This window comes from Ixodes scapularis, unplaced genomic scaffold (assembly GCF_016920785.2).
Source record: "Ixodes scapularis isolate PalLabHiFi unplaced genomic scaffold, ASM1692078v2 PGA_scaffold4__175_contigs__length_147842914, whole genome shotgun sequence".
Classification (NCBI taxonomy): Eukaryota; Metazoa; Arthropoda; class Arachnida; order Ixodida; family Ixodidae; genus Ixodes; species Ixodes scapularis.
Window position 1 is genome coordinate 29473954 of NW_024609879.1, and position 126817 is coordinate 29600770.

General features: G+C 44.7%; 1 protein-coding gene and 1 pseudogene across 1 annotated transcript; both read left to right on the forward strand.

The window, feature by feature from the left end:
• The first annotated feature begins 1359 nt into the window (after positions 1-1359).
• LOC115331067 lies at positions 1360-91260 on the forward strand (annotated as a pseudogene).
• A 5916-nt stretch (positions 91261-97176) lies between these two features.
• LOC115311148 (piggyBac transposable element-derived protein 2-like) lies at positions 97177-98266 on the forward strand. The gene has a single exon (XM_040211234.3). The coding sequence runs from the start codon at positions 97177-97179 to the stop codon at positions 98155-98157; it is 981 nt and encodes a 326-aa protein (XP_040067168.1). The 3' UTR covers positions 98158-98266.
• The last annotated feature ends 28551 nt before the right edge of the window (positions 98267-126817 follow it).

Sequence of the window (126817 nt, forward strand, 5' to 3'; positions counted from 1 at the left end):
GAGCAAAAATCCTCGCCCAAGTTAAGTTTCCAAGCATGATATGCTCTGGTAGGTCAAGGAACCAAATCTCGGCGGAGGTCTAAACACGACTGCACGGAGATTCTTGTGAGCTTATAACAAAAAATCAAACAGTCAAAGGTGAAAAGATAATAAGACAAGCTAGAAATTGAATTCAGTTGAAACATTTTTGAAGATTAGTCACTGCCAATTAGTCAAAACCAAATAGCTTAGACTTCCCAGCTTATATTTCCTGCTTCGCGTGTTCTGAATTATGACACAGTGTACGTCAAAATTTTGCCAAGTCTCTCCTCAGACGGAAGAGGTGCCAGCTTCAGATGTTTACGTCTGTCAGCTTAGAGCAATTCCCGATTAATCCACAAATAATAATTGTACTTGCTGGGAAAATAGACAGAAGTGCGTACCCACTTTGGTGTGAAAAATGTGTTTCATTTTAAGAGCACTGCGATGGTCAGCCTCAGGATTATGAACTTAGCCACCGAGAGCTGTGCAAGGGTAATCCTGATTGCTTTATTTGAGATAAAATGGGCTGATAGTATAGCTACATTAACTTTAGCCGAACAAAATTTAAAAATATATAGCTAATATTTCCTGAAGTAAATTAATCTAAATTGACAACAGCCGATTATAGGCATACAGGGATATAATATTTATTAAGCAAAATTTACAATGAATCTGAAGATTCAAGGCTCCAGATTTGGCACCAAATGGTCAAAGATGCGATGTTTTTTTTTATTGTTTTCTTTTTTATTTCTGGAATGAAATATGTTCAAGCGGTTGTTTTCGACCGAAAAAAAAATTCTATGCGACTTGCAATGACAAGATTAATTACTGTGAGTGATTCCCTTTTACCCTCTTATAAGAGCCGCCAGAACTGAGTAAAAAAGACAGCCTAAACGTAGCGTTTTAACTAGCTCCAGTCAAAATTTCTTTGTGGAGAAATTAAAAAACAAACAAAAAAAACGGAGTGGTTTTGTTAATTAGCGAGATTGGGGCTAAGTATATATTTTTCAGATAATGAAAATATCCACCTCGACACGGATGCTTGATTTCAATTGAAACCACACTACAAAAACAAATATCCTAAAGCACATATTTCATAGTGCGTCTACTAAATCCAATTCTATTGTAAAAAAAAAAACTTTCAAGAACGCCAGAATTGTCCGTTGACCATTAAATAACACTCTATGTGCTCTTTTAGCATTTTCAATTAATTTTGTGGTGCCCTTTAGCACCAGAAAGTAAAAATCTCAATACTGGAGATTAATCCATTGAACTACCAGGATGTTCATGTTCTATAAACGCTCATCGTAAAACAGCTAACACCTTGTACAGAAGAAAATGATGCGGTATATGTTTCTATGCGCTTTGTCGGCTTTAATTCAAAATGGCACTGCGAGAGGTACGTATCTTTTTGAGTACAACTCATTGGTTTCTTTCTGACAAACCACTTAATTTGGAACTGTTGTAGGTTTGGTTATTTTATATACTTGTGCATATACACGCTTCTGTATTTGTCACGGTAATGCCACAGAACCACTATTAAGCTTTGGGCCCCAAATATGTTTTTGGAACTGACTACGAAATATTATACGCTATGACAGCATGTTCTAAAATTTTTATTCTGACAGCTTTTGGAGTATTTTTAGATCTTTTATGACACTTTCAGTAATCTGAGTTTTGAGATCGTAATAAGGCGGATACTTACATAAAGACAGGAATGTTTTTTCATCGAGACAATCATGATTTCTATGAGGAGTTCCAACCTATCCAAGGTGTAACTTGTCGCACAGCATCCCGTATGGAAATCTTATATCTGGGCCATATCTGGCCATATCAAACATTATATGACTATATACGGCCTATATACAGCATTATCTGGCGTATATACAGACTTACCTGGCGTATATACAGCCTGATATGGCGTATATACAGACTTATCTGGCGTATATACAGACTTATCTGGCATATATACAGCCTGATATAGCTTATATACAGGCTTATCTGGCGTATATACAGTCTTATCTGGCGGCCGGTTTTCAGTATACTAAGAAGTTAAAAAAGTTTAAAAAAAAATCTTTATTATCAGACTCTAAATGACTCACTGTTCGCGAGCTAAATATCATCACAAATAATCCCAAACTTGAGCTTTGACAAGTTTGAGATTATTTGTGCTAGTTTTCACGAGGATTTCAATGTAGCTTAATTATTTCAAAGTGTTAACATTACGCCCGAATAGACAATTTGCTAAATCGCCCAAGCGCCTCGGGCCGTACTCTAGGGATCATGGGGATGGTTTTTCTTCAGCTACCTAGTGATCGAAAATTTTGAGCAATTCTATGGTTACAGATTTGAGTATAATTCGGAGTCACCCTGAACATGTACCGTACAGAACCCAAATACCTACCATACCACTTTAAAAATGTCCCGCCAATGTCAGTACTGTGCATTCCGGCCAACCTTCAACCTGGATGAGCGGAAGACATATCTTTTACATTATTATCATTCTCGTACAGCTTCCAAAACGCTGATATTAAGTTAGAAACGCTAAACATGTCATAAACAGCTCCGCTGAATTCGAGCTAAATCCCTGTTTTGGTTGTTGTGATTTCTCGACAAGTAATTCCTGCTAAAACAACAATCACGAGAATTATAATATGGTAAGAGATTTCGGCTGCTCAGCGTGGTTGAAGGTTGGACAAAATGCACATTATCATAAACGCTGCCATTGACGAGAAAATTTAAAAGTGATATGACAGGTACTTGAGCCCTATGGGACGCTTGTTCAGGCTGACTACGAATTACACTCCAAACTGTGTAACCATGGGATTGGTCAAAACTAGCTATCACTAAAGGAGCTGAAGGATCACCGTTTCCATAACTCCTCGAGTGCAAGTCGGGCAGTTGGGAGAATGTAGACAATAAAAAGATATAAAGTGCTGATTTCAGGCTTGTGCATTTTTTAAATGCCTGGCCAGATCTGGAATTTCCTTACTTAGCCAGATCCGGGATTTCCATACATCAGGCTATATCTGGCATTATGAGGCTATATCTGGCAGATATACCATATCAGGTTATATGTGGCCAGTTTTTGATATGGCCATATCTGTAATCTTCACATCTGGCCAGATATAAATTTTTTGTAGGGGATACCACCCGCGAATATTCGTCAACGGATAGCTTTAGCTATGCGTTGGCATAACTTAGTGAAACATAGTCACAGGATGCTTTGTGAACAGACCATTACGTACTATCTAGCATGTTGGACTATAATGAAAAATGAGGGCATAAAATTAAAACCTGAGCTGTTTAGTATCTGTTTCAAGACGAAAGTACCATTTTTATAGTATTGACACACCCGAAAAAGCAACTTTCGACAGTTGAATTAATGAAGTCGAGCAGTGAATATGGGATGACGTCAACACCTCCATATAACAAGGTTGTCGTACTGATTTTTCCTCATCACTTACTCTGGGCGGGCGCAAAACGGGTTGGGTAGAACGGTTGCGTCGGCGTTCAGCTGGTACACGTGTTCCATTATCGGTTTCATCTGTGCTCCACGACGGCTTTTGGTGGATGGCGTAGACAATTCAAATCTACGGTTTCGCTATCCAAGAGCTGTTAACGATGTTTAATAATGTTAAGTGAGCTCGGTTTTTAATAACCGCAAAATTAAACGCCATTGGTCATTACCGTAATTAGAACGCCAATAATAATCTATATTGAGGCACTCTGAACTTCGTGTTTTCCAAAAGTGTATGTTTGTATTTCATTTATAGAAGTACACTAACACTTTGTTAGCCTTCAGCAATTTTCAAATAATATAGAGTTTTTTTTACATTGTTTGCCGCGTATAGATATCACAAAATAAGTGTTATTTATTACATGCTAATCCTTTTTGTGATATTACGGATATTACCTAGACTTATAAGAGTCAACAGGCTTAACTTTAATACCAACATCATAAATTGCAAATATAGTTGAACTAAGTAAAGCTACCGTGAACATTTTCTTTCCCTAGAAACTAGTACTGGGTTCGCGCTGGAATGTTCCGTTGCTCAGCATACGGCAAGATTATGAAATGGCTGGCTAATTGTGTACTTTACAAATATCTTGATGACATGTTGTTCACTAAAGGTGTCATGATTAAACCAGCTGGAATTTGAATCTGGGAGTTCTTAATTTTATTCATATTATGACACTATACTTATCTAAACATAGTCCCCTCTGTGTCTTTTGAAGCCCTAACCCAAGTGTGGGGGAATACTGTAGTCAATATTTTAGTTTCTCATTGATTCCTGGTCCTCTCGTTAATAATTTTTGAGATGTTCGTTTTCATGTGCATATCGTTCGTGAAAAACAAAATTCAGTTTACTCAATCTTTTTAATCGATTCGGCTACTAAAATGAAGAAGCAATATACGAAAATTGTTATAAATGTGATGCTATTTTATGTTAGCTAGATAAAGACGCCTGCCCGTTCTTTCTGTAGTGTAAGAGGTGAGGCTTAACTAACACATAATTATGTTTGTCTAGAAGAAAAGCCTTATCCCTGTCACGAGCTGCGTTCTTGCCTACTAGTAGCGCAATCTGCACGCTTTGACTGATTAGAATATTTCACGCCTGATATACAGGGTGTTTTGTTTTAACTAGAGCATATTTATTTATAAGGAGCTGTAGTATGAGGCGAAGATGGGCGAGCCGGTGTATGATGGAAGAAATAAAAACCGAGCAAAAATGAACACAAGAACGAGAAGAAAAAAAGCATTTATAGCACTGACTAACCACAGAGTCGTTTTCTTTTAGAGCAAAATAGATTGACACAAAAAAGAAAGAAAAGTTTTTTTTTTAACTGTACAGGGACTTTTTTCATCACAGTCACAGTCACGGACACATAAATGCGTCAGTCCGATTAATAAGATATAATGCAACACCAGAAGGGTTAATTGATTGAACGCCTACACAAACCTCACGTCTAGAATTCTACACGAAACACAAAAGACAGGTTCAACAAGCAACCTAAATTACTCTAGCCGTATTTCTGTGGTGTTTAGACAGTAATTGAATATAACTGCGGGGTAGAGCCCTATTCATAAGAATGTTACCCGAGATGTCCCGATGCAGCGCTCCGTAACGAAAGAGAGTGCTCATGAGCCTGAGCGTTTACACGTCTGCCCGTTTGGCGCTTTACACATCCGTTTACACATCCGCCATGTGTGACCTTCTCTTGTCTTACCGAGATGCCTAGCCATTGACGCGGGCGTTGAAAGGCCTCCACAAAGGCCAATGCTAGGGAGACGAACAAAGGAGAAACGAACATGGCAAAAATCTTTCCTGCTGTGGTCAATCGATGAATTATTCCTGGAAGAAGTGAAGTAAACGCAAAAAAGTAAAAGCAAACGCGGAAGGCCGGTTATGGCGGCGCATTGCATAGCTGCTGGAAAGCGTCGATATAAATATTTCCACAGGATATTTAAACTGTGTAAACCACACCGACTGCACATACGACATATATGGAACGGTATTCTATTTCGCATAAAAAACGTTTTTTGTCGTCCTTTTTTTAAACTGCGGAGTATATACAAAGTGTCCCCAATAAATGGGACCAAAATTTGCCAGAAGGAAAACGAAACCATAGCGCTTAGCGAGAATGAAATCAACTGAATAGGTTGTTGGATGACTTCTTGGGAAAGTGCACCATTTTTAAGTGCGCCTTGTGTTTTACTTCATTAGGAATATTTAGCTAGTTTATATTTGCTCATTTAAGAGCCAAGGTGCGAATTGCTGCCGCATCTTGGAAAGGGCAGAAAGTGAGTGTGCCCGAGCTCTCCCCGTGATCACGTGTTCGCTGGAGAAAACGGAAGAGAATGGTGATTTTATTTGCTCATAAAAAGATAAAGTAGTAAACAAAAACAAAAAAAGTGCGTCTGAAACAAAAACGCATAAGAGGTGCAACGTGTCTTACCGAAAAAAGTCACAGGGACTCTTACGTTATTGCTAAGACGACTCGAAGGCGAAAACCCAAGCGCCGATGTAAATGTGATAGCGAACCTCCAAAGACAGCCCGCTGTTTGATGACATACTTTTGATGTAGTTTTGGCGAGTTTTCGTCGTTTTCGTGTCGTCCATGTGTTTTCGCTCAAAGGCTTTGAAGGTCGACTGAAGGATGAGGCAATAGGGATTTCGCCTTCATAAAAAAGACAAAAAAGCAGCGCCGTCCTTGATGTTGACATCCTTCTCACGGGGAGATTTAGTCAAAATAATGGCATCAAGACGGCGTCATGAAGGAATTTCCAGCTTTAACGTTAAACTGACACTGGTTCAATGCAGCTTTTTTCAAAACAGTGTTCGCTGCCTACAGAATGTGCCCAAATGGGTCCCCACCTGAAGCGGTGGAGAACTCATCTTTTTGAACACGTCCGCTCTTGCACTCCGTGCACGAGGGAATATTGCGGCATATTTGCGTAATGTTTACCTTGAATGCGCTTGGCGTTGTGGGTTCGGTGCTGTAGACCCAGGGTCTTTCACGTACCCCACTAGAATACATCAAGGGGGGTCATCTCCGGAGACCTAGCAGGCGATGGCACGGTACCGTACTGACCGACACACTGTTCTTGCTTGGCACCGCTGAGCCAGGCTCGAGGCTGGCTACAGCTGTGAGCGGGGGCACCGTCATGCTGAAACAGCATGTGTAGGAGGCGTGCCGATGGCAGACTACAGCGAAAATTATCTGCTGCACCTGCAACGATCTCGTTCACATAGCGTTTTGCAGTTAGCGTCAGGTAAAAAAAGACGGGACAAGCGATGCTGTTCTGAAAGATCCCGCACCGGACATTAAGACACCACTGGTACTGATGTCGGGACTACGCCAACCAGTGGGATTTTCTCGCTCCAGTAATGGGCGTTCTGAAGGTTCACTTAGTTGTTTCGTTAAAAGTCTCCATCATCTGTTCACAGCACGTCGTTGAAAAGGTCTTGTTCTTTTTAATATTGAATTGGAATCCTGTTCGCGAAGTTAACTCTGCCCTGGGAGTTAACTTCGCGAACCTAGCCTGCGACTTTTGATGTAGCTGAATGTGGTAAAGGTGAAGCTTAGATTCGTTCAAAATTCTCCAGACGGACGAGCGAGATAAGTTCTTTATTATGGAGATCTTAGTACCGCTACATCAGCACTCACATCACGTACGACATAGTGCACATCATTAAACGAATTTCAAATAAATTTGGAGGCGCCACCTCCGAAATCGCGCGCACCGTCGTGTACGCAGTCCTTGTGTCTCGGGCCACGTACGGGGCTGTGTGCTTCTAGCTGACAAAGACCCAAGTCGAAAAACTAGAGACCCTCTACCGAGCCGCCCTTCGGGTGATCACCGGCCTGCTTCGCCACACCCGAGTGGAAGAACTATATCGCTACGGAAGACTTCCACCCCTACGGTGCATTATAGAAGATTGCCGCGAGGGAACCCAGGACCGCCGTCTCCTCATTCTTCAGGGTCAGCGCCTCCTTCTCTCAGACGACCCCGCCATGGCTGCCATTTTAGACGAGGTTCCACCGCACGTGCCGCCGTGGATGGACTTCCCCCGTCACGGACGGCACACCACTCAGCTTGAAGACCAACGCCCAGCGCTATAGGCCGCAGCGTGCCACTATCGCCCGCGCAATCAACGAGCCCTCAACAGACCCCACGGAGATGCGGCTTTTTACGGACGCATTCTGGAATCCGAACACTCAGATCGCTTCCGTTGTGGCGAGAACCGAAGACGGCTATCTTCGCCTACAAAATTACCTCCTAAACGAGACACCCTCCACCACCAAAGTGGAGCTCCGGGCGCTTCAAGTCGGTGTAAATTGGATTCGCACAGACCACCGAATTGTGAACGAGCAAACCAAGGTGGTCACGATCTGCACTGACAGTTCCACAGCTATCCACGCCTTAATCGGTCCTCCCAGAGTCGGAACCACGGAGTACGCCATAAAAAGTGGCTGCAACATAATAAAAGCGCAAAAATACGTCGCAGTAAAAATCCAGTGGGTGCCTGGGCACTCCGGTCAAGCGGACAACGAGGCCGCGCACAACCTGGCGAGCGAGGCTTGCACTTCTCGCCGCTCGCAGGGAGTGCCGATCTACCGTCCATCGCTTGACCACAGCCCGGACGAAGAGCGATGACGACGGAAGCAAATTCAGAAAAACCGGCTGAAAGATCAAGTACCACCCCTCGAGAACCCATTGCCTAAAGGTCTACCTCGGGGGGCCCAAGTGCTTGTTGTTAAAGCGCGAACGGGCTTCGCTTTCACAGAAGACATGGTGGCAAGGTGGCGGTACAACCAACTGTGCAATCAAGAAGGCGATCCCCCACCACCTCCAATCACACGTTGCAGCAGCTGCTCCGCAGATCAAGCACCGACGATCAGACATCTCATCTGGGAGTGTGACGAACTAAAAGACGTCAGAGAGAAGCACCGACCACCAGGTGTGACCTCCTACGAAGGGTGGGTTACTCTGGTACAGGACCAAAAAACGACCTCGCTCGCACTGTGGAACTTCGCTTTTGAAGCCTCCATATTGCGCCGCATCTAACTCGTAACACCCCTTTAGCCCCTTATCAAACAGGCCAAGTGCGACCCTTTTTCGGAATGGATTTGTTACTGCTACTAGCGTAAGGATGAGCTGCCATGGAAGCCAAAATGTCTGTGCGGAGGACTTTGCTTAAAGCACGAGGTCTCTTCCGCTTCTCCGTGAAGCTTTCTGTCTGATTCTACGTCCCGTATTTTCTGATTATTGGGGATGGGATTGATCGAAGTCTACTGTGCCATGTTGGATATACCCTGGCAGCCTTTCTCTTAAAGTCCCAATCCGCTCCCAAAACAAGGACCATACTCGCCTCTTCCTCATTCGAAAAAGGTATCATTGGCGTCTTGGAGAACTAATGGGCGCCTTGGCACAAGTTGATTGCAACACGACATAAATCAAATAAAGCGCTCGCACGGAGACATACGCTTACCCGCGACGTGGAAGACGGAAATTGAACCGCGACATGCAAGGCCCAGAAACTAAGCTAGACCTCCCCTCGGTATGAGCAGGCCTGAAAACTAAAACAATTATACGATACTAGGACTGTGCAATAATCTTGGACCCTGCCCATTACAATGAATTATTAACGAGCAGCGAAGAACAACGTTGGCTTTCGTGCGCCAGTTGTCGTGGGTAGAACTATCGCGCGCTCTTTTTGCGCAATCAATGCACCTATCTCGGGGCCTACGCTAACACGAGGCCCCGTCTCGGACGGCGCAGCAGTGATAAGCTGGTCTTCGTTCCTTCGGAGCACGTCTGAAAGCGCTGCAATCACGACGCCCGTGCGCGTTGCGATTGCAGCAATTGCAGCTGAGGAAAACCTTGACTGAATATTTCTCTGTGCGCTCTACGACTTTCAAATTCAAACATTGGCCTTTAATGAAATATTGAAAAATATTTACTGAGTCTTAACTAATGAAAACACTAGGCACACTAAGAAAAGTTGCACATACCCAAACGTATTCAAACAACATTCAGTTGGTTTCACTCGCGCAAACTCTGTTTGTTTTCGTTTTTTTCTTTTTTTAAGTTTGGAGCAAGTTATATGGGACACCCTGTATATACCTACCATTTCTGATAGGATTAATACGTGTGTGGATAAGTTTGATGTAGCGGTTGTCTTCTCCGCAGCGTAAAAACAACCAGGACACGTAGCCAAAGTGTGTAAGACAAAGGTCGTGCACAAGGTTCAGGAGACAGTGAAAGAGAAAGACTTGCTTGCGAATTGTAAAGCGAACAGTGCTAGAAGTCCGCCTCCCATCGTTGTTAGGCTGAGGTTGAACGGTGAAAAAATTCCAATGGAATTAGATACCGGGGCTGCTGTGACTATAATGTCAGAAAAAGACTTTGCCGAGCATTTCCCAAATACAGCATGCCGGAACGAAGATGTCAATCTCGGAGTGTACAATGGTACTTCCATTGGCGTAAAGGGAGTTGCGCAGGTAGAAGTTAGCTATGGAAATCAAACCTATCACTTGCCACTTGTCGTTGCGAGACAGGAAAACGGTGCTACTATGCCGGCTCTTCTGGGTCGTGACTGGCTCGCGAAAATTAAGATAGACCTGCATGACGCCGTGCAGAATCTGCGCGAAGTTGTGCTTAACGTACAAGCGGTAAGAAACACGGAAAAAGAGGAGGCAGAAAAATGCCTAAAAGAGCAGTATGCTGACATGTTTGAGCCCGGGTATGAAGCTATCAAGGGTTTCAAAAGTAGCCTTAGGTTAAAAGCCGACGCAAATCCCGTTTTTTGTAAGGCGAGACCTGTCCCATATGCTTTGCGCGAGCAGGTGGAAAAAGAATTGGTAGACTTAGAAAAAGCTGGTGTCATTTACCGGGTCAGGCACAGTACGTGGGCCCCGCCTCTAGTGATCGTGCCGAAGAGTGGTGGCAAAGAAATAAGGATATGTGGTGAGTACAAAGTAACGGTGAACCAGGCCATTGAAGTGGGCCACTATCCTTTACCACTTTCTGAGGACATCTTTACGACCTTGGCTGTTGGAACCGTGTTTACAGTTTTAGACCTCTCTAGGGTCTACCTACAGCTCGAGTTGGACGAGCGAGCGCAAGAGCTGCTCATGGTAAACACGCATATGAGCCTTTTTAGGTTCCAGCGGTTACCATATGGCGTAGCAAGTGCACCCGCCATGTTCCAGGCCGTGATGGACCAGGTTTTGCAAGGCATTCCTGGTGCTGCCTGTTACTTGGATGACGTGCTGATTGTTGGCGTAGACCAAGCAAAGTGCTACAGTCGCACAGAGCAAGTGTAAAATGCACTGAGTAAACACGGCATCAGGGTGAACGCAACGAAATGCTAATTTTCTCAAGAACGAGTTCAGTACCTGGGACACGAGCTAGATAACCAGTGTCTGCATCCCACAGCAGACAAGGTGAAGGCCATTCGAGATGCGCTAAAACCCAGTAATGTGACACAGCTGAAAGCCTTTTTAAGCCTCGTAAACTTCTACGCAAAATTTTTGCCAAATCTTGCAAATTTGCTAGAGTTTCTCCACCAGCTACTACGCAAGGGCAACGTATGGAACTGGTCGAGCCAGTGTCACGAGTGTTTTATACGTCTTAAAGAGCTGCTCAGCCGTGACATGGTTCTAGAGCTGTATGCTGTGAAAAAAGAAATACAGCTGACGTGTGACGCCTCGGAGTATGGTTTAGGTGCGGTTTTGTCGCACGTGGTCCATGGCGTAGAAAAACCGATAGCGTTTGCGTCACGATCTATGACTCCAGCAGAGCGTAACTATGCGCACATTGAAAAGGAAGCGCTGGCCATCGTCTTTGGAATAAAAAAATTCCATAAGTATCTGTATGGACGCACCTTTACCGTAGTAACAGATCATCAGCCACTTGCGGTGATCTTCGGTGCAAAACACAATACCAGTGCAGTAGCGGCTGCTAGAGTGCACCGTTGGGTCATATTCCTGTCAAACTATCAGTTCCTCATTCGGCACAAAGCTGGAAAAAAAATTACCGACGCCGATGGCTTGTCCCGCCTTCCGTTGTCTGAAACCACCAATGACAACGAAGAATTTTTTTTACTTTTCAACTGTTAGGGAACTGCCGATAACCGCTGAAGTTATTGAACGAGAAACCTCGAAAGACGCGATCTTGAGTGCTGTGCGCGAAATGACGTGGCACGGTTGGCCGCGATCTGTTAACGAACTGCTGCAGCCTTTCTTTGTTCGGCGCTTTGAACTTTCTGTGGATGACGGGTGCTTAGTTTAGGCCAACAGAGTGGTGGTACCACAGACTTTGCAAAAGAAAGTTGTGTCTTTGCTGCACGAACAGCAAATTGGTATTACCAAAATGAAGGCACTAGCAAGGTCCATGGTCTGGTGGCCAGGGATTGACAGCTGTCTTGAACAGATTCTGAGACAGTGTGACATCTGTAAAAGTGTTAGATCAGTGGGGCAGCCAGCACCCTTGACCCCTTGGAGGTGGTGCACGAACAGTTGGGAGAGAGTACATCTCGACTTTGCTCAAAAAGAGCACAACATGTTTCTTGTGGCTGTAGACTCCTACTCGAAATGGGTAGAGGTAAAGATCATGAGCTCTACAACGGCTGAAAAGACGGTGGAAACAGTGCAGTCATTGTTTGCAAGTCATGGGTTACCATGTGAGGTAGTAACAGATAATGGGCCGCAATTCCGAGCAAAGGAATTCGACGATTTTTTGTCAGCTAATGGTGTTAAGCATACCTTCACGCCGCCGTATCATCCGCAATCTAATGATTCAGCAGAACGCGCGGTACAAACTGTAAAGCAATCGCTGCTGAAGCAGTTGTTAGAAGATAAAGGAAACAAAACTTCTAGGAGTCTTTAACACAAAGTTCATAACTTTCTTTTTGAGTACCGAACGACTCCACATAACTTTACTGGGAAAACAGCAGCAGGATTATTTTTGAAGCGCAAGTTGCGCACAAGGTTATCCATCTTGAAACAGAGTCTTGAGGCCAAAGTTATGGCCGAATCGGAGAGGGAGGTGTGTCGAGCAAATAAGCGTCGTGATCTTCCACGTGTGTTTTGCGCTGGTGATTCTGTGCTTGTACGTACTGTCCGTGGTGAGATTGTGAAGTGGCGCCCAGGAAAAATTGTTAAAGTCCGCAATGACGTACTTGGTAATGGTTGACAAACAAAAGTGTTTTGTACACGCGGATCACCTGCGGCGTTCCTCACTAAAGCCTGAGCATGATAATGAAGCGCGTAGTGACACTAAGATGCCACATGCCAGTGATATGTGCGAGACTGAACGTCATGTTGCATTTCCTGAAAGAGCTCCATCGCCAGGACTATGGGATGATGTGCCGGTGCCTAGGCGAAGCACGCGTGTAACCCGGAAGCCGGAACGGTTGATGTACAATAAACTGTAGAACTGTGTGGGGGGAGGAAGTGTTGTATCAGCGATTTTGTATTCTACGCTGGCCTTCTTATGTATCAGCAGTGCGGAGCGCACGTTATCGCCTACCGTGATAAGCAGCGCCGCCGGGTTCGTTTTATTTGTTTTTATTCGTTAACGTTATTCGTTTTTACTTATATAAGAGATACGCGAACTGTATGCACAGCAGATGCTGTCTGGCATTAAACGTGTTGAAACAGATTGCGTTGGCCTACGTAACACCTATGGCAGTATAACATACCTGTACAGACCACATTCTTCTACTCCGCATGGCTCTTTCCTAATGAATACTTTCACGTTAAAATCACACAACTTGTATATTGATGTAATGTTGCGGGTTTTATTTGCACCCGCGTCGGCACATTTCTTGAATGCGCGAAGTTATAAAATTCCCACATCAAATCTTGATGTCAGAAATATACACATCTGTTTAAACCAGTGTTTATGGTTGTTGTATATCAGGAGAAAAAAAATCATATACAGTACTTGTTTGCTTAATATTCCGCATTTTGTGAGCTCTCAAGTTTTTTAGTGAGTGCGGATTTCACATGAGCTACCAGAATAATAACTTTAATGCTTCAAATAATATTTTGTCAAGACTTGGGACTATTTCCGTGGTTTTTTTATGTAGTTTGTTCAAAAATATTACGTAAACCATCTGTTCAAAGGCGCAAATATACCCGAAAATTAACGTTAAACGTTAGCAAATGATGCTGCCTCTGATATACAAAACAATAATTAAAACTATCATTCTAGTTAATAAATATTTTATGCAGTACCATTTTGGTCTGTATCACGGAAGTCTGGATTCAAGCTAAAATATAAAGTTATATTATTCGACGTCCGAATGTCCGAAAGTGTCGCATATAAATTATTATTTCAATAAATATTTACTTGAATAAAAACTCTACTGTAATTCGTTCCATCAAGTTCCCTCGCTGTCCAGAGGACTCGGATGTGTGCTTTTCTGGTTTTAAAATTAAGCGATGATGCGTAGTATAATACTGAGCCTGAAATCGTGGCGCGCGTTAGAGACCGTTTTCGGTCGACGGCCACGGCATCTTTTATTTCGTGGAGATCTTCCACAGTAAAATTGTCCAGCCAATTGCGAAGCATAACAGTACTTCAAGAAGCCAGTGGACGCGCAAAGTATAGCAAAAAAAAACGGTTTAATTATGGAAGACACTAGCGGTGATGTTTCCCTGTAAAAACATGCAAACAACATCCGAACCGGAAGTGTTCCCTGCAACATATCATGGCGGCACGAAGTGACCCCAATGCCATGTATAAAACAGATTGGAGCGAATATTGCTGTCACAATTCCTGTAGGACGGTAAAGAGGTTTTGTATTTGACTATTAAGTTCAGCTTTATTGATGTTTTTACAGGTGAATCCCGAAACTTCGAAGTTGCTTATCCAAAGCTTCTTGAAAGCAGAGGCCTTTCGAGTGAAAAAGTGATCCACATTAAAGAAGGCTTAACACTTCACTTGGAAAAAAGTTCAGTACTCTCAGAAAACTTGGTTCTAACAGACCTCAGTGGCAAGGAGCCAGTTGTAACTCCGGTAAGCATTACATTTGTAACATGCCTTACAATTGAAATAGAGCCGTGAATCTTACCTGCATGGTTTAAAAAAAAAAAGTGGAAGCCGCTTACAACTCCCTGTAACGCCGAATTAGAGCGCAGCTCTTGAGGAGGAGGAGGGAAGGGCACTGGGGGGGGGGGGTTAAACTAACCAGGGGGGGTCACGTGACCTTGGGGGTCGCGTGACCCCCAATGCCGAAGATGTCATCACTGACATCACTGATGACGTCATCAGTGACGATGACGATGCGGGTACCGATGACGTCATTAGTGACGTCACTGATGACTTCACCAGTTATGATGACGATGACGATGCGAATGTCGGTGACGTCATCAGTGACGTCGCTGATGACGTCATCAGTGATGATGACGATGCGGTGTCGGTAACGCCATCAGTGATGATGACGATGACGATGCGGATGCCGGTGACGTCATCAGTGATGATGACGATGACGATGTGGATGTCGGTAACGTCATTAGTGATGATGACGATGACGATGCGGATGCCGGTGACGACATCAGTGACGTCACTGATGACGTCATCAGTGATGATGGCGATGACGATGCGGATGTCGGTAACGTCATCAGTGATGATGACGATGACGATGTGGATGCCGGTGACGTCATCAGTGATGATGACGATGACGATGTGGATGCCGGTGACGTCATCATTGATGATGACGTCATCAGTGATGATGACGATACCGATGTGGATGCCGGTGACGTCATCAGTGACGATGACGTAATTGGGGGTCACGTGACATCGGCGGGGGTCACGTGGCCTCGGGGGGTCACATGACCTCGAGGAGGGGGTCACGTGACCTCGAGGAGGGGTCACGTGACCTCAGGGGAGTCACGTGACATCGGGGGGTCAGGTGCCCCCCACGAGGTCACGTGACCCCGGTGGGGGGCTCGCGCGGTGCATTATGGGACATTTCCCATGATGCACCGGGGTCACGTGACCTCGGGGGGTCACGTGCCCCCCACGAGGTCACGTGACCCCGGTGGGGGGCTCGCGCGGTGCATTATGGGACATTTCCCATGATGCACCGCGCGGTTACGCCGACGGCGACGGCGACGCCGACGGCGACGGCGACAGCGACGGCGACGGCGACGGCGACGCCGCTCAAGCCGGAAACGGGCCCCTAAGAGCTGCGCTCTAAAAAAAAAAAAAATAAACATTATCGCATTTTAGAGAAGATACACTCCGCCTGGAGCGCTTAAGTAACGCACTGCACTTAAGAAGGCGCATGCTTAATTGTATGCTTCGTCTTTAAAAGATAAGCAAAGATATATAAAAAAAAATTACACAGCCTAGATAGGGAAAAGAGATAATAAATTAATTTACAACGAAGAAACAAAATGTTTAGAGCTATATTGAAGGAGCGAATAGAATTTGTAGTTGGCGCGCGCGGAAGCCGCCACTAGTCACGTTGTAGACCTGTGCGCCGCCGCGCTGCGCCACCGCCGCCACAAGTTCAGCATGAAACAGACGAGCTGTGAAACTGGGCGCAGGGCACCACTCGCCGGTCGCCGCACGCGCAGCTTTGTCTGTATCGACCAGATCCGAGGGCCGCAGCGCCGCGCGGAAGCGACGTAGAGACGCCATCACCGGTGGCTATGTTGCTATGATACTGCGGCGCGGCGCCCGTTTTCGTCGCTAATGTGTCCCCTGTCTTAAGCATGGAACACATGAGCGGCGAAACTGGACGCAGCGCGGCGCTACGCACGGCTCACTACCAGGTGATACACGGCGATATCTGTGTATCCAAGACGCATGCACGCAAAAGCCCGTCGCGAGATCGGCACACAGTTGCTGGTCCAGCATTGGCACCGATCGTAGAGCGACTGCCAGTACCTCGCTTTAAGACGCAATATTTATACCCAAAACGTAAATTAATGTATTCCGACTAAAAACAAAACAAATAAAACCGGAACAAGCGGCCTTCTGCTAGCATTATATCACTATTAGAGCAATAAGGTAGAAGAAAGCATTACCGCAAAACCTGTGTTCACACCACTACGAACGCCGTGTTTGCTTTTCTTTTCTACCCGTTGAACTTGACATAAAAATTAAAAATAAAAATCGCTCCAATGAATAATTGTGTCGACTGTAGAAGCATTCATTTTAACATTGATATTCAACGTGTCCAACATCGCTGAGGCAACTGGAGGCGCACAGCGTGTCAGTCCTCAAGGAAGCATACCGCAGAACGTATAGAAACCCCAGAACGCCGCTACGAAGGCATTCAGAGGTCCAAAGAGGCCCAGATTGAACACGAAAGGCTGGCGCAAATCGCGTGTATGAGACGCGACCAGTTTTCATGAGAGTCTTGGCGCTTTCGTTCGAAAGTACATGGTGAAGCTTCACTGACTTTATGCGAAGGAAGTCACACCGAATGCAATAATTATTAGGTGTTGTGACCGTGCCATTGAAATGAGCACTTACAAAGCGTTACCCCCGAGCGTCATATAAACCTTATGCATGAGAGCAAATACCTACCAACGCACTTCAAAGTAATAACCCAGCAGAGATATTCCGAAACTCACAACACGTTTCTTCGTCTCCCGGCGGCATCCAATGTCTGGCTCGACAAACCTGACGACGTCAAAGGTCTTTCCTGTACAAAGTGCACCGTCTCGCCATCCTTTCTACAGCCCTCGTGTTAACTCCTTCATCGGCTGTGGCAGTAACATTCCGGCAAACAGATTCCCCACCTTGAACTCAAACCACCAACACCAAACCAATCTCGCTCGGAGTCAAACCGCCTCTTCTCGGCACTGTCGTTGTTGTTCGTGGAGACCCGCCTGTTGCTAGTTCAGATGGTGATTTCACAACACCTTCCGTGCCACTCCTGGGAGTTCAAATAACTTCGCAGACGATCTCACGAGAACGTTTGGGACGCACACAGCTCAAAATCCCAGCCGAACCGATAAAAAAAACGGTCGGCATATTTGCTTCTCCGCTGCTCGCCGCTAGGCACACCGCGCGCAAACATCTGGCCGACCAGATTGGAGCGGCACCGCGCCGCAAAGTGCGCACGTCACAGAGACGTAGTGACGGCGGCACCGGCTGCCATAGATGCTGCGGCTTACTGCCGCGCGGCGCCCTTCGGATATGGAGCGCAGGCTGACCGCGTTTGTCCATGCCGTCGCCGGAAGGGAACACTGCGGCGCGCCGCCACCGTTAATTTCTGACCTGCGCACAGGTCTATCACGTGGTGCTTGCGCTCTTCCGGTAGCTTCGTATGTGTGCACTAAAAAGTTGTTTTGATCAATCTTCGTTCTTTTGTTGCACTTCAAACAAAGAGTATTAATTCAGAGCCTATACGAAGCTTTCGAAAGAACACAAGCACCACGTGACTAAAGTGTCCAGTTACATGACAGTAGTCGCCACTTTTCCGCGGGCTCCCGCTGGCGCCAACTACATATTCGTTTCGAGTAGTAAATATAGCTCTAAAAAAATCTGTTGGGAATTTCCTCATGAATTTGTTTTAGGACATCCTTTTTCCATTCCGATCTGCTTTCCCAAACAATGTGAAAGAAAAAGCTAGCTTGACTCAAGTTTGACATATCAAAGAGCCTAACTTGGGCCGAATAGTGTTTTGCTCCAAGAGGCGAGACAGAGCTAAGGTATTTTGCATGGGGCCTCACTTGCCGGCGGAAAGCCAAAAATTGATTTTTCACTGCTTTACCTTAGGACCGATAATGTAGCATGCAAAGAGCCAAATCAGCCAGATGAAAACAAAACCGCGAGCAGTAAGCTTAAATGTGGTCTCTGTTCGGTGATTGAGGTTGGAAGATGCAAGTGAACAACTGAATTAACCAGGCAGTAAGGTCCGATTCGGGCACTCTACGCGGCTTGGCACCTTCTTTCTTCTTTCAAACGTCTTTATTTACAGACCAAATGAATGAGTGCCCATGCGCTCTGCTCTATGGTCTTTTATCTCGTCGTCTTATGTGTCCCTGGTGTTACCAGGGGCAGAGAGACGTCGGGCGGCGGCGATGATTGGCTCGCATTGCTTGAGCAGCCTGGAGCCTTATGGGGGCCCCTGCGGGTCCTCTAAATATCGGAGGATCGCCTGGAATGCCGCCAGGACACGACCAGGATCAGGAGCGGATGGGGGGTTGAGCCACTCAGTAAGAGTGGAGAGGGGAAGTGAGAGGGTTGAGAGCGCGCGAACGCGGGCTGTTGAGTGGAGCGGGCAGTCCCACAAAAAATGGGGGAGACTAGCAGGAATGTGGCAGTGGGTACCCTGAGGGTTGATGTCTGGGGATACATCTTTGCCAGCAGGGAGGGAGCGAGGAGCGCTCCTGACCTGGCTTGCTGTAGAAGGGAGGTCTCGTTGCGAGTGGGAGGAAGGTGGGAAAGGGAGGGGAAGTCAAGGGGGTTAGCCTGAGTAGTCAGGTAATGACGCCATTGGCTGGCGTGCTCCTGCCGGGCTTCGTGTGAATCGTGAAAGGAGCCAGGTGTGAGCTCCGGTGGCGTAGGAAAAGTAGGGGCCCCGGCTCGCGCGGAGAGAAGTTTAGCGCCCGCAAGTCGGTGAGCCCTTTCATTGCCGGGTATGCCGCTGTGGGCGGGCACCCAGTCGATGAGGGGATGGTGGCCGGCTGTCCGGATAGAAATGGCCGCCCGATGAATCTGACTAGCGATGGCAGATGATGGAGATGAGTGGCGGAGAGCACGGATGGCTTCCTGAGAATCTGTATACATTACGATTCTGGAGGAGGGTACCAGGGTCTAAGTTAACGGCACCGGAATGCTCAGAATCAGGAAATAATTGTCAGGTTTAGTACCACTTCAACTTTGACATCTCTTGGCTGTAGAGCCCTAATTGATCATAAAAATTAAAAGTTTGAAACAGGACTGCGCTACCAGGGTTAAATATTTCATTAGCAATTATAACCGTGTCCACATTCTTTCCATGAACCGTAGTTCGGAAAGCAACATTGAATGCATGCCATAAAACATATATATCTGACTGTAATGTTCGTCTACATCAGCTCTAAGAGATGAGAAAAATGCTTGACGAACGTAAGTTTGTGCTGTGTAGCATACAGTGAACGATTCAGAATCAGGGTTATCTTCGACAAGACACCCGTAATCTTCATCAATGCATCGTTTGTCTAACTAGAAGGGACACGTGTCACTAGATTTATTTAGATACCAAGAAAACAGTTAATTAAAAAATACGTACAGAAGTCTTCTTCGATACCCGAGTACACAAGTACTTCCCGTAGATTTTTTTTAGATATTTTGTCATTAAGCAGTAACACATTTTGTCTTTAAGTGTTCAGTTTCAAGCTGTTTTCTCATAGACGTTTGGCACTCGTCGCAAAATTCAAAGTTTAAAGGTATACAGACTTGAATTGGGGTACGCGAACGTAGTTTCGCAAGAAGTGTTATGTGTATATTTTTAGAGCTCAAGTCGGATGTGCTAAAACATTAAACAAATAGCAGAAACGGCGGTTGTGCATTTACTCTGCCCTATACCAGATTTTCGTCTTCTGTACAGTGGTTTGTGAGCATGATCCCAGGTGCTCATTGTTCATATAGTTTGTTAAAGGTATCGATTGCTCCGATCACATTGCTCATTGCCAACCTCTGCTCTTGGTTTTTGGTGTTTTCGCGCTCAGTAAGCCATTCGCGTGCGAGCTCATAAACCAGTGTGCAGAAGACAAAGAGGCTGGAATGGGACATTCAAAATGCATGGGTGCCCAATTTCGGTATGTAAGTTTGGAATTCAAATTTCGCAAGGTCAGTCAAATGTGTTAGTCCTCACGGCCGCACCCTGTAGACCACAAAAAAGAGCTGATTGCTGTAAATAATCGGTAGTGTCAGTTATTTTTGTACTGTAGAATTTTATTTTCCTACTAACTGCCATAAACGTTCGAATAGCGTTCTAAATCGACGCAATATGCACAAAATACTTAGCTAAAATAATGCTTACTTATTTCAAATATACAAGCACATCGCAGCCACGTTTATTACGTATAGAAAATAAGCTGAAACTAAACAGAGGCGTCGTATGCAACTGAATTCCTAGAGTTACTTACAAATCAAAAACGTACTGAGGAAAGAAAAGCCGGTTTTCGCAATGCAAACGAAAAACCATTTTTTTTTCGCTAAAAAAATATACTCCGCATTTATGAACGCCCGGTCTTCGTCCAAATGCAGCGCCAGATTTTGAGTCCAGATGCAAAAGTTTTAGGGCTTATAGTCATTTGATGCTGCAGTTCGAAGCGAATTTTGGAACTTTGCAATAAAACAACAGCGACCAAAGGAGCCCGGCCAATACATAGGAACAAAAGGCAGAGAGAACAAACTTTATTTAATCAGTTTTCTGAAAGGGGGGAGGGCCCTTAGTCCAGGGCTCCTGTGGCCTTCGCCGCCGAGTGGGCCCAGTCCACCAGCTGAGGCTGGTCATTCACGCTGGAGCTAAGCAGGACGGCCTCCCATTGGGTAGGGTGTGGGATAGGGGGGATCGCGGGGTTTCGATGCATTTCCATACAGTGTGGGAAAGGTTGGGGTACGTGCCCCAGAATGGCATTCTTCGTTGTATTGTTCGGGGTACCAGCGGTGAAGTAGACTTAGGTGTCGATATGTGTTGGTTTGTAGTTGCCGCCAGACAACAGCCTTCTCTCTTGTGAGCTCCTTGTGCGGCGGGGGGAGCTTTTGGCCTTCTAGGCGATAGTACTCTGTGATTTCCGCGTACTGCGTCAGTGGGTGTCTGTTTGTCCGCAGTCCGGTGCTCGGAAGGTATTTGCTCGAGCGACAGCGTGGGCGTGCTGGTTGCCGGGTACAGACTCGTGTCAGGGTCCAGACCAATTTGACCGGGGGAGCTTATCTTGGTGCTTCGTGAGTAGGACGTGCGCCGATTTGGATACATAGCCCGTCCGGTAGGCTCGGCATGCTGTTTGGGAGTCCGTTATAATTGTAGTGTATGGGTCGCTGTTGATGATGGCTAGTGCGATGGCTGCCTCTTCGGCCTATGTTGGTCGGTTCGTTTTGATTGTCGCAGTGGCGACGGTTTCGAGGTCTTGTTTGATCACGCTGATAGCCGCTGCTTGTCTCTGGGAGTAGTCTGCGGCGTCTGTATATCAAACCGCTGGGTGGTCTGCGTAGATTCTGGCGTGTGCACTTGCCCTTGTCAGGGTGCATGTTCTTCGGTATCCGTGTGGCTTCTATGAGGTCGCAGAACGTTGCCGGTAGGAGCAGTGTGGGGTCACCGTGAGTGTGGCCTAGGTATCCGAGTTTTCACAGCAGGTGACTGCCGGTAACGGATCCCCGAAGTCGATACTGTTGTACCGTCAGGTGGAGCTCGATGAGTTCATGTGTCGTATTGGTAACTGCTGTGGCGTGTAGCCTCTCGGTAACTGTTGTCGGTGGGAGACCCAGTGCCACTTTGTAGGCTCGTCTGAGTAGTATGTCAATCTCCTCTATCTCCGACGGTTTCAGGGGTAGGTATGGGATGGAGTACGTGACCCGGCTCACAATCAGTGCGCGGACCAGTCGGAGCGTGTCCTCGTCTTTGAGGCCTCGATGGGGGTTGGTGATTCTGCACAACGTCCTGATCACTTGACCTGTGGATCTCGTGAGGCGGTCGATGGCTTTTGTGGCACTGCCATCCTTCTGCATGTGCAGCCCCAGAATGCGCATATGCGCATTCTGGGGCTGCACATGCAGAAGGATATTACAGAAGAAAACACCCGGGTGCAGCAAACCCAGCACTCATATAAAACTATCGCTCGACGAACACAAGATACCAACAGTGGATAGCATATGCTATCCACTGTGGGTATCTTGTGTTCGTCGAGCGATAGTTCCATATGAGTGCTGGGTTTTCTGCACCCGGGTGTTTTCTTCTGTAATATCATGAGTTCGGATTTGGTCGGTGAGATTGTCAGGTTGCCGAGCCGTGCGTGTCACTGTACAGCTTCCAGAGCGCTTTGGAGTGCCTCCTGCTTTTCTCCTTCCGAGCCCCTGGTTGTCCAAATAGTAAGATCGTCTGCGTATATGGCGTGGCGTATTGCATTGAGCCTCTCTGGGAGCTTGTTCATGGCCAAATTGAATAGGGTCGGTGACAGGACGGACCCTTGGGGTGTTCCTTGGTTCGGGGTGTCGAAGGTGTCGGTCCGCAGTGAACCAATACCGATTGTGGCGGTGCGATGGCTGAGGTAGCTTCTAACATAGTTGTATGTCCGTTTGCCGCAGTTCGTGTGGGCGAGGTTTTCTAGGATCAGTTTGTGGCCGACGTTATCAAAAGGCCTCTTGAGATCGAGTGCTAAGATGGCTTGCAGTGTGTGTGCAGATAATGTGTCTAACAGCTCCTCCCTCAGTTGGAGTACGACGTCTTGTGTTGAAAGGTGTGCTCTAAATCCAACCATTGTGTGAGGACAAGCCCTGTGCTCTCGAGGTGCGGCTGCAGACGATTGAGCACGATGTGTTCATCTCCTGCAAGAAATGAGCCCCACTTTCATACTGAAAATCGAAACACTTGCCTTATATATTTAGTCAGTCAGCAATAAATTCGGAAATTTGACATCTAATCTCATATGTTAATGCTATATTTAATCAGCGCGTTGGTGAAGTTAAATATAATTAAAAAAATAAACATACGAACAAACAGAACAGCACGCACATCTTTCAAATTTTAATACAAAAATCTATTATTGTTGAAGTCGCAAAGAAGTGATGTTCTGTCCGTCCGTAAGTTTATTGTTTCCGTTTTATTTAAATTCTCGGGGTACTTGTCGAAATTCCTTTCACATAGATTACAGTTGCCAGCCGATTTCCGGAAGAGGCATTCTTTTAGAAAATAAAGCATTTTTATCATGACGTCCGGCATAAATCATTATCAAAAATGACAGATTGCTACATGCATGAACTAAATAATCTATAATTCGGGTGCATCCCCCCATACCACAAAAAAAAAAAAAAACGTTCACACATTTTAGGTCAATTATGCCCTGCTGTGCATATCAGAAGGAACTTTGCAGGCGCTAAAACATTTGTCGAAAAGCATTTTTTTCAACATTAACCATGCAATCGTAATTTATGAGTACATTGGGCTGAACTATGAGGACCAACAGCGCTCTGTGGGTTTCTTTGTACATGTTGTGCAACTTGAGAATGCTTAAGTTCTTTGCTGGTCCGCAGGAATGTGCAACCATATACATAGAGAAAATTGTTTTCTTGGTTTCGAAATATTATTTTGCTTAGATTTTGCACCATACATTTCATTTTATAACCTCGAATGCGTTTCTTGTAGGAAGGTGTTAGCGCAGTAAGGAAATTTATGTTCGCATAGAGAGCCCATTTTGATCATTGTATAAATGGAATGTCATTTTCCTAAAAAAACGTTGCATGCTCCAGTTTAGTATAAGATGTAAACGCTAAAAAACAATACATAACATTACATCGGGTATGAACATACGACTGTTTAAAAAATGTTCCGCTCATACGGGAAAACACATAATCAAGATATGCCCCGTTCTTCAGCTTCCATATTGCCATTCACGATCCGTGGCTCGTGCTGATAAACTTTAGGGAAGGCACGCTTCACATACTTAACAATAGATTGGTGTTTCTTATTTGACATAATGTTATTACAACGATAAAAAAACTTTCGCGCTTGTTGAAATAAAAATTTGTACTTTGCGGTGACAACTCTGATTTAAAAAAAAAATCACGAGAAGTAATGCGTAATTTACTTGTATCTAACAAACTATTGCGACATTTGTTTCTTCAAAATTGAGAGTTACAAAATTTAGTTGATTAAATATTTTGCTTTGCACTATATTACTTTATCCGTTCTGACATAAATCATGCTTTCTTTAAACCACATTTCATCTAACAGTTCAATATTTTATCACAATACTTGGCGCCACCAAAAACGGTTGGGTGTTCTACAATATTAGACTCGTATGCCAGTGGGACATCTTTGCCGTCGACTTGGTTGTTTGATAGTCAGCGAAGTGAGTGATGAAACGATGTCCTTTTCATTTTTCTGCACGCGAAACACATTACAGTGTTTGCGCTCGGGCGTGGAGTTTGTAAGTGCGTGAGAGCGACACGATGAAAGAACAAAAATAATTACTAAAACCGATGTTTTTTTTTTTCTTCTCGCCAGATCGACTCCGGCAATTGGACGAAGAGAGATTTATGGTTTATTTTTGGAGTCTTAAACTTGGCGAGGTGGATGATACTGAAAGTTCCCAGGCCTCTTCGAAGAGTGACAAGCTACCGTAAATAAAACTAATTATCGTTCTGGAGAAGATTGTCAAAGTGCGGAGAAGGATTTGCATTGGCGATGTCCGATGTGCTTCGAACGTTGTCCTCAGTTTCGCGTTTGAAGACAATGAATGACCTCAATAAGCTGTTGAAGTGGAGTAGCCACGTTCAAATGATTTTTAGACTACTTGAGACTGCCGTCTGAAGCCCATACCCCATTTCCCCTCGCCGTTTAAGAAAAAAAAAGTTATGAAGTTTTATATTAATGTTCCTTTCAAAATAAAGGATCGGGGCGTTGCTGCTGGTCGCGATCAGGTCGCCGTTCCCGAGTTGTACAAAGTCAGCAAGATTACAAGTGTGCAGAAACAACCTTTCGCGTTAGCAAAGGAATGCGTGATTGTGGCCGACATACAGAGAATTCCCAAGAGAAGGCGAAATACAAACATACTTACACTTCATCAATGAATGTCGGTGACGGCGTGGGATAGAATTGTTTAGGGAGGCATGCGTTTCGATTTATAGCTTATTATGCTTTTAATATAAGTATTAGCCGTAGAGGAACTACACGAAATTCTAAGAAATATGTGTGCGTGTTTGTGTTCATTTAAATTGATGCTGAATTATGCAGCAATATTTTTTTCGCAATATTGACCTTTGCGCAGAATGTTAGCACGAGCAAATTGTTTCGAGAGGAAGGTGGTTCGCGAAACTTATATCTTCGTGTAAATAAGTATCTGGCGGAAGGGGGAATAGCGTTATGCGCCCATCAAGAACGCCATCGTAATTCAATTTCGTGTCCTTTGTTGCGACATTCGAATTGGCTGATATTTTAGAAGTATAGGGTTCTGAAATTGTTTTAATATAACGAAATTTTTGAGACAGCCAGTTTTGAAACATTCATTTATATTATTTTTCTGGGCTTAGTTTTGCAACAATCTTTAAGTTATAAACAGTTCACTTTGTGGTTCTCAATGCAAGTTTAGTTAGAGAACACCTCTTGCGTGGTCGAGTTGTTTTTGACCTCGCGGATGAGGATATTTACACCCCACTATAATGTCTTTACGTCCTTCTTCATCCATTAGTTTATTGCGGCCCGATGATGCGCAAATATTTTATTTATTTTAATAAGCAAGCGCGTAATGCTAAGCTTGTGTCAAGTCATCAGCGAAAGCAGACAGCAGATAAAAAAGAACCTTCTGTCGGAGCTGCTCGGCATTACTGCTACGTGGCGTAGATTTCTCTGAAGTCTCCAATAAATGATAACCAAAAGATTGGAGATCAAAAATTATCATGAACAGTGACAACTAAACGTTTAGCGTACACCGTCACACTGTATTTCAATAAAGAAATGTGCACCTTTTGTCGCCAATTTGATATTGTTCAGGGTAGGAGGAATGACATGACATATTAAAAAAAATGTCTATCATGAATTTTTGGAAAAAAAACATTGTCATGGGCATATGAGACGTTAAATATACGTTGCTATTTTATTTTTGTGCGTTTCGGAAATTCACTGGTTGCGCGGGGGGCAGCGGGGCGGGTGCGGGGACCTAAGATAAAAATTCATGTCTTGATCGAAAGCTATATTTTGTGCATCGATTTTAGCTGAGGAATGAAGGATGATTTAGGGTCACCGAAACATATATACTTTAACACAGAATACGCCAAATTGTATTAATTTAAGCCGTGGACCGCATAGAAGGCGGTCTAATTCCCAGATGAAATATGCACCTGAACAGTTTCAGATCGTTCATGACGGATATGTGTTACCTACCTCAAATGAATAAGTATGTGTGATATTTTGTTTATTTGACTGTGTCGTGAGGGCTTTGCCCGGCATACGCACTGAGCCCTGCATATCCGCGGATCACTCGCAGATATCCGCGGATATCCGCAGTAAACGAGCGGATGCGGATAAACATTAGACACATTTTGGCGGGTTGCGGATCGGATGCGAATGTCAAGTGCTGCAGATGTGGATATCCGCGGATGCGGATTTAAATATTTGCCCGGTGGCATTCAGTTCGTCGACTGACGTTTCATCTACAGATCGTTTTGTCGACATGGGACGATTGATCGAAAGGCTTCTCGTCTTCGTTTCATTGGAAAACCTCAGACGTTTCGTCGCACACAACCCAGCTATTTTTGTATCAAACATTTCACGTGCCGCCTGGATTACAGGGGGGAGGGAGGTATGGTTTCGTTAAGCTCGCCTTAGGGAATCGCGAGCTAGCTTTTAGCGGCTTAGTAAAGAAACGCGTTGTCAACAGAACGACGCAGGGGCATGTGCCCACAAAGCGTACAGCCTCGACGAACCGTGTGTCCATGAAATGTATGTCCATGAAAAGTTATCAACGAAACGTATTTCCACAAAACGCGTTTCGAAGAAACAATAGGGATCCTAAAAAAGATCTGATTCTCACTGGAGATCGCTTCAGTTAGAGGGTTGTCTCTCGTCAAAAATGCGATCTATAGAAAAAGTAAAGATTGCAGGGCATCAATCGTCCAGAGGAAGATAGTACATTGACAGGGAAAGAGCGGAAACTTTCCCCAGGCAATGAAAACCGTAAATATACAAGTCACAAGAAAGTAGAAGAAACGTCCCCCTCTCGGCAAAGAGTGATGTGGTCATGATTCCAAAACCGAAAGAAGTGCCTCGACATCCTTTTTGTGCACTTTTTCTGGGCAGAGTGTCGCGGACTCCTAGAACGATCGCATAACTGAGATAACCTTTCCTTCTACGCTCAGTGCCTGGGGAAGGCTGGCCGCTTTTAATAAAAATACGATGAAACTCATATTGATAAAATGACATCCCCTTTGAATGGTGACCCGGAGATTTTTTTTACAAAGATAAACAAACAACTTAAAAAGTGCCATTTGTGTTTTGTTTTTTGTTTTTTCATTTTCACTCTATGTTATGATATACAATGAATGCCTGGATTGCGAGGTTTATGTGGTCCCACATTTTGCGGTTGCCGTTCGGATAAAGATACAAAATATGCGGATGCGAATCGAATGCGGAGAATCAAACTGTTATCCGCGTGGGGCTCTACGATGATACGCCATGGCTCTGTCCGGCATTCTTAGCACGCTGTTCCCAGCATTGGCTTGCAGGCCTTCAAATTCAATCTCGCTACAGACAGAAGCTAATCGTTCTACGTTTTGTTATTTTTAAAGATGGTAGCGTCCTACCTATCTGTGTGAAGCCAGAGAAAAGGGCAGGACATTGTTGCGTAATATTGCAAAGAAAATGTTTGAAAAAGGGTACGTGAAAAATGAGCTGTTAGTCTGATTCATCTCATTATAAATATTTCACGTGTGTTCGTTGCCACTAGCAAATACTGCAAACGACTTCTTTTTTTTTTTCGCGGGCTCAATGTTTTGCGGTTTACGTCAAACCTTAAGTTTTGGAATAATTCGCGGGCTCTAAGTTTCTCGACGCACTGGGGTCTGAATGTAGATTCCAATGTGCCTACATTTTACTGGAATTGTTCGCGGGACCTACTTTTCGCAAATCGTAAGTGATTCGTGAAATTCGCGAAAAATAAGTCTTTGTAGAAATTACATTGTTTACAATATAACGTTTCTGAAAAATTTCTCACACCTCATTCAGTTTGCGTTGGGTGTTTTTCAGATGAACGGAAAATATATGGAACGTAACCTGTACCATGACAAAGAGAAATTGGCGGCGGTTGAGGTGAAGGAGGAGAATGGAGCTGTGGAAGTGGTAAGATACTTCTAAGAGTGATTTCAATGGTGCCCAACTTGAACAAGCAGTCTTCTTTATGAAATTGGCCATTACATTGCTATGCCGGAGAACGACGGATTCTACAAAACAGTGTGCGCCCTTTGCAGAAGTGCCAAAGGGAAAGGCTTTTTTTCTCGGCATTACGTGTCAGGTAATCTGTGGGTACGATTCTGGAGCGGTTCCATGTCGCCGTTGCTGGGAAAGGTCCTAGTATATTCATTCCGATCTGCTGAATAGGAGCAATAGGCGCCGCATTTGGTTACAAGGGTCCTGGTGAGTTTGTTAGAGGTTTTTTGCGGCGTTTGCACTCTATATACAATCTTGTGTACTGGAGAATTCTGTTCGAAAGCTTATGCCAGCAGCACTTTTTGCGAATTCAATCAAGAGTCCTGCTGTAAGTGAGGTGTCTGGACGTCGGCTTGTCATGGCAGGCTTGGAAGATCTATACTCTCTAACACCGAAAGGAATCACCAAGAACTACGTCAATTTGCTGTACGCCCTGTAAAATGGGTAAGGTTAGCAATGGTTTTCAGAAGATACTGGGAACTGTACTCTCTCATACTCTGAATTGCTTGATCAGAGAGCGCAGTACAAGATCGTGTCACTGAAGTTTTAAAATTTCATTGACGTTTACTGCTCCCAGCAATATCTCGTCATCGTCGACGTTGGAGCCGGTGGGAGCTGACTCGAACGGTTCTCTCCTCTGACTTGTAGACTATGGTCACCTCGAAATCCTGCAGCCGTATTCTCCATCGAGCGAGGCGTCCTAATGGGTATTTAATCTCAGCGAGCGAACACAACGAGTGGCGGTCTGTGACCACTCGGAATATATGCTAGTACAAGTACTGGTAGAGTTTTGTTATTTCCCAGGTAATGGCAAGAAATTCCTTCTCAGCCGTCAAGTAATTTCACTCCGCCTTCAACAGAGTGCGGCTAGCGCAGGCGATCACTCGCTCGCTTCCCTCTTGCCGTTGGAGAAGTAACCCACCGAGTCCTGGTTTGCTGCCGTCCGTGTGAACTTCTGTTTTCACTGACTGATGCAAGTGGCAGAGGATCGGGGGCGACTAGAGTCTTCGCCTTAGCTCCTAAAATGCCTGTCGTTCTCCTTCGCCCCATTCGAAGTTCACGGCGTCCTTCATGAGGTGGATCAGCGGCGAAGAAATTTTCGCAAAATCCCGAACAAAGCGCCTGCAGTATAGCACTGGTCCAAGAAGTTCTTAACTGCTTTTTTGTCGGATGGGGCTGGAAACGTTTTTACGGTGCCAGTCTTCTCAGGGTAAAAGTCATTGTGAGCAACTTTCGTTGCTCACAACGACCCGGGATCTTCCATTCACAATGGGCGGACCGACACTTCGTCGGCTTGAGGGTGAGTCCTGTCGTCCTGGTCGCCTGGGGCACGGATCGTCGACGTCTCAAGTGCTCGTCGAAGTAGCTCGAGTATACCACGACGTGGTCAAGGCAAACTTCACAGCTCCGCCATTTTATGCCTGCCAGCACGGCATGTATGACACTCTGAAATTGTGGTCAGGCTGCACGAAGCCCAAAAGGCCTTCCCTTGAACGACGGCAATCGTTTTTAGTCCCGTTTGTCGACTTCTATACACGAACTCATCTCTGTTACGTCACGGCGCGGTGGTGGCGCGTCGGACGCGCTTCCGGTCCGGGGCTGTGGGCGGAAGTGCCCATCTGAGACGTGTATTCCTGCGTTGTTTTGAAAGGAACCAGACAAAAACCTGCCGTCTTGTCAAAATGCTGCGACTGGGGCTGTACCAAAAGGGTCCAGAAAGGTTTGAAGGTCAGTTTGCATGCGCTCGGTTCGTCCGAGAACGTGGATATGTGCCATGAAAAGGGAAAACCAGACGCCGTCGGACCACGATTGCTTGGGCGGGAAGCATTTTGGGTTGAATTCACGGATACTTCTGGCCATCAGATTTAATTATTTTGTTCCAAAATGAACGCCAAAAAACCGTCAAGTTTTGCGGACCACCTGCGGACTACGATCAGTGCGTCTTCAAGTTCAAACGGTCGCCTGATCGTTCGAACTGTCGTTTGCTCTTTCAAACGTTTCTGCTTGTCGTCTGCTCTTTTAAAGGACACCGGCCTGTAGACCAAACGTGGGCCTGGTACTTGCGATAAGAAGTAAGTGCAGGCCTCAAAAGAGTTAAGTATGAAGGTTGGTAAGCGGGCTGGACGTAAACAGTAGATACAAGGAGATGTTGATCATTGTTACCAGTGGCCATCACCGACTTGTTATGCCCGATTCACTTGGTTAGATTATGCTTGCGATTTTCAGTATCGACGTCGACATCTCAGCTACGGTTCACGCTTTTCCAGTCCGAGCGACGTCGCTACTGAAAATTGCAAGCGAAATCTCATCATGTGAATCATGCTTTAGCATACATTCTGCGGCGTCCACGCGGAATGAATCGCCGCATGTCAGATTGTTCACGCGAAGTTTTGCGGTGTAACGAGCCTCGTTAATTTCGCTGAGGCCGCTCAAGTGGTCAGACATCGTTAGAAGGTCGTAGAATCCACAATGCGAACGCGAAAAAGAGCGCGGGGACTCACACCGACGCCGACAACATCCCATTCCTATGGTTTGTTTATGGGCGACGGCGAGCTTTTTGCCCACACCCCCATAGCGCATGCGCGGCGCCGGTGGCGTCCGCTAGGGGCGCTCCGGTTTGTTTGTAAACATGAGTTGGTGTATATGCTAGTAGACACTCGTTAGGTTCATTGACGAACCGTACCGGGAGTGGCACAGCCGTTCGAGTGTATCGTCGATGCGTGGAATGGGGTGGTCGACCTTCCTCTTCATTGCGTTGAGCTGACGGTAGTCCACGCACAACTTATGCGTTCCGTCTTTCTTCTTAGCCAGTACAACTCCAGAGGCCACGGGCTGCTTGAAGTCTGGATGAAGATGTCGTTTAGAAATTCCTTAACTTGTTAATGTATGACTTCAATTTTTGAACGAGACGCGGTCCGACGGTTGATTCACGGGGAGCGTGTAAACCTTGGTAACGATGCGAGGCCTTGCAAGCGCTGTTTTGCACGACTTCGACGACGTGGCAAGCAGTCACTAATGTAGGCAAGGAGGTCTCTCAGCCGTTAGCGAAACGGGAGGGGGGAGCTCCGGGCTAATGTCAACTTGCGATAGCGGTTTGGTGTCCTAACGAGATGGCAATGTTTCTACATTAAAGGCGATCACATCGGCGATTTCGTGGAGTTCATCAACGTGACCCAAGGAGGCGCCTTTAGTGAGATGCTGCGTCTCCTCTTGGAAGTTTGTAACGTGGATCACATTGCATCTATTCTGTGGTTCTGTTAGCCACTTGCGACAGCCGTTCCTCTTTTTGGAGAAAATTAACGTTGCCTTCGACATAAATTTCGGCGCTGGTAGTTGTTTCGGTCACGACGGGTACGAAAACACTTCAACGCGGCGTCAGGTCCATGTCGTCGGCGATAGTTCGGACAGCGGGTGGCGTCGTTCTGGCTTCTTACGGAGCCAAGACAGGCTATCGTAGCATCAAACTGTTCGATCTAAGTCGATGACCGCTCCGTATTCATGCATAAAGTCCATCCCGAGAATGACGTCTCTTGCACAGTCTTATAGTACAATGAATTTCACGGGGCACGTCTCATTGTGTATTTTGACTCGCGCAGTGCACCTTCGGACGCGCGTGATCCGGTGTCCTCCGGCGGTTCATATTTGCGGGCCAACCCACGGCATCGGAACTTTCCCTAGGCGGCGTGAGAGCTTTCCACGCAAAATGGAGTAGTCCACGTTGATCTGCACAAGGACCGATGTTTCGGGACCGCCGAAGATGACGTTGAAATCGTTTGGCATCTTTCCAGAATCGTCGTTCCTTTGCGTAGCGTTTTTAGAATGGGCACCCTTTAACGTACGTGGAGGTTCGTTGCGTCGCTGGTCTTCGGCCACTCTACCTGCAGGGGTTGCCGCGCTTAGTTTCCCAGGCGAGAGGCGATGGGCGAGAGGCTCTCGCGGTAGGGCCTGTGCATTGGCGACGCTGGGCGTCCTGGTGACGGCGACCGGGACAGCGCAGACTGAGGTCGCCAAAGGTACTCGTCGATTTACCGCAGTCGCTCAGCGTAGCGTGGGCGTGCGTCCTTCGAGCGAAAGCCGCGCAGTCCTACTTGTCGGTAGGGGCAATGGCGGTAGATGCGGTCGTTTTCCCTGCAGTGGCAGCACAGCGGCCGACGGTCGGCTGTTTGCCACATGACGGTCTCTCTCGGTGCAGGTGGTTCCGGGCGGGCGTACTGGGCCCGGTCGTGTTGGCGTCGAACGTTTGCTTGCGTCGCGGTGTACCGTCGAGGCGGCGCCGAATACTCACGCGGCACTACTGGTGGCCTCCTGTCGATTGCGGCGTATGTCACCGGCGGCGTTTCTTCAAATGCTGTTACTGCGTTGATCTGAGAATTCAGTTCAACGGCTCGCTAGACTTCCTTTTATACTACTCACGCGATGAAGAGGGAAGCCGGGCGATCGGCAGCAAGCAGCAATCTTATGAGCTCCTCCCTGATGACGACGCGGATCATCTCTTCAATGTCCGGGAGGAGGCCAGTTCCGGCGTCAAGTTTATAGGCCACACGGGTGTAGGGTCATTGGGCAGTCGCTGGTAGTGGGTAGTTCGCGCTTGGAAGCCACGCTAGATGTGTGTGGCTCTGTCACGAATGCCTCGACGATCGCAGGCGGGTTTCGCGCGAGGCCCTCGAAGATGCTTTCCTTTACTCCTCGCAGGAGAATGGTGAGCTTCTTCGCTCCTGTCTCTTGAGGATCCGCGCGTTTGAATAGTGGGAGGACGCCTTCGACGAAACTGAAAACGCTTTCATTTGGTTCTTGAATTCTCAGCTGGAGTAGCTGTTCTACGCATTTCCGACGCTGCTGGCTCACAAAGCAGTGGCGTAGCTGCTCTTTGCACGTTCCCAGGGGGTGACTGACGCTTCTTGATCTCAGAACTAAAGACGGGCCGTTCCATCCAGTGAGAAGTAATGTTTTGGGCGCTTTGATCTGGTGTTCACTGGTTAGTGTGTGCCACCCATCCGCACTGCTGTAGCCACTCGTAAATGTTCTCGTGAACTTCGTCGCGGAAAAGTGTGGGCCTGCGAGGTACGCCGGAGACGAAAACGACGGGGAATGTAGCTGCAGGGTTCTCGGTGGCTGGCCCTGGGGAAACAACTCGGGGTTCGACGACTTATTTCTTGGTTGTTTCACCAATGGACGTCTTTGCACCTCGCACCTACACCAAGACGGTCATATATGGAAAAAAATATCGACAACTGTAAAAGGAAAAAGGATTCATTCTGCGAACTTCTTCCGTTAACAAATGAAAAAAAAACAAGCGTCCAGAAAGTAGCGAGCGTCGGGGCGTGGGCGTGACATCTCATTAGCGCGAGAGCCCGTGAGTGAGTCGGCAAGACAATGCTGTGCTCTATATTTATTACACCGGGTATCTAAAAGATTCGGCCTAAAACGTTCGGACGTCGAACGATCAGAGACTGACTCGGTATTGTGTGTTGGCCTTTTTATCACACTGGCATTATTATTATTTATGACGGTGATATGAGTGAATTAATACGATCACGTATTATTAATTACCTAAGTATGCAGACAAAATTTACACACTGACGATCAGCATATAATGCTGGTACCCGACATTTCATCGAACGCCAATTCATCGAATAAGTGGACATCTTCTCTATCCTTGCTGAACGTCGTTTCAACAAATCGCTTGACTGCGTTTTATTGAATTTCGCTTTATTGCATGCTGGATCTTTGCAGTAGTTCTAGATGTTTTACACTTGTTTCTCAAATTAAAATGACACTGGTCGAATCCCCTAAATTAAAATTACTACCGTGGTCGCTCTTTCATCAATACTTGATATGCGAATTACTTTTTTCTGATATGATTTGCGGTTGTTCTACTCTGTAGTCCTTGCACTCTCTTCGCCCCCCCCCCCCCCCATTTGTTCACGTCTGAAAGGTATTTACAAAAAATAGGGTAAAGATATTTTCCACTGCGCTTTTTAAGTTTGTATTAGTACGTCTACTTTTGCTTCCATTCATTTCAAGGAAAAAATCTCGTTTTTTTTCTTCTAAAACTAGAGGTCAAGAAGCTGGTACGTTCACGATTCTGTCGATTACAAAACATGAACAAGAGGGAGATACACTTTATTTTCTGCGACATAAAGACAGTTATTTGCTTCTAGGATGGTTCTGCCCATGTAGCAGGATACCTCTCTTTGACGTCGGGGAAACACCCTTGAAGTTCCATACGTTCATGCGCTTAGAAGGAAGTACGTGTTTGAACACCGATCTTTCACCCGCCTCTTGTGTGTGCCTTTTTTAAGTGCTTTTATGTGCGATACACAGCATATGTTATGTAACTTACCATTTTGTAGTTTTCAGTATTTATGGGTCTTTTAAACGACTGCAGCAATGTATAATAAATAATTAAAGAAAGCCTAACATTTTTTTTCAATAATATTGGGTATTATTCTCCATTAATAATTTATTTTAAGTATTTCTGCTTCAACGAAGGAAATGAAACTCTCTTGATATGATTATTTTTGACTTTGACTATTTTTTCTACTTCTTGAACTCACTTAGTAGTTGAAAAAGTCCTCTTTAAGCTTGCAGAGTAATTGGAATTTCAGTGCGTCTTGAACGCCAATCGCTGGGCAAGCATCAACCTAACACCCGAATGAATGATTGAAAACGAGCGTGTTGGTGAATAGTTACGAATACTTGAAAGGATGAAACATCTAAGACCGGGACGGAAACAGGCTTCTGAAAGAAGTTCTGTTTCCGTTCCCGTCCTATATCTTTTACCCTTTCAAGTATTGGTACCCTTATGATTATCGCTAAAATGTTACCACCTTCGAAGAAAAAACTTAAATTTATTTTGGTTAATCGCAATATTTTTTTTAATTGTATTCTTTGAGACAGTTTATGAAGCAAAACTAAATGCAATATATATTTGCCTAATTCTTTTTCCAGAGTGGCGTCATCAGCGATACTCTGAGGATTCTTCCTCTTCCCCTTATGGCTCGAGCTGAAGACGGGTCCATCGCACACAAGGTTTTCGAAGTGGATGCACCAGCTCACCGTGGACATGACTACATTGGTAATGGGCCGAATCTATTCATTTATGTATCTTAATGTCTGTGTGTATAACTTTAACACATCTACTGCAGACATCTTGGGGTGTATGTGTTAAAATATAAACGTGTTTAACATGTTTTTTTTTTTGGCAATTTGACATTTTATCGGTTAGGTCACTGTGAAGTGACAAAAATAATTAAACACCCACTGAATTATGCGTGCATAAAATAAAATTACCATATCTGCATTAGTCTGGTATTTTGAGTACTTGGGGCAGTGAAAAGACTTACAACGTACTTACCGTACGTCGAGCTCTGACTGAAACAATCGACGATATATCGTGACCAAAAGCGTCCTATGATTTCTAGTTTCCACTGGGCTTCTGAAACACCCCGTGCGATATCTTGTTTTTTAAACTATTGTTGAGATGATCACAACCTGTTTGAGCAAGTTCTGGATGTCCCGTAGCAAAGAAGGTCTCTAAGGCGACGCCACCGAACCATCTTTCTTTGAGTTCTCGAGCAACTATCTTTTCACCTTTCGCGTGCCTAAGACACATACAGAGCACACTGGGATTTTGTGGGAGTCTAATATTGCTTAGTACAAGTCTGTTAAGACTCGCTTATGTCGTTAAGGACAGACACTCTAGTACGTTGGAATGCAGCTTATAGTTAAGTTTGAAACGACTGTTGTTTTAGGTATGCACCGAAAACGATTTAGATATGTAGTTAAGTAAATAATTTTGGCCGCACCGAAAAGTACATGATAAGGTCTCGTTTACGCATTTCCGTTATGCAACGCAGATTGTTTAGGAAGTTAACACACAATCAACAAAGCTGGCTAGAAAACATGGTAATACTGATTAAAAATATTCTTCGCACTGCTAAGCGCTCCATTTAAAACAATTCTACCCTCCGGTATATAGAGTATGTCGGCCCAATAAAATTAATATATATTTGACGTACTAACCACCGGATATAGGAGGCAGAAAATTTCCCTTAATGTACATTTTGTCGTTTTAAGTATATTCAAGATTTAGAAAATATATCACAGCGCTGATGTGTTTTCTTGTGTGCGTTCAATTGAATGACAACGTGCGTCTCGAGCATTCAATTGTAAGTCTAAATTGCGAAAGCGTTTCAATACAGTCGTTTCGCTAACGGACTCCAGCCTGTACATAAGAAAGGCAGGTTTCAATGTTTGTCACCAAGAGAGACCGTTAATTATTTAATTTATTCATTTATTAATTTATTTATGTTATGTCAACGTGAACAGCCGAAGCCGCGGTAATAATGCACAGCTTGTGTATTAGGTATTAGTAAAGGACGATTTAAACGCAATAAAACATGGTTCAACAATATCAAACTCTGTTACACCATGGTTATTATAGAAGACTTGAATGCGAGATATGAGGATAGTTTGGATACCTTGATTCTAATCAAAGGTCACAGAGCTTCGAAAAGCTCATCTCGAAACACGAATGTCAAAAGATAACGGTAGATCAGGAAATTCAATTATCCTGATCTATTCTTCAGGATCCATTATCCTGAAGAACAAAAAAAAAAAAAAAAACCTGGGTCGCAGCGCCGAGAGGTAAAAGTACTCTAACATCGCTTGTCCACGAGTCTTTGATACTCGTAGTAAAGTGTATAACGAACGTGACGTTCTTAAAATGCGAAATAAACGCTCCTGACCCTTCTCTTTTCTCTTTTTGTTCGGGCGGCCAATACTAATTGAGACGAAATAAAATTTCTGCTTGTTTCGTATTAGCCAAAAGAAGTACCGGAATACACACGATGACGTAATCTGTACTTTTTTAGATTATGCTGCTCCTGTTTTAAATAGAAGACAGGTATATACAATATATTTTGATATGTCGAAAGTGTACGAAAGGGGTAGTCATGAATTGATATTAGGTCCGAAAATTTCGAACACTGTTGGAGTCGCTGACAGTCTCTGCGACTTATTTCGTTCGGCCTTGGGTGTTACAGAGGGATAAATAATAGGCTCCCTCTTGATTTGGATATTTATCAGTAAAATAATGTATTCTATAAGTAATTATAAACTGCTACTTTTTGCTGCTGATATTACGTAATTCATGAGCCTTTGCACTATTTAAGACTGTAAAATACTACAAAATTGTTTCTTTAATTCACTAGTGGTGTAAGCTAAATCATCTGTCTCTCAACCCCCAAACAACAGAGGTGTTACCTTTTTGCCGACGGCATACTGCTGTTTATTTCAGACATATTCGTGACGGGGAATACCAATAGAGCAGGGATCAATGATAAAAGATATTGGCGTGTGTGTTGATAGTGTTTAAACTTTTTGAAACCAAATATCTTTTATCCCGTGCAAGGACTATAAAATGCTATGAATAGTATCTCGATCGACGAATGATCTATAAAACCCCACTCCTTTATGTGTATTTCAATTATTTAGTGAGGTCACTAATTTTAATTTACGTCTGTCACATGAAACTCGATATCTAAAGCATAGAAAATCTTCAGAAAAATATTATTCGAATTGTATATGATAGATTCTTTGAGCGCCGCTTTATAACTGTTAATATATATTTAAAAAAAAATTCACTTCCACTTTTGTCTCCCAGAAGAACTGTTCGTGACTTTGTATTTCTGCATAAGCTTATGAATGGGGCAATTATTATGCGCAGCCTCTGGGGAAAGTTAATCTTTATGTTCCTTTGCGTGTAACGAGGCGTTTTGTTAGTTTTTATGTTCACTCGCGGTCTAAAACTTCACCGCTTTCTCGGATCCTGCCAAGGTATAAAACCACCAGTTAACCACCCTGGACATTTCGTTACCAGTCGCATTGTCCCGCAGCATATTGAATGAGCACTTATCTGCATCATAATTTGTTTTATTTGTTGCTTGGTTAAAGCTCCTTCTTTTTTTAATGTTTTTCTCTCTATTACCTGTTCACGATGATACGAAAGTGAAGACCATCCTGGTTGTTTTTGAACACCTAAATGAGAATACTATTATAATATTATTATATTTTTTTATCCAGTCGCATAATGTGTGATAAGAAATCAGCTTATTTTTCTTCTGATAATAGAGTCCCCATTTTTCGCAGAAGAGCTGAGTGCTTCAGCTACATGAATAATTGGTTTTCTTAATAGTGTAGCACGTTTAGACAAAATATGGATTTCGATTATTTTCACCTCTCGAAAAACAAAATCGCCTGTTTGAGATTAAGCTCAAAACTTAAAGTTTGTAAGTGCTTAACTAAATTCCAGTTTCATCTACTTTGAGGAAGTTCGTTGTAGAATGATCGTGCCGCTCTTTCTGGAGGGAGGACGACTGCATGGAAGTACAGTTAGGGGACCCACGCATATATATGTGAGCCCATGTTTTACAAAGATATTCAACATTTATTTTTATTCTAGTACAGGAATGGATAGTCTAGGCATAGCTCAGAAAGCAAACGTGGAATATACCAATCAGACTTATTTTTTATATAAATTACCCTACTGGAAGTCGTGAGACCAAAGCAGGCTTGTAGGCATTTTTAGAAAGAACAAGCACAACTAAGTGTAAAAAGTTATAAAAAGCTACACATATTTTGGCTATTTACAGCATTCGTTGTTACCCAGTCCCATTGATCGACATATCAAACCAATATTTTAACCGAGTCAGTATTAAAGCGATACGGTGCAAAAAAATATTATATTTTGTTTAGTTGGGCTGTTGAAGTTTGTATATGCAACATATTTGTGAACGTCAATAAAGTAATAACCTTTTACAAATTTATCTTTATTGTGCTCAACATTATACTGGTACTTATGTGCAGAAGGTTCGTATCTGACTTTATTACGGACACAAAGTATGCGGATTGATAGCGATTAAAGATAAATCGCAAAGCTTTACTTAGTGTGCTCTCTATTTCGTAAATATTTTGTCTTGTGAATACCTTTCAAACTGGGCTTCTTTATTCAATATTTGGTAATACCAGTTACTTACTTGGTGTTAATTTATGCATTGGTCTGGAAAAGCTAACTTCCGTCTACGTGTCCGAATTTGGTTTTAGCGATTTATTGGAAACATTTTGGTGTGTAAATTCCAGTTCAGATTTTATTAACAAAAAACGCCTGTAGGTTATCAAAGTAGGGCGGTGCAAAGTGAGGGGGGTGAGAAGGAAGCGGACGCAACGCTGGTGAGGAGAGGGGGGTTTCTCCTCCCGTCGTTAGCGTTGCGTCCATTTTCTCCTCCCCCACCTTTCTCTTTCTCGGCCTACCTTCTCGAATCGTCCCATACTCTAGGTTTTTGTACTGCTGTCAATGTTTTAACGGCCTCTCACAGCAATATGAATTAACAGTGCTGGTACTTTGTTTCGAGTTGTGTTAACATATCCACGAGGATTTTTGTTGATTTCAGTTTGCCATTCGTCCCACCAGCTTGTCAACTTCTTTAAACGATCATTTATTTTCTTCTGAGTATCTTATGTCTCTATCTCTGAAGATGTATTTCTCTTGTAGTAGCGCGAAACGTGTTACGGTCATTAAAAAAGTCATAGAACTTAAAACAGAGAAGGGGGCGAAGACGAAGTGAACAAACGAAAGGCGCATTGTGTTCGTTCACTTCGTCTTCATTCTTGTTCGTGTTTTCGGAGCTATTATTTTGTAAAGACTATGAGGCAACTAGCCCTCCTATTGACTGTGGTGTCGGCGTCAAACGGGTTGCAGAATACACTGGGCTCACTGTTCCTAAACGAAAAGAATTAGAGCTGCGCAGCGCCGGGCTATCGCCACGTCGAGCTATCGCGTGACCTTCGAGCCAGGCGGTAAATAGAAAAGAGGGTGTTTATCTAAGCAATGTTCCGGACACCTAATTTTTCTCTGGTTCTTTCGAACACACTATGGACAGCACCATCGGGAAAAAGTTTCGATTTTGATATTCGCTAAACATCTTTTATCCATGTTACTAATATATAAGATTAGTAGCAGCGGCCCAAGAACATATCATTTGGGCAGACCTAAAGGAACGAGTGACTTTTCATACATCTTCATATTCAACTGCAGGAACCGTTTTACACAACCAGAAAAAAATGTGCAGGGATGAGAGCTGAACAATACAAATATTCGGATCATTTCAAGAGAAAAAAGCTCGTTCGATATGTATTTTGCATCCTTATTGTTGGGGTCACTTTACACATGCGAAGAGTATAAAGTGTACACCGCATGTAAGCTATTTGGCAAGCGACGAGACAAACGACGGTGACTCCCTTCGCTATCGCTCGGTCAATCGCGTGACAAAGCAAACCGCAAGAAAGCAACGGGAGCAAGTGACCAAGGCGATGAACGACGTTTTCTAGAAATCCAGAAATTGAGCCCCGCGACGAGCGACAGTGAGAAATCTCCGTGCCTCATCGCTGACTCTCGTCGCTCGTCTCGTCGCTCGCTAAATCGCTCACGTGCGGCTCAGCCTTAAGAGAAAACAAAATTACCACAAAAACCCAACAGTCAAAATATTTAAGATTAAAATGGAGAATAAATTCCAACCTGCCCTTTCTCTATACGCTTCCACAACGCCCCCCCCCCCCCCCGCCTTATTAACTCACAAAGCCTGGGTTGACAAAAAAGCACTAGACCAGGCGTTTTCCAAAGCTGTTGTGCAAATACTTACTTTTCGCGACGCAGCAATTTTTGGTAACATAAATGCATTTGCGTTTCTCCAGTCTCAATCAATAATATAAAAACTGTGTGACTGTGATACTAAATAATCCATACCTAATATTTTATATTATCTATATTCGCATAACTGTTGTCGAAATTAATAGAAAACATGTTAATTATAAATAATTGAGTAGTGACGCAGTATCACACATTGAAACTAAAGCAAGTGTGCCTGCAAGCTCATTCATTACTGGCATTTTAACCCATGAGCTAGAGAAAACAAGACGAAAAGCACAAAGCTCCAAACACCTAATCGGACATTTAGTCATTTATAGGACCGGGCGTCATTTGAAAGTTCGACCAGATTAATCGCCACCCTTCATTTGCATAATTGTAGTCGATTAATTGTTTTCTTTATCGCCGTGTATCATGACGAAAGAAAATTTAAAAAAATACATTTTTGCTTAACCATTGCTGAATATGTGATAAACGGCTCAATGTACGATTTTTTGACTTTAGATCGACCTTGACGTGTCGGCGGAAACAGTCAAAAAGCACCAATACTCACAAATTATTAATTCCGCCGCTGCTTCAGAGGTTCGTTGATATTTCTCCGGCAATAGCGAGCTCCTTTGGTTGTTCACAATAGTCCCTGCTGTCCTAAACGGACACTCGCGCGGCGTTAAAGTGGCTGGGTTACGGTAGCCTTCTCCCCTTGATTAAAGTTACCAATCTCGCCTGTACCATTCATTTTAGTACAAAAATTTACGTAAAGTGTGCCTTGCTACTGGTGCACTCGACCACGTCTGCGTATCGAAAGCGTTCGAATTATACTTTTGATGTCTCTTATAATCTAACCGATTCACCAGTTGGAAAACAATATTCACGATTACAACAATATTTAATTCATCGGTAGGTTAATCTATAAAGTTCCCAGCCTTAGTAATTTGTTGTAACCATCTAGGGTTAATATTTGTTTTTAAACAATTCTCCACATTTTGCAGAAACAAGGAACATTCAACTGGAAGAGCGATTTAATGGACGTAATTTAAGTAAGTTAATTTTATGAAGTAATTAAATGACTGTCTAGGACTTAGAATGTTACACAATGTAATGGAGTCTAAATGTGCGTGAGGTATGCTAAACTCGACAGTATCATTATCTAAAAAAGCTAAACAATGTAAAGCAATTTTTATAAATGATATATCCCTACATATCTGCATGCTGCTGTCCCATTAAAGATGTTGAACGAAGACTTGATTGTTTTTTTATTTCGCAAACACTGCTTACATTGCAACCAACTTCAGAATGAAGTATGTATACAAAGGTATGTTGCTTCAAAATCAATAGTGTTATGCAGTTTCCGTTGGAAGGAGGATCACTTAAAAAAGAATAATTTTGCATAAAAATAAACTATTTACAAATCTTTCAAGAAAAAAGCAACTTAATACAAATAATGAATATCTTGTTTATTGCGAGTCTTCAAAAGTAGATGTCTTCAATATTTTCCGCTTCTACCTATTCACAGACAATTACATCAAAACCAGTGGATGTATTTACTAGGCATCTGATAAAAGAAACCATATCCTCGATAGAAATATTAAGATAAGCACTTAAACTGCTACCAGGTTTATAAGCATTTAGTTTATACATTTATCTTTCTAAACTTAGTGATGCAATTTACCATATTTTACTCTTCTAGGAATCGAAGCAGCGCCAAGCGTAGTATAAAATAAAATTGCGCTGAGTTTTTGATTTTCACAGATGAACATACTCCTACAAACTGACTTGTCTGGCCCAATTTCACTATCTGCAGTTTGCACTTTCGGAGTGACAATCGTGTATACAACATTTGGTATCACTCATTTCAAAGTTTACTTTTTCAGGCACCCCAAGACAAGTACAAGTTCCGGACCCATTTTTGGTTGAAACACTGATTGTCGTCGACAAGTACTTTTACGAAAACTTTGATAACGATACACAGCTTGTAACATATATCGCCACTTCTTTGGCAGCGGTATGTATTCTGCGTTCTGATTTATTTTCCAATTTTTTTATTATTACTATTATCATTTTCCAATTTACGTTCCCATTCAAGTTTTCTACCTGAGAGTCAGTGTATGATTCAGCGCAACGGACGGAGTTCTGCGAAATCAGCTTCCCGGCGTCGTTCAGTCCGGGGCGGAACAAAAGCCATGTGGGGTGCCCAGATTATGTTAAGGTATATTCGAATGAACAACCATCCGCTCTATTCTTGCAATGTTGAAGTCTTTATGCCGGTGGCACCCCAGACAGGACTTTGTTTGATTCGGCAAACACTGAGTTGTGTCAGCTCACATTGCCGTAGATTGTACACCGCTCACCACTGTTTAGGCGACGACGAAATTAATATTTTTTTCTCACTTTTCTCAGGTATTATATTGTGAAACCACAGTTTTTATAGATCACTTGAATTGTTATACCTCTATGCATCACTGTGGTAGTCTTGGTGGGAATTTTTCAATGAAACCACAAAAGGGTAATGACTTGTTAGTACAAAAATGCTGTGATATCCTCATAGCCCATATGACAGCGAAAGCTTTTAAAACTTTATTTATTATAATTGAGTTAGAAAAACATAGACTATAAATTGTGTCTGGCACATTTTTTTATTGATTAACTTTGTACTGCCAGTACTGGAAACATTTATAGGCGCTTAAAACGCGAGAGTCTAGCTCTAAACCAACCGCCCATGTCTCCGACCTCTGTAGGAGTAAGAACGATGAATCGCTTTGGAAGAAAAGAAAGGTAGTCTGAAGACTCAGTTATTGACTAGAAAATATGAATGTGAACACTTTGATTTACTAACCGACCGAATGTAGTGAAAGTTAAGCCGAAAAAGGCAAACACGTTTATCGATTCCTTGGTGCCTTACCAAGCGAACACACTGTGTATACTAAGCAGGGATGGGCAGTATTTCAAATAAAAGTAGTTCAGATACGTATTCCAAATACTTTGTGCATTTTGCATTTGTATTTAGTTACATATTGGGTAATATATTCGACGTGTGTATTTAAATACTAAAACGTGGGTATTTCAAATACAATTGTAGTTAAATACAATTTTGTGGGCGAAAACAAATCCCTCAAATTTATTGTCACTGTCCAGAGCAGGAAGAAAACTATGTTCTGCACCGAATGCAGTGTCTCTCAATCAAGCACACGCGTTCAGTGACTTTGTAATTACGGTGCCAGTCCAGGGCAAGAATAGTGACGAAATCGACGTTCACAGGCAGACTGGCTAAATAAGTACCTGTGACAACTTGTGACACTTTCCAGCCTGATTTCTATCCAAACTTTTGCCTGCGACATTCTAGATGTGCGCGTAGTCCAGATTTTCGTAACTGGTGCAAGCTGCAACAATTAAAAAAATTCTCTAGCTAGTCTGCGCGTCTTGGTCGTCTCGGTTCTTTGTTGGTCTATACCAAAATGTAACCGACAAAAAAAGCTGCTTGAAGCTCTGTACTTTTTCACCTATTGCGTCCAAGCTGATTACATTTTTTTTTGTGATTATATTTCTATTACGTTACTAGAGCCTCCCGAGTGCGCAATGCAACCTCCCGACCCTCCCACTAACTCTCGAGTGCGCAATGCAAAATTAAAATGAGATACCCAGAAACCCGTCGCTGGTGCCCTGGAGTCGCTGACGCAAATTTTGCGGAATGTATTTGGAAAAGTATTTGGAGGACACCAAATACATTTGGTTGTATTTGTATCTTGTACTTAAATGCTTTTTTGGAAATGTAATTAGATTTGTAATTAAGTACAATTTTTGACGAAGTATTTTGTATTTGTATTTCGATACATATTTGAATGCATTTTGCCCTTCGCTGATACTACGTATGCGGGTCCAGTGGTCGCTCGTGACTGATCTTTTAAGATTAACAAAAAAATGTATGCTAAATAAATATTTATGTTAGATTTTTAAATAAAAATATATATTTAAACCTGTCCTTTTTGTTTAAGGTGAACAGATATTCAAACGCAAGCAACCCAAAGGTACAACTGCTCATCGTAAATATAACTAAGGACCCGGTGGGTTTCATTTTTTGGCAATATTTTTTTTACATTTTAAAGCAGTGTGAGTGAAATCTAATTGCACCTTCCATTTTTTCTAGGGGTCAGATTTTCTGCGACATATTTCAGTTTCAGATCCAAGCAACGCCACTAATATATCCAAATTCTATACCTCTCCTTTCGAAACATTACCCCAGTTTGCTAAGAAATACAAGAGCGCCACGTGCGAAGCAGCGATGCTCGTCACAGGGTAAGATAGCTAGTAAAATATATGAATATGTTAAAGAAACCTATATGAACATATAATATGAAGTAGGGTGGCGATGCAGGCTAGTTGCTTTATGCTTAGTAGACTCCCGACACAGCCCACAAGAAACGAACTAGAAGGAGGTACACAGGATAAGCACTTACTTTCAGCTGAAGATTATATTGAAAATAAACACCGAATTAAACAACAGCATTCCACACCATCATGACCAATTTAGCATATGTCCAGATGACAGATCTCTTCGCTATATAGGGCCGATGTATGGCTTACACATTGCCCAGTCTCGCAATTTTTGATCGTATGGGTCTCTCAAATTTCCCTAGTCATCTGATCTCTCTCCCCTCCCCCCATTCCAGCAATCCTGACGTGATGGAAGTTGGGCTGGCATCCACAAACTGTACAATGAAGCTGGTGCTTCATTGTGCAGATTGTAGATTCCAACCTACATTCCCTCACGTCACGATGGCTCGAACAGGGGGAGATCAGATGCCTAGAGGACTCTTAGAGGCTTACACCATAAAAAAAAAGGAACTGAGCGATGTGTAAACCGAGCATCGGTCCTTCTACATAGCAAAGAGATCTGTTATGTGTACACATGCTCAGATGACCACGATGATGTGGAATGCTGTTGTTTAATTCGGCGTTTATTTGCAATAAAAATTTTAGTTGAAAGTAGCTGCTGGTCCTGTGTTACCAGTTCTACATTGTCTTCGTTGTTTGTGCGCCGTGCGGAATCTACTATACATAATATATAAGAACTATATTCTACGTGATTAGCATTACTTCTACAATTATATTGTACAAATTATATAAGAAATAATTATGATCCTTACAGAGCATGAGTTGGCCGCAGCGAAATATAGTCTCACACGGTTTCTAGTAAAAAAAAACTAGATAAATATACTATTATGAATGCAAGAAAGAAATTATGTGGATTATTCGAATGTAAGTCAAAAGTAGCGCGGAGCTAAATTAATAATGCGTATAAGTTTAATACATGCGAGTTGGCTTATTTATTCGTCTGAGTAGTTCCGGCCGCAAGCTTGGCTCTTAATGATCACATCGCAACTAATAATATTTATAATGTCATAAAAGCATAAAACAAGTTTAAACATTTTGAAAGTATTCGAAAATGTTTAGACCTTTATTTTAACAGGAAACGTTGATTTAGTGATACGCCAACAACAAACTAATGGGCAGCGAATATATTAAATATTTGACAAGTTGACAAATATTGCATCTTGAATACTCGGAAAACGTAACAGGTCGATACATAGTAAAGTTTTATCAGCTTAGATTAGACTACTGGTATTTTTTATATGTTCATACTAAAGCTGCACTTGGAAGAACAAACTTTCAAGCAATTCTTTGCGCCCCCATGCATATAAAGGTGAGTAGAAATAAGTAGCCAGGATATATTTTCTTTGATGACGCAGGACATATAACTAATCGTATTGATGAAGCGCAGAGCCAGTCCGAACGGATGATAAGTGGTTTTCTTATTAATTATTTATTGTACTTGCTTCTGGTTAACTATACACGCTCCATATGTTCTAAACTGGATTATATTAGCTGGTTGGCGAATTTCGTAACAATTTTTATTATTTTAAAAGTGAAATAAAATAAAGCAGCACTTCCTCGTAAACCAGTGAACATGCGATTTTAAACGTTAAGATATTTTTGAGAGTAAAGAAAACATCCATTTGTGCTTTCAATCGGTATGGTGCCGAGCTGTCCCCCTGTATTTATTAGGATGATTTGTAAAACGATTTCTCGACGGACTTAACGATGGACTCAGTCGTGAGCGAAGTTCGATTGCTATAAATATGGGTATGACCATCCTGTACTGGATCAGTATTGTACCTGTAAGATTTGAAATGAAGGTATTGTACGGATATCAAATTGATTAAATATAGTTACAAGTCCTTATCGTTACAAGTCTCTTATTGAGAAAAATACTAAGGCTGGTAAAATCGCACCCCTAAACACAAGGCCAAATTCAATATTGCAACTCAACTTGTCCGGGGTCACGTAAAGTGCGCACAGGAGACCTGAATATAAACTATTTAAAAAAAGCGTCAATCAGAGCTAGAGCTTTATACTGCCAAAAAAAAAAAGGAGAGGGGGGGGGGGGAGCGGGAGCTTTTGTCACACTAAGATTAAGGTTGGAACTGACCTCCTCACGAGGTATCATGATAATGTATGTACCTTTTTGTATGTACCTTTTATTTCAGACAGAAAAAAGGGTCTGGGGGGCTGGGGCAAAAGAAGACGAGTTGTCTTCTGACGAGGCTCCAGCCCCTTTTTTACAGCGCTCGGAGGGGACACAGGAAAATAAACAAAATAAATATACCAAAATACAGCAATTTTATAATTCACAACAACCACAACAACACAGAACTGTCAACTTCGTACTAACTGCAGATCATGAGTGATTTAGTATATATTCTACAACCCTTTTTTTAAAATAGAAAAACGAAATATGTGCTTGGGCCATTTCTGCTACGTTTGAATGTTTGTTTAGTAGATCTGGTACGAGATATGTAAGGTGCTGTGTACCGTAATTAGTTCGAACCCTGGGTTTCGTATACTGTGCATTTCTAAGACTGTAATTTGCCGAGGTTTGATTGAAGATATAAAGAAAGGGCGCTTCGTTCTGTCTAGTTTTATTAAAAATAAAAATCGATAATTTGAGAAGCAGGATTTGATCTAAATTTAACATATGATACTTGTGAAATGCTGGGAATGAGTGTTCGTACATTTTAAGGTTCTCAATAAATCGAACAGCCTTCTTTTGCAAAATAAATAGTTTTTCCTTATTCGCTTGTGTAGTGGTTCCCCATACTAACATACAGTACTGTAAGCGTGAGTAGACCAGCGAATAATATAATTGCAGTTTCACCCTTTTTGGTAGTAATTGTCGGAATTTGTTTAATATTCCTATTGCTCTTGCAATATCAACCCTCATTTTTTCTATCTGTACAGTCCAACTGAGTGTTTCTTCAAACCATACACCAAGAAACTTGTGATATTTAACGCCTTCAATTTTTTCCCTGTCAAAAAAGATGTTCAATGTACGCGAAATAGGTTTTGATTTACGTTTGTTTTTGTTATACCTGCTGTCGCGGAATCTAAATTGTACTAACTAAAAGCGACGCAAGTAAAAATAAAGGGCGAAGTATCTTCGTAATTCCGCATAAAACCTAACCATTAGCCTATTACGCCAAGCAATTTTAATAGTTACCCACGAGAGTGAGTGCAGCGACACCTGACTCGCGTGAATTCGAAACAACCCGTTCCAACCTTGTGTCTAACGGCTTGTCTCGGCAGGAGTGGCACCTGGGAGAATCATTAGCATACTTCGTGTCATCCTACGATGGACTAAAGGCCAAAGCCACGGGCCGCCAGGTCCAATCACATTCCACGCTATATACTATGACACGCTTAACATTGATTAGGGGTGGACGAATAATGCTCAGATCCAAAAGCGCCGCCTCATTTCTATAGTTTCGACGCTGCAAAAAGCTTATATGTCGTGGCTTCTTTGCGATGTAAAATTGTTGAGACACTCAGTGCTCTTCGATTCGAGCAACTGTCCACCCGTCCCCTCATCAGTGGTCCGAGATGCGGGCACCTATACGTGCATCGAAGCAAAATATCGCACAATCTCTCAGTGGCTCCTGATTGGATCTGGCGGTCCGTAGCTTTCGCCTTTAGTCCATCGTAGGGTGAGACGAACTGTAATGCTCCAGATTTATGTTAATGCACATTACCATACTGGACCTCGTCGTGTAAATGAACCTCCTTAGAGCCCCACGGGCTCGAATTTACGATTCCGTATTACTAGGGTCTTCAATTGTATTCAAAGGTTCGGGGTGTTTTTTTCTGCTTGGAGAGGGGGGGGGGGGGAGGGGCTATTTTTTATATGTTCGGTGTTTTTCGGCGTCACTATTTGGTATCGCACAAACATCGCCGCTTATCAGAGCCTAAGATAAAAACAAGTTTAATTAATGGGATTCATGAACCCCTAAAAAATATGCATGCAACTCTTACGCTTCCAGAACGTCCTGGCAGAGATAAGAGGAAGAAAATCGGCAAAAGTCGTGCTTCCCCCAAAAAAGGAGGCAGCCCAGGGGAGAGTTTAGCGGCGGCCTGTTCCGGGTTTACACAAAGCAAAAACTTTCGATCAATATTTTCTTCCCGTGAACTTGGGGTCATTCTTATTCAGCGACATCGCACTTGTTTTTCATTGATTCATTTTGTTGAAACAGTCTCGGTGGCTCATTTTTGTTTTTTGGTTTTATCTGCGTTCAGCAAAAACACTGAACTCTACTCATTACTTGCCTTATTTATAAACCCCATAAACCATTCAATTGCTTATTTACCAATAAGATTTTACCTGCCTAGTTAGTCCGCTCCTATGCTGCTCCACTCAGCTCACATTTTGAGTAATTTTTCAATAATCCGGGTGGCAATTTGTTTCTTTATCAGGAAATATTTTTTTATGTCGAAAAGAAATAACGTAAAATACCAACTGTTGTTTGTTATGAATGTAAGAGACCGTGGCGTTCCTGTATACCAAGAATAAAAAAATGTTGCTGGCCAAGCTTAATAAACCGTAATAAAAATATTGGTCGAAATTGTGCCATACAGCCACTGTGGAAACACATTGCACAGAGTACATTATACAGTATTATATGATTCATTTTTATTCTTGAATAATGACTATTGCCTTCGCACTACAAGGACGTTTATATAATTTAATTCATAAAACTCACCCTTTAATTCAATTCAATTTCCAACAGGTTGGAGCTCGCCAACAAAAACGGTGCAAATGTGTCTACATACATTAAAGGTTAGTAAAATCAATATTGACTCTTTGTGTGCTACGCCATAAAACAATGAAGTGAACATATTGATGAATGACTCGCCTCTAAAGAAAAGCATGTTTGCGTCGCAATTGTCCTTATGTGGTCAAGATGTGCCTGAATATTCACCCTCTTGAGAGAGAACGCGCGGCACAAACCACGCAATTAAGTCGCTTCGCACAAAATTTAGACGTGAAAACCAAAGGCTATGATGCCCATCTGAGCCCTCTAGGAACCATAACTTGTTTTACAACTTTAGCTATTTTTTAGCGGAAGCCTCTAATGCCATATAAATAGCCGCTCATGTATTTCACGCTAAATTTAAAAAAATATACAATTGACGTCACGACTCACAGGATGCTTTCGTTTCCCTGGCAAATTTAGCGGGAAACCGAGGCCATGTGACATTATTTCACATGAGCTACAAACCTCACGTCACGTGACAACGCCGACACTTCCCATCTCCTCTTCATTCCTCCCTTCTACAGTGCCCTCTTACGGAGTAAGCAAAATGAATATTCCCCATCCTATCAACCCAATCAAGTGCTGTTGCATCTTCATTTAAGTTGACGGAATGTCCAAGTCACTTTGTAGAAATTCCCTTGCAACTATCCGTCTCACAGAATGACACAACTCACTGGTTTAACAACACGCAGAAATTTATTGACCGCTATCTCCAAGAGCCCCCGCGCATACGCTGCGACGACCCTTCGTCAGCAGCGGACCGCCACTCGCGTGGCCAATGCGCTTGGACCGTAGTAAAGTTGACATTTGGGTTAGTTGGCAGTCTAACCGCTCATTCACACTGGAAGCGGATCCGCGTTCGCAAAGCGGTTGCGAACGTGGTTGTATAAAAATCGAGTACAATTGCACGCGCTCTCGATGACATCAAGTGCGCGTGCAATTGTACTGGATCTTTATACAACCGCGTTCGCAACCGCTTTGCGAACGCGGATCCGCTTCCAGTGTGAATGTGCGGTAACAGTTTGAAGCATTTGCTCACAAAGTGGACAGAAAAATAACAGGAGAAAAAATAGCGCCATTCACAACACCAGGTTTACTTGACAAGAAACGTAAGAAAAAGAAGACGACAGATTGATCCACCGCGGACGCCCGCACCTACGACCAACACCGTGAATGATAGTGGCTCGTTCATCTAGGATTGCGTGGGCCTTTCGTTGACTGTTGAAGTAATTCTCTTTCCTCGTGGACAGCGTCACGAATTCTACACTTTTACAGTTCCTGCCTTCATAGAAAACTTGGAAGGCCACCAGCACTTCGCGGGTCAATTTGTCGATGTTCCTCCCCAAGATGTTTTTCTCGCCGAATGATGGTGTACATGTGCACTCCATACAATGAATTGTAAGAGGTTCCCCCCCTGTAGCCTTCAAGAAGTAATCATGCTCACGGAGTCAATCATTGAGGCATCTGCTCGCTTCGTCTATGTAGCTCTTGCCACTCAAAAGTGGGATCAATTGTGAAGTGCAATCAGTATTGCTGTGGAGAAACTATTTTATTCCTTACCAGATGGTCAGCTCTTGACGTCGGTGATAATATGTAAAGAAGCCAATGGAGAGCTTGCATTCCGAAGTTCCAGCGGGGTAACCATCGAGAGCTTGATGGAGCTGTTACATTCCTACTTGATATCTATGATAGTTGGATTGCGGGATTGGTGCTGTCTGCAGAAGTCATGAGTATGTATCGGCTCCTGCATCGCACCAGTTCTTAGTGACATCCACATGGGGGCAGTGGTCTGTGCCATAGAAAGTGCGTTTGAAAGCAAAAAAGTGAACATGGTCGCCCGCTATGTTGATTACTTTCTGGAAATTCATGAAGATGGCGAACGTATGGACATACAAGTGGCAGGTATTGTGGCGACCTTTGCTCAGCACGGAGGGGGCCTTCGGTCCACCATTGACGTACGCAAAGAAAGGGAACTTCAGTTGTTGGACCTTTACCTCTAATTGGGTGTCACCCAAGCTTGTTGGTCGTACGGCCCACGATCCAAGGAAGGTATCCTAGACTATGGTCTGGCCCACTCACAATACATCAGGAGGGGCATAGTTCTAACGGCTCTGCATTACAAAGGTCCTGCATTCATTACATGGCAAACAGCTTCAGTTGGCAAGCTGAGAGGCTAACAAAAGCCGTCTATTTGTCAGCTTTATTGGCTGATATGGCAAATGCTCTGGTGAAGAAAACAAAAGGCTTCCAGACGAATCAGTTCAGTGTCGAGAAAAGAAGGTCAGTTCAATTAACGTACCTGCATAGGATGTCTCACAATGTAAAAAAGACATTGGAACCAGCTTTGGTGTCAAAGTAGCTCTTTCACCACCGCAAGAAAGAGTGAAAGTTGCCCTGAAACGAATGGGCACGCTGATGGTACCCCAAAGCACCGTGCGCCAAGAAGCATGCAAAATGATTTCTTCCATCTGATTCGGGCGTCTTATATAAGAGACCGGTTTGGTGCGACAAGAGCTATTTAGGACAAACGGGCAGATGCCTCAATGGTCGACTCTGTGAACATGATTACTCTTTAGGTGCTACAGTTGGCGGTCATCTTCCAATCCACTCTAGGGAGTGCACATGCAGACAGTTTTTCGGCGAGACAAGCATCTTGGGCAGGAAAGACAACAAATTGATCCACGAGTTGCTGGAGGCTTTCCACATATTGTTGGGGATATGAACTGCATCAGTGTAAAATTCGTAATGCTGTCAAACAAGGAAAGATAATTCCTTCAGCAGACAATGAAGGGCCCACACCAGTCTAGTTGAACGAGCCATATCATTCACGGGTATAGTGATAGATGCACGTTTCCGCAGTAGGTCATTCTTTCTTTTTCTTTTTCTTTATTTTTCTGTCTGTAAACATAATTTTGAGTAACCCTCTTTTCTGTTCGCTCCCTTGCGCGATAAATAACTAAATATGCACTTGGGCACCTCGCGGTGTAAATGACTATGAACGATTTGGCATCCGGGCCAACTTGTCCAACGCTTTGGATCCACAGGTTGCCCACATATCTCCCCCCTTCTAAAAAGAACAGGAAATGTTTTAGAAATCTTAGGGTGGCCTTCCTTCTGGGCCAGCAAGGGTCTCCGGAGATGGGCGAAATCCGGTCAGAGTGCTTCCGGACGGTACCGATGCGGCTGTGGTGGTTCTGATGATTGGAGCTGCGTCTCCGCCGCGACGACTCAGGCCTAATGCTCTAGAAATCAAAAGCAAACTGAGGCCATCGCGCGGAACGATTAAGTGGCTGCGCCCGAGGACGATGCCTGCCCAACTGCAATACAGGAGCAGGGCTACTTTCTCTTCTCCTCTCCTAACAAAATACCGAAATGGGCATGAAAATAGTGCACTTAGGATTTATGCTCCTTTCGCCGTCTCCACCGCCGTCGCAGGTTGCGTCTTGGAAGCGACAGTGTGGAATCTTCCGAGAGGTGGTCAAGATTGTTGTTAATGTGGAACCTGCGACATGTCTACCTCCTCGCGGTTATAAAAAGGATTTAGGTCGGTGACATAATGAACTGGCACACCTCACTATATTCGTCATGCATCAACTTATAAGACAGGTTGGAGAGCTTGCTAACACGGTACAGGAACTCTCATCTTTTTGCTAAAGAGGCCGTGAAGCCTCTAGCAGCATCACTCAACGGATGAGTTCGCTCAAGCACCAGATCTACCTCGAACTGCATGTTCCTCCCCTTGCTGTACTGGTTGCGTGCTGCAGTCTCGAGACGACGAGGCTCTCTCCACCTTCCCGCATTTTCTCCATGAAGCGCTTCCGGAGATTTTCTGCGAAGTGCGTAGTGGTGCGCTGCATTCTTGCTGCATCTGTGCAAAGAAGGCCACTTCCCAGGGGAGATGCGAGCTCTTTCCAACGTTGAAGTTGAGCCGAAGTAAAACCAGCAGTTGGTTGATTATCGTCGGCTGGGTAATATCACTTCCGCCAGTTTTGCTTCCCAGTCTTTGTGCCGATCTGTATGCGCTACAGGCATCAGCTTCAGGTTACGGCTGACTGTTTCTATGGTAGTTGTTTGTGTATGGTACGGCGAAGTTAGTCTGAGCGGTATCCCTAGTGTCTTGCTCGCATCCATGAAAATCTTGCTAACAAAATAAGTGTCATTTTCTGCAATGAGCGATGCCGGAAAGCCAAAGCGCGCGAACGTCTCAGCTAGACAGTCCCAATTTTCCTAAAGTCCAGCTTGCCCAAAGGAGACATTTCGACCCACTTCGTGAAATGGTTGGTTACTACTAGCAAATATTGTTCGTCGCGTGGACTACGGGGAAAGGGACCGAAAACGGTCACAGGCAACGCGCTCCCAAGGGTACTTGCTTTCGACCAACTGCATTAAACCTGCTGTTTGGCCATCTCCTAGTTTCGCCTTCTGCCATACCGTGCCGCTACGTGCGTACCTCATTACATCCTGCCTCAAGCTTTTCCACGTTGCAATATGGGACAACTTCTCGTAAGTTTTGCTTCAATTGCTGTGGCCTGCCTTGGCGGAATCACGCATGTCTTATGAATGACTTGCACGGTTCGCGAGGTTCGGTATTGCGGGCCGCAGGAACCATCGTCCGCCTGGCGGATGTACCGCAGCATGATTTTGTTGCTGCTCAGCAAGTATCAGTCCAAGTCTCTGAGTCTCCAGGTGCGGGATGAGCTTTCTTCTGCCAGTCAATGTACCACCTACTGGCATATTCCATCAGACAGCTGGCCGCCCAGAGCTCCTCCCTGCTCTCGAGGGTTCCCAAGCGCGAATCCTGTGTGATGAGCGCCGCATAGGCCAGTACCATCAAGTTGGGATCCACATGCATTTCCTGCCCGAAAAGTGTAGCACAGGACAACGAATCTGTAACGTGATTAGTCCCTCCCCGCTTGTAGTCAATAGCGTAATTGCAGCGCGGCAGCAAAAGAGCCCATTGAGCGACCGGTCCTGCAGGTTTATTTTTAAGCCCTTTGAACCACGAGAGAACCCTGTGCTCAGTTTGAATGCAAAACAAATAACCATCAAGGTTAATGTTAAACTTCTTAAGCGCGAAAATAATCGCCAGACCCTCTTTTTCGGTTGCTGAGTAGCTTCGTTCCGCTTTGGTGAGTGTATGACTGGCAGAGGCTGCGGGACGAAGAACGCTGTCATGTTCTTGTAAAAGAATCGCTCCTATTCTGTAATCGATTGCGTCGGTCTGCAGAATGAGCGGACGATTCAAGTGGGGAAGATCTAGACATGTAATTTTCAGTGATAGCCCATGAAAAACACTGTAATAATTTTTTTTTGTCCCCCCCCCCCCCGCTCTATTGTTCTTTTTTTTATGAAGCAATTGGTTCGAATGTTCTGCCATTTTGGCACATTACGAAATGAAATCTTTATAGTACGGAATTATCACGAGATACTTCTGTAGGCGTTTGACACTCTGAGGGGGTGGGTACTCCGCTCTTTAGCGCAACTTGTCCACATTCGGGCGCAGCGTGCAGCTATCTATCACAAAGCTGATTACAAGCGAGGCCAGCTGAATTTTATCTGGATAAATCCTAAGGCCGGCCTGGCGCTTTCGTACATGTATGCCACGAAGGTGCAGGAGATGGTCCTCGAATATTCCTGAAAATACAACTACGTCATTTTTGTACGCCATCGCAAACTCGTACTTCTCGTCACGGAGGGTAACGTTCATAAGGCACTGAAATTTTGCGGAAGAGTCGAACAAGCCTAGGTCAAGGCGAGTGAATTAAAAAATCTCACTGTGGCAAAGGAATGCAGACTTATGTACATCAGCCGGATGAACTTCCATTTGGAGAAATCCCCGGCTGCGGTCGAAAGTTGCGAAAACAGTCGCGTTTTCTAGAGCGTAAATTATCGAGAAATGGTGGGACACGGGTAAGTGTCCCTGACTGACACTTCGTTTATGCACCTGTAATCAACGCAAAGACTTGCTGTGGCGTCCTTTGAACCAAGGATCACCGGCGAACCTTTGAACCAAGGGTCGTTACGCCTGTGTCGCTCATTTCCGTGAGCGCCGCATCAAGAAGTTCCCGCTTGTGAGCACTTATGGCTATTGCATTGAATCTCCGTGAGGAGTGCACGCATCCTTCGTTTCGATTTAGTGTCGTTGGAGATCGGGGTTCTCAGGTCTTTATGTGAACACCGGCGAGGAGGGCTCCAGCAGGTGCTGCAGATGCTTTTTTTGGGCGCTGCCCCTGTACACTTATCTACCGCCTTGTTGACTTTGACAGAGAGAAGAAGAAACTGTCCGTAAAGTTCAACGGAATTGCGTCCCAAGGAATGCAGCCCTCTCTTCAGGTAACTGTCATTAGCAATCTCTTGTTTCCTAACGCATAGGCAGTTCCGGGCAAAGTCGAATGTTAGGCACTCCGCCACGACGAAATCTCGACCGTGGATCATGGGTACTGATAATTCCGCCATATACACAAACCGCTGCCTGCGTTTCTTGCTTTGGAAAGGGATTCGCAATCTCACGGCACATGCCGCAGGTAGTACAAGTACCGAGGCTACCTGCAAGTTTACACCTCCTGTCCGAACAAGTTTTTTTTTTTCTTTTGCAAACCTCGAATATCGAACCTCCAATTAGTGATATCTTAGCACGAGTGTCGAGGAGTACGGCGAATGGAGCGCCGAGCACAGTAACTGTCATACGTGGCTCCATCGGCTTAATTGTGGATTCGGTTCAACGTACCACGGGGACAAGTTTTACCGATTTTCTTGGCTCGGGTGTTGTTGCAGTCGGGGCCCGGGGGGCGCTGGTAAGGGACCCTAGGTGATTTGCCTTCCACAGAAGCCATTTTTGATGTTGCGAAGTCGGGATTATCTTTGGTCTCTGAAGTCCTGCCCGGGCCGAGCCTCCCTCCGCCGTTCCATTTGAAGGGAACTGCGTTAGAATTAAACGCTGAAACAGACGTTCCGCACGCGTCATTACCTATGCGGGTCTCAAAGGGGCACACCGCCATCGGCTTCAACGACGGACGTGCCGATTACCTCATGACCACGACCATGCCGGGCGGGTTTCCGAAGATACCCGCAAAAGAACACGCAGCAGGAGTCTTATAACCATGAGAGAGCGGGGCACGGCCTCCGGGGGTGACCACTGAAGCGGACCCAACGGGTGTCATGACCGGCAGTGACTTGGTCAAGCCTACCCGGGGATAACAACGAGGGACACTTCGGGCTTCTCATGACCGTGATTGCGGTTGACCAGTCGAAGTAATAGAATGAATCTTTTAATGAAGGCGCTGTTAACCTGGCCACCAGGTCCAGCACTCAACGTCATTGCCGTCTGCGAAAGGAATTGCACGGGCTCTGCATGAGCAGGCCGTTGAAGTACTGGTCGCATCTCGAGTCCTCGACGTAAGCTGTCGAATGTGACCAAATACTACTAAGGGTTTTGAGCTGATTGAGTTGTTTTTGAACAACGACCGACATGATGCCGATCGTTGTAAATCATTCAACGGAAGCTCAGGAGACTTAGGAAACGACTGAAACTTTACAAGACACACGGCAAATCAAAACATGGAGGAGTTCTTATTCTGCTGTGTTCAACACAAGAAGATTCTCCCGCGGTATGGCTCTTGTCCACGCTTGCCGACGGTCACCGTATTGAGGAAACGTAAAGGCATTATTTCTTCGGTGTTTTTGTAGTAGCCGCAACATCCTGTGGCGCAATATTTTTTCGGCATGCCGATCCGCCGAATAAACACGCCGGCGCGTACGTTTTAAAACAAGGAAGGACAGACGGGTCAGGCAACGGGTGGGGAAACAAAAATTACACCATCTTCCCGAGGGGAACCATGGGGTGATTCGGAGCATCGCGGATCGTTATTAACGGTGTTATTAACGGTGTTAGTAACGTTGTTGAACTTCACGGTCCCAAACCTCAGGTTCTGCTGCTCGACGTTCACGAACCAACGCGGCTTCCTGTTCTCGAAGGTCGGGTTCCGCCGCTCGCTTCGTACGTTTACGTTGAACTTCACGGTCCCGAACCTTAGGTTCTGCTGCTCGACGTTCTCGAACCGCCGCTGCTTCACGTTGTCGCAGTTCAGCATCCGCCGCTCGACGTTGACGAATGGACGCCGCTTCTCGTTGTCGTAGTTCAGGGTCTGCCGCTCGCTTCAAGCGTTTGCGCTCCGCGTCACGTGCCCTTCGCTGCGCAGCTTTGTATTCAGTGGACGTAGCGTTGCTGTTAGTATGTGGGGTGGTGCTGACGCTTGCTTGCGCCAACCCACTAACTGACGGGACTGTTGCTTCCATCACACTTCATCGGAAGAACGGAGTGAAGTGGAGTCAACAGTGGGTGAACTGAACGCGCGCTGCGCGCTACCGCTGCTTATATTCACACTTGAAGGAGAGGAGACTAGAGGAGGAGAGTTGCACATGCGCGCGCAGTGTGAGTAGAAGCGAACGCACGCGAAGTGCACGCAGCTGGTAGAGAGAGAGAGCGGAGAGAGTAACGCGCAGCTGTTGGAGAGAGGGAAGGAGGAGAGTTGCGCATGCGTAGTGTGAGTGCGGACTAGGACGCCGCGGGACATAGACCCGAGCAAGAGATGCTCCGCATCTAAAACAAAGAAACAGTGCCATCAGCTCCGACGGCTGCTCCCGATTTGAACAGAAACGCATGCGCAGTCAAGCGCGAAACACATGTACGACGAAACCGTCCGATCCGACGTCCGATCAGGCAATACGACGGTCGGAGGCAAGGCTTTTCAACGCTCTCTGGTGCTACGAACACCCTCACCCCCGAAGGTCATTCCGGCAGTCCGCGCGTCGGATCGGACGGTTTCGTCGTACATGGTTTGCGGCGCGCCACGCGCCACCTCCGCCAATACCGCCACCGTAGACAAGCAAACCGCTGGGCGAGCGGGACACGCCGACGGGAGCGCGGGTAGCGTCGAAGGCCACCGCCGCCTGCCGCCAAGGCCATGGACCCTACCGTCCGCCATCTTTGCATCCTTACTCGCAAGCGCTGAGGCCCTCCTATTCTAGTAGGTGTTGAGCAGGGCCGGTCACCCCAATTCCCGATGAGGAGAAAGGAGAAAGAGTTCCACGGGGGGGGGGGGGGGGAGGAAACCGATGGCGCCGCCCATCTCCTATTACGCCCCTGCCGTCTCGCGCTTTCTTTGAGGACTATCTCGTTGCCTTTACATTTTTTTTAATCGCCGATATTCGGATCCCTTGCGAAGAGGTTCTCACTGCAGCATTTGCCTTCCATGACGAATTGGTTGTTCCAGCTCCTATTGGGGCAGCCGTCTCAATGGAAGCGTCAGCTTGGGACTGATATTTTTCCCGAATTAGCAGCTTCCTGTGCGGCGTCCGTCCACCGGCCGTAGTGGCAACACACGCTTGCGTGAATTCTGTGGTCGCCGTTTTCTCCGCTGCCGCGGCCGAAAGCATGGAAAGGTCGTCTACATTTCTTTCCTCCATTTCCTCGTCGTCCATCATCGGTATGTTTCCAGTTGAAATCATGGGATATTTAATCTTGTTCGTGTAGTCTTCTGCATGTCTATCCTCACGGCACTGCCGGCACCGGGGTGTCTTACATTGACGGCCTTTGTGTTCCAGCTGCTAACAGCGGAGACAAAGAGGCGGTCAAGCCGCCACAAAGAAAAGAACCCAGTAGCCGGTGACTGTCACCTTATGCGGCAGGCGTCTCCCTCGTAAAGAATGAGCTTCATTATCGTGCTCGGAGTCTCGATCTTGAAATTTCCACCCGGCACCCACCTTATATCCCGATAGATCTTCTTACGCCTGCCGAAGGGCTGGAAGGCGCCACTCACCTCCTCGTCGTTCACGCAGGTTGGCAGCCAATGGAATTGAAGCGATGCCTTCCTTCACATTGGGGTACACGATCATGCACTCCCTCTCTTTGAAAAATAACTTTTTGAGGGAAGTCAAACAGTCAACGACGACGCATTGTGTCAACCACGCGTGATTACCCACGCGTGGTAGAGATAGAATGGGCCATGTTTCGCCACGTTCTTAATTTCAAAAGCGGCGCTTAGAAATTTCCCCAAGTCGCCTATCTGTCGAGTTTTGCCTTGGGGTGTCCATGAAGGAACGCGGCCGTTCTCAGTCGCTTGCCGGAAGAGGGAGCCTGGAGGGTCATCCGGCTGTCCTTCCTCTCCAAGTGACTGGTTTTAGCCGACGCCACCGCGCTGTTTTAATTGATGTTTCTCGGTTCGTCCCACAGGAGCTCGGTAAACACCTAACCGTCGCACACAAGTGCGTGCACGCTTGTCTGTTTGCACATGTATCTTCACTTCCTGACACGACTGTTTAAATGTCTCCTAAACAAATATAAAGCGTCATTCCTGAAATAAGGCATTTCATACAGTATGTAACTTTGGCCGGCCAGACGCGAAAGTGTCGTTTTCTACTTTTTTTTTCTTTTCTCCTTTCTTTTGTTCTCTTTTTTTCTTTTCTTTTTTCTTTTATTCTCCTTCTATCATGTGTGTACATATTTTCTTCTCTTTCTTTTATATTTTCTTCACTTAACATGGGGTTCTATTTTCGTGGTTAATTTTAGCTCCTCTTCTCATCTATATAAATAAATTAGTTGGGAGTCAGCGCTCTTTCCTTCTACTACTTTTTACTTCCTCCGACGCTTTCTACGGTGTTTTGTCTTAGCACCAAGGGATAGAGCAGATCGCCATGTAGCGTCACTACTTCAGACAACAGTCAATCGATACCGTAGAGGGCACGATAAACCTCCTGCCTTCGCAATTACTTCAGTTACGACAAGACGTTTCACGCAAACCAAGAGCACAAATAATTTTGGGACCTACACGCACCCACAAAAAAACAAAAAGCAGAACGCATAAAAAACTTCTCATTAAAGGATTCCCATGAGACACTGCACTCCTGAAAAAGATGAAACTCTCCTTGATATTTGATGAACCCAGGGAACACGAGTGTGTGTTTTGAACGCAGCGCGTCCGAATCCACCGATAGCTTCCGGTAACCAAGCATTTGCGCAAAATATTTAAAACGAATGCCATTATATTTTGTATTCATGATGCGGCGAACAATCAAAGTGCGAGTGCAAGTTTGCGCTTTACGTATTTTCATTCGACGAGTGACTCTCACCTTGACAGAATTTACGTGTCTATCGAAATATTGACTGGGCATGAGAAATACGATATCTTATCTTTATTATAACGCTTTAGATTCCTTTTTGATTGGTGGGCAACTTAAAAAGACCAAGTTTTACTGGGATGTGTGAAAGTTTAAAAACAGCATTCTGGAGGATGAGGTTAACAATGAAACAGTACAGAAACTGATCAGTATGACACAGGAGGGCGATGGAAGCGCACCTGAAAAATTAAACAATCTTCAAAATCCTCGTTAAAACTTTGAGCGTTCGAGCGCTCCAGTGGGTTAGTTTGCTGGAAGAAAATCGACGATAATCTTTTTTCTGGAAGATTTTGAGATAATCCGTACATCCGAATGCGAATATCGGGGAAGGTTAGTGACCGACATTAGGTTAGTAAAGAACGAGATTGTCACGAATGACAAATGGTGAGGAGGCGAATAACTAAAGAAACTAAACATCTAATGAGGCCAAATTGTGCCCAAAACAAAAACAGCGAAAGGCTAGCGTCGCAGGCGTCGATGTCGGCGAAACAGCAGGATCGAGCGCTTGGGCGAGACTGGCTATGGCTCGCCACGCGAAACCCTTTATGTACGCGCGTGGGCTTCTGGAATAATCGGCGTAGAAGTTTCGACGCGTACAACATTCGGACCCAGAATAAGCTACACTGTTCTTGAATTAACCAGAACATTGAACTGAAAGAATAAATACAATATGAGTAACTCCCAGTAATCGAACACTGGCTCTTCGCGAAGGAGGCAAGCACGATAACCGTTGGTCGACGGCGGCGCTGTATACTTGGCCAGCTGCGCGCGTGGCAATATCACGTACAGAAAGCATAGAAGTATAGACCGTTTTCGTGTGACGATTGTCATGACAAAATAAGACGTAGTTGGGTTGGGCGACGAAAGCGAGAGTGCAATTTTTATGCATAACAACAGTAAAAACGCATAGCCAACGAAAAAGTGCAACTATTGGCACAAACCCATAGATATCTTGCGCCTTTCCATTGGCAAATAAAGTGATTTTATGCGTCGCCCCAACTCAGCTACATCAAAATTAAACATGATGGACACCACAAAAAAAAAGTCTATAGAGTTGACTTTGCACGCGCTTGTGCCGAAAGATATACTTTCGATGAGCGTCCCACTAAAAAGCATTAAGGTCACAGCCTGGACATGTAAACAGAAGAAAACTTGAAACAGAACCAAACAGAATGCATTGGTCATTCAAGTAGTGTTCACGAAGTCATTTAGATAGCATTCTTTGAATGCTACATTGAATGCTACACTAATCTCTTTCAGGTGAAGGGACATGAGAATGTCGCAAAGCTTCAAGTGTATCTGGCGGTTATGCGTATTCTTTATGGCGAGATAAAGGATAGGCTAAAAGGGCCATTAGGCGTGGCGGAAATTTCACCCGCAATCTATGATTTTCGGACTAAACGGCTTCCAGGACCCCAGGATTTGACTGCGGAAATATATGAGAATTGCAAAAACGTCATGGTTGGGTTCCTTCCTCCAATGGTATTGCATGCACGCAAGTCAAACTGCCAACCTCATTTATAAATAAAAGCGTACTGTGCTTATCCCAACTGTCGGTGACAATGAAAAGATACAAAACTATAAAGACCTATTTACCAATAGCGGCCTATAAAGTGGACTATAAAGAATTTATTCAAATTCTCGCCGGAATATTACAGGAGGTTATTTGTGAAATAATCGGAGGGCACCAGACCTGATCCCTTAAAGGAAGGTGTACTGTAACAAACATTTACTTCGCAAGGTGTATATTAGACTTGTGTGAAGTGTATCTTAATGAGATGGCATTGCTTCAGACCTTTAACGTTAATAATCACTTTAACAATAACGTTATTTATTTACATCGATCATGACGGGTGCCCTAAAAGGAAAACAAAAAGCTGCCGTAGGCAGCTTGACTTGTTCTCGGGCCCTTGACACTGGTCAGGAAGAAGCATGCGGATAATTTGCAAAAGACAACTTATACAGTAGGAGCATCTCACGCACTGTGTATTGTATAACACCGAACATTTAATCGCTTACAACACTATCGTCAATCTCCCCTTCAATCGCGTACAACACTGTGCATGGTATAAAATAGTAAAACGTATAAATATGGGCGAATTTATTACGTGTTTTGTTCAAATGGCGGACACCGGATGTACCGCACAAATTAGCGGACGTACAACAACGCGCAATAATGTATTGTTTGCCGTGAAACAAGGCTCCGCAATATCGCCTCTATTGTTTAGAAGTTTTTTTAGAGGCTTTTTGTAAAAATGCTCGTAAGAACAATATATACGCAGATCCAAGCTCCTGAGTAAAGAGAGACCAAACTGGTCGCGTATTCAGACGTCGGAGCCTTATTTTATAAGGGTTGGGCAAGCATTTCAGAAGTGGCGATGAAACTTAAATTATTTTATGAGGTATCACGTGCGACTCTCAAATGGGAAACGTGTTGTCGTCTTTACCATAGCGCGTGGGCTATGGAAACTAATATTTTCAATAGTATCACTTTTACGCCAACGCAAACTGAATATTTGGGAGTTCCGTTGGTGCGCAGTAGAGGACCAAATGTTTAGTAGTCCACTTTTGTCCAGAAAAATGGTAAAGGTAGGATTTCCCAATACTTTGGCGCGCTACTGCTTGTAGCGTCCTTTTACATGTTAGGTCTCGTGATAGGCTTTAGCGGCGCTTTATCTTATATCGTCAGAAAAGGAGGGCCTTTTTCGCATGTTTTTATCATATACACACCAGCTACCAGCTGGGAGCACGTGGAACGAAAGCTCTTACTGCGGAACCTAAGAGTCCTCGGTTCAATCTCCACCCGTACCCACTTCGATGTGGATAAGCGTCGTATTTGCGTGCGGTTATGCTTCACCACTGTGTGGTGCACATTAAAGACCCCAGACTAGTGGTTGTACTTCGCTGGCCAGATTTATCTTCTACAGCTGAGACACCAGAAAACCATTGAGGCTGACTAACTTCCGGCTCTGTAAACATACTCAACAATATTATTATCATTTTGAAATAAATTATCTCCTTTCTGCTCGCTGTGATCCAGACCAAATTGCCAGTAGAGATTTTTTCATTCGTCGTTTGTTCGTGCTGCCGTAAGCAAAGCAGGATAGGTATCCTTCTTCGCGAATTAATTGACGCATTTTATTTTTTGTCTGTGTGTTTGTGTTCGGTGTATTTGTCAAGCGCCAAATAAAAGTGGTTAACTCGAGACCTTATTAAACCGTCTTTTTTTTTTTTCCGGGGCACCGTTCAGCGTTGCATGTGGGCTCAGGGCATGACGTTATATTGCTTGCTAAAAATATGTTATTTCAAGTTCATATACCTACATCTTTCTTTAAACTACATACGGGTATATATCCTGAAAAAACTTCCTTCATAGGTGAAATATTGAACGCCGTGGAGTGTCCACTGTTTTTTTATGCAAGACACATTAAGCCTTGAAACGCATACATGTATAATGCAGGGACGCGCTTCTTTTTTTCTGGGATATCCTCAAGCAATCTACTAAACTTACAACCTTACGACGACACCACACGGAATCAGGCGCTTTCCTGTAGGAAAACACGTTGAAATCATAATTGATTATTTCATAATCCTGGACCTGCATGCCATATTTTTTAATAGATGCTGAAACTTGCTATTGCTGATGTAGATACGCTACCCGAGAGGCTGTACTTTACTGGAACTGAAGTCAGTGTAATAAGTCTGTATGCGGCCTTATTTCGCCCATCTGAGAAGGTACACCGCTTGGACAGCCTTGAACTTCTTGGAGAAAAAAGATTACCTTTATCTGCGCGTTGTTTGTCGCGAAAATAACTATATGATTTAAAGCGTTAAGTAGTTTTGTAAGAAAAAAAAAAAAAAAACAGCTCAAAGGCGGGTTTGAATTTCGGCCGAGGTGCGCAATCTGACGGAGGCTACTTGTAAAGGTGTAGTCTAACCGGGATTTTGGTTGCACGATCGTAACTGTTCAAGTGTTATTTGCAAAACTGACCCAACCTAGTATCAAGTCTGCGCAACGCGTACCGTGGAACAAAATGAGTCAACGCATTAGATAACAGCCGAACGCCAATGTGAGAACCAACCTTAAGACCACGTCAGTCGCACATTACTGCAAGCGTAACTGCACTCTGTTATTTGAATAGCCGTCGAGTAGTGTCCAGAAAGTTTCAATGTAATGCCGCAACCCAGGCCTTTCAGTTGAAGCCACTATTTTAGATTCTTTTCCCGAGCAGTCAAAGTTTATGATCCCTCCAAAAACATCAGATGTACATGGTTCGACGTATCCTTAGTACGAAGTGCTCTTTTTATGCTTTACAGATTAGTTTTGAAAATAGCCACAAAACCTGCACTTATGCGCTTTGAGCAGGTGAGTATTACGGCTAGGGGGACATAGGATAGGGGGAATCGTAGCGACCAGTCGGTTAGTTAAGCAAGATTTGTTAATTACCTTTTTCTATTTAGTGAATTTTAATGAGGCTTCACTTAGAAACTTGCTGACCATAATCGAAAACAACTAAATACACTCTTTCTAGATGGGTAAAACGAATGGGCAGCATATTACGTCGTTCCATAAAAACGCTCCATTTGCACGCATTTCTAGGTTTCGGTTTCTTACTGGAGCGCATTTTTGCGCCGCGTCCCTGCTCTCCAGTGGCTGCGACGTACAACACACGTGCGCCCAACTTCCCTCCATCCTACGAGGGAGGCGAGGGGGTTGTTTCGCGCCGCGACCACTGGGGAGCAGGACAGCGGGCGCAAAGAAGCGCTCCGATAAGAGACCGGAATCTAGGAACGCGTTCATATTAAGAGCTTTCTCAAAACGCCGCAAAACGCCTGCCCCTGTCTTTTTTCTTCCTAAGAAAAGTTGATTTAGTGGTTTCCGATGATGATCAGTAAGTTTCTGATTGGAACCTTATGTCTAATTTCACTCTTTAAATAGTTAACTAACAGATTATATTTAATTATAGGACTGATTGTTACGATTAGCTCCCCCCCCCCCCCCCCTGTGTCCCCCGGGCAGGATAAGTAACCTGCACATACAGCGTAAATGTAGCTTTCACAGCTTTTTTTTTTTTAATCTGTAAAGCATAGGAAATACCCCTCTATTTATTCTTATATGTCACTAAGATGATCGCTGAATTATGTTTTGTTTCGGAGACTTGGCAAAAAAAAAAAATCAACAAGCCTGCCTTTTCTTCTTTTCGCTCAGGTCTCGCATACCTTGGCGGACTCTGCAAAGAACGGTGGCGTTTCGGTATAGTGGAAGATGTCGCTCATACATACTCCATGGTTTCCGCTGCTGCTCACGAGATAGGACACATGTAAGCCTTTTTGCAATTATTATCTGATAGTTCTGTTCACTGGTAAGGCTTTCTTAAAAGCAGAATTTTCTGAATGATGCATAAGAACAATTATTAACAAAGAATAAAATGTCGTATATTTATATTAATTGTTTATATACTTGTTTTCTACATGAAATTGAGTCTTGCAGAACTCACCTTTAGGTTAACTGAAACTATTCTACTAAGTGCCCTACCGAACGAATTTAATGTACCGGTGAGTCTCAGAGTTGATATTGCTATAACACAATGAATAAAATATAAAAATCTGTGGACTTACCAATTATAAATAGGTCAACACAATTACTTTTATCTAATACAACTATTGCACATACAATATTTCACGAGTTTATGTATATATATATATATAAAACAATTATAATATTATTGATATATTGAACCAAAATATCGCTAGAAAATAACCAAAACCAATTTTCCTATATGAGCCAGCTGAAGGCACATCATGGAAGACAATCAAAACGAAACGTCAAAATGAAAATTAACCTACAGCGGGTTGATAAAGATGATTTGAAACAACACTGAAGAATAAAACATGTAGGAACGAGGACGAACAGTAGAGTTATTTAAACAAGCAACAGACATTTAATGATGCCACCATCCTTGCCGTTAGCCCTTCCCTTCCCTGGCATACGAAACTCCTTGGAAAGGGAAAACAAATCCTGCAGAAAAAGAAGAAACCCGTGAGAAATAAGTCTGTTAAGGCAGAAGACAAAAAGGAGAACGTAAGCGAACTGCTCAGTTATCAAAAGAAAATGAAAAGGAATCAGGACGGAAGAAAGATTTAGAACTATTACTTGAAAACGAGCGCTTAGGTGAATAAGATGCGAATACGTGACACGATAAAAACACAGAGGACGGCGAAAAAAGACACAACCTCTTTTTTTTAGTCATGGGGAATGTTAACGAAGATATTTTACATCTTTATTATTGTCACCTTCGCCCGGCACATCACGCGAAATAATGAGGCGAGACGACGATAACAATAAGAATATACATATAAATATACATATATATATATATCAGGGTGTCGAACCGGAACCGAACCGAACCGGTATTTTTTCCGGAACTGAACCCGAACCCGAAGCGTTGTATTGTTATCGCGATGAACCCGAACCGGAACTGAACCGGAAAAAAATAACGGTTACAAGCTCTTGTCAAAACGGTTCGGCCACGCGCTGTTGACAATGAATGTGCTATCAATGCCATTTCTTTTTTAAGTGCCGTCAACTGACACACACCTCGCTTACATATTTTTCTTCTCCACTCAGTCTTAGGAATATAAACGCTGCATCCATGAATCTTGAAAAACGCTGCATCCATGAATCTTGACATAGGAACCAGTATTGCGCTGGTCGCGACTTTCACGGAAAAAAAAAGAATTGGAAGGCTGTGAAAAAAAAAAAAAATCGCGTCACGGGATTTCATTTTTTTACAATCTCGTAAATCCTAAATGCTGCTGTGTGCTCATTTCATAACACGTTTCTAGAACGCGCAAGTTCTTGAAGCTTGCTTCCATCGGAATGAGAAAAAGAAAAGGCTGTGGAGTTTGATAATAATGCATCCGGTTTTATATAGGCACTTAGAAGCTAACATATTTGTGAGACAGCGAACTCTTCTATTTTAATATTTATCCTATTACGTCCTTCTGGCGTTGCGTTCGGTCAAGTGTTTTTCATATTCCGTATCTTGTTTAATAAAAACTTCTTTCAGGGTCTACTTTGAGTTACCGAAGGCTAGTTCAAATAAAGAAAGCTGTATTTTATCCCCACTGTTCCTTCAATTGCTTACACGCCGAGGTGGCGGGATAGTTAGCGAGTTCTGCTTGTAAGTGGGTTTGTAAGGAGGTCGCGGATTTTACAGCTCCTGCGTCGGACCCAATTAGATGAAGTCCGAATGCGTAAACGTCGGTGAGGTAACCTTTGAGTGCACATAAAGAAACCATTCCTGGTAGAAATCCCTGAGCCTTACACTACGATGTATCCCGTTTCGTATGTGCTGATTTCAGATGTTTTATTTGTAATTTATTTTGATGTTGGAATTTGTCATTTATAATCTCCGAACCGGTTCGCGAACCGGTTCAGCGCCCCGAACCGGTTCGCGAACCGGTTCGCGGATCAAATTAGTTGAACCGGAACAAAATAAATTTATCTGAACCTGAACCGTAACCGAACCCGTATTTTTTTCGGTTCGACACACTGATATATATATATATATATATATATATATACACGAAATTGTGCAGATGAATGAACCGTACTTAATCCAATGAGTTAAAGAATCCAAGTTTCCAGGAACCCGCCGAAAGCCAAAAAATGGCGGAGCCAGGATTTGAACTCTGGGCCTCCCAATGTCCGGTCGGGTGTGCTAACCTCTACACCACTCCACCTTGGCTTCCTGGCATTTCCTACCTGTCTAATTAATGCACAAGAAACGAAATGTATCCAATCGGAGGTGTTCTGGAAACACACGCCGCCGCGTGAAACGCGCTACGACGCTTAGTGTCACGTGGTACGTGCTCGTTTGTGCTCCAGAACTCCTCCCACTGTTTGTCTCGCCCCGTGTACATGTAGTAGTATTCTTTGTTTTATGAGCTTTTAGAGACATGGTATCATCATCATATGCGAGAATCAAGAGCCACGTTATTGAATATACAACACGGGCACTTCACACCATCGTACGTGGTCTCCGAGGAGGATATAAACGAAATTGTGCAGATGAACGAACCGTACTTAATCCAATGAATTGAAGAATCAAAGTTTCCAGGAACCCGCCGAAAGCCAAAGCCAACTTGGATTCTTTAATTCATTGGATTAAGTACGGTTCATTCATCTGCACAATTTCGTTTATATCCTCCTCGGAGACCACGTACGATGGTGTGAAGTGCCCGTGTTGTATATTCAATAACGTGGCTCTTGATTCTCGCAGATGATGATGATACCGTGTCTCTAAAAGCTCATAAAACAAACAATACTACTACATATGCACGGGGCGAGACAAACAGTGGGAGGATTTCTGGAGCACAAACGAGCACGTACCACGTGACACTAAGCGTCGTACCGCGTTCCACGCGGCGGCTTGTGTTTCCAGAACACCTCCGATTGGATACATTTCGTTTCTTGTGCATTAATAAGACAGGTAGGAAACGCCAGGAAGCCAAGGTGGAGTGTTGTAGTGGTTAGCACACCCGACCGGACATTGGGAGTCCCAGAGTTCAAATCCTGGCTCCGCCGTTTTTTGTCTTTCGGCGGGTTCCTGGAAACTTGGATTCTTTAATTCATTGGATTAAGTACGGTTCATCCATCTGCACAATTTCGTTTATATCCTCCTCGGAGACCACGTACGATGGTGTGAAGTGCCCGTGTTGTATATTCAATAACGTGGCTCTTCATTATCGCAGATGATGATGATACCGTGTCTCTAAAAGCTCATAAAACAAAGAATACTAATACATGTACACGGGGCGAGACAAACAGTGGGAGGATTTCTGGAGCACAAACGAGCACGTACCGCACCACATGACACTAAGCGTCGTACCGCGTTCCACGCGGCGGCGTGTGTTTCCAGAACACCTCCGATTGGATACATTTCGTTTCTTGTGCATTAATAAGACAGGTAGGAAACGCCAGGAAGCCAAGGTGGAGTGTTGTAGTGGTTAGCACACCCGACCGGACATTGGGAGGCCCAGAGTTCAAATCCTGGCTCCGCCGTTTTTTGTCTTTCGGCGGGTTCCTGGAAACTTGGATTCTTTAATTCATTGGATTAAGTACGGTTCATTCATCTGCACAATTTCGTTTATATCCTCCACGGAGACCACGTACGATGGTGTGAAGTGCCCGTGTTGTATATTCAATAACGTGGCTCTTCATTATCGCAGATGATGATGATACCGTGTCTCTAAAAGCTCATAAAACAAAGAATACTACTACATGTACACGGGGCGAGACAAACAGTGGGAGGATTTCTGGAGCACAAACGAGCACGTACCGCACCACATGACACTAAGCGTCGTACCGCGTTCCACGCGGCGGCGTGTGTTTCCAGAACACCTCCGATTGGATACATTTCGTTTCTTGTGCATTAATAAGACAGGTAGGAAACGCCAGGAAGCCAAGGTGGAGTGGTGTTGTGGGTAGCACACCCGACCGGACATTGGGATGCCCAGAGTTCAAATCCTGGCTCCGCCATTTTTTGTCTTTCGGCGGGTTCCTGGAAACTTGGATTCTTTAATTCATTGGATTAAGTACGGTTCATTCATCTGCACAATTTCGTTTATATCCTCCTCGGAGACCACGTTCGATGGTGTGAAGTGCCCGTGTTGTATATTCAATAACGTGGCTCTTCATTATCGCAGATGATGATGATACCGTGTCTCTAAAAGCTCATAAAACAAAGAATACTACTACATGTACACGGGGCGAGACAAACAGTGGGAGGATTTCTGGAGCACAAACGAGCACGTACCACGTGACACTAAGCGTCGTACCGCGTTCCACGGGGCGGCGTGTGTTTCCAGAACACCTCCGATTGGATACATTTCGTTTCTTGTGCATTAATAAGACAGGTAGGAAACGCCAGGAAGCCAAGGTGGAGTGGTGTAGTGGTTAGCACACCCGACCGGACATTGGGAGGCCCAGAGTTCAAATCCTGGGTCCGCCGTTTTTTGGCTTTCGGCGGGTTCCTGGAAACTTGGATTCTTTAATTAATTGGATTAAGTACGCTTCATTCATCTGCACAATTTCGTTTATATCCTCCTCGGAGACCACGTACGATGGTGTGAAGTGCCCGTGTTGTATATATATATATATATATATATACATATATATATATTACCAATTTTTTTCTTTCTTTCTTATAAGTTCTGTTAAATATATATATATATATATATATTTATTTAACAGAACTTATAAGAAAGAAAGAGAAAAATTGGTAATAGCCAAGGTATAGCTTAAAAAAAAAGGAACACAAGGACGAGTGTCACGATCGGTCCCTTCCGAAATCCCGAGTCTCCGTTGTTAAGTCACTCACGACCTTTTGATTGGACGGTGCCACGATGGGTCCTGTCCTGGACAATGTCTGGTTCGTAGCGACGACCGAATCTCGGAGCGTAGCCGGCTACGGGTAGGGTCGGTTTTGGACCGCAGCCGAAATCGACCCCCTGGTCTTGCGGAGCTCTTCCAAGCACGTCTGCCCTCACTGTCCGCCGGGTAGTCGTCCTCCTCTTTCTTTTTCCTTCCCCTTCCTTGTCACCAAAATTGCAGATATCCTCTTCTTTCTCTTCTCCGGTTCTCACACGTGACAATTATGGTTGATAGACAAAACTCGAACCCTAAAAACCAAAAATGGCCAGATTACTAACACCTCGTCGTGAAACTGCTGCTTTTTGAAACTCTTAAATTTATTGTAAATTTCACTTTCCTTCACCCACTGCCTTTCTTTCCCCCTCCAGAAGGTTGAAATCTTTAATTGTGATTAGTTTATTTCGTCTATTTTATCCTGCTGCTAAGTGAAAGAAGTTGTGTTTTCGTTCAAAGTCTCTGTTTTTATCCCTTCATGTATTCGTAGAAACCGAAAAAAAGGAAAAACCAAGAAAAAAAAGAAGGGGATTACTTCACACCTGCCACATAAAAATTATTCCTATCTTGGATAACCGTAGAAAAGGCGAGGCAAGCGTCAAATCATCACCGGCCATCCCACATGATTAAATTACTTATCTTCCAAGTCTGTCCTTGTATTTCTCGATAGCTTCGGCTCATAGTTTGAACAAATGCGGCTCTGGTCCACAATTGGCTGGAGAGTGCCACTGGATACTCATTTTGCTTCGAGAAAGTGGTCTCTGAGAGGAGTGTTCATACATCTGCCAATAGTGGTGGGACCACCATTCTCACCGTGTTAATGACTGTAGACTATTCTCGGTGTTTACAGATATTGTCATGAGTGACAAGTGATGAGGCGATATTAACTGAAGAAGCTAAACGTTTAATGAGGCGAACTTGTGCCCAAAAATAAAAAGGAAACAGAAGAAAACAGTAGAGCGTCGCGGGCGTCGATGTCGGCGAAACGGCAGGATCGAGCGCGGGGGCGAGACTGACTCTGACTCGCCACGCGAAGCCCCTTATGTACAGTCGGCACGGAATGAAAAGCGAACATGGAACACATGGTTTTCGACCCACGCTGAGTCACCTGGAGACACAACACCAAAGCTTTGGATGCACTGAGCAAGAGTCTAACACATCGAAGGAGGAGCGATCTTCTTGCAGCTCCCATTTGGTTCAGGTGGTGCAGGTGGTGCAGCATCTAGCGAAAACCATGCACCCACTGTTCGCGTTTCATTCCGTGCCGACTGTACACGCGTGGGCTTCTGAAATAATCGGCATAGAAGGTTCGACGCGTAGAACATTCGGGCCTGGAACAAGCCCCCCCAACATGATTCTCGAATTTTCCAGAACACTAAATTGCAGGAATAAACAAAAGATGCGTCGCTCCCAGGAATCGAACCCTGGCTTTTCGCATGGAAGGCAGGCGCGATAACCGTTAGGCCACGTGCGCGCTGCTTACTTGGCCAGCTGGGCGCGCGGCAATATAAACTGCCGCTTACGTTCCAAGCGACTTTCGGTTGCTCCGTTTTTTGCAAGCCTGTCGATCTTGCTCACGTTACCACTGCAAGGAAGCATAACTTCTATACGGACAACAAAGTCGGAGAACATTTAACCAGGGCCTTCGACTGTATAGTTTAACATATCGGAGGACGCAAGTTGGTGCACAAGAATATTCGAAAACTTTTACCAGATATTACGCCTCTGCGTTTTTTCTTTTTGGCTTTATTTTTGAGAACTGGCGGTTTAACGTTTCATCGACATTTCGAGCAGGGGTCCTAAGGTGCGCTTTGATCGTTCTTTTTGTAAACCGGAAGTTCTCTGGGACGTCAGAGACTGGAGCACCGCCTGCGGGCGTCTGCCATGAACAGAGTCTATACGTCAACACTCGACGGTGATGTCGCGGCGCTGAGGTGCCACTGCTATTGGCAGGGCGCATGTGCAGACGCTCCATTTCACGCGAATCTGGTTTCTGCGGACGCGCACTGCCCACACCTCGCGTGGTCTTGTATGGAAACAACAGGTCGGCCTATACGCGTCTTCTGTTTGTCCCCTCTTTGTAGCCTCCGTGTTGGGTTTAAGAAATATTCAACTTGAACCAGCTCTCCCGCTTCACTACGTTGTCACCACTCCAATATTCTCGAGTACTCACCCCAGCGTGCGAACTCCTCAGCCCAGCACGCACATAATCGTAGCTTGGGAAAGCGAGCGATTCACGCGCAAACGCACAAACAATGAAAAAGAAACCGGCCAGACGCGATGTGTGATCTACGATGACAATACGCAGTAAAGGAAAGAGATAAATGTCAAGTGTAACTGGTTTGTTTTAAAAGTGCGTGATTGATGTAGATTTGTTAGATCTAAATATATAACACAGTTTAAAAACAATTAAGGTGACAGAGATAACATTTTAAGCATGCACCACGGCGTAACAACAGCCGTCTTGATGCTTAATGAGAATATAGCAATAACTATCTGTTTAGAATATATAAAACTTCTATGTTTTGGTGTGATGGAAATGTGGAAATGTATTTACTCACATATTCTTCCCGTGATGCATCTGCTTGTGAGAGTGTGAATTTGGTGTGGTTCACACTTCACAGTTTTCAGCGGCATTTGTTATTCACAGACTAGGAATGCGTCACGATGGGGACATTCCATCGTACCGTGTTCCAAACGTGACATGGGAACGATGTTCGACGACGTCGGGATATCTGATGGCACCTTCACTTGGCGGCAAAAATGAAGGTTTTTTTCCCACTGTTCTCTGCAACACATGAGGATTTTTGTAGGGCAAGTAAGGTTCCTCTTATATGGATATGTTTTAGAGAATGTTTTTGTTTCCTCTGTCTTAAAACAGTCTTCGTTTAAAAATTAAAATAAAATCTAAGTGCATATGATCACAAACATTAAGGCAGCAGATAAAAAAGATTCAAACCAATGTGTACGCATTTTAAGGTATTTAGCGAACAACGCACAGCGAAGAAGAACCGGACAGAAAAGAGCGCCTTTTCTTTCCTGTACATTTCTCTACTGTGTGCGCTAAATACTTAAATATGTTAGACTACCAGCTAGCCACAAACGTCAACTTTACTACAATGTGCACGCCACTTGAAGCTTTTCGTCTCTGTTTAGTATCCGCAAATTTTAGCATTCCAGCTATACTTAATTTATTCCAGGCACGTAGCCAGCATTCTGTTTTGGGGAGGGTGGGGGGGGGGGGGGACCCGCTTATGACAAAAGGCTGTAAGAGGGGGAGGGGGAGAGGAGGGCCTAGCAAAATGGAAGATTTCGGAAAGGGGGGGGGGGGGCCGAGCCCCATGGGCCTTCTCCCTGGCTACGTGCCTGATTTCTTCTGAGTTCAGAGCGCAGTCAAACACTAGAATACAGTAAACCACAGACGCGTATACTGTCTGCGAAGTCGCCGAACTGGATGACTTGAGCCGGGAAGGACGTCGCACAAAAAGGGAGCTAACGGCGTGACGTTGCACTTCTAGCGTTGTTTAATTCGCCCTGTAGACTCGTGGCGTCGACTACGCTTTGACTTTTTGTCAAACGATGTTAGAGGGATTGTCAACGCAATCATCACTTTGATCACGCGGTACATGAAAGGAGTATAATGTAGAAAGTCAAAAGTCAGCGCGAAATGAACAGAAATCGGGGATAGGAATTCAGCTTGAAATCGTATTGCACAGCGTTATTCAAAATTTGAACACTCCCGAAAAAAAAAGGCAGTTTATTTCACCAGGAAGCCGGTGGTCTCGGGTGTTTGTGGACATCCCCTGCGGGCGGCAGACTCGTCGGGTCAGTGGTCTCACTCGCGTGCAAAGTCGTAGCAAGCCAACATACTTCTTTACGTGACGTACAAAGGGAAACTACATTGTAGCACGCTACTCACTGCCTATTGAAAGCAGTTCCTGGGAAGTATGCGACATGACAACCTCTTAGGACCCCTCTGGGCCACGCTCATTTTTTTTTTTAAACTAGTACTAAACCGCAACCAGAATTATGTATTTGAAATCACCATCTGCATGTGTGCCGTCAATGTGTTTCCCTCTGACAACCCCGGTGCATCGTTACGCCCTGTAATAATAATTAATACGGCAATTAAGGGTATGTACACGCCCTATTCGCGGTACAGTTTGCTCCGATTTCTCAATTTATAACTTCAAAATCACAAAACTGAGGCAACATGCTTTGGAAGGTTCTGTTAGTTTATACGTATCATAGAACAGTTAAAAAAATGTGTTTATATGACTTTTAAAGGAATACGCATTTAGTAAAATGGCGCCTTTTCAGCGTTTTGTATTCTCTTATCGTTAACCAGGAAACCAATATTTAGCGAGCGATTAAAAAATGGAAGCCGTTTACAACTCCCTGTAACGCCGAATTAGAGCACAGCTCTTGAGGAGGAGGAGGGAAGGGTACTGAGGGTCACCTGTTCTCTGGGGGGGGGGGGGGGGGGGGGGTCTCATTTACCTTGGGGTGGGGGGGGGGGGGGGAAAGGGGTGTCACGTGACCTCGAGAAAAATATTCCGCTAAATTTACCAAGGAAAATTTTCCCCTAGATGCAGCGGGGAATTTTCGCCGCTTGATTTAGCGGGGAAATTTTTTCTGCTATATTTAGCTGGAAAATTTTCCGCTTGATTTAGTGGGGAAGTTTTTAAGCAAGATTTAGAGGGAAATTTTTTCCGCTAGATTTATCGGGATTTTTTTCCGCTAGATTAAGCGGGGAAATTTTTCCGCTAGATTGAGCGGGGAAATGTTTCCACTAGATTTAGCGCGGAACATTTTCCGCTAGATTTAGCGGGGAAATTTTTCCGCTAGATTTAGCGGGGAATTTTCTCCGCTAGATATAGCGGGGGAATTTTTCGGCTAGATTTAGCGGGGACATTTACCCATAATGACCGCGCGGTTACGCCGACGGCGACGGCGACGCCGCTCAACCCGGAAATGAGCGCCTAAGAGCTGCACTCTTAAAGTAACAAATGGCAACACGCTGGCAGTGTTTGAAAATCCTACCATGTATAGATGCGAAAAAACAAAACATCCGCATTATTGCGCATTGTGCCGTGTTTGCGATTATTTTTTGCTGATTAACCGCGCCATTACTCCACGGTAATTAATTTAAGTAAATTTCCTCTAAGCGTATTTTATTATTAAATATTTCTAGACCCGTAGCCGCAGCAGTTGTTTTGGGGGAGGTGCCCGAAATGGCAAATTCGCCATATCCACAAAAACCGTTTCGGTCTGATTGCGCTTAAAATTTTTTTCCGAGATGAACTCTAAATTTTTCGCGAGACAAAATTAGTTTTTGTTTTTTTCTCCGCATTGAATCGACCAAAAATATATATATATATTTTTTTTTTTATTTTGCCAAAATTCAAAGTGATAACCGGGCATGGTCGGCCGAACTTATCTGAAAGCAGGCTATAGAGGGCTTTGGACGCGTGAAGCTGAGAAAAAGTAGTTATTAAAAAAAATCTTGACTCGCTTTTATATTAACTATCGTTAAAGGAAAGGCAGTGTTAAATGCAAAGACAAAAGACACCTAACAAAAGACACCTAAGTCCAGTATTTCGCCTTCTATATTTTCCAAAATATTATAGTTAATGCTGACATCTCAACAGGTCCACTATTTGTTTTCTTATTTTAATATGACAAAAGATTGGCTTAACAAAGCAATAGGTTTGGCTGCTAGTAACTGTAAAGGTAGGCCAGAACATTTTTTTGCCAAGTGTTTGCAATGAATCCTTTTAATCTTGATTCTCACCTTTTTCTTCAAACTGAAAACTGAGTCTCTTTTCGCAACATTGAACGTGTGAAATAAACGGCATGAATTGGTACCCTAGCTATATAGGAAAAATAGTTTCCGCCTGATTAAAATTAATTTATATTGCGTAAGTATTGATGTGGAAGCTCACATCGTCACCTGCTCAGCAGTAGGAACAATTATTCTCAACATACACGGTTTCTATACAGCGAGTTCAAGCCTACCAGTGACTTCATGTACTCAGAGTCGGAAAATTGCGTTTAATGTTTTAGCACCGGCTTTAGTTGTCATTTTCTCAGTAGCTATTTAGAATTTAGTGATACTAGATAGCATATTGGAAAGAGTACGTTTCTGGTATATAGAAAATGCAATTAGTTTCGATCGGCTCCGTAAATAAACTGTATTGGCTACAATCAACGTAGAAAGTTTACAATCAATGGGCAGTTAGTACAGAAAGTAAACACAGTGTTGGTACAGCGTTCTTAAGTGTCTGTGGTTTCCGTATATGCCGCTGGTGCCCAGGACTCTTGCGATAGCCCTGGTAAACACGGATCATATAAAACATTAGTTTTACAGGCTGTAGTTATCAGCCCATGTATATAACTTAACCGCGATGAAACGTACTGTTGAGGTAAATAATATTTCCACGTAAAGGTGAAGCAGATTATAATACTTGCGTTTTTGAAAGACACGAGTGATTTTACGGCGCTATGATAGAGATATCACTTGACGCCAACTTCTCATTCTACAGCGCTCTAATTACAGACATAGCTTAAGTGGTGAAAAGAATCTCCCTCCCACTTATGGCCACAGTTCAGTTAGAGCAAGAGAGCACGAAAAATACAATCTTATTTGTAACAATTGGTAGCGAGTTAATTAAGCTTTCTTGCCTTTACGTATCCCAAATATATTTGACATGATGTTAAATGTTTAAGAAAATAGGCATCTCGTATAGAAGTGACTCTAGGAACAAATGTAGGAACGTGCTTTAGAGGAATCACGTTGCTTCAGTACTCATGTTTCTTTGCAATACTAATTACATTGAAAATCATAGTAAATTAAAGCACAAATTAAACTTTTGTTTAAATTCAAGTAGAGAATATTTTCGTCTCTACAAGGGTGCATAAAAATACGCTTGGGCGAATCGCCAACATACGTTGACTAGTCAAGGCCCCCTCACGTTTCGGTGAATATATAGAAACAAGTAAATAAGTAAAATAAAATTAAGTACAGTCGCCAAGAATGATAAAATTGTAACCACACAACTGGCAAATGTGGACACGTGTCGCGACTACCGCCGGTCGTTTCGATAAATTCCTCCGTCGATGCCAATGATCGAATTACTTGCCTCAACCTTGAATATTGGCCCGTTTGTTGTCTCCACACCTCGGTGTTTACCAAACAAAAAGTCTGTGAACTTGCCCCCAGGTTAACGTAAAAATATTAACAATAAACGAGGTGACGTTTATTCTTAGTGCCAGATCTCTCCGGGAAAAAGTCGTCGGAGAATGCGAGCTTTACTCACTTGGGCGTTTGTGCTAAGCTGGGCATAAGCAGCGTGCATTGTTCACGCAGGCCGGAGGGTAACAAAAGAGCTCCCCCCTCCCCCCGAAGAACACCAACACCAGCCGAACGCTGACTTGGCATTCTCTTAGGTCACCCGACGTCTCAGTGATTATTATTTGTTGTCCCCATCCGCGTATTCTAAAGTTAGCGTATTGGGGCACCACGGTCTGATCTCTCGTCCTTGGTTGAGGAAGAAAGGACACAGGTAAGGGCAGAGTCCAAGAGCGTTTAATGGACACTCCTAGATAAACTGAGCTACATCTTCATGCGAAATTCCCCCCGCGCCGGCAAGGTAAGACAAGGTCCTCACCTGCCCGGCGCGGTGTTCCAGAAAGCAAAAGATCAAGAAAGTATCGGGGAGGTCACCGAAACACTTCCCCTTTCGATGTCGTTGGACGAGTCCCCCTCCCGAAACCGGGAAAAGAAGAGACAAAACCACCTCCCCGGTCAGCAGCCATTCGCATCCAGAAAAGAGTGAGAGGGAGGCCCTTCGCTTCACGAACCAGTCGGAGCTCACAGCGAAGGAGCTCGAGCGTTCCGACCCGCGCCCGTTATCACAGCCACCGGGGAAGGGAGGTCAAAGGAATCCCCACGAAGCAGTTGTTTTGGGCATACCACATCAATAAATGCTAGACAGTAAAACGTTGCAATCGTTGTACGCACAAGGGTGAAGTTTTACATTTCGTTTATACGCGAACGAGGCTGGGACTTGGCTTAACATGAAAACAATAATCGGGACGGTTAATATAAATGTATTTAACAAATATATATATACCTAGAAGCTACTTCAAATGCTTGGCCACCTCGATGGCTCCGAAACAAAGCGCCAGTTTTCGGTACGACATGTAGCTAGTTTAATTCCAGGCCGAGGTGCCCGTAATCTGATAGAGGCTTACTACGGAAAAAGGAGCCATGTAACTGATATTTCAGTTACACGCGACTTTAGTATGCCAACAACGCGTTACAAAAACCCCAGTTGGTCAAAATTGTTCTTCAGGCATCTATTTTGGCGCGCCAGATATCCTTCATTACATTAGCGGAGAAAATAAAAAAACGAGTTCATTTCACAACCAATGTATACGTAGCACCACAGGGTATCATATTAAAGAGGAATATGTTATAGGGCTTGTTTTCATTAGAAGGCACAAATGCTGCGATAAAGTTATAAAAAACTGCAACACGGTTGCCATCACAACATAAATCACTAACATAAGCATTTTAAGCGTACTGATAAGAAATCAATTCAAAATAAAAATGCATTCATATTACCATGCGAACCGAATCGAAGCCCTCTCGATTTGCAGCCTGATGCTCGGCGTTCAGCCTCACTGGCTGCACGACGGGACCGGAAGCTCGTACAACTTCTACACACGCGCAACGAGAGTTAGTAGACAATCACATGTCCTTATCAAGCGATCACAAGGTTGAATCCGGCGACGGGTCGTCATAGACGCCTATGTACATGCAGAGTCCTTCTCCTGTGCTGTATATTCCTTTGACTCAAAAGTTACTTTATTTTTGTGCAGCACAGTCTCAGGTTTTTCATTGAGATCAATTTTCACTAGCTCGCCTGCACACGCACTATTTTTTTTATATTAAACAATCATGCGAACACCCACGAGTGGCAACAGAGTATGCTTAGATGAACCTACCTTTCCCGCAAACATTTGGGAGAAACATTACGTGTTGCGTGTCTCCCTGGCTCAGAAATATTGGCAAATAGAAACGCAGCTGATATCAAAATACGCGGCATATTTTGTTTTCGACTTTTTTAATAAGATTAAAACAATTTTATTACGAATCGTTAGACCACCCATAAGCATGATGGGGTTTGTGTACACTCATTTTTAGCATTGATACTCATAAACGTTCGAATATTTTCAGACGTCAGAAGAGAGAATGTTACGAAGTGAAGTCGAAGCAAGCCTTCCAAGCACCTGGCCAACTTCCGGGCGTGGGACTGAACATGACAGATTTATGCAAGAGGCTACATCCGCACGCCCCTGGAATAAAGGGCTTCTCTGTAAGATGCAACAAATCAATTATTTTAGTATTCGGAGAGGCCTAGCTATCTATACATGCGTGATTTCGTCTCAAATTAAGAGGGAAGAGACACCCGAATTTCTAGTTTTGAGTTAACAAATATATGTTCCAGGGAAGTCAATATCTAGAAAAAGGAAAAGGATTGAGACTAATGGAAATACTTATTTGTTCTTCATTCACGGAGTAAGAAATGACCGCGGTTGAAATTAGCCTTCTCCCCGATTGCCGAAGGCAGCATGTTTGACACACTCTTCTTCAGTGGCTTTGTCTCTATGTTTTTTTTGTTTTTTTTTTGTCTAGATCTATGTGGACACCGTGAAATTGTTTTAATGTAATTAAATTTTAGGAGTTTTATTTGTTTATAGAATTCGTCGAACTAACCTTCTAGGTCGATTTCATATAAACCTTGACCGGGTGAGTTTTGCGAAGTGAAGGTAAAAACAGAGTCATGCTGGTGAATGACTCCTTTCAAACCCGTCTCGGGTTTGAAATGGATATCTCGACCTGCCAAGATATATTTAAAACCATTATGCGCATACAAAAAGTCCAACAGAAGCACTATAAATATATTCAAGTCATTCAGTTGTGCACATTATATCCTGTAATATCGTAGCTGAAATGCTAGAAGTTTAGAAAGTTCAATAGCTGAACTTAATATTTTAAAAAACACTATATTGGCGTTTTAGTAGAAAATATTGTTTTTTTAGAAAAAAATCATAGTTCATAAATGCAAGAATTGATTTGTGTGACCTGTTTTAAATCACAATATTTTAATATGCATCTTCGTGTTTAGCTCGAAAAATAGAGCTCATCGAGCTTGGGCGTCTCTGTGGTTTTTAAGATATATCGGTATATCTCTCGGGCAATATGTCCACGCCATAGTGGCGGAATTCCTGAGAGGAGACAGGAAATAGACCGAGACGGCGTAAGTGTAATAAATAACTGTTTTATGTAGAAAACAAAAAACCTTAATGTGAGGTGAAACGAAAATAAAACAAATATTGCACAGAGCATTCACTTTACGTGCAGGCACTGTGACAAAGTTCAACCGATACAGCAAAACATTGCAACTAAGACGCCTAAGTTCGAATTTTATCCCGACTGCGGACGTACAAGCTGCAACAATCCCCCCCCCCCCCCCCCCCAAGCTCGCCGTGACATCCACCCCATTTGAACCATTCGCGTACATAATACTGTTTAAAAAACAAAAACAAAAAAATCTGCCCTCAAAATAGCTTGTTTGTCTTACATTTGCCGACACATTGCACGCCACTACAACCTTCGGCACCAAACAGACCCCCAGAGGCCGTGATGGTCCAATGTCCAAGAAGATGGAACCGCGATACGACAATACAAGGAGGTTATAAGACATGGAGAGCGCAGGACGTTATTTTATAAAGCCTAGTCATAAAACAAAACTACAATGTATTTCGTTAGTAATGATTCCACACAGTCAAAGCTTGTGAAGAAAGGTACTGCAGAATGACGTCTCAAAGCTTCTGTAGCAAAGCCCTGTATCGATAAGAGCTCGAACAATTTCATAGTCAAGTCTAGAGACCTAGTCGGTAGTCTTTTCAAAGTATATTGTATTAAGTGTTGGAGGGAACAATTAAAAAAATAATAAGAGCTCCTCTTGACTCATTTCTCAAGGAGTGTCTTAGCCTACCTCGCGTCCAGTTGTGATTAGGTACCTGCAAATTATTTCCGGCAGCGTTAAAGCTGCTTCCAGGTTCAGTGTAGCGATTGTCTCTTCAGCACTTTGAAAACTAAATCTCTTCTGCAATTCAAATTAAAACGTAGGACGAAACCGGATTTTAGGCGAGGTAACATATAGTTGCAAATATGTGGCTTGAGAAGTTGTTAGTTTACAAAATCCTCTTTTCTGTGACAAAATTTCGGAAGGCCAGACAGGCAGGGCTTCTGAGCCCTAGGCCTTTATGGAGAGCTCCATCGGGACACTAAGTTATGGGCTGCATTAAGTGTTGCCACCTTTTCCAAGTAATTAATATTCAAGTATAGGACAAGCATCTAAATAAGAGCCTTAGAGGAACTCCTGGCGTATTTTTCTTTCTTCATCATATCGTTATGTTTGTGTTAGCACAAAATCAGTTACTATTTCCGATGTTGGCGGCCTTTCTTAACCAGCCTGACAAATTTCTTTGACGGTGTTTTAATTAATGTTTTGAGGGAGTGATGTCCTGTCCTGCTTCATGTTACTTATTTATTTATTTTTATGCAGATGTAGCTTGTTATGAAAGAACACGAGTCCCAATTGAAGTTCGAACTTCATACATAATAAGAAGAAATTTCCGCCCAGGATCCTGAACAAGAAGCTTCCAATAAAAAAGCTAAACTAAGTTCAGTGTCCCGGCACATGAAAAGCGCAGTACAATATTAAATAAAACAAGGACACCATCACCTAAACGAAATAAGCGTGCAGTGTTTTAGTTAAAAACGAATGATCATGTGGTCGATGACGACGTAATGAAGCAATGTCGGCAAGTTATAAAAAACTAATTGCCATGCAGAATTAGGGCAGAAATGGCGTGCGATCTATAATTTGTGCGTTGGATACCAATTATCGATTCTCGTTAAGTCAAATCTAAAATATCCGTATTGGAAAATCGAGCTAACTTATGATGATGGCGACAGCCCACAAGCACGTGGTAACACATCGTGTCATAGAAAAAGTCATAACGGGTGTGGGAGTAAGCATGTTGTGGCCATCATAGAATCACCATGCTTATGTCATCTCATCCATCAGGATACATCATGAATCCACTATATTACGTCACACCACTCGTTATCACTTTTTCCATAATACGATATGTTACGATATGCGTCTATGCCACTTTCGCCATCCTAATTACGTACTCACATTTTCCAATGGGCATGATAGGCAAGGCACTTTATGTTGAAAAGAAAAGCATAATATATGGTAGTCATAGCTACTGCCGACTTTCATAATATTATGATTAATAAAGAATAATTTGGTACGAGTGTCAGCGCTGTGCGTGTGTGTGGTTTTCACTTGTGCTGTGTCTCTTTTGTGTTGTTTTATTTATTTTGATTCGGCATTGACTGGCCTAAGTTCACGCCTTGATCTGCCCCCGCATACATTTTGCACAGCGATAGAAAAATTACCTTTAATAGTTCATTTGAGCGCTTCCAATCAACATATTCGCTGTACAATATGTCCCGAGTAATTTTATTTATTGATAAAATAAGATGTCGACTAATGTGTTCTTGTTTTTGCCAATGCTTTTTTTTGTGCTCTTTAACAGTTTTATTTTATTGTCTGTTGAGCAGTGCCTTACAGTGACTGGGCTTCCTCAAAATGTATCTGCCTTTTGTCCTTTACCCAAAATCTTTTGTGTCCGATGTAAAGAAACAATCAAACGAACAGGCCATTTCCTTCGCTGCCCCATCTAGCACCTACATTAATAACACAGAATGCGCTCTATCAGCTGATTTTCATGGATATCTCCAGCATTTGGATGAACGCCCGGCTGTAACGGCCGGGCGTATTGAAAGCCGTGCACCAAAAAGCATTAAGTCCTTAGGAAACCATATCAAAAGACCTTAGTCATCGCACGACTTGAACTCACATTATTGAGATTGTGAGCCAAATGCTTCACCGACTGAGCTATTCAGGTTTTTTTCTTTGTTAATAGTCGAGCTATCCAGGGTCAAACAAAGCTAACAAGCAAAAGCAAACTCATTAGCGCGGCACTCAAAGGCGCGGTCGCGCGCTTCTCGGCCTTTGCGGTTATGATGCGCCATCTCACGGCGTGTTGTCAGAGAGGGCAGCGAATCTTAGGAAGGCGGCACTGTTCGGACGCCCTTGTATTCTACCACAGCGGCTGTGGCTCCTACAAAGCCACGAACGCCCATAAGTGGAAGGCCCATCACACTATTTGGGCTCCCAATCTTTGTAAGAGTGATCAAGCTTGCATTTTTTGCAGAAAGCGCGACGTTTTTCCAATGAACAATGTGTTTTTTGGAAGTCTAGATCTTGCTCCAAACGAAGCAAGACATAATATTGCTCTGAATAGACATAAAGTTTCATTAAATGATCGAATGTTTTGCTCGACAGACCAAGATATTTGAAGAAAATTGCAAATTCCTGTGTTATACGAGAGTCAACAATTCCACACATTACTTCACTCAACGCCACGTAGATGGAATGCCTTGTGGCAATGGAAGGGTAAGTGGAGTGGGCCTTTTATATCGTTGACGATCAGTAATTTCCAAGAGTTATAACTAGTAATAATAAAATACAGCTTACCTCGTTATGAGTAAAAATGTTTCTTTTCCGCGTGATTCCAAACATTTTTTATGACTACTCTTTTGAACGCGTGGTCGGCCTGTTTATGATGGTCGCGCATCCTAGTCACAAAGTACATGCACTAAAAACTGCGGCTCGCGGTCAAGAGCATCGATCTTACCCAAACTTTGGTGGGCCTCTAGAATGTCGACCTTTACTCACGAATAGACTTGTATATCATTATTTTCTTAAACCAATATGCATGCGTAACTGGCCAAAAGTTTCTAGTCCAAGTCTGCTTCTACTGAACGGAGAGGAACTGGAGATACACAGAAGGAGGCAGCAAGAAGTCATATTTTATTTAAAGATGTAGATCAGCTTTTGTTTTGTTAAGTATCAGTTGGTCATTTTGGAAAACAAAATGAACAACCCTTCAATCCAAGTCCAAGATTTCGTTCAGGAATACAATTGTTGCTAGCGAAGGCGAAACTGTTCTTCAAAATAAAAAAAAAAGAATGTGACAGCGTAGTATCCCAGACTTTAATAGATATAAGAAAACCATGTTGCCTCGTTACAGAAGTATCGTTAAAAAAATAACACTCAATTGCTATTTTTCAAATGCTCACCATTACGGCCTAAGAATATTGTAGATATTGAACTCTTGACTATGTGTTTCTTGAGTGTGCACTCATCGGCGGACGTCATTGGATTCTGCAAGCGGAAGACGTGTGTTCCTCATTCCATTTTACCTCTGGGTTTATCGTTTTGTACTTCCGCGGAATTTTTTTCAATAAATCTAAGGATGAATACTGGTTGGGGAGTACTTTTTTTTAATTGTCCTTGTGAATTCCGGTATGACATACAAACCCGTGTTGAGATGTGTGGCTACAGTTATATTGCGTTGAAAGTATTCAGCAAAATATCAAAGACGTTTACAATTTCCTGTAACGCCGAATTAGAGCGCAACTCTCGAAGAGGAGGAGAGGATGGTACGGAGGGAAAAGTATGCCCCTGTTCCTTCCCTGCTACATTTAGTGGGAAAAATGTTCCCCTAAATTTAGCAGGAATTTTTTTCCGACAGATTTAGCGGAATTTAGCGGAAGTATTGGCAATGTCTAATGCGTGTAGCGTCACGCAACGTCACACGTCATATCATACGTCACGTGCTTCCTATAATGACGTCACACGAGACGTTACGTGTGACGTCATGAGAATAATCCTCGTGAGGGCAACCCTCGTGAACCTCGTGAGGGTAACACTCATAACCCTCTTGAGGGTGACCCTCGCGACCCTTGTGAGCGTAACCCTAGTGACACTTGTGAGGGCAATTCTCGTGACCCTCTTGAGGGTAACCCTCGTAACCCACGTGAGGCTAACCTTGTGAACCTCGTGAGAGTGACCCTCGTAACCCTCGTGAACCTCGAGAGGGTGACCCACGTAACCCTCTTGACCCTTGTAAGGGTAACTCTCGTGGCCCTCATGAGTGCAACCCTCGTGGCTCTCGCGAGGGTAACCCTCATAACCCTCGTGACCCCCAAAAGAGTAACCCTTGCGCGGGTAACTCATAACCCTAGGGAGGGTAACTCGTAGCCTTCGTGAGGGTAACCCTCGTGACGGGAGCCCTCTTAACCCTCGAGACCTTCTTGAGGGTAACCCTCGTGACCCTCACGAGGGTAGCCCTCCTGACGTCACACGTGACGTCATTATATAAAATTCCCCATAATACAACGCGCTGTTACGCCGACGGCGACTCCAACAACGACGCCGCTCAAGCCGGAAACAAACCCCTAAGAGCTGCGCTCTAAAAGAAAATCGGCTCTAAACGTTTCTATTGCATGCAATAGCCTTCCTGCGGCACCCACCACTCCCTCAAACAAAAAAGGAAAGAAAAGAAACTGGATTTGGAATTTGAAGCGAATGCGCATGTGCACGAGAGTGATGAGTGAATGATTCAAGAAAAAAGGGTCGATCGAACGCACCCTTAGGGGAATTGAACCCATTACCTCATGATTGCAAATACGACTCTCAACAATGTAACTTTTTCTTATTGACATTGCCCAGGACTACACCTTTGTCACGGTGTAAGATGTACAAATCCCAAAACAAAAATGCGCAGTTGTTTTTTTTTACTTCGAAAATAAACTGCTTATTCTCTAACCTTCATTCGTCGTCAAAATGTAGCGCTAGCGGTTTGAACCAGATGCCTAAGCTGCAGCATGAAGCGTTATCTTATTCAAAAATTGTGATTTTCAAAAAATTTCAATTGAAAAATTAGTACCAGTTTCACCCTCTTTCGGTAGCTGGCGCCACAGAGCTCCATGTATTATAGCGCTCCGCCGGCCGCCATTTCCGCATTGAAAATTTCTGAAAATCGCTTGACTTTTCATAAAAATGTCACAGGGTCTCTTATGTTATCCCAAAGACGACTTGAAGGCGAAAGCCCAAGCGCCGATGCCTTAAAGACAGACAGATGATTTACCCACTGAGTCATCTCTCTTAATGTGGTTACTCCTTGAAGGCCGCACCGGGAACAGTGGAGCCAGGCCTGGTTACAACCATATCCACGGGTCCTGTAGGAAGGGGGCTGTGATCTGTTCCCAGTTTCCGCATTTCGCCCGCGAACTTGCTGCGGGTTGTGAGAACGCTTATCGGCTAGGATATTCTGCACCTGCGCGCTTGTTCCCCAAGCGTTTTCGAGATTCGTGCGCGCGAGGATCAATGGCTCGGGGAGCTGTAAAGTCGGTCGATCTGTAATACTCACTATGCCTTTCGTACTCGTCGTGGTCTTCATGTCAAGCAAATGGTGGTTCAAGGGCGGTATTTCTTGTTGGAGGAGGCCGGTACCCGAGTTTAGCAAGGATGTCGGCCTGAATCGTCGACGCGGACCGTGTCATCGCGTCACTATGCCAAAAACTACGCCCCCTTTAGATGTGGGTGAAAGCATTGGGTGCTCTGACGGACCTCCCGCGATACTTTTTGTGCATCTGGGGCCGCCGCGTCAGCAAGGTCATACGCCCTTGGAGGGCCGTCACAAACTTTATGAGCAACTCCTGCGGGAGTTTTGTACGAGCACGGAGCTCACCTTAGATCCGGAGATTGTAATTCGGTGGCAGGAACTCCGCTTTGAATCTCGAAACAAAATCCGCCATACTCGAGAAACTTCCTTGACTCCTTCTCCAGAGCGCTGCGCTATCAGTGAATGCGACCGACAAAAGGCGAGGAACCATGGTTTTGTCGTCAATTCCCGATGCAGCATGGCAGTACCGCAGTTCCGAGACGAACATCGTGACTGATATTCTACTAGCGTACCCCGAAAAAACTTGAACGCTATGAGAGAGCCGTAGGTAGTTCCTGTGAGACGGTGTTCCAGCGGGTGCAGGGCTTGAGCGCGTCATCCCCTCCCGTTTTAACTGAAGACGCCTGGCCATGGCCATTCTTAGTTCTGTTGAACCACCCTCTGATGATGGCCTGCGGGGACCAAGACTGCAGGTTTGCGCCCGTTTTTTCCTTTGGCGCTGGCGGCCTTATTCGCGAGTGCGCCGAGTGTCAAGTCGTCGTCATAACTCACGTTTTTTGACGGCGTCCTCTGTATACGACATCTTGTAGTAGTGAAGGTTTCCGCGGGTCGAAGGAGATATGCATGCTTGGGCGTATTCGGAGAAAAAGCCCAGCAAATGTGGGAACACTTAGGAACGTAACAATTACTGTGTAAAAAGTAAGAACGAACCCAGTTCGCGGCCATCCCCTCAGACAAGCAGGCAGCATTTCACGTTTGGGCGCCAGTGTGGGCTTTCCCTTGTTGCTACCCGTCTCAGGGAAGAAACAGCCCACCGGTTCAGCAACACGTAAACATTGAATGACCATTATCGCCCGCGCCGCGATCCCAACATCCCCGCGCACACGCTGGGACGGCCCTTCACGAGCGAGCAGCGCCGCTGGCGTGGCCAGTTGCCCTTGGCCCCCTCGCGGTGCAGATGACCACTGACGATTGTTGGAGGGGCAACCTGGGCCAAGCGCTTTGAATCCCAGGTCGTCCCCAAAATGCAAACTGACATGCCAATGCGGATAGACTGTCATTTTTTGACTAACACTCGGTCGAGCGTATACACAAAAGTTCCTTCCCCAAATAGATCAAGCCGCAACGCCAGTGTCCCAGTTGTGATCTAATTAAAACAATTCAGCACAGCATTTGCGTTTGTTGTGTCTACGATGTAGAAAGCACCAAACTCAAAAGCACATTGGCATACCTTGATAGCCTGTCCTTATCTGTGCCAAAGCTGCTTGGTGCCTTGAGCAAGCCACATAAAAAAGCAAAGGCCACAAAACCTCGTGTTCTAAGTAAACAGGCCTGGCACCTGTTTATAAACGATGAACCTAAATGTTCATCAATAGTGCCGTGTGTATGTGTTCGCGACAAGTGTAACTTTTACCCATTTCATTTTCTCCTCCTTTTTCAAACTCCCCTTTATTCTCCCAATTCCTCTCCCCCTACACAGGGTAGCCAACCGAGTGAATCAGCCAAGTTCACCTCTTGGTCTTCCTCTTTTCTTACTTCCTTTCTTGAGTGCATGTGCTTACTGAGTCAAGTTGATATTTGACAGATATGAAACAAATTTAAAAAAAAAAAAACGTTTTTGCCCCAAATGTTGTAAGCGTGAAAGTCAAACGGCAAGTAGAAATCTGGACGTAAGCTCTACTCTCAACTTGCGTTTTAATAATTAAAAAAAAGATACGAGGACAAAAATAACGTTTTAAAGGAATATTTTTGCAAATCTAGCTCGATTCAGTTATTACGTTTATCCTGTAGAGTGACTAATAAAACATGATAAAAAAAAATCTAATACAGAAAACTCACAAGACATGAAACCATGAATAGAAAAAATAAGTTTAGTAAAAACAATGCAGGTACTGTAGATTCTTCGAGGGCAAGGTCACTGACGGAACACGATGACCTCAGCTTCCAATAATTCACGTGTTCTCTGATGAAACAGCCTCACGATCCCGGGGTTTGCACACAACAGGAAACTACCACTGTCCCTTATATGCACGGCGATATGTCCCGATGGCGCGGATTTGAGAGAGAGCGCATGTTTTTTTAGCCTAACATTCAAACGTTCGGCTAGAGGTTTAGTCTAGCGCAAACATACTCCACTCTGCAAAACAGTATGATGCTACAATGTGAAATGTTAAAACGGCCAAATTGTCAAATTAAACGAAAATTGTTCGCATGGCCAAGAAGCTTTGCGTGACATTTCGGACTCTTTTAAGCATAGAATTGATATATTATACACACACACATTTATTTTTGCATTCTATTACTTTTTATGAGCTTCATTGTGCTGCTGTCGAAAACAAAGCTCGTGCTGATTTTCTAATTCGGAGTATTTTTTTTTAGATATGTTTCAGAGACAAGTGTGGGAATTACAGCACTGCTCTGCCTCAGGTACCGACCTCGCCTACACCAGAAACGACCACAACGACGACAACGACCACTACAGACAATGCTCATTAGGATGATGATGATTACAGCTCAAATTAGAACTGGCTTTTTAGGAGGAGCTCTACCGGTGTCACGTCCTCTGTCGTGTAAACAGCATGAGGTGCTCAAAAATCTTCAAACGTCGCTATTTTGCGTATTCCTTAGTAATAAAACAAAAATATTTACTAAGAGCATGCTCACTACCCCTAGTATGTGGCAGTAAACATTGAAAAGGCAAAAGGATCTGTGTTTACTATTAGAAAGATATAATTCATCAATAAAGTATTGCCTGGTATGTCTTATCTTGAACAATTTGATTGGGTTGCCCCATGCGCTCACAAAGATATGCAGAGTATTTCAAATTCTCATCCTGCATTCCTTTAAAATGTGGCGTCCCAAGCCATAGGAGCTAGAAACAAACATGAACATGCTCAGGTGAGCGATACGTGTGCTTAACATTCTACCGCGCCATTTTAATTATACTACCTACCCTCATCCAACGTGGATACTATTGAGAGAATGTCAGATCCGAGAATATTATGCTCACCTTGATAAAACTCCACCGTCTTTGAATTCTCTAAGCTCGTCTTGTGGCGCCACTTCTAAAATATAAGTAAGATGAAGTACTGCCTATGCTTTGGTATATTTTTTTTAGGTTGCCATGCAGCGCCTAATATGTAATACTGCAAAGAGGAGACTTTTATACGTTTCAAAGAATACAAATATAGAATAATTTGACATGAGCATGCACAAATTTCAGTTATAATACTATGTAAAAGGGGAAAAAAACGTAAACATGAAACAGCATAAATTATTGAAGAACACTTTTGTAGAGGTGATGGACAAAATCTTATTTGGTAGCTTGTTCCATATGCTTGTTATAGAAGGAAACAAATGTATGAACCAGGGTGGAAAGTAAAAATCGAGACGATTTAATCATTATTTAAATCATAATTTAAATTCAACCAGTTTGATATTTAAGTCAAATATTTCGCGCAAAAATATTCTTAAAGTTATATTTTCATTTATCATTTATTGACCATTTGATTCTTTCTTTTCATTTTCATGTCTTTATACTTAAATGAAGTAATCATCAAAGGAACAATATTTACATCAGTCTGAACGCTGGCATCGAGCACAGCTCTTCTGAGCAATCAGGGCGGTGAACCTTATTTCTACCTTCCAGTTAGTTGCGTAAGCAAAATGAGAACGCTAAAGAAAGAAACAACAAAATAAAAAGACTATTGTCTTTTATAAGGAAGTCAGAAATGGGAAAGAAAAAATATTGAGCTTTATTACTAACTTAAAAAAATATTAAGATGGTTTCCTTCTAATATATTAATAGAGTTGTTGATTAAATTGCTTTAAATTTAGAGTAATTATTTCTACCTCGTTAATATTAGTGATTTAACAGATTAGTCAATTAATTTTTGCGTTTAAGAATGCATACATTTTAAGAACCATTATCTTGACCTTCAGTGATTTAAACGGAATGAATTTATTTGAAATCAAATAAATACGATTTCCTTTTATATAAGAAATCATACTTTTTTCACCTTGGCGGGGGGCGAATAAAATCACGATGATTTAAGCCAATATTTAAATCGTAATCTAAGTCTTGATCTATATTAGACAAGTTTTACTATTGGGCTGTGCTAGTAGAGTAACGGTTCCACAAAACCCCTTCTGCTAAGGTCCGTTAACTATCCGTCGTTCGGCTCCGTGGTGAGCTGCACCCACAGGTTCCGAAAACCTCCCAATTCATATGGGTTCCAAAATTAAATCTTCTGATCAGCCCCCCAAAAGGGTCCGCACCGACGCATATCTCCCACCTTTGGACAAGAATAACACCGACTATGTTACTAAGTTTTTCATTGTACATTCCGATGTTGAGACGAATCCGATGTCGAAACTTTCCCCTTTTCTTGTGGCTAAGGACTTAAGAAACTTTTAGGAGAAATGTTTAATGAAAAAAAAAAAGACTTTTTCTGGGGACCATTTGATGGAAGTATTTGAGAAAAATCAGGCAGCAGCGTTTCTGTGCCTTAGTCATATCCTTAACGCGAAAGTGAGCGTCTCTGCACACTGTACGCTCAACACCATTCGCGGGGTTATATCTGAGGACGACCTGATGGAGAGTCAGGAGGAAGAGATTGTTGAAGGTACACGCAGCCAGGGTGTTGTTGCTGTAAAGCGCATCACCATCCGTAGAGATAAGAAAGAACTTCCTACGCGAAACCTGGTCCTTACCTCTGAGCTTAACATCCTACCTTCTTCCGTGAAGGCGGGCTTCTTGAATTGTAGGGTCCACCCTTACATACTAATTGTGTTCATTGTTTTCGCGGTCAGCGCTTTGGGCATGGATCGTGGTCCTGCCGTGGCCGTGAGACACGTGCCAGGTGCGGTATTTGTGAGCACATCGCCCACGACTGTCGTGAAAACATGAAATGTGTCAATTGTAAAGGCAAGCACCCCGCATATTCTAGGTCACGTGAACACTTCAAAGGAGAAAAGAAAATTCTGACCCTGAAAGTGAAAGAAAACATTTCCTATCTTGAAGCGAAGCGTCGCCTGTTGAGTTTCCAGAGGGGCTCTTTTGTTTAGGTGGTTTCGCAAGGTTGAGGAGGTGTCTTACAGAAGGCTCGGATGCATCAACCGAGCAGACGGAGGCCACCTCGTCGCAGACGAAAGGTACCTCTGGAAAGGTGCGCACTGCTCCGCCCCGGGATGACAGGGTGCATGCTGGTCCACCAGGATCCACCCGAGCGCAGGTGTCTGCGCTCCTTGCACAGGGTCCTGCACTCACTGCTTCTCTATCCCAGCTACCGCAAGGTCGGGGACGTAGTCCTACTCCCTGTGGTGGACCTCTGGAACCGGGGTAGCCGTCAAGTTCACAGGCCTCCAAGTAGAAAAGCCTTTGTGGCTCTAGTTCGGGCAATGGACGAGAGTGGGTCAAGGTCCCACGAGGACAGACCCCACTCATGTTCCGAGTCTCTAATTCCGGTCTCCAGTGGCACCATGGGAAGGCCGAATGACACTGCTGCGCGTTTAAAGATAGATTTTAAGACGTAGAAAATTTGCTTACTCTTGACAGTTATTTTTATTTTTTATAAACTTTGCAAAGGTTCACAATTTTAGCATCATGCAGTTGGATTGTCGCGGCCTTTTTGAAAACATTAATGACGTACATTTTTCTTTGATGAGCTCAGTAATGTGGCCTTGTGCTTATAGGAGTGACACCCACGCAAAAGTGCTACATTGTCATCAGGGTTTCCGAAAGGACCGCATTTTATCAAACCCTACGGGTGGTGTGGCAGTGGTAGTACAGAGTGGAGTTGCCTGTGCTCCTGTCCCTCTAAAGACTTCACCTGAGGCAGTTGCAGTTCAAATTCTTCTTGACCTCCTCATTACTCTTCTGTCACTCTAGTTGCCACCCAGTAATCCGCTACATTTGCAAAAACTTCAAGAACTCGTCGGTCTGCTGCCCAAGCCCTTTTTAATTCTTGGTGATTTTGATTACAACCATTCCTTGTGGCATGGTCCTTGACAAAACTCTCGTTTTGGACTCATCGAACGACGTTTTATTATCATTCGGGCTATGTGTTCTAAATAAAAAAAGAAGCAACGTTTTAGTGCCGCCCATAACGCGTTACGGGCGGCACTTTTACAGCTATTGACTCTTCGCTTCCAAGAACGGTTTGTGCTACATGATTCTTAAACTGAATTGCCGTCCCCTTGGTTCCACATGTCTGGTGGTCCCCTACCGAATCCCAGATTATATGCTAGATTCGTCGTGATAACATTCTCGCAAATATTTTATAGTCAACGTTAATTAATGCTATAGGTCGGTACCCCAACACCCCCTGCCTTTGAACAACGTCATTAGATTTAGGTATCAGTTTTGTATGTGATTGTAAGAACGATGGTGGTAGTGCCTTGAGCTCGTAAGCTTCAGGTATAACTTCGTAATAAAAAGGGAAAATTGGGGCGCGGAATGGTTGATAGATTTCTGCACAGAGACCCTCAGGACCAGGCGTTTTGTGGGTGGCGAGGCCTTCGATGGCTCTTTCTATCTCTGTCAACGTGATGGTTTCTTCCATCCACTCTTTAACACCTTGCGAGAGCTCTGGTGTTATCCGGAGTAGTTCTTTGATGGCTGTCATATCTTTAGGCATATCTTTGACTCCGAACAGTTGGCCATGGTACGTCACAAACGCCCTTTCAATGCCGCCCCTTTCATTTATGACACCCCCGCTTCGTTCGACGGCAGAAATTAATTTTTGCCAGTGCAAACTTTCGTTCATCAGCCAGCGCACGTATCGTGGGCTGTTGCCCGACGAGAAACTTCTCGGCTCTTGCCTGCACTTCCGCTCCACAATAATTTTTATCTTGAAAAGCTTAAAGTTTGGCTTTCACTTCTTTTATCTATGTAGCCGTCTCCCTGGCTTATCACTCTAGACCTTAAAGAGTTCTAGCCAGCGCTGCTGAATTATTTTCTTCATGCTTTACTGCATTGTAGTTCAAAATAGACGACTTTTTTATGGCTATTACTTAAACTTCCTGTTTAAAAAACTTCAATTTCTCTTTATAACTTATACTGCAATCCTTAGTCACTTTCCTTAAAAGGTTTTTAGCACCATCTGTAAAAACTTCATCTTTTAGCAGCGTTACATTAAATTTCCATAGCCTCCTCAGTCCCTGTGACCCCAATCGGGGACAGTGGTTTAAGCGCGTGCAGTTGGTCACCAAATGCGAGTCCCCTCTTCAAATTCAAATTTCCCGCCTCTGCAAGCACTAGTTTATGCACGCTCCGTGAGATGGCGCTACTGGTCCAGCAGAAGCGCTGCACAGCGCGTTCCAAGATGGCATCTTCCATGGAATCCGCACGCCGTCGTCCTCGTGGTAAGTAAATTTTTTTTTCTCAAGCAATATGCACCAGAACGTTACTTTCAGGGTGTCGCAGTCCTTTTGAAAGGTCAGAGCACTGCCTGAGAACAGTTTAGTGTCATAGTTGCGTTGTTATTTGCTGCTAAGCGTTGTTTAGATCTGATGTCCCCAATCGGGTACTGTGGGTCCTAAGTACCACTTGATTGCTTTCAGCACCGTACCTGACTGACGAAGAAATTCAGGCCCTGCTGCAAGAAAGTGACGCTGATCTTACAGACTCAGAGGACACCGATGCTCTTGCCAATGGTGTGGACGGCCGTGGTGATACAGAACCTGAAAGTGATGATGGTGACGACAGCCAAGACGATCAAAGTGACCAAAGGCCACCAGCAATGACTCCGCCAAGGTGGAGGAGCAAAGCGTATGTATCTTTCAGTATTCTACGCGTATATCAAGTAAACTAGAAGATGCTCTGTGCACTGAAACCCACTTCTTATTTTTGAAATCAGATTTTCCGGCATTACCATCAGAGAAGAGGAGGAAATACCAAGCAGCCAGGCGCGCCAGGAGCCAGACACACCATTGAAATATTTTCTTAGATACTTTCAAGAGGACTTCTGGGAAGAATTAGCATACCAGACAAATCTATATTCCGTTCAGGAAAAGGGGGGGAGGTCAATTCAAACGGATTCAAGAGAGTTGAAGATGTTTGTTGGTATCCACATTGCCATGGGTGTACTGAAGCTCCCAAGAGTTCGGCTCTACTGGTCCCAAGTGCTAGGTGTTGATCTAATTGCACAAGCAATGTCAAGAAACAGGTTCTTTGAACTGAGAAGCAACATTCATTTTGTTGACAAGGTGTCGGTAACCACAAAACAAAAAGAAGAAAACAGGCTCTTTCTCGTAGAGCCTATTGTGAACTCGTTCAGAAATGCTTGCTTGGAGCTGCCCCGATCTCGTGAACTATCAATCGATGAGCAGATGATTCCGTTCTCGGGGAGATGTCCCGTGCGGCAGTGTGTGCCTTCCAAACCAAATCCTGTCGGCCTTAAAAATTTTGTAATGGCATCTCCGGATGGCTTAGTTCTGGACTTTTCCATCTATGTTGGCAAGGGCACAGTGTCTGATGATGACATGCGAGAGTTTGGACTTGGGGGAAGCGTCGTCAAGAAGCTTCTGGAAACACTAAGGAGGGACCGAGAGACTTTCGTGTTCACTGACAGGTATTTTACGGGCCTGAAGATAGCTGAGCACCTCATTGAAAAAAATGTTTTTATGACCGGCACAGTGATGGCCAACCGTACTCGTGGCATTGCAGGGACAATGCCGCCTGACCGGTCAATGCAGCGCGGTGAGTCACACTGTAAAGTGCGAAGTGACGACAAAGTGTGCATTGTGAAGTGGAAGGACAACAAATCTGTCTTGGTCTTATCCACTGCATTCGGCACAGAGCCCGAAGGAAGTTGCGAGAGGTGGTCGAAAGATGAAAAGAAGAAAATAAAAGTGAAGCAACCCGATGCAGTTGCAAGGTACAACAGGTACATGGGCGGGGTTGATTTAATTGACAGGTTTGTCTCCTACTATCGGATCTCTTTGCGAACAAAGAAATGGACTGTCCGCGTCTTTGCCCACTTCTTAGACTTGGCCTGTTGTAACGGCTGGATAGAGTACAAGAGAGACTGTGAACGAGCTGACGTTCCAAAACAGCAGAGACTAGATCTTCTTGACTTCAAAATGAACATTGCAATTTCACTCATTCAAGCAGAAATACGGGGATCCAAGAGAGTGCGAGAGCAGGAAGAGGAGAGCAATGAGGAAGAGACTACACACACTGGGCGGCAGAGGAGCAAAATCATTCCGCTTCCTCCAGATGATGTCAGATACGACATGACAGGACACTTCCCAGAGCATCAAAGGCTTGGATCACATATGAGGTGTAGGTATCCAGGTTGCGCGGGCAAATCAAGGGTGAAATGTCTGAAGTGTGGTGTATTTCTGTGCCTCCAGAACCGCAACTGTTTTGTTGCCTTTCACACGCACTGAGTCCCACAGGACCCAATCGGGGACAGCCTAGTTTCACAACTTCCCTTCTTTGTTTGAAAGAACTATTTTTTCCAGTGATTTTTTGTGTGCTCAAGTGCCAAATAAACAAGCTTGAAGCAAATCGTGCAAGTTTTCTGATCTTGGGACTGAAGAGGATAGTTTCCAGTTGAACTTTCGTGTCGCCTTTTCTCTTTGGCTGACAATCACAGTTACAAGGCAGTGATCGGTGAAAAAGATCGGTTTGACAGAGTATCTCCTGGTGCATGTGCTAACTTCCGTGGAAAAGTAAATCCTGTCTAAACAAGCGTGTGATGATAGCTTAAAGTGAGTAAATCGCAAATCGCATTGGAAACCTTGCATCTCCGCGACGTGCTCCAGCCCACTTTCATCTAGCATGGATTTCAAAAATTGAGCGCTTCTGTCGTTACTTGTAATTGCTGATGAACTATCTTCTGGGTTACACACGCGGTTGAAGTATTCTAGTAACATATTATACCTATCATACTTTAAGCTATATTCTAATTGACGAAGAAAAGCTTCCCTCTCGTAATTGCGTTAGGATCTTAAATGCCCAGCACACGCCACAGTTGACTGTTAGCCCTGAAATTACAAATAACAAGTCTGCCTTCGTCATCTCTCGGGATTTTTAAATCGGTCAGGTCAATCGTATTCCTGAGAAACAAAAAAATAAAACACATTGCCGACACACCAGTGGCTTGTCTGACATATATTTCATACCTATTAAAAAGGTTATAAGGCATACTGAATCTGTTCACTACCGTCAATTTTAGTTTGCTGAAGGGCTAGAATGTCTATATTTTCGTCACTGAGAAGCCGTTGGAGTTCTTGTTTTTTTATATTTAGCCCCCTGACATTTAAGCTGGCATTGAATAGGCGCGACAGTTTTTAAGCTGCCTATATTCCAGAAAAAGTTCGGTGAATGCCACATATTGCGAGTCTACGTTTGAGGCCATCCCGGAGGTCTCGGGTCTTGGTCACGATTCACGACACGGCTTTTCTTGGGTTCCTCTGCTTGCCACGGTGGTTCTTCATCAGCCGTGTCATCGGGTGAGGTCTTGTGTTGTGTCTGGTCCTGTTGTCGCTTCCCCGTCTGCTTGAAGTCGATGTTTATGGGTTCTGCCCCTTCAGTCTCACTGTATGCGGTATCCTTATTGCCACGCGCGTCGTCGAGTGAGCGCGTGCGTGGCCGAGTGGTTACCGCGCTTGACTTTTGTGTGGAAGCTGAAGGTTCGATTCCTGGGAGCTGCGTGTCATTAATTTATTCTTTCACTTTAGATTTCCGGTTAACTCAAGAACCTTGTTGACTGTTCGAGGTCCGAATGTTCTGCACGTCGAACCTTCTACGGCTATTGTTCCAGAAGCCCACGCGCGTACATAAAAGGCTCCGCGTGGCAAGCCGCAGTCAGTTTCTCCCCAGCGTTCGATCCAGCTGTTACGCCAACTTCGACGCCCGCGACGCTCTCATGTTATCATCTATTTACTTCTTTTGGGCACAAGTTCGCCTCATTAAACGTTCAAGTTGCTCAGTAATTCCCCTGCTATCGCTCCTCATTTGTGACATTTTTGTGGAGGTGCGGGGTAACGCATGCCCCTGCAGCCTACCCCTCCGAGGGCCCGCAGTGCAAGTCCGACACCAATCCCACGAAGAACCAACGAAAACACCACCGACACCCGAGTAAGTCACCTCACCCAGGACCTACACCTTTGTAGGGGGCACCTGCGTTAGTGGGTGTTTGGTGAGTGGCGTCACAATGGACCCCGTACCATGGGCGCACGCACTCCCACCTCTGGCTGTGCGTGGCTTTCCGCAAGCCCCAAGTACCCAGAGTCTGACCTGGAGTTCCTCAATAATAGAGGAATCCAACTCAAACCGCATCCTCAAAGGCGACGGCCCCGCGCCGTCTGCCCGCACGTCCTCGTGAGAAAACTGTGATGACAAAGCCACAGTGCCTTAAGGGGTGCCCTTCATCTTCCTCGCATCGCGAGGTTGATGCAATGGATGTCTCCAGCTGTGCGTCGGAGCCTCCACCTGCCCCGAAGGGTGGTAAAATCTGGTCAAACGTCAAGACCCCAAAGAAAAAGACTGAAGCGACTGGTCCTGAGGCTGGTATATAGCAAGTGCTTATTCGTGGATGCTGTTTCAACCCTCCCAAAAATGCTCATTAACATTTCACACACCTCACAGAATCAATGTTCGTTGTCGCTCACCTGCATTACCTCACTCACTCTTAGGGATCAGTTGAGACAGAGGAATAACGGCGACTTCCTCGCCAGTGGTGTTAGCCCGAAGTCTCGATCCCCTTGGAGGTCAGAGGGCCAGCTCCACAAGGATCAGCCAGAGGACTATTGGCAAGTCCCTCGCTGGGGCACTACTTTTATTTGTTTTTCCTCAAAGGTTTGGTCGGAACTGCCCTCCTTCTGACATCCTCACCCATTGATGTTTTCTCTCGTTTTTTATGAAATTCGTTTTTAGATTTTCCTTAGAACCGTATCTTGTGAGCGGTGCATTAAAGCTTTAGCTGCTCCTACGCTAGGGCTACGAACTCAAGGTACCGAGTTTCAAACATGTTACCGACAATGAGTCTTTTTCAACGGAACTGCCGAGGTCTCCGGTTCAACTATGACATGTTTGCCCCTTTGTGGAGTAATATCGTCCACTGGCAGTGTGTCTCAAAGAAACGCACCTGAAAGAGAGTAATTCAAGTGTGTTTATGCACTTTTATTTTTTCCGCAAGGATAGAGATCACTCTTCTCACTGTTGCGGCTTCGTGGCCATAGTAGTGCAAAAATCTGCTGCATGTGTTGAGGTTCCCCTGCACACCGCCTTGGAAGCAGTGGCTATTCGCATTCTGTTAGACCGCCTTATAACCCTTTGTACAGTTTACATTCCTCCAAACTTCCATGTAAGGTGCTAACACCTTGAATTACTCATTACTCAATTCCCCCATCTATTCATGATTCTTGGCGATTTTAATGTACACAATTCTTGATGGGGCAGTACTAGACGCGATACTCGTGGAGCAATCGTCGAATGGTTTGTTTTGTCAGTGAAATTGTGTCTGTATAACGAAAAGAAGCCTACATATTTAAGTGCACTCACAAACTCATTTACATCAATTGACCTCTCTATAAGTGAACCTATTTTATTTTCACTGTTTTCATGGCAGGTTACAGATATTCCTTTAGGCAGTGACCGCATGCGGAGTGTTTTCAGACGAAATGACCCAGGTATTACCCTCCCCACACGAACTCGCCGCTGGAAATTTGAGAAGGCAAACTGGTCAGAATTCAGCCAATTCTCACTACTCGCATGCACATCTCTTGACAAGCTTTCAATTGATGACGTGAACGAATATTGAATGAATTGTATCCTTTAGGCAGCCATAATGGAAATTCTCATTACCTTGAGACACCTCCCACGCCGTCCCAATGCTTTGTCTAATAAAGAATGCTCAGAATCACGAAAAAAACAAAGCAAGGTTTAGCATATTTTGACTGTATCCAACATCAAGCAATTTTCTTCACTTTAAACAAATGAAGGCCCGTGCACGGTACAGTGGCCGGCAGTCGAAAAGAACAAATTTCCAAGGGTATGCGACATCAATAAATGGCCACACATTCCCGAAAGAGGTCTGGGACCGAATTAACAAAATCAATGGATCCTATCTTGCTTTCACCATCACCCTGTTATCCTGCAACGGAACATGTCCAGAAAGTCTACATGAACAAGCCGTTATTCTCGAGAAACATTTCGAGTTAGTTTAAAGTTCTACGCACTATTCACTTTCTTTCTTCGGCTAAAACAACAGAAAGAAGCCAGGACCATAAAGGTACCAGGTGGTGCACGGGAGCCATATAATAGATCTTTCAACCTTATTGAACTAAATATGGTCCTTCAAAGTGTCATACCCTCGGCAGCTGGTTTTGACGGTATCCACTACTTCATGTTGAATCATCTCCGCCCATTTACACTCAATCTGGTGTTATACATTTTACACATAATATGGGAGGAGGGACGTTTTCCATCAGCATAGAGAAGGGCTACAATTATCCCTCTACTTAAACCAAAAAAGAACTCAGATGCTGTTACTAGTTACAGGCCAATAGCATTGACAATCTGTCTTTGTAAAACCTTCGAAAAAACGATTAATAGACGGCTGATGCAGCACTTGGAAAAACATTGCATCCTGGATAAATACCAGTGCGTTTCCCGCTCGTCCCGCTCGAAACAGGATCAATTGGTTCAATTGGAGACAACTGTCCGAGAGGGTTTTGTCAATAAAGAGCCCTGCCTCTGTGTTTTTCGGTCTCGAAAAAGCACACGATACTGCCTGGCGGGTATGGAAGTTTGAGGAACTTAATTGACATTGGGTATCCAGGGCCGTATGTTCCATGCCATTGAGAGCTATTTAGATAGACGCACCTTCCGAGTAAGGCTGGGGTCTGTACACTCACGATGGTTTGTACAGGAAAATGGTGTTCCACAGGGCGGTATCCTATGTTTTACTCTGTTTAATTTCAACATCAATTCTATCGCGTGTCATACCACCATGAGTTAAATATTTCCTCTATGTAGATGACCTCCAGGTCGCTGTTTCCTCATGTAATCTTTCAATCTGCGAACGCCGCGTTCAACTGACTATTAAAAATGTCACATGGTGGGCTGAGAATAAAGGATTTAAGTTCTCCATGAAGAAGACTGCTTGTGCTTTTTTCTCACGAAAACGCGTTGTGATCCCGACTACTTCGTTGACCATATGCAGTACACCAGTACAGATAAAAACGAATTATAAGTTCCTAGGGCTTATATTCGACTCTATGCTCTCTTTCAGCCAATATATCAAAACGCAAAAAAAAAATGTCATAAACCCCTTAATATTCCGAGAGTTCTCTCCTTAATGACTTGGGGTTCCGATCGACGGCGTCTTCTAAGAATCTATAGGTATATTGTGCGGTCACGTCTAGATTATGTATGTTTGGTGTACGGACCAGCGAGTGCAGCAACACTGGAAATGTTGGATCCAATTCATCACGCAAAGATCCGACTTGCCAGCGGTGCGTTTCGCACATTCCCAGTGCTGAGCCTCTGCTGAAGCTAATGGTATGTTTCAAGAGAAAAGGCGACATCTCCTAGGTCTAATGTATTCCCTTAGAATACGGTCCGTATTACAACTTCCGTATCGGCAACTAGTCGGGGGAACACATTTTCAACGAACCTTTGAAAGTAAGCCCACTTTTAAGCCTCCCTTTTCATTCCGGAACAAGACCGCGACTGTTTTGGCTAGGCTTCAGATGAAGCCACCTGTTTCTCAGCTTCTGAGAACAGTCGCACCAAGGGAAAATAATCCGCTCATACCAAACTTGTCACTCACTAAGTGAACTAAGAAAAATACCCCACCAGAAGTCTTAAAACAGGAATTCTTCCAGCTACAAAATGCATAAAAAGACTTTACCAGCTTATATACTGACGGCATAAAAACCAACTCCTCTGTCGGCTGTTCCGTGTTTAGATCATCACTTAAATTTGAGCGGAGAGTTAATTCCTGTGCAACTATCTTGACTGTCGAGGTATACTGTTCACTATTGGCCACAGACTATATTATCAAAAATAGGCATAATTTCTCTGTAGTTTACACCGACTCATTAAGTGCTCTGCGAGCTCTCAGACCTCCTGCGATGCCAAAAACCCCTTTAATAACTCAGCTACAACATAAAGTGGTTGCTGCAGCAAAGGACAACGAATTGCAGATAACCTTGTTGGGTGCCTGGTCACGTGGGTATACCCGGCAAGCAAGCTGCTAATCGTGCCGCTTCCACATGTGCTATACGGAAAGTTGATATTCACCGTATACTCTACCAAGACTACAAAGCGACGATAAGGAAAAGTATCAAGTGTAAATAGCAAGCGGAATGATCCCGCGAAACCAAAACAAACTCCATGTTCTGAAGCCAATGATACAGGGGTGGGCGAGTGCCCGTCACAGGGACCGTAGTTTTAGGTAGTCCTTTGTTGCTTAAGACATTTAACACATGAATATCTGCTTTGTAGAGAGAATTCACCTGCATGCGAACACTGTTCAGAACTATTGACTGTAGTGCATATCCTTCTTGAGTACCCCGCATATCCCAAATACCGCCAATTGTACTTCGCCCAGTTTTATTCAGCACAGATGCATTTAAGCCTTGGTCTTTTGCTTGGAGATTAACCTTTGATAAATCATAGAAATGTTTTTGCATTCCTAGAAAGCACTAGACTTTTACGTCGACTTCAAACTTGCTTTGAAATTTTTTTAATATTTCATCCACACTATTTATACACAGATTCATACCCATCCTTTTATCTGATCACTGACCACTAGAGCCGTCTTTCCTCTCTAGAAAACATTTCACAAAATAGTTACAGATTTCGGCACTCTATAGCCTTAGACGCTTTTGTGCCAATAAAACAAAATCAGCTCAACTCAACCCAGGGCCTACACCTGGAATACGGACTGCTGCCAACCAAGACCAAACAGCCAACAAGGCCGACAACGAACCACCAGTCGTCGCAGACCCCGACCACCGCCGCCGCCGCCTACCTGCCTATCGCCCAGCGAACCCCGACGACCTTCCATGGCGAGGCCCAGGAGCACGTGGAGGACTGGCTTCTGTAATACGAACGTGTAGCCCGCCATAATGAATAGACCACTGAGCAGCGCCTCACAACCTCTACTTCTCTTTGGAGGGTACCGCGATGGATCGAGAACCACGAGGCGTCACTTGCGTCTTGCGACACCTGTATCGCCGGCTTGAAGGAGACATTCACGGATCAGACACCACGAGAGCGAGCGGAAAACCTCCTGCAAATACGAACTCAAGGACTCGACGAAACGCCCACTAGCTTTGTTGAAGACGTCCTCCGCCTGAGCAGGCGCGCCGAACCTCAGTCCACCAAGGAGAAGAAGCAGCGTGTCCCGATGAGAAGAGTGAAGAGTGACATCTTCGGTGTCCTTGTTTGGAACCCACATGTACTGTCAATGAATTTGTTGCCGAAGGAAATAACATCAAAGGTGCCCTGTCGACCCGAGCCAGCCACTACAACCGACTCGCCGGCACGCCTATAGCATCGACGCTGACATTTTCCCGAATCGACGAGGGCGGCATCAGCGCTGAGAACCTTCGAGAATTTGTCCGCGACATCGTCCGGGAAGAGCACTGGAAAATTCTACCCGACGCTGATCGCCCCGCCTCGAAGTCGATCGCCGAGGTCGTGCGCGAAGGAGTGCAGAGAGCCATCCAACCAGAGGCTCCCATCAGCGTGGCAGTACCCGAAGAACCCACGCTAACTTAGGCCGCAGTGGCCCGATGGCCACCGCCTCCTCCTCGCGCCTATGTCACGTTGCCCCGACGTCAGTCTTCTGCGCCGCAGCACGACCGACGCCACGACGACAAGGTCCAGTACGCCTGCAAGGAGCCCCGGGCAACTCGGGAGACTGAAGTGTGGCGAACGCCCGACGAACGCCCTCTGTGCTTCCATTGCGTGGAACCAGAACACACCTACCGCCGATGCCCATACCGATGACTCGGGCTGCGCAGGTTTCACTCGTAGAATTCACGGCCCCGTTATGGTGAACGCCCTCGAGCGATCCAGGAGTACTTGCGACAACCTCAGTCCCCCAAGCCTGCGTCCCGCCGAGAGTTTCGGTCGCCGTCACCACGAAGTCCAGCTTCGCCGATGCACCGACCCCGACGTGAAAACCTGTCCCCTGCCTTGTCGGGAAAACTAAGTGCGGCAACGCCTGGGGTGGCGTTGCCGAGGACGGCCGAAGTAAAGAGCTTCCAAGAATGCCGGAGCGCTTCCACTCTCTCGACGTCACGCATCACAACGACACCCCTTCAAGGGTGTCCAACAACCTTAACGTCGTCATCGATGGCCACGACGCATCCACAACCGTGGACACCGAATCAGACTACTCAGTCTTGTGTGGAAGGCTCTCCCGCCGCCTTCGAAAAGTCATGACGCCGTGGGATCGACCTCAGATACGAACCGCCGGAGGAGACCTCATTACACCAATCGGAAGATGCACAGCTCCCGTCCAGATTCACGGTGAGACGTGCCCTGTGAAGTTCGTCGTTCTGCAAGACTGTGCGAGGGATGTTATCCTCGGAGTGGACTTTATCTGCGAGTATGGCGCCGTCATAGAACTCAGGGCAAACCAGTTGGCGCTGCGAAAGCCTGTTCTGCCGCCGGTGGAGACCAACAGGACGTCAACCGATGTCCGAGTTATAGCCGATCATGTAAACCTGCCGCCGCAGTCTAGTGTTTTCGTCACCGTCATAAAAAACACAACCATGCATGGTAAAGCTCTACTGGAAGGCCTCGTCCAACCGTTTCTTGAAAAAGGAACTGGCGTCGCACAAGCCGTAATGTATCTCCAAGGAGGGCGTACAACCATTCTCGTGACAAACTATTGAGAGGATCCGCAGCACCTAGCGAAGAGTACCACCGTGGGCCACGTAAACGAGCTTCAGACGCCAGCCGCGGTCACCGGAATCTCCGAGGAAACCTCGTCGTCACAACAGAAGAACACGTCGCCGCAGCAGCTCGACGTCCACCCCGAGCTCCCAGCTCTTAACCGCCGGAAACTGGTTGATCTCCTCGCCGAATACAGTGACTGTTTTGCCACGTCGTCGAAAGTTCACCAAACACCAATAGCGAAACATCGCTTTATTACCGACGATGACGCGCTCCCGGTACACCATTTGCCGTATCGAGTCTCCTTAAAGGAAGTGAAAGTGATTCAAGATGAAGTCCAGGAGATGCTCGACGACGAATCATTCAAGCCTCAAAAAGTATTTCGGCTTCCCCAATTATCCTTGTAAAGAAGAACGACGGAACCTTGAGGTTCTGCGCAGACTATCGTCGACTGAACGCTGTGACTAAGCAGAACGTCTATCCGCATCCCGCATAGACGATACGTTAGACCGTGTGCGCCACTCCCAATATTTTTCGTCGATGGACCTCAAGAACGTTTACCGGCAGATTAAAGTAGACGAACGTGACCGCGAGAAAACTGCGTTCGTCGCTCCCGACGGGCTGTACGAATCCAAAGTGATGCCGTTCGGACTTTGTACAGCACCAGCAACCTTCCAGCTTGTCATGGACACCGTGCGGGATTTCGTCGAACACCTGAGACGACTTTGAGCCGTGCTTCAAGCCATCAAGACCGCCGGCTTGTCACGCAAGCCAACAAAGTGTCAGTTCGCCAAAAGTGAACTAACGTTCTCTGGTCACGTCATGAACAACAAAGGTGTTTTTCTGCCCCTGAGAAGACCCACGCCGTAGCTGCATTTACGCCGCCGTGGGATAAAAAGGCCGTTAGAAGATTCCTCGCACTCTGTCCCTACTACAGACAGGTTGTTTTGAACTTCGCAGAGCTTTCCGCACCGCTGACGCACCTCAGGAAGGACGCCGTAAAGTTCGAATGGACAGAAGAGCACCAGCGGTCATTCGATGAGCTCAAACGGAGACACCAGTCGCCCCCGATCCTTGGCCATTTCGACCAGTTCGCTTAGACGTCCCTGTGAACGACAGTCCACACGGACGCCAGTAACACCGGGCTTGGCGCGGTTCTAGTCCAAATGCAAGACAGGACAGAGCCAGTCACGCATACGCGAGTCGGACGCTGTCTAAGGCGAAGAAGAACTACCCAACGACAGAAAAGGAGTGCTTTGCTGTCCTCTGGGCAACAACAAAGTGCCGCTGATATTTGTATGGAAGTCCATTTCGCGTGGTCACGGACCAACACTCGCTCTGCTGGTTTGCGGATCTGAAGGACCCCTCCGGAAGCCTCGCCCGGTGGGGCCGACGACTGCAGGAGTTCGACATGACCATGGCGTACAAGTCCGGCCGGAAGCACAATGACGCCGACTGACTGTCAAGGGCCCCGGCCGAGACCGGTCCTGCCTGCACCGAAAACGACAACAATGAGTGTTTCCTCGGCGCTCTCTATGTCAGGGACATGGCAGCACTCCAACGAGACTACCCCAAACTGCGAGCGCTCATTGAACACCTAGAGAGACAAGAGAGTACGGTTCCCTGTGTTTTTTTACGAATACTGCCCTGCTTCATACGGCAAGGGTTGTTGTACAAAGAGAACTTCGTCAACAACAGCACAGCATGGCTGTTGGTTATTCCTCCCAGTTTTCGAAAAGAAATATTCTAAGGATGCCATGACGAGCCGACGGCTGGACACCTTGGCTACAGTAGGACGCTCGCCAAAATTCGAAAAAAGTTCTAGCTGAGGCTACCCAAGAGCGTTTACCTCTACACTCGATCATTCCACGAGCGTCAGCGACGCAAGAAACCACCGACGAAGCGGCCAGGTCTTCTGGATGCGATTTCTCTCGCATCCACGTCGTTGCAGGAGGTCGGAATGGATTTACTTGGCCGTTTCCCGCCGTCAGCGTCGGCAAACCGCTGGATAATCGTCACCACAGATTATCTCACACGGCACGCCGAGACGAAGGCCTTTCCATCTAGTATGGCTGTCGAAGTCGCCAAGTTTTTCATCGAGTTTGTTGTCCTCCGGCACGGCGCCCCCGAAGCCCTTATTACAGACCGTGGATCATCGTTCACGGCCCAGCAGACGCAAACGAACCTTCGTCTCAGTGGCACCGGCCACCATGGAACCATTGCGTACCTTTCGAAAACAAATGGACAAACAGAACGGCTAATCAAAACCATTGCCGACATGGTCTTCATGCGTGTCGACGTAGATCACAAGACTTGGGACGAGGTGTTACCCTACGCCACGTTTGCTTACAACGCGGCGGTGCAAGAGATTACAAGGACACCGTTCCAGCTGGTGCATGGCAGAAACGTAAGGACCATGCTCGACGCAACGCTACCGCACTTACCAGCTGATGATGGGAGCCCCGACGCCACGTGGCTCCTCAACGAGCTGACGAAGTTCGCCAGCTCGCCCGACCCCGAATTCAATATTAACAACGCGTCGACGCTACCCTGTACAACCTTCGCCGGATCGACGTTCGCTTCAAGAGACCGTGTTTATGTTTGGAACCCGATACGACAACGCGGTCTAAGCGAGAAACTCCTGAAGCGCTACTTCGGACCCTACAAAGTGCTTTGTCGACCCGAGGATCTGAACTACTAGGTTATGCCCGACGGAACACCGACTTCATCACGCCGCCCTCTACGACCGCAAGTCGTCCACGTCATGCGTCTGAAGCTGTACTACGGACGATAAGACTGTGAACTGTGATCTCGCTTGCAACGCGCGCGGCAATATTGAAAAGAAAAGAAAAACCATCTTAATTTGTTTAGTTAGGTAGAAAGCTCCATTTGCTTTTTGTTTCCGGTTCTGACTTGCTTAAATAGGACAATACTTTTTTTCGCGTTCTGATTTGCCTTACGTAACTAAATAAGTGTAAGTTAGATATAAGGCTCAGCGCCCTCATTGCACATAAGAGCAGTGCTCGCTGTCAATGTTCAGACTGATGTAAATATTTTTTCTTTGATGATTACTTTAGTTAAATATGAAGACATGAAAATAGAAAGAAAGCATCATATGCTCACTAAATGATAAATGAAAATTTAACTTTAAAAATATGTATGCGCGAAATACTTGACTTAAATATCAAACTGGTCGAATTTAAATCACAATTTATATCATAATTTAAATAATGACTAAGTCCTCTTGATTTTTATTCCCCACCCTAGTTCATACCTTTGTTTCCCTCTATAACAAGCGAAAGGAACAAGCTTCCAAATGAGACTTTGTCCATCACCTCTGCAGAACTGTTTTTCAATAATTTATGCTGTTTCATGTTTACGTTTTTTCCCCTTTTACTTAGCAATATAACTGAAACTTGACAAGCTTAGAGAATTGCAAGACGGCGGAGTTTTATCAAGGTGAGCAAAATCTTCTCTGATAAGACTCTCCCCCAATAGTATCTATGTTGGTTGACGGTAGGTAATAGTATTATAATTAAAATGGCGCGGTATAATGTTAAGCAAACGTATCGCTCACCTGGGTCTGTTTGTGTTTTATTTCTAAATCCTATGGCAATTGGGACGCCACATTTAAAGGAGTGCAGGTGAGAATTAGAAATACTTTACATATCTTTGTGAGCACATTGGGCAACTCAATCAAATTGTACAAGACCTACCAAGCAATTCTTTATTGGTAAATTATATTTTTTTTTTACTCTAAACACAGATACTCATGCTTATTCAAGGGTTTATGTCACTTTTCAGATAAAGTGAGCATGCTCTTAGTAAATACTTTTGCTTTATTTTCAAGGAATACGCAAAATGGCAACGTTTCAAGATCTTTTAGCACCTCATGCTGTTTACGCGATAGAAGACGTGACACCGGGGAGAGCTTCCCCTAAAAAGTCAATTCTAATCTGAGCTTTCATCATCATCATCGGAATCAGAATTGTCTGTAGTGGTCGTTGTCGTTGCTGTGGTCGTTTCGGGTGTAGGCAAAGTCGGTAGCGGAGGCAGATCAGTGCTGTAATTCCCACACTTGTATCTCAAACATATCTGAAAATAAAACGAGGTTTCGAATGAGTAAATCAGCACGAGCTTTGTTTTTGGAAGCAGCGCATCGCACGCTCAATAAAATTAGAAGAATTCAATAATCAATCTGTGTGAATAATAGATCATCGCTATGCTTAAAAACCGTCTAAAATGTCGCGGAAATATACTTGGCAACATGAACAGCTTTTTTTATTTGTGCAGTTTGTTGTTTTAACATTTGATCATTATAGCATCATACCGTTTTTCAGCGTGGAGTATTTTTGCGTTATAGGATAAACTCTTATCCTAACGTTTGCAGGTTAGGCTAAAAAAACATGCGCTCTTTCTCAAATACTCGCCGTCGTAGAATGTCACCGTGCATGTGACAGACAGTGGTGACAGTGGATGCACCCTGTTGTATGCAAAAATCGGGATCGTGAGGCGGTTTCATAAGAAAACACAAGAAATATTCCAAGGTCAGGTCATCTAAGCGCCTTCAGTGACCTTGTCATCGAGGAAACTACAGTACCTGGATTATTTTTTCTAAACTGATTTTTTTTCTGTCCATAATTATCCTTTTTTTGTCCAATCTTGTATTAGATTTTTATAACGTTTTATTAAGTACCATATTGAACAAACAAAACAAACAAAGAATTGACTCCAGCAACATTTTCAACAATACTCCTTTAATATATTATTTTTGTCCTTGTGTTTTTTTTTTTTCTTCTTTTATTAAAAGGTCAGTTGAGAATAGAGCTTCTGTCCTGATTTCTATCCGTCCCTTGCCTTTTACGCTTACGACATTTGGGGCAAAAACTTCATAAAAGTAGTTTTCGTTTTTGTTAAATATCAACTGAACTCATTAAGAACCTGTACTCAAGGAAAGATATAAAAACAGAAGAGGAAGGCAGAGAGGTTAACCGGAATAATTTTTCCGTTTGGCTACACTGTGCAGGGAGAGACGAAGGGGGTCATTAAAGTGGGGATTGAAAAAGGAGAAAAAAATGGAATGTGTAAAAGTTACACAAGCCGTCTTCACTATAGACACGATACTTTTCATGAAAACCAAGGTTTATCGTCTATAAACAGGAGCCAGGCCTGTTTGCTTAAAAAAACAAGGGGTTTTGTGGCTCCTGCTTCTTTATGTGGCTCAACCAAGGCACCAAGAACCTTTGCCACAGAAAAGGGCAGGCTATCAAGGTATGCCAATGTGCTTTTCACAGCGAAGCTGTTAAGGGCTAGTTTCCCCACAATCGCGTCCCTTGCAAAGAAATGTCGGCACATCACTCTGGTTGCCGCCGTCGCTCCCAGATGGCGGTAGCTGCCCAGAGTGTTGTGTTTGCCGGTTGACCGCTTGCCGCCGTCGCTCATAGAGTGCGGCATTTCTTCGGAGGGAGAAGAGCGGGAACGGAACGAGCGGCGATGTTCGCAGTAGCGCCAATGGTTTCACAACCGTTGCGAGGCCGCTATCGCCCGAAGTTCGGCTGCGTCGAGCGCTTCAGACCCCCTTGCGAAAGAAGAGCAAATCGCTCGCCTGGAAAGCCACCGCCCAGAACAGAAGCTACAGCTCCGCTGCTCTTCCTTCCTCACCAGAGTAGAAAGGCTGAATGTTTTTAGTTTGCTTTTTCTACATCGTAAACCACATAATCGCAAATGCTGTGTTGAATTGTTTCAATTAGATCAAAACTCGGACACTGGTGAATTGGCTTGATCTATGTGGTAAAGGAAGTTTTGTGTGAATGCTCGACCAAGTGTTAGTCAATGAATGACAGTCTCTCCGCCTTGGCATGTCACGATGAAAATCAAATGATAGATTACAATCTACGGTATAGAGGGGTGCGTACTGATGTGCACCAGTATGCGGTATGTATCTTGTTTTATTGACGACGTGTTAATTGATAAGCAAACACATTTCATTTTGGTAGTCTTGTACCTTGGTACATGAAGTCAGGAAATGTGATGATTTTGCACCAGCATCTGCTCGGGCTTTATGAATTGCGACTGATTCCGGTGTATTAGAAGATGTTTTGAGCCGAAGCTTAATGGAACAAGTTGAACTATCAAAAGTTGTCTATCCATCGTCATAAACATTACTCTTTGAAATGTGATCACACAATATGTTGCATATGTTAAGTTGCACAATCCCAAATATTGGCGTTTTCTTTCTAATTGCATATATTTCACCCGTGACGTGTGGCACAGGGAGTATTCATGGTGGCATATTTAAGGCTTGGATGGAGCAAGATCGTAATGCAAAAAAGGTCTCATTTGGAAGATAACTCTTGAGTAGGTAGATTGTTGTCGTTTAAAGTCAATATTAGCAAAGGGGTGATCATTTGTAATGTTTCTTAAATTCCAATTCTTGCTGTTTCCAACAATGCTGGGACTTTTACTGGTGTGGTATGATCCTCTACCAGTGTGACCACAGTCGAAGTACAAGCCGGTAGTCAAATATAGCCAGGAAGAGATCGTGCTGTTATACTTTTTATTGTCTTGAGACCTGTTTGACGGGTGCATGAAGTATGGGAAGACAATACGGGAGCGAACCTATGTCTAAATTCTGATATGGCGGCGGCAGAGCCGGGACTGTCGCGCCCCACGTAGTGCCACTAATAAGGCCAGAAGACTAGAATAAATTTGTTGGTTTCTTTTTTAAGTAGGTGCTCATGTCAATCTCCCACCTATTTAAACTCCAAGTATAACATGTCTAGTTACATAGAAAATTGTTAGCGATATCGATACATAATACGCTAAGTAAATGCGATAAAGCTAGTTTGAGTGGAAGAAATTTCAAGGCATCACTGGAAATGTATTTATGGAGCTTCTTCAAAGTGATTTCTACTCTAGCCTTCGCTTGCACCCCAGTAAAGCCCGATACCCATATCCAGATATAATATGAATACAATGGCGCATCAACGTTGGAGGGTAACACTCGGACAGTAGAATTTTAATTATATTAAATAGTATTAGGCTTAATACGCCTCTCTAAGGGACACTTCATGTTTCGTAGTGATCGCCTGTTTCATCTTCTTTTGTTGTTATAAAGAAGGCACGCTTGAAGATGGAAGGTTTTACCTGTGCGCACAAATGACCTCTTATATGGACTTCCCGAAGCGCTTGAATGATAGCATCCCGTGTAACACGAATGAATGTTCCTTTCACGTCCAGAAAAGCAGCGATCGTAATTTTTACTGGCGTTCGTTTGCGTTCTACGAAAAAGGAGTGTCAATGAAGGAATTTATTGAGGTGAGCCTTTCCGGAAGCCATTAAATATTTTCGGGCACACATTTTGTTGGCAGCTATACTGGTTTTAGTGAGGAAACAATTCTTGCCCATTTCCACGCGTTGGGTAGTTCTCCATCTGTCCAAGACTGAAAGAATGTATCAACCAATTCCTAAGATCTGCACTCATGTGAATGTAGAAGGCGTATATCATGCTATCCGGACAATAGCCAAGTTTATAATTATAAATATAAAAGCTGTTTCTTGTTCCCCTATTGTAAATAACGCGACCAAGCCCATTTTATAAGGTGTAGGTGCATTACTCCTATATATTCTGCGCGACCTCTGTATTTTTTTTACCATCCTGCTTGGTCCGACTATGGTTTGCAGTGTTTAATAATAAAGAAATATTCGTTCGCTGGGTCGTCTTTGGCCTGAAAGGGATGGAGAATTTATAAACAGAAGATTTTGCACAGCGTTTTTTATTGATGACGAAAGTGCCTTGAATGGGCGTAATTGCTAGGGAGTTGTATTAAGTCCCCTCGAGATCTTCCAAATTTTGCTAGGTGGTCTTCGGGTATTGATTTATGCGCAAAATTCTGGTTCTCGACGTTGGCCAAGCTTATCTAAATGATTAGTTTTTTTTTTGCTCCCTTCTCGCCAGATGGGTATCTCCTGTTAGTTTGGGTTGTCTTGCACGTCTGTCCATCTGTCGTCGTATTGTGCAGAGACATTCATAATCGTATCAATCACTGTTTAATTATTTTGAAAATTTGTCACTGCGTGAATACTTTTGCAGAGCAGATAATGACATGTTCCAAATCGGGAGAGTTAGTTATTTGTTTCCCATTCTTTATCGCCTCTTCAAATTCCCGTCAATTCATCAATAGGAATATGCTTTTTTCGTTTTTTTGTTTTTTTTTGCGAGATTTGTGGAATACTGCACAAGTGGGAATATGGTCAGTTCCACTCATTTATACATCTGTGAACCACGTGGAATACGATGCCAAACTCGATGACACAAACGTTAAATCAAGGCCACTGCTGCTACCTGTTCTATGCAAATATGTGTTATTTCCAATACTTAGGAGGAGGAGTTTATTAATACACTCTGCGTCGGCAAGCCACATTCCAAGAGGATTGGTTCGAACACTGCCCCATAGGTGGCAATGGAGGCACCATGACAGAACAGCACACGACATAACAGCACGCGACAAAACAGCACGGTCAAAACAGCACACGTCAAAACAGCACAGCGTCAAAACAGCACGGCGACAAAACAGCACGCGTTAAAATAGCACGCGACAAAACAGCGCAGCGTCAAAACGGCACAGCGACAGAAGGGTACGTGCCAAAACAGCACGCCGTCAAAACAGCACAGCGTCAGAACAGCCCAGCGAAAATACAGTGCAGCGTCAAAACATGACATTGACAATATAGCTAGGGTTCGGCGTTTTCGGTTTGTATTATTTGAAATTCAGCGCACTTTTTTTCTTTGGTTTTTAGTTTTTATTCCAAACAAAATATTTCGGTTTATTAAGGTGAATATTTGTAGGCTCATAAACTTCTCAGTTAAATTAGGTTTATTGACGAAAACCAGTATACTAACGAAAATGCAATAATTAAAAGCGTTTGTGTAAAATGTATATTGAGTACCAAGTACTGGTATTCTTATTTGTTGCCGTCTTTGGCAGCCGAAGCGACTTGTTCTGTAAAATGCACTGGGGCCTTATCGTATTTGACATTATCGTCGTGTGCTCGTATTTGTACACAGGACGAGCATGAGCTTCAATACCACTTCGGTCGGAGAGGCAAATATCAAAATGAAGAAATTAGCAAGCATCGTACTCGGTGCGTTTTCCCCCATTCACGCCGACGGCAGAAATGACAATAAAACACTCGTATTTATGCCCTGCTCTAACAGACGGAAGCTAGGGGTGTTAAACAATGCGCGGTATTTACAGATGCTCTTGATTTCCGTTGTTTGATTTCACGATTAAACTCCCTTCTTTTCACAAAGAATTCGGCACAAATCTCTATCAAGTGAAAAACCCAGATTTCGTCCTGAGGACCCCTGCGCCTCCGGAGCTTATGTTGAAAGTTGAACAGATCTCGCAGACGAACTGAAAACTGCGAAAGAAAGTGGTCGTCTGGTCAGTAATGAGTAGGGTTCGGTGTTTTTGGAGTTTAGTTTTTGTCAAGTTCGGAGGGTGCTTTTCTGAGTTCATTTTTTGCCGAAAATTCGGAGTTTATTGGAGTTTATTTTTTTTTTTTTATTCCGAATTCTCCGAAATTTGCAGCTCAAATTCGCAGTGTTTCTTAGTAAAAATTAACACATACTATCCAAATGTAAACGTACGCTAAACAAAAAAAAAAAAGAAAAAAACGCGATTGTATCAAATAATCTTTTTTTCAGTTGGATTTGGCGTTGGTGTCATTCCTACTGGCAATACTAATTTGTCCTAGAACAAAAGTGGCACACAAGTGTTATTTCGATAAGCGTCAATACCTTAAAATCAATGACCTACTGGAGGTAGTTGCTGGGAAGCCTGTATTTATTCCATGCTATTCCATCAGCATACGGCGCGGCCGTAGACTGATGGAAAAGATGTAATAGAGAAGTTTCAACTGGTCCTCTTTTTCACTTTATGTAATTTCTATGGTCCATAGCTTTCGCGGTTACAAAAACACAACCTCTCCTTCCCCTCAGGCACAAATAGTATGACCCAAACCGGAAAGATAAACAGCGACTTTTGTCTTGACCCGATAGTACATGACCTGTTGTCCTGACCGAAATTCGAAAGATATGTGTGGTGGCATTTTTCCAGGACATTTACTCTACGCGCTGATTAAACCATTAGTTGCAAAATATATATGCGTGTGTGTGTGTGGGCGGGGGGGGGGGGGGGATCGGCACATTGAAATTCAGAGTTTATCAGAGGGGTGGCCAAGCTGCGGCTCCCTAGCCGCTTGCGGCTCTTCGTGTGTTAAAGTGTAACTCGCGGCTTCCTCCCCTAGCAATTTCCCCCTCCCCCCTCCACACACACACACACGTCTCCCTCCCGGTCACATGAGCACTTCCCCAAAAAGAGAAATGGAACGCGTTTTAAATTGAGAGAGGTTGCGGTTTGGTAGTCGTATGCTACAGCTACTTTACGTACAGTTGGACTGCTCTTGACTCGGATAGCTTGCAAGTAGTCCGGGTTTCGTTTATTTCTCTAGACTAAGGTCTGCCCCCCCCCCCCCCCCTCACGGCTCTTAGAAGTTTCGGGGGTTTGTTTCCCTAGTGAAAATTCTCATTTGTATGAGAAATTTCTTGTGTCCAATAAACACACATGAATCATACAAGATATGTAAGAACATATAAGAACATATAAGAACCGTATAAGAACCATATAAGAACTATGTAAGAACTATATAAGATATATGAGAACACACAAGCACCATATGAGGAACTAGTGGGAACTTTCTTATAAGTTTCTTATGGGGTTTTTTATATATCTTATATAATTCTTATATAGTTCTCATATAATTCTTATATGGTTCTTATATGTTCTTGTATGTTCTTATATATCTTGTATGATTCATATGTGTTTATTGGACACAAGAAATTTCTCATTCAAATGATTTTTTTTCTAGGGTTGCTGCTCTTAGGCCGGGTCAGCTTTGCCAGCCCTGGTTTATCTGAAAAATCCGAATAGACGAAACTTTTACAGGCGGGTGTTTTTCGAATTTATCTGAAAACTCGAAAACGTAGTTATCAGTCACATCCCCTTTCCCCCTCACACACACTCACCACTTTAAACGCCCTGAAAAATTCTGAACTTTTTCAGTTAAGACGGAATGTAAAAAAATGAATTCGGCGTACTTTTACCAGTTATATTCGGTTTAACCCGAAAACGCTGAACCCTAAATATAGCGTTTGAAGTTTAAAAAAAAAATGCACGTGGCGATCGCGTCGCCGCCAGCAAACGTTTTTTTTTTTTTTTTATTTTTTTTTTTGTTTCTTCACTAGCTGTTAAATAATGGCATGCAATGACCAACCCTTTTTCTTTACGTTCTTTTTTGTTTTCATAAAACGCTACCTATCACACCCTTTTTACATGCGTGCTGTTTTGTCGTTGTGCTGTTTTGACGCCGTGCTGTTTTGGCACGTGCTCTTCTGTCGCTGTGCCGTTTTGACGCCGTGCTGTTTTGTGGCGTGATATTTTGACGCGTGCTGTTCTGTCGCCGTGCTGTTTTGACGCTGTGCTGTTTTGACGCGTGCTGTTTTGTCCGTGCTGTTCTGTTGCTTGCTGTTTTGTCGTGTGCTGTTCTGTCGCGTTCCCGGCGATGGACATTAAAATCGCCAGTTCTGAGGTAGAGAAGGGGGGACTATAATCAGAACGTTTTCTAGGCGTCCTCTAACAAGTTTTGAGTTCGGCGGTATTTTTATGCTACAATTATCGGGAAAGAGGGGTGAATATGGCGAGCAGAAAGCTCGCGCTGAAGGGGCAGCTTCTGGTCTCTGCATAAGGGTGAACTAGGATGTCTCCACGTGCGCTTTGCTGAGGATGGAGACACCTGGCCATTTTGTCCCATACTTTTATTTTTCTTCTTTCGTCAGAAGCGCGTGAAAGAACGTGTCTCTGCACGCATTTGAGGCGCTGACTGTGCTATGGCAACATTTTGTTTTCGTCGATTTCTTTGTATTTTACCCGTGAGCGCGTGCCGTCGGCATCGGGTACTATAAAGGGTGGCATCACCCTGTACAGAAGGATATTGAGGCACCCTCGGGTGAACGGAATACAAGCGTTGCACACATGCGTGGCACCGCCATAACTGTAGTTCAAAGGAGGCAAGTGCCAGTACACGAGGCACCTCGTGTTATCCCGGGCAATGCTCGCGCAGACCGAAAGCGAGGTTGTCGCGCGTGCACAAGGCCTCTCTCCACGATGCGTGCCGGCGGCGGTGGCGACGCACTGGGGTACGTCAATGTCCTGCTGCTTAGGAGGATTACATTCTCTGTAGTACCCGATGCCGGCAGCAGGCGCTCACATGAAGAATACAATAGGATACAGAGAAATCGTTGAATTCGAAATGCCGCCGTAGCACATTCAACGCCAAGAGCGCGTGCCAGGACGTCTTCATTTACGAGCTCCCGAACAGAAAAAAGAAAATGAATCGTTCGAAAAAAAATGGCCAGGTGTCACCACCCTAAGCCACCCTAATGAAAAATAAACCAGGCATTCCTGGTGCGACACCAGATGATCTTGGTGTGACACCAGAATATCTGGTGTGCCCAACAGCAATGCTGGTGTATCGAGCACAAGAGCCTGGTGTGCCCATCAGGAATGCTGATGTACCCGCACACCAGCCTCATGGTACACCAAGAGAGTCTGGTGTCACACCACAAGGGCTCATGTGCCGAACAGGCAGCCTGGTGTGCACACCGCGCAGTTTGATGTGACACCAGAGTTGTGTTTTTGCTGACATCCCTCCACGCCCCCCCCCCCCCCCCCCCCCTGAGAGGATTACCCTGAGAGCCGCCACAACAAAGATCATCAACGAGATTGGCGTCCTGCTGGCCACGGATCCAACCGACATTGGCGAGCTCGAAGAAACACTTGATATTCTTCTACTTAAAGAGGCTTCCCTGAAAGAGCTGGACAAAGAAATTGAGCCATCTGTCGAATATGATGCCTTAGAAGTGGAGATTTCTGGCGCGGAGGAGTACGCGGAACGGATCAGCGTAACTAATACACGAGTCAACCGCAAGCTGAAAGGCCAAGAATTGCGGAACGACAGCGCGTCCGGTTCTTCGACACAGGGCAGTGGCTCCGGACAAACTGCAGTTGATCACGGCGAACTCCCTACAGCACTAAAGCTTCCGAAGCTTTACGGTTGTGCCTTTTTGCGTTTTTGAATAAAGTAATTATGACAGCAGCGTTGTTGTCAAGCATATTGTTACGGTGATTATGAGATGATTTAATTTACATTGAAGGGGACACCGAAAAAATAAGAGTTCTTGTAGGAAATCAAGCGAGCCGCTCTCGTGTCTTCGTCTTCCTTGGTCCCCAAATCTCGAGATGCCTTTTTTTCCTCTTCGCATCATTACTCGCCCGCCAGGGGAAACGGCGTCTCGCCGTTATGAGGAGCGTGGTATGGCTTGAGTCGTAGGACATGAACAGTCTGTGGTTGCTCATGGTGTTGACTTTGGCGGGGTCCGTAAGGCTCGACAACATAATTGACGTGGGAGGTTTGGTGAATTATTTTGTATGGACCGCGATGACGTGGAAGGAGCTTTTGAGCGAGGCCGATGCGACGCTGAGGTGTCCAGAGCAACACCAAATCTCCGGGAGAGTAAACGGCGACGTTGCGTCCGTGATCGTAGCGAACACATTGCCGCTCTTGCGAATCTAGAGTCCGAAAACGTGCTAATTGGCGTGCCTCCTCAGCACGACACATGGCGTCAAGCGTGTGGTCTGTGAGCGTAGTGTCATGTTGCAAGGGAAGCAGGGAATCGAGCATGAGGGAGGGTTCACGGCCGAATAGAAGATAGAAAGGCGAATAGCCTGTGGTGTCGTGGCGCGAGGAGTTGTAGGCGAAAGTAACGTATGGAAGGACAGTGTCCCAATTGCGGTGGTCGGTGGATATATACATAGAAAGCATCTCGGAGATCGTTCTATTGAGTCGCTCAACGAGGCCGTTTGTTTGGGGATGATAGGCCGTTGTCTGTTTGTGGACAATGGAGCAGTTTCGTAAAACTTCACTGACGACTCTGGATATAAAAGGGCGACCTCGGTCGGAGAGGAGCTCTCTTGGTGCACCATGCTTGAGGATTACATCTTCAAGGAGGAAATAGGCGACGTCGACAGCAGTGCCAGTGAAAAGGGACCTTGTAATCGCGTACCGTGTGGCATAATCTACGGCAACCGCAACCCAGCGTTTGCCAGTGCAGGACTCAGGAAATGGGCCGAGAAGGTCTACTCCCACTCGATGAAACGGGTGGTCAGGACGAGCCAAAGGCTGAAGTAGTGCCGAGGGCCGCGTAGATGGTGTTTTGCGACGTTGGCAGGAGTCACAGGACGAGACATATCGTTTGACTGTGCGGTACATGTTTGCCCAGTAGAATCGCTGTTTGACGCGGGCATAGGTTCGAATGACACCTAAATGGCCCGAACACGGTGAGTCATGCAGCTCGGCGAGCACTGTGGTCTGAAGATGCTTAGGAATGACGATAAGTAAAGGAGCACCGTCTGGCCGAAAGTTTTGGCGATAGAGGATGCCGTCATTAATTCTGTAGAGACTGGAAGATGAACGATTTGTTCCGGCTGTGACCTGATTGATAATGGTTTGGAGAGTGCTATCACGACGCTGTTCCCATGCGATGTTAAGAAACGCGGATATGGAAAGAAGCGGGAGTGTCGCACTATCGGGCGTGGAGTCCGCTGGGTCAACTGGGTGCCGAGAAAGGCAGTCGGCGTCCTTGTGCAGTTTTCCTGATTTGTGAATGACCGTATAGTCATATTCCTGGAGACGGAGGGCCCAGCGTCCAAGGCGGATTACAGGATCTTAAAGTGATGAGATCCAGCAGAGTGCGTGGTGATCTGTGACGATAGAAAATGGGCGTCCGAAGAGGTAGGGGCGGAACTTCGTAATGGACCATATTACATCCAGGCACTCACGTTCAGAGATGGTGTAGTTTTGTTCAGCCGGTGAAAGTGTGCGGCTGGCGTAGGCAATGACACGTTCTTGGCCTAGTTGGTGCTGGGCCAATATTGCTCCAATGCCGTGGCCGCTGGCGTCAGTACGTAGCTCAGTAGGAGCGGATTGATCAAAATGGCCTAAAATGGGGCTGGACGTCACAGCTGTCTTCAAAGCTTCGAAAGCTGCCTGTTGGTCGGCAGTCCACAAAATGATTGGTTTTTCTTTAAGAGGTTTGTAAGAGGACGCGCAATGTGAGCAAACTGGCAAATGAATCGACGAAAGTACGAACATAGTCCGAGGAAACTGCGGACGTCTTTCGGTGAGGCTGGTGTTGGGAATTCTTGGACAGCTTTTGTTTTGTCAGGGTCAGGTCTGATGCCGTTTTTGTCCACAAGGTGACCGAGCACTTTGATTTGAGAGCTTCCAAACACGCATTTGGAGGAATTCAATTGAAGGTTTGCCTTTCGGAAGAGAGCGAGTACCTGATCGAGTCTCTCTAGATGTGATGGAAATGTTGTGGAGAAAATGATTACATCATCTAAGTAACATAAGCATGTGGTCCATTTGAGCCCTCGCAAAAGTCGGTCCATCCTCCGTTCGAAAGTCGCTGGGGCATTGCATAAGCCGAATGGCATTACTTTGAATTCGTAAAGACCTTCTGGAGTTATGAACGCAGTTTTTTCTCTGTCTGACTCGTCGACGTTGATCTGCCAATATCCGGTGCGAAGATCGATTGAAGAAAAGTACTGGGCACCTTTTAGACAATCAAGTGTATCGTCAATACGTGGCAGTGGGTATACGTCCCTTTTTGTGATCTTGTTGAGCCGACGATAGTCAATGCAGAATCGCCACGTCCCATCCTTTTTTTTGACAAGGAGAACTGGGGAGGACCACGGGCTAGAGGATGGTTGAACGATATCTTGCGACATCATCTTGTCAACTTCTGTTTGTATAAGGTGGCGTTCACTGGCAGAGACTCGGTAAGGACGGTGATGTAGGGGTGGTTGAGTCCCTGTATTGATGTGGTGTGTGGTTGCGGTGGTCCTACCGAGAGGGCGACTCCCTAGATCAAATACGTCATGGTGTTTGTAAAGGAGATTTTGAACATCCTGTTTTTGTCGCTCGTCCAGTGTGGGGTCGATCATGCTCTTGAGTTTATCGAGGAGGGAACTCGCCAGAGGACTTCGAGGAGGAGATGGCGACATGTCCACGGCTATAGCAGATACACTTCGCGTTATAAAGGACGATGTTTCGGCTAGTGAAGTTCCACTGGGAAAAACTTGTGTAGTCTGGCTGAAATTAACCACCCATAGATAGGTTTCGCCAGCCGTGATTGAAACAAGAGAATGGGGGACGGCAAGTTGTTTCGTTAAAAAAATGTCGACTCTCGGGGATGCAATATAATTGCCATCAGCTGTAGGGTCGTTTGATGCGACTCTGACTACGACGGCGACTAGTGGCGGAATGCGGTGGCTGTCCGTAGAACGTAGCTTTGAAAGTACTGGTTTCGGAATATCTGTTGGAGCGGCGACGTCAAGTTCGATTTCTCTTTTTCCGCAGTCAATGAGGGCAGAGTGGGCAGAAAGAAAATCCCATCCGAGTATTAATGGGTGGGGACAGCTAGGTATGACCGTAAACAAGACGAAGGTCGTTTGGTGATCAAAAGTTATACGGGAGGCGCACATGCCAATAGAAGGTATAACGTGGCCGTCTGCGCCGGTCAGTAGTTTGGAGTCTGGTGGTGTCAACGGTTTGTGTAGCTGTCGTCTCAAATCTTCCCTCATTATAGATATGGCAGCTCCAGTGTTTATCAGGGCGAATATACTGGTACCGTCGATTGTAATGGGCAATTGATTGTGGACAGTGGCGCATACGTCGTTTGGAGGATTTGTGGGCAGTGACAGTGATGCAGCTTCACCTCTTGAAGCTGCATGAATTAGTTTTCCGAGCTTCGGGGAGAGCCAGCTGGCGAAATAGGGCGACGAGGGGCGGGTGACAGAGACTGGCGGCGACGTGGAGAGGAGGAGTGGTGGTAGAGGGGGCGCGATACGAAGCCTTCGTCTTGGAGATGAACAGGGAGCGGGGGTGGGGAGAAACGATCATCGAAGAAACGGCGGTAACTAAGAGAAGAGAAGGTGCGTGGTCGGTTATTCCATCGGCTACGGCAGTAGCGGGCAATGTGACCAACGGCATTGCAATGGAAGCAGATCGGTTTGTTGTCCGGTGTCCTCCATGCTGCAGGGTCTCGTCGCGGAACTTGACCCTCCGGATTAGTTGGTGTATAAGCTGGGCGGTTGGAGGAAGCCCAGGCTCCACGTGTTGGTGCTAGAGCATGAAGTTTATCGATCTCTTGGCGGATCACGGCTTGAACTGTAGATATGGAAATCGGTTCTAGTTCTGTAGCAGAGTGGGAAAAAGCATTGGGCGGGAGCATCGCTTCTAGCTCACGACGTACAATTTTAGCGATTTGTGTGTCTGATGTTGGAGTTTCCTCACACGAGGAAGTGGCTGTCGTGTTAGGGAGCCGGGTGAAGTTGGAAATTATCCGGCGCTTCTTGGCCTCCTCAAATCGCCGGCATTCCTTCACTAGGGTTTCGACAGTAGAGCAGTCCATAAAAACAAGAAGTTGAAACGCGTCATCCGCTATGCCCTTGAGGATGTGTGAAATTCGTTCGGAGTCACCCATGCCCGCGTCGGCTTTGTGGCAAAGCGACAAGATGTCTTGCACGTACGCCATGTACGACTCGGTCGAGGTTTGGACGCGGGATGCAAGTTTTCGTTTTGAAGATAGTTTCCGACCGGTAGGATCGCCAAAGAGGTGTTGAAGTTGTTCCTTACACATATCCTACGAAGTGATGGTTTCTTCATGGGTCAGGAACCAGGTTCGTGCCGTGTCCTTCAGATAAAAAATGATGTTGGCCAGCATGATTGTAGGGTCCCATCTGTTGTGGGCACTGATGCGCTCATAGAGGTGGAGCCACTCCTCGACATCTTGGTCTCCGGTTCCGGTGAAATTTCCAGGGTCTCGCGGCTGGGTGAGGATCAGTGGTGGTGTAGGTGTTGTCAAAGTACCTTCGGGTGGGGTACCGGTATTGGGCATTTCGGTCTGCAGTGGGCGGCGGCGGTTTCGAAGGTCCAGGTTGGGCGAGGCGTAGAGGTAGGGGGAAATTATTCACCTCCACCAAAATGTTACGGTGATTATGAGATGATTTAATTTACATTGAAGGGGACACCGAAAAAATAAGAGTTCTTGTAGGAAATCAAGCGAGCCGCTCTCGTGTCTTCGTCTTCCTTGGTCCCCAAATCTCGAGATGCCTTTTTTTCTTCTTCGCATCAATATTACTGTACCCTTTTTTTATGAGTAAAGCAACACCCAGTCAACAGGTGCTCTGGTATCACACTACAACAAAACCTGATGTCCTACCAGAACACCAGAATGCTGGTGTCACACCAACACACCAGATTACTGGTTGTACACGAGAACACCATATTGCTGGTGTGAAAATGTCCCAAATCACATCTGCGAAAAAGTCTTGTGTAACATCAAGTCACACCACGCCTCGACCTGGTGTATTTTTCACTAGGGCAGCGTTACTCAAGCACACAGTTGGGAAACTCACGATTAAGACCTGGACCGCTGGCGTCCACAGATACCAAACTGGATACGATAACAGCGCCACAATTTAAAGACGAGTTAGAGCATGAATTTTGACTTATATAGCTACAGCGAAATGGCCCTCCTAAACGGCTCCACCGGTTCTTGCGCGACCTGACGTGAGCCAGTACCTGCAAGTGCAGTTCCCAGGGTGGCCGCTGCGGGAGAAAGAGTGGCGTTGCATCGCCTTTAGTTTGGTTCTCCAGTAAGGATCGGAGCCACTTTTACAAAGCAGACTCTATGGCAGTTTCCCAACTTAGTTGTTCTATTAACGTTGCCCTAAATAAAGCGCACATGAAGGCACCCTAGTTCCAACGTTACTAGTAGATTACCTCAGTTGTGGAACTCCCGAGTTACTTCAGTCCGCCTCCCGTCATTTGAAGCGCCATCAAGATTGTCGTTTCATAACTGTGTGTTCCAAAGATTACGGTAGAACGCCATCTACACGCTGTAATTCAAAACGTACGCATTTACAGAATACGCTGCAGTTACCATAGCAGCCGTCTGTCGCGTCGAACGATGGGAGGCGAGTCGTGATGAGTGAGGGGGTACTGCTCGGTGCAAGCGGCGTCTATGAGCAGTTCCGTAACTGAGATACACTGTAACTGAGCTAATCTAATAACGTTGCCTAGTTCTCCACCAGCGCGCACATCACCTTTCTACCTGCGACGAACGGCAAGACGCATCAACTTCGCCGCCAGTGCATCTTTAACCAACAAGTGCGACGCATGCACTCAGCGACACCAAGACGCACGCGTCTGCCGGTTTGCGCCGTACTCTTGTCAAGCCTCACAAAGTTTTCTGCTTAGGGCGGCTCATGAATCCAGTGTCGATAACGTAATCCGCAGGTCCGTCTTCTAGTGGCATTGGATAGATGCATACGGCTCAAACAATTTAATCGGGCGGCGGCTTGCGCCACCCAGCTGAAATTTTTAATTTCAACAATGAAATCTGACCTATTTTATAAGCGAATGAAGTTTTACGAATAACTTTTTTTCACCACTACACAGCAACTTAGGCCATCTAGCGGGCATTGCGCGGGACCCCATACCCCCCTCTTTACTACACAAAAATCGTGTATGATGATGATGATTAACTTTATTTTCAAAAAGGGTGGCGCCATGGCCTCATTGGGGGAAGGGGAACATAGGTAGGAAAAGTTTACATTCGGCGGTGCACTCCTGTCGAGCGCGCGAACTCCCATAGGGAGATCAGCGTCTCCCTGGCCCGTGCCTCGTTAACCGGTGTGATCCAGGCCTCTAAAGTGTCGATGTGAGGCCCCAGGTGTTCGGCTCTTTTGTCTCGCAACCCGGCACAATCCCAGAGTAAGTGTCGGATCGTCGGGCTCACGCCGGCGGTGCATGTAGTGCAGACGACAAGTGCAGCGGGCTCGGACCCTTCCGGTGGCACTTGGTCGGGTGGGCGGCCCCTCCGTGGTTTGTAGTTACGCCACCGAGCGAGTATGTCTTCGGTGAGCGCAGCTCCGGTGCGGGCCTTGTGAATTAACACTTGTGCCCCTCTGGGTAAACCCTTGGGTAGCGGTGCCG

Excerpts from the sequence above, each read along its gene's own strand:
- LOC115311148 (XM_040211234.3), top strand. The coding sequence starts at position 97,177 with ATGGCATCTCCGGATGGCTTAGTTCTGGACTTTTCCATCTATGTTGGC.